The sequence below is a fragment of the Ranitomeya imitator genome, chromosome 2, assembly GCF_032444005.1.
Source record: "Ranitomeya imitator isolate aRanImi1 chromosome 2, aRanImi1.pri, whole genome shotgun sequence".
Lineage (NCBI taxonomy): Eukaryota > Metazoa > Chordata > Amphibia > Anura > Dendrobatidae > Ranitomeya > Ranitomeya imitator.
The window spans coordinates 26,079,458-26,223,636 of NC_091283.1; the positions used below are offsets into that span (position 1 = coordinate 26,079,458).

Sequence of the window (144,179 nt, forward strand, 5' to 3'; positions counted from 1 at the left end):
AATTAGGCTATGTGCACACGGTGCGGATTGGCCGCTGCGGATCCGCAGCAGAGTTCCATCAGGTTTACAGTACCATGTAAACCTATGGAAAACCAAATCCGCTGTGCCCATGGTGCGGAAAATACCGCGCGGAAACGCTGCGTTGTATTTTCCGCAGCATGTCAATTCTTTGTGCGGATTCCGCAGCGTTTTACACCTGTTCCTCAATAGGAATCCGCAGGTGAAATCCGCACAAAAAACACTGTCAATCCGCGGTAAATCCGCAGGTAAAACGCAGTGCCTTTTACCCGCGGATTTTTCAAAAATGGTGCTGAAAAATCTCTACGAATCCGCAACGTTGGCACATAGGGTTAGGGTTGTGGTTAGGGGTGTGTTGGGGTTAGGGTTAGGGGTGTGTTGGGGTTAGGGTTGTGATTAGGGTTACGGCTACAGTTGGGATTAGGTTTAGGGGTGTGTTTGAGTTAGAATTGAGGGGTTTCCACTGTTTAGGCACATCAGGGGGTCTCCAAACACAACATGGCGCCACCATTGATTCCAGCCAATCTTGTATTCAAAAAGTCAAATGGTGCTCCCTCACTTCCGAGCCCCGACGTGTGCCCAAACAGTGGTTTACCCCCACATATGGGGTACCAGCATACTCAGGACAAACCGCAACAATTACTGGGGTCCAATTTCTCCTGTTACCCTTGAGAATATAAAAAATTGCTTGCTAAAACATCATTTCTGAGGAAAGAAAAATGATTTTTTATTTTCACGGCTCTGCGTTGTAAACGTCTGTGAAGCACTTGGGGGTTCAAAGTTCTCACCACATATCTAGATAAGTTCCTTTGCAGGTCTAGTTTCCAATATGGGGTCACTTGTGGGGGGTTTCTACTGTTTAGGCACACCAGGGGCTCTGCAAACGCAACGTGACGCCCGCAGACCATTCCATCAAAGTCTGCATTTCAAAAGTCACTACTTCCCTTCTGAGCCCCCACGTGTGCCCAAACAGTGGTTTACCCCCACACATGGGGTATCAGCATACTCAGGAGAAACTGGACAACAACTTTTGTGGTCCAATTTCTCCTGTAACCCTTGGGAAAATAAAAAATTCTGGGCTAAAAAATTATTTTTGAGGAAAGAAAACGTATTTATTATTTTCACGGCTCTGCGTTATAAACTTCTGTGAAGCACTTGAGGGTTGAAAGTGCTCACCACATATCCAGATAATTTCATTTCGGGGTCTAGTTTCCGAAATGGGGTCACTTGTGGGGGGTTTCTACTGTTTAGTCACATCAGGGGCTCTGCAAACGCAACGTGACGCCCGTAGAGCATTCCATCAAAGTCTGTATTTCAAAACGTTACTACTTCACTTCCGAGCCCCGGCAAGTGCCCAAATAATAGTTTACCCCCACATATGGGGTATCAGCGTACTCAGGAGAAACTGGACAACAACTTTTGGGGTCAAATTTCTCCTGTTACCCTTGGGAAAATAAAAAATTGCAGGCTAAAAAATCATTTTTGAGAAAAAAAATTTTTTTTATTTTCATGGCTCTGCGTTATAAACTTCTGTGAAGCACTTGAGGGTTCAAAGTGCTCACCACACATCTAGATTAGTTCCTTTGGGGGTCTAGTTTCCAAAATGGGGTCATTTGTGGGGGATCTCCAATGTTTAGGCACACAGGGGCTCTCCAAACGTGACATGGTGTCCGCTAATGATTGGAGCTAATTTTCCATTTAAAAAGCCAAATGGTGTGCCTTCCCTTCTGAGCCCTGCTGTGCGCCCAAACCGTGGTTTACCCCCACATATGGGGTATCTACGTACTCAGGACAAACTGGACAACAACATTTGTGGTCCAATTTCTCCTATTACCATTGGCAAAATAGGAAATTCCAGGCTAAAAAATCATTTTTGAGAAAAGAAAAATTATTTTTTATTTTCATGGCTCTGCATTATAAACTTCTGTGAAGCACCTGGGGGTTTAAAGTGCTCAGTATGCATCTAGATAAGTTCCTTGGGGGGTCTAGTTTCCAAAATGGGGTCACTTGTGGGGGAGCTCCATTGCATAGGCACACAGGGGCGCTACAAATGCGACATGGTGTCCGCTAACAATTGGAGCTAATTTTCCATTCAAAAAGTCAAAAGGCGCACCTTCCCTTCCGAGCCCTGCCTTGTGCCCAAACAGTGGTTTACCCCCACATATGAGGTATCGATGTACTCGGGAGAAATTGCTCAGCAAATTTTAGGATCCATTTTATCCTATTGCCCATGTGAAAATGAAAAAATTGAGGCGAAAAGAAATTTTTTGTGAAAAAAAAGTACTTTTTCATTTTTACGGATCAATTTGTGAAGCACCTGAGGGTTTAAAGTGCTCACTAGGCATCTAGATAAGTTCCTTGGGGGGTCCAGTTTCCAAAATGGGGTCACTTGTGGGGGAGCTCCAATGTTTAAGCACATAGGGTCTCTCCAAACGCGACATGGTGTCCGCTAACGATGGAGATAATTTTTCATTCAAAAAGTCAAATGGCCCTCCTTCCCTTCCGAGCCTTACCATGTGCCCAAACAGTGGTTTACCCCCACATGTGAGGTATCGGTGTACTCAGGAGAAATTGCCAAACAAATTTTAGGATCCATTTTATCCTGTTGTCCATGTGAAAATGAAAAAATTGAGGCTAAAAGAATTTTTTTGTGAAAAAAAAGTACTTTTTCATTTTTACGGATCAATTTGTGAAGCACCTGGGGGTTTAAAGGGCTCACTATGCATGTAGATAAGTTCCTTGGGGCGTCTAGTTTCCAAAATGGGGTCACTTGTGGGGGAGCTCCAATTTTTAGGCACACGGGGGCTCTCCAAACGTGACATGGTGTCCGCTAAAGAGTGCAGCCAATTTTTCATTCAAAAAGTCAAATGGCGCTCCTTCCCTTCCAAGCCCTGCCGTGCGCCCAAACAGTGGTTTACCCCCACATATGAGGTATCAGCGTACTCAGGACAAATTGGACAACAACTTTCGTGGTTCAGTTTCTCTTTTTACCATTGGGAAAATAAAAAAATTGTTGCTGAAAGATCATTTTTGTGACTAAAAAGTTAAATGTTCATTTTTTCCTTCCATGTTGCTTCTGCTGCTGTGAAGCACCTGAAGGGTTAATAAACTTCTTGAATGTGGTTTTGAGTACCTTGAGGGGTGCAGTTTTTAGAATGGTGTCACTTTTGGGTATTTTCAGCCATATAGACCCCTCAAACTGACTTCAAATGTGAGGTGGTCCCTAAAAAAATGGTTTTGTAAATTTCGTTGTAAAAATGAGAAATCGCTGGTCAAATTTTAACCCTTATAACTTCCTAGCAAAAAAAAATTTTGTTTCCAAAATTGTGCTGATGTAAAGTAAACATGTGGGAAATGTTATTTATTAACTATTTTGTGTCACATAACTCTCTGGTTTAACAGAATAAAAATTCAAAATGTGAAAATTGCGAAATTTTCAAAATTTTCGCCAAATTTCCTTTTATCACAAATAAACGCAGAATTTATTGACCTAAATTTACCACTAACATGAAGCCCAATATGTCACGAAAAAACAATCTCAGAGCCGCTAGGATCCGTTGAAGCGTTCCTGAGTTAATACCTCATAAAGGGACACTGGTCAGAATTGCAAAAAACGGCAAGGTCTTTAAGGTCAAAATAGGCTGGGTCATGAAGGGGTTAATAGAATTAAGAAGAAAAAGAAATATCAGTGTCCACTCTGCTAAACATGCCACTAAGCGCAGACTAAAATGAGAACTATGGAAATGAGAAAAAAAATCCAGCAAACGCCAAAAATATATATAAAATATCACATTTATTGAAGGAAAGAAAGAGGGGTATCAAAATTGCATATGAACACGTCTATGCGTTTCAAGCTATCCAAGCTCTTGACAAGCAGCATTTGAAAAAGATATGAGTTATACAGAGCATGCTCCCAGAAGGGACATGTGAAAATGCACCATAATTACCCTTAGTTCTTAACCCTATGTGTCACACTGAAATACAAAATCATATACATATGTATCAATGCATATTTAAATAGAAAAATCATATAAGTCACAAAAACGAAATAAAACATATCTGCGATACTGTATAAATGGTTATAAAAATATACATAAAAATATTTTTTTCATATATATGTTCCATTCGTACACTAGATTGGAAAACATACATATGTTTAATAAATATACATTAAATCATTTTCAAATTAAGTCCATTCACAGATCTTGTACCCGAATTCAAAATCTAGAAAGCTTCACGTTTAAGGAGAAGCCGAGTCCAGTTTCCACCTCTCATAGCGGTGTTAACCCTCTCAATGACCGTGATTAGTAATGAAGAGCAATCACCTTGGTGTTATCAGGTGTCTCAGACTCGCCTGGGTACATAGAAAAAAATAGAATTTGACGGGACGCATTCTTTGCAGGATGAGATGACATTTTCAGTGATAACATTTTTTCCCTTACAACTTTTATATACTTTTTGGCATTTTTTTTCAATGCCATTCATCCTGGGCACCTTCTCATAACAAATGTCAAATGTCCCCATCCTGGTCACCTTCTCATAGTAATGTTCCCATCCTGGCCACCTTCTCTTAGTAATGTCCCCATCCTGATCACCTTGTTGTAGCAATGTCTCCATCATGGTCACCTTCATGTAGCAGTGTCCCCATCTTGGTCACCTTCTCATGGCAAATGTCGCCATCCTGGCCACCTTGTAGCAATGTCCTCATCCTGGCCACCTTGTAGCAATGTCCTCATCCTGGCCACCTTGTAGCAATGTCCTCATCCTGGCCACCTTGTAGCAACGACCTCATACTGGTCACTTTCATGTAGCAAATGTCCCCATCCTGGTCACCTTCTCATAGCAAATGTCCCCAATGTTACCATTATTCACATACATATAAAAAAAAATCCTTCTCACCTGACCTCAGTCCCTCAGCAAACAGTGACCTCTTCCTCGTCCACAGTCGGGGCAGCACATGGCAGTGATGTCATCTGGTGCCCTTGCCGGAACGCCGACGTCAGCTGCCGATCTCTGATTGACCGGTGGCTGGTATTGCTACAGAGAGATGGTCTCTGTGCCACAATACATTTCATATGAATGTCGTCCAAGGACGCACGTTCTGCTGAAACGAAGCAATGGCATCAGTGACCCCTGAACCATGCCGCGATCGTCATGGGGAGCTATGGTGCCTGTGGACTGTAGGAGGCGGCCCGCAGGCCCCATGTTTGAGACCTCTGGCGTATATCATGAAGATGCCTGGATAAACCAGACATGTAATGTCTAATTCTCAAGGGTCAGGAACCTCATCGTGAGTATATTCTGCTATCCTTATCTTCAATTTGCATATAGTACACCCAATATATTGTATGCAACATATACTACAATCTGCCTAATACACAACATGTGTCATGCTGCAATTAATAAATGTTTTTATATCATATGTGCATTTAGGGATTAATGACAAAAAGGTGTTTTTTTTTTCAAATATTGACATAAACTACTACTAGATTGTTTGCAGCAAAACGTACCTTTGTAGGATAGTCATATTTTTTATTTGATTTATTTTTATTGCTGGTGAACAGTCTAGCTGAGAGGCTATTACCAAGGGAAGTGGCTCGGCTCCGCAGCTAATTTTACTCCAGAGGACAAGATCTGTGAAAGGACATCTTGATACAATACGGTTACGTTTTTACTTATGATACCTTTAACATATGATCCTCTTTAACATGACATCCAAAAAAGGTACAGTATGTGTATGACGTTCAATCTTAAGTTGATATCATTATCATTACGCAAACTAGAATGACAAGAACTGGCCAGAATTATGGCTGATGGAGAAGATAAACAGCAAATCGTCAATATATCTACCGTAGCAAACAATATTCCTATGGAAGGGATGAGATGATGACTAATACACGGTCTCCTCCCACCACGTCATATATAAGTTTGCAAGGGAAGGTGATAATTTAACACCCATAGGACTGCCTTGAATATTCAAATAAGATTCATTATCAAAGGAAAACTAATTTTTTGTTAAGAAAAATGAAATTACGTAAAATACATCAGATTAAACGATCTGAAAATGGCTATATTTATGGAGATGAAATGATAAAGCTCTAAGAGCCATGTCACGGGGGAATACATGAATATAGTGAAATAACGTCACCGGTAGCCTAAATATAGTGATCAAACCACAACATATTATCCATAATTTGTAGTAACTGTTTAGTGTCTTTAATATGACTGCTAGTCTGGGCACAAAAGGTTGCAACAGGTTATCCAACCATGTTGATAAGTTCTCAGTCAATTTATGCCCTCCACAATGGTACGAAACGGTGAAGGAAAACAACCCTTGAGTACTTTGGGAAGAGCATGAAAGATGGGACATGCTGGAGTGTCATTGGTAATGCATCGCTCAAACACTCCTTTTTCAAGAAATTTAGACATATTGGTAGCAATGCGATTGGTAGGATTATAAGTTAACTTGTGGTATGTGGATGAATCTGACAAAAGATCCATAACTAACTTGTGATATAACATTATATTGGATAAATATTGAGCCTCCTTTATCTGCAGGTAGCATTACTATATCAGGGTTGTCTCCTAGTTGTTTAACTGATTTCTGATTGTGGCTAATATTGGTATTAATCTACCGTTGCTTGGGAAAATATTCTCTTTCTATGATATGCTGGAAATTGTACATAGCAGGTACGTTTGTTTGGATGGGGTAAAAACTGGGATTGTGAACATTAAAGAATGGTGGTTTGTCCTCAATAATGTCATCATTACGATCACTGAAATCAGTCAAAAGGCTGAGAGAACGCTGTTCCTGAAAATTGGGATAGAAAATGTTCCCAGGAATATTAGACGATATAATGTTAGCCGTCAAGTTGCTAATTAGTTGTAAGTCAAATTTATGTATGAGAAAGCCAAGATGATTGTCTATAAAATGATGGCAGTCTCACGATCTAAGCAAAAATGGATGGTGAGATGTGGAGCCTGAAAGTCAGAAGGTCACAACATTGTTCCCCTTTTGCTCATCAGGGTATTACAAAGTTTTTTATTTTCACGTGCACTATTGATTTATGAAATAAAAATTAAAATGATGTTTACTCTTTAGACCGAGTTCCCACGATGAGTACTTGGTGGGTATTTCATGTCCTAGTAGGAACTGTAATGGTAGTAATCCAACTCCCAACCCAATTATCAAGGCTCTATTGCATAATTCAGAATTACATATTCAATAATTTATGTTAATTCATCTAAACTCATGTGCGATTTTCCATGAGGCAAGTGGTGAATCCCAGTATTTATGGTGCATAGATATATATATATATCACTCTGCAGCAGGACCCTTAGATGTATAGGAGGTCCTAACATTAATGTTTTTACAACTTGTCGTAACTACAATTGAAAAATATAATTTCCAACTTTAAGTGAGCACTATCTGTTTTTTTCTACGTCATTCATTAAACTTAACGAAAGGTCCTGTTGCTCCTTTAGAGTCCTCACATTGCTGTATCCGAACACTTCCATCGCCTTCTGACAAACATCTTGAATCTCTAATACCGCTTTGTGGTTAAGATCTTTCCTCCACTTCTGAACAATTTTCATGGAGTCTCCAGCAAAGTTCATAAACCCTTTTTGCACTTTTTTGTGTTGATGGGTGATATTGTACAACCATTTTTGAAGATCTTCATTTAGGCTTAGACCTGTAAATTTGTAGATCTTATCAACCATAGTAAATGGTTCCATAGCTAAGTCCTCATGCCGTAACATCATATACTTTCCTTGCAAGGCTTCACCCGCTTGTCTGCTGAAATTGTTGATCGCTACTTGTGCTTCGCAAATTTTGGCCATAACTTGGGTGACACTAGGGTTTGACTTTTTATTTTGCTGTTCCTTATCTTCTCTGACCACGATGAGATCCTCGTCATGCAGAAGTTGAAAGTTTAATCGTGATAAAGCCACGGCCCGTGGGTCCCTTACCAGGTGAATGACTCTAAGGTCAAGATTGGTATCTTCTAAAAGTGGGACCAGAGAACCAAGGTCTAGGACACGAACCGCCTTCAGAACCACATGACTGTGGACCTTACAAGACTCCTCCATCTTTTTTAAGGGAACATAACCACAACGTTGAAAACAAGTGGGTCGATCGTATTCCTCATCTTTGCTTAAGACTTTGCATGCAGGTGCTGAACATAAAGCCCAACTCTCAGCCCAAAAAGGTAGATCAGAAATATACCGCCCACCTCGCGGAAGGTATTCATGTAAAGGAGACACATCACAATTGTATAATGATCGGAAAAGGTCTCTGATAGGATAATGTAATAGACTGGCCTTGTGATTGGGGAACTTGACCCAAACCATTCGTGCCGGCTCAAAGATGTAAAAAACATTAGGGTGATGGTTGAATATCTGCCCCAAGAAAGAGGAGCCAGACCTCCACGATGAAAGAATGAGAACATGAATGCGTTTTTCTTCATGGCCTTCAAAGTCTAACTTGTCTTTAAAAATCCATACAGAGAAGATGAGAAACAATGCAGTGGTGAAGCGGAGGAGTGTAAGGCGGGGAGCCATGCTGTGGTTCGTCTGTAATGAGAAAAAAAGAAGCCACTTTATAACAAAAATGTAATAATAATAACAGCATATTCTGGGCATAATGTAAAAACTCAAAATGTATAAACTCCTTCTCGTCCTGGACCATACAAGGTGAATATGGGAAGAATCTGACACTTTTACTTATTATCTACAAAGTATGAGCATGTCCAATTCTCCCCAACATTAGATGTCATGGAAAGAAAGGTTGGGTATGTTGGATTTTCCGCATGACTGATCATTTCTGCTCAAATGAGATAATCTGTCACCAGAGGAGAACAGATGCTGAGGATATGTCTGTATAGAGTGGAACGGAAGAACCACCGATGACCAAATTACCATTTGGCCGACAAATATCGCAATTCTATGGCCACCTGGAAAAGTGATAGGGGGTAAGACTGGGTAACACCTTCAGATCAGATCCAACAGGGCCTCGAACTAATTAACTCATAAAAATGAATATTTTTAGCAGTGATCTGAACAAGGACTGCAGCTGCTCTGTGCACATCCCCCTGACTGAAAGCTGGCGGCTTCCAAGAGGAAATAAGTTAGTTTTCTCCCAGTAGCCGCACTTTCAATCAGGCCAGTCAGCATTAACATGCAGATTAACGCTACAGCTGCCGGTAAATAGTGGATTCCAAAGTGACAGGTTCCCTTTAAGTATGGTGATCCTGATGGGACGCTCGTTTAGGCACTCATCACTCCGCCCCTGCTGAAGAGTTCACGCCTTTCATCTCGGTGCTCCTGCGAAGCAATGGAGACCATAGTTATAACTATAAATTCCAATACTTGTAGATTGTGAGCCCTCGCGGGCAGGGTCGTCTCTCCTCCTGTACCAGTCATGACTCGTATTGTCTAAGATTATTGTACTTGTTTTTATTATATATACCTCTCCTCACATGTAAAGCTACATGGAATAAATGATGCTATAATAATAAATTATAATACTAAATAGCTAAAAAAAAAAAGAAGCTGGCGGCAAAATTGCTATCTATCAACATTCTAAAAATAATTTAACCATTAGATAAACGCCGTAAAGAAAAAAAAAATCCTGAAATTGCCATATTTTTTGGTTTGTTTCACCTCGACAAGAAATGTATTAAAATTGATTTATTGCTATCGCTAAATCGATATCAATAAAATCATCAGACCGGCAAACAAATATCCATCCCGCACTCGGGTCCATCCACGGAGAAGTCAAAAAATTCTGGGTCTTAGGACATGACGCCATAAACCAATTTTTTTTTTACACAGTTCAGAATTTTTTATAAAGTACTAAAAGAATCATTTGAAAAAATTATAAGTCTGGTATCTCCATAATCGGACTGACGTGAAGAATCACGTAGCAAGACCATGAAATTTGTAAAACTGAAACTAAAAAAAAAAAAACCATGGCGAATTTGGTTTTTATACAGTTTAATTCCACATGGATTGAAAGTGCTATGTCTTTAAGGAACTATCATAGAATCCTAGAATGTTAGAGTTGGAAGGGACTCTATTCTTCTCTTAATATATCCCAATCCTGTGTTTGCCTTTTTTTTGCTGCTGCATCACACTGGCTCATGTGCAGTGTGTGATCTATTAGTATAACCAAGTCTTTTTCACACGTGCTGTTGCTTAGTTCTGTTCCTCCCATTCTGTAGATATAATTTTTCTTTTTCTTGCCCAGATGTAGAATCTTGCATTTCTCCCTGTTAAATTTCATTCTATTGGTCGCTGCCCATTGTTAAAACCTATCTAGATCCTTCTGAATCCTTTCTCTGTCTTCTCTAGTGTTAGCTATCCCTTCTAGCTTTGTATTCTCTGAAAATTTGATTAGTTTACCTTCAGTTCCTTTATCAAGATCATTTCTAAAAAATATTGGACAAGACTGGGGCCAGGGCATAGCTTTGTGGTACCCCACTTGAAACACTCTTCAAATTGGATGTGCAACCATTTATTACCACCCTTTGAGTACGATCACGGAGCCAGTTATGAATCCACCTAACCGTTACCTTGTCAATCCCATATGTGGTGCCCCAGGGTCCTGGTCATCACAGTAGCATTGCTTTCCTCACGGGGAAAGTGATGTCACGTTTTGGAAGCAATGAAGGATATCCATCATACACACTACATGTTCACACTCCAGGCCACAAGGGGGAGCTTTTGATCCTATTACTAGGTGACTCCCCTATATATATTGTGGTTTGGAGGGAAAGAGAGGTCAGATTGTCAGAGAGACAGAAGGCAGTAGACCGACCTAGAGGGTCAGAAGGTCTGAAGGGGCCATGTAGTCAGAAGTACTGCAGCTCCTAGAAAGAGACATACAGAATGCCGAACATTGTTCAGTGAGCGTGCAGGAGAGCGAAGCACAGGAGAGTAACATCAGGGGAGACCAGATAAGATCAGGCTGCCTCCCACTGAGGCGCAGAAAACCTGTTGCCGAACCACCGAGGTTGGAAGGGCTTTACGACTTACATCAAAGACCGGCAGGACAGCTGAACTGCAAGTTACCTGTCCGCCTTAATACCCAGGAGGCACGGTGCTAGAGTCCCTGTAAAAAGGCTCAAGTCATACAGGTTTATGTCCTATCTCCTATATGGGGAACTGTGAGGACCTTATGTGAAGCCATAGGCAGTAAGGGACTACAACACCACCGCGCTAGAGGAAATCTTTTAACTCCACCTGGTAAAGGGGACTCTGGATTCGCTTCCAAGCCGGCCGGACCCTGCCTGTCCTGTGATCTGGTGCCCTGGACTGTGGCTGCCTGAAGTCTTCAGTAAACCAGGTAAAGAGACTGCAAACCTGTGTCCTCGTTCTTTACTGCGCCATTCACCATCTACCATCCACACACCGGGAGCCCTGGGGATATACTTCACCTGTGGGAAGGTATACCATCTAGCTGCCATAACATCACCCCAGAGGACCCCTTAAAGCAGTGTCGGTCCCCACTGACTGAATACGCATTTCCTCAAAGCCCGGAGGCCCCAGCAGCTCCATTGCTGCGATGCGGAGGCCTCCGGGAAAATGGCCGCTCTCCGGGAGACGAGATCTAAATCTGAGCATGCGCCGCCCCCAGCGGCCATTTTCCCGGAGGCCACCGCATCGCAGCAATGGAGCTACCGGGGCCTCCGGGCTTTGAGGAAATGCCAGAGGAGCCCCGACTGACTCTGCACTAAGACGCTGCAGCCGCCCCACAGCACAGAGCCCCGACGCTGCATGAAGAGGAGCCGCCGCCCCACAGCACAGCACCCATGCGGCACAAAGAGGATCAGCCGCCGCCGCTCCCCAGCACAGAGACCCCACGCTGCAGCTACAATGAGGTAATGGGGGATACTCCACTCATACTTTCCTGTGAGATGCCCCCTCTTCGTCATCGGGACCACTCCACCCCCCCCCAAAAGGCACATTAGTCACCGGCCCTATAAGACGACATACGGCGTATAAGAAGACCCCCGACTTTTAAGAAGATTTTATATTTTAACTGGAAAAGTTGGGGGGTCGTCTTATACGCCCAGTCGTCTTATACGCCGGAAAATACGGTAATTAAGTTAGTTGAAATTGGTAAACAGTGTAACAAAAAAAAAGAAACGCCAAAATGAGTGTTTTCGGCCACTGCAACACTGCAATAAAGTGCAATAAGAGGCAGCCAAAACATTGTATCTAGCCCAAAATGGTATCATTAAAAACATCAACTCAGAGCACAAAAATTAAGCCCTCATCCAGCCTCAGCTTCCAAAAACTGAAACTGTTATGAGTCTCGTAAAATGGCAACTAAAGCAAAATTTTATTTTATTTTTTACAATTTTTGTTTTCACCACTTAGATAAAAATAAAGTGTACATGTTTGGTATCTACGTACTCGTACTGACCCGGGGAGTTCCATTGCCTAGTAAGTTTTACCATATAGTGATCATGGTGAATCAAAAACCCACAAAACAACTGTGAAATTGCACTTTCTTTTCCCCAGTACACTATGTGGTAGAATGAATGGTGTCATTCTAAAGTAGAACTCGTTCCCCGAAATATGTTTGATGAAAAAATGTAAAAAATTATGGCTCTTGAAAGAAGGGGAAGAAAAAAAAAAAGAAAATTGCCAAGTCATGAAGGTGTTAAACGCTGGTTTCAATGATTGACAGTGGCTTGCAAGGGGTTGAGCAGCAGCGATCAGATCTTGCTCCAGTCGCTGCTGTTAGAGCCGGGTGCTGCTAGGTATGGAGCTGGCTCCACACACCCCACTATCAACATGTGCCGTACATGTATGTCTGGAATGAAAGGACAACATAAGCAACAAACAAGTGAAAAAACACTCACAATTTAAATGCAGCACATCGAGTTCCTCCTCCTCACAGGAACATGTCCTCCCTCTACAGGATCACTGCTGACTCTGCCTTTATTACTGTGTTTTGTACTTCCTGCTGTTTATGACTTTGGAGGCCTTCCAGATCACAATCCTGTGGATAGAGCATTATAAATATTAAGGGGATATATAAATATGAGGTTCCTACGTCGTAAGTGCACTATTGCTTTGTGATAGTCGAGTCCATTGAACACACATTGTTTCCCTGCTGGGACCTCCAGCGATCCTCTCTAATCTGTTAGGAGACCTGGTGATAAGTATTCGATTTCCCAGCAGCGCCACCATGGGTGAAATGAAGTATTACACAGAGCTCATCCTCTCACTATGTGATGTAGGACAGGAGCGGTTATTTCCATGTAGACCAATCATGTTACTAACTGAAAGACAGAAATTACCACCATGATCTGTCTCATCCACGGGACCCTGATAAAATAGAAAAAAACTATACTCACCTCCCGTGTCGGCGCCATTCCAGCGGTGTCAGAACTCATGGTCCCAGAGCTCTTGTGTGGTTGTTGTGACACATGATGCCTGGCGTCCAATCAGCACTGGTGTCACTGCCTCCGCCTTCGCACAGATTCGCAAGATCAACTCCACCCATCATTTGCTCTTCATGTTCAATCTGTATGAAGACGGAGACAGTGACGCCAGCGCTGATTGGGCGCCGGGCTCACGTGTCACAACACCGCACATGGGCCCCGGGACCGTGATTGCTGACACCGCTGGAATGTCGCCGCCACGGGAGATTAGTATAGGTTTCTTATTTTATCAGGACAAAACATTTAGTTCAAGAAGTGATTGTCCTAGTGGTGGACAACCCCTTTAAACATTTCGTAATGGAACTGCTCTTACTGTAAAAAACCCTTTCCTGTAGTAGCGATTAAATTAGTAAGACATATCCTCTAGTTTAGTCCATTGCATCACATTTGCTTACTAGTTGCCCCTCTAAACCCTCTGCAGTTGGAATCAAGATGTCATGACACTGAACAGGATGGTTCCGCCTCCATCCTGGTCAGGTGAGGGTTAATTTTAGTTTGGTTCTGGGGCGGCTATTTGATGTTGGCAGTTCCTGGATCTGGTGTCGATGATACTTCTGTATTCTCGGTTTGTGGTTGTTGACCCAGGTTACTCGTCCGTAAACGTTGTTCCTTTGTGCTTGTGTGCTTTGCTGTGTATGACCCGGGTTGTCCCCTGACTTTTGCCTTTGTATCCTACTTTGTACTGCTCTGTCCTTTCTGGTTATCTGACCCCTTGGCTTGTCTCAGTTTACTCTTTGTCCATTCCCTAAGTACTACGCTCTCGTCTGGCTTTTGACCCTTGGCTCTCCTTTACCACGTTTTACTGTCTGTGCCTTGCACTCCGTGCACTCACGCACGGTGACTCCGCCCCCTGGTCATGTGATTGCTCAGTGCCAGGTCCTGTGCTCACTGCTTAGTGTCAGGTCCTTAGTGGAGAAAAAAAGTCTAACCTATTCTATGAATTCTGTCTTAGAATCTCGTGTTTAAACTTTCTGTTTTTTTATCTGCTCTTACTGTGAAGGACATGCTTCTGCAGAAATGATTAAATTACTTATGGTTAGGGTTTCTGCTCCAAACATAAGATATATCCTGTAGTTTAGTCCATTGCATCTGATTTATCAATTAGTTGTCCCCTCTGTAACTTCACCCATTGGAGCCAAACCTTTTTAAAGCCCTAAATGTAGATATCACCATTAACATCCTATCAGTCGTCCTGCGCTGCATCATTGAAAAATTGTAATATATCAATACCCTTCAAACTTTAGGAGCAGCCATGATATTAAAGTCTGGCCTATTTTGCGACCCCTGGCTTTGTATCTGCTATTGCTAACTCTTGCGGTTAAAAAGACCCTAACTTGATTGCTCTTACCGTAAAGAACCCTTATCTACGGTAGTAATGAAATCACTTTGCCTCCAAACGTAAGATATATCCCTTAATTTAGTCCATCACATCACATTTATTGGAGTCTTCTCAGAATGGAGCTATTTTCCTATGTGCATGATCTCTATACTAAAATCTGCCAATGTGTAAGATGTCCAATAGTATTCAATGAAGAGGACGGTGCAATGCACATGTACAGACAATAAATCAAGAGGTATAAAAATCTATATATAAAAAAGCAAGCAATAACTATGTGCAATAAAGTGCCATGTGTAGTGTCAAACAGGTAAACTAGCTCATAGGAAAAACATCATAAGGGAATGAAGACCCACGTGTTTCGCTACAGAAGGTGGCTTCATCAGGGGTCAACCACCTGAGGAACCCACCTCCTGTAGCGATACGTTAGCCAGTTTACCTGGGTGCACTTTATTATACGTAGTTATTGATTGTTTTATATCTCCTCTTTATGCTGCATTACTTATTGTCTGAACATGTATATCGCACCTTCCTTCTTTACGTATTTCTACGTGGCATCACTGTAGAGGCAGTGTCTATTCCCACCAATCTCAGATATCCACCACATTTACATGGCTCTATTGGTCATCATGTCGGATATATGGGTTGCAGCCTAGTGTCGATTTTTGGTCTTTAGAATAAGTTTTTGATGCAATGTTAAATGTTGCGATTCGTCTTGGCTTTTGTGTTTGTTACTTACTAAAGATTTACAACATATAAATATAGGAAGTGCAAACAATCTATTGTCCTGGTCTTTTCCTCTTTTTTTCAATATTATAAAGTTTTATTTGTATTTTAGGCAGAAAAAAATATTTTCATCTTTTAGATTTTAAAAATTACAAAAAACAAAACAAAATGGGCCGATGCAAAAGTTTGTGCACCCTGCATGGTTAGTACCTAGGAAAAAACCCTTTTGAAAGTATCAGAGGTCTTAAAGAGTCTTTCAGTTCTTGTTTGAGGGATTTACATCCTTTCTACCTTGGAAAAATTCTTCTGTGAGATTCCTGGTGTGTCTTCCATCCTCTGCTATTTTGAGGTCTAGTCACAGATTTTCAATGATGTTCAGATCAGGGACTGTGAGGGCCATTGTAAAACCTTGGGCGCACTACATTGCCACACCACTTTTTTTCCCTATGTTCTTGTATCATTTTATATCACTAATTGGACCTTTTATCTCCTCCCACCCTATATCAAAAGAGAAGTGTAAAGAATCATCTCACCTTTTTTTTCCAACCTGGCTAGTAATCCTTGATGGCCCCCGGGTCTGCTGGAGACTTGTCCTTTATATCTGGCATATTGTGCCTTTTACTTGCTCAGTTGCATTCAATCCCTTGGAAACTGAATTCTGAAACCTAAAGGCATCAATACAAAAAGACTTATAATGTCACCGGTGCAGGAACCTGCTGGAGGGCACATTCCACTCCCTTCATGAGCAACCTATATATATATATATATATATATAAACACCACTCCTCATTTTATTGTCATGGAAGTGAAGTCAAGAAGATCTTAAACGCCCAGAGACAAAAGAATAAGAAAAAATCTAGTGAAGTAAAACAAAAAGATTCCAAAGAAAAAATGAGTTGAAAAGAAAATGCCCGTATTGATCTAATTATTTTGATCTGCAAAGAAAGTCATCATGTGAAATATACAAATGAAACTCCGCAAGGAGCAATAAGGGACAAAAATTGGTTTTACACCATGAATACAGAAATCGTATACCAAGAAAAGGGTGTGAATAAACCCAAAGCCAAACTATATTGAAGGAATATTTTTTATTAAGGGCCAATTAAAATAAGACCAAAAACACGTAATAAAAGTATAAATATATTACAAAGTTAGCAACAAGATGGCGCCAACAGCAATGTCCCAAAAAAAAGGGATTTGTGGATCACAGTAAAAATGAAAAAGCAACCCACTCATGAAAATGTGACTGAAATAATAACTCTTGACACACTGATACCAACACCGTCCATTGTTTCAGATGCTGCACATCTCATATCGTAAGGCAATTGTCTATGCTGTGAAGAAACGAGATGTGCAGCATCTGAAACAACGGATACAGGAAGCCTGTGCTAGCATTTCTTCTGCGGTGTTGCTATCAGTGCGTCAGGAGTGGGAGAAGAGGGTTGCATTGACAATCCAACACAATGGGCAGCAACTCAGTTTATAAGTGGTCAAAAACTTGTAAATAACTCACGAAAGAATAAAAGATGAAAACCAAGCGCACCATTGTTTTTCTTGTGAAATTCTCAATAGGTTTGACGTGTCGCATGACCCTCTTCCCATTGAAAAAATAAAGTTGGATCCAAAATGTCCGACTTCAAAATGGCCGCCATGGTCACCACCTATCTTGAAAAGTTTTTCCCCCCATATACTAATGTTCCACAAACAGGAAGTTGATATCACCAACCATTCCCATTTTACTTATATAAATGGCCCACCCTGTATATGTTGCACAGCATAAAAGATGTTATACAGCAATACAGAACAGTGTAGATGTAAATCCAGCTCTGAAGCAAGATAAGACATTTTACTACAAGCAGTACCAGCATCGAGGACATGAAACAGCAGTAGAAAGTAATGTAGATGTGAATCTAGCTCTAATTGTAAGATAATGCATTTTCTAGAAGCAGTAGGGTGAAGGACATGAAACAAATACTGAATAGTGTTAATGTGAATTTATCAGATGAGATTAAACATTTACTAGAAGTAACCTTATCATGGAGGACATGAAACAGCAGTACTGAGCTGTGTATACGTGAAAACATTCAAGCCTGACTGTTTTCCTAATATCTCCATCATGTCTGCCAAAATCATGTGGGGAACATGTTCTTGGCTGATGAGACCATGAGGGAACCTTTTGGCCAAAATTCCAGAAGAAAACCAACTCTGCACATTGCCAGAAAATCACCATTCCCTGTTGTGAATTCTGTTGTCAAGCTCCCTCCTGTGGTCATGAATGGTACTTCGGCTGGTTCTGTCCATGGGCTTCCTCTGGTGGTTGTGAGTGGGGCTGCGGCTTCTGAGTTTTCTTCCACAGGTGAGGAGGCTAAGTCGTTAGTGGGCTGCTCTATTTAACTCCACTTAGATCATTGCTCCATGCCACCTGTCAATGTTCCAGTATTGGTCTAGTTCACTCCTGGATCATTCTTGTGACCTGTCTTCCCAGCAGAAGCTAAGTTCCTGCTTGTTTTTCTCTGGTTTGCTATTTTTCTGTCCAGCTTGCTATTTTGATTTTTGTCTTGCTTGCTGGAAGCTCTGGGACGCAGAGGGAGCGCCTCCGCACCGTGAGTCGGTGCGGAGGGTCTTTTTGCGCCCTTTGCGTGGTCTTTTTGTAGTTTTTTGTGCTGACCGCAAAGTTACCTTTCCTTTCCTCAGTCTGTTCAGTAAGTCAGGCCTCACTTTGCTAAATCTAGTTCATCTCTGTGTTTGTAATTTTATTATTATTATTATTATTATTATTTATTATTATAGCGCCATTTATTCCATGGCGCTTTACATGTGAGGAGGGGTATACATAATAAAACAAGTACAATAGTCTTGAAAAATACAAGTCACAACTGGTACAGGAGGAGAGAGGACCCTGCCCGCGGGGGCTCACAATCTACAAGGGATGGGTGAGGATACAGTAGGTGAGGGTAGAGCTGGCCGTGCAGCGGTTTGGTCAATCGGTGGTTACTGCAGGTTGTAGGCTTGTCGGAAGAGGTGGGTCTTCAGGTTCTTTTTGAAGGTTTCGATGGTAGGCGAGAGTCTGATATGTTGTGGTAGAGCATTCCAGAGTAGGGGGGATGCACGAGAGAAATCTTGTATGCGATTGTGGGAAGAGGAGATAATAGGGGAGTAGAGAAGGAGATCTTGTGAGGATCGGAGGTTGCGTGCAGGAAAGTACCGGGAGACGAGGTCACAGATGTATGGAGGAGACAGGTTGTGGATGGCTTTATATGTCATGGTTAGGCTTTTGTACTGGAGTCTCTGGGTGATGGGGAGCCAGTGCAGGGATTGACAGAGGGGAGAGGCCGGGGAATAGCGGGGGGACAGGTGGATTAGTCGGGCAGCAGAGTTTAGAATAGATTGGAGGGGTGCAAGAGTGTTAGAGGGGAGGCCACAGAGCAGGAGGTTACAGTAGTCAAGGCGGGAGATGATGAGGGCATGGACTAGGGTTTTTGCAGATTCTTGGTTTAGGAATGTGCGGATCCGTGAAATATTTTTGAGTTGGAGGCGGCAGGAAGTGGAAAGGGTTTGGATATGTGGTTTAAAGGAGAGATCAGTGTCAAGGATTACCCCAAGACAGCGGGCTTGTGGGACTGGGGAGAGTGGGCAGCCATTTACTGTAATGGATAGGTTCGTTGGGGAGATCGCGTGAGATGGGGGAAAGATGATGAATTCTGTTTTGTCCATGTTAAGTTTTAGAAATCTAGTGGAGAAGAAGGATGAAATAGCAGACAGACATTGAGGGATTCTGGTTAGTAGGGAGGTGATGTCTGGTCCAGAGATGTAGATCTGTGTGTCGTCAGCATAGAGATGATACTGAAAGCCGTGAGATTCTATGAGCTGTCCCAGGCCAAAGGTGTAGATGGAGAAGAGCAGGGGTCCTAGAACTGAACCTTGCGGGACTCCGACAGATAGGGGGCGAGGTGAGGAGGTGGTGTGTGAGTGGGAGACGCTGAATGTACGGTCAGTTAGGTATGATGAGATCCAGGATAGGGCCAATTCTGTGATGCCAAGGGATGAGAGGGTCTGCAGCAGCAGGGAATGGTCCACTGTGTCAAAGGCAGAGGACAGGTCCAGGAGGAGGAGGACAGAGTAGTGTCGCTTGCTCTTGGCGGTTAATAGGTCATTGGTGACCTTAGTTAGGGCAGTTTCAGTGGAGTGGTGTGACCGGAAGCCTGATTGAAAGCGGTCGAAGAAGGAGCAGGAAGATAGATGGGAGGACAGTTCAATATGGACATGTTGTTCCAGTAGTTTTGAGGCAAAGGGGAGAAGTGATATAGGGCGATAGCTAGATACAGAGGATGGGTCAAGAGAGGGCTTTTTGAGGATAGGTGTGATTGTGGCATGTTTAAAGCTTGAGGGGAAAATGCCAGTTGTTAGTGATAGGTTAAAGAGATGGGTTAGGGTTGGGATGAAGACTGTGGTGAGGTTTGGGATGAAGTGGGATGGGAGTGGGTCAAGTGCACAGGTGGTGAGATGCGATCTTGAGAGTAGAGTGGAGAGTCCGTCTTCTGTAATGGTGGAGAAGTTGGTTTTGGAGGTGGAGGGCTGGGTAGTTGGGAGGAAGGGTTCTGGGGGTTGTTTACTAAAATTGTCTCTGATGTTTTCAATTTTCTGCTTGAAAAATGAGGCGAAGTCTTCAGCTGAGATGAGTGGGGAGGGAGGAGGTGCTGGGGGACGGAGGAGAGAGTTGAAGGTGTTGAATAACTGTTTGGGGTTGTGAGACAGGGAGGATATGAGAGATGAGAAGTAGGTTTGTTTTGCTGTGGCGAGCATGGTTTTGAAAGCAGTGAGGGACTGTTTGAATGCGATGAAGTGCTCGATGGAGTGGGATCTTTTCCATCTGCGCTCAGCAGCTCTGGAAGCTCGCCTCAGTTCTTTTGTCATGCTGGTGTGCCAGGGTTGTCTGTTGATTTTGCGAGCTTTGGTATGTGTGAGAGGGGCAAGAGATTCCAAAGCTGCAGCTATTGTGGTGTTATATAGAGCGGCAGCATCATCCGCATTGTGTAGGGAGCTTATGTCTGTGAGAGGGAGGAGGGATTCAGAGAGTGAGTGAAGATCAAGGTGTTTAAGATTTCTGCGAGGGTGTGAGAGTTTGTGGGGTGGGGGTTGTAGACAAGGAGTGGAAAGGGAAGAGAATGTAAGTAGGTTGTGGTCAGAAAGAGGAAGAGGTGAGTTTGAGAGGTTAGATAGGGAGCAGAGGCGGGTGAGAATGAGGTCCAGTGTGTGACCATCTTTGTGGGTGGCTGTAGAAGACCATTGAGTGAGGCCAAAGGAGGAAGTGAGAGATAGAAGTTTAGTGGCAGCTGAGAGGGAAGTGTCAATGGGGATGTTGAAGTCGCCCATGATGATAGTGGGGATGTCAGCGGCGAGGAAGTGGAGTAGCCAGGTGGTGAAGTGGTCGAAGAAGGTGGTGGCTGGCCCTGGGGGACGGTAGATGACAGCCAGTTGGAGGTTGGAGGGGGAGTAGATGCGCACAGAGTGCACCTCAAAGGAAGGGAGGATAACAGAGGGTGGCAGTGGGATTGGGGTGAAGGAGCAGTTATCTGACAGGAGAAAACCAACTCCTCCGCCATGCTTGCTGCTGGGGCGGGGTGTGTGAGAAAGGTGGAAGCCACCGTAAGAGAGTGCCGCAGGGGAGGCTGTGTCAGAAGGGGTGAGCCAGGTTTCAGTGATGCCGAGGAAGGAGAGTTTGTTATTGATAAAGAGGTCATGGATAAATGGAAGTTTATTGCAGACAGAGCGTGCGTTCCATAGTGCTCCAGATAGGGAAATTGGGGGAGTGGGGGCAGGATGAATGGGTATGAGGTTACTGTGGTTGCGAGGACGTGTAGAGGATCGTGGCAGGGGATTAGAAATGAGTGTGGGGATGTGATGAGGAGGGCCAGGATTTGGGGATATGTCGCCAGCAATGAGGAGCAGCAGACAGAGCGTTAGAAGGTGTGAGCTGGATAGGTCATGATGTGGCCGTGTGTGCCTGGCGAGAAAGGATTGTATGTGGAGGAATAGTTCTGTGGAGGAGGTGAGATGACTGGGGAGGATGGAGGGAGAAATGACTAGTTCTTTACTGGGTGGAGGGACTACAGGAGATAGGAAGAAATAGAGTAGTATGGGGGTGAATGTGAAGAGAAACCGAAACATTATAGTGGTATTCTATTTCTTTACCTTCCAGTCAATTCCAGTCCAATTCTAGTCTAATTCATAGCAATTAAAAAACTGCAATTTAAAAATGCAATTTCTAAGATGGTCAGACACGTCTGGTCAGACTCATGGCTATGAATTTATGGGCACCTAAGGGCTCACAGCTGAGAGGGAGGATGTGGGCGTGTGTGTCCAGAGCACATGTTCACAGTTAAGCCAGGTCATAAAGAGGGGGTGGGGTAGATGGCCACTCAGGTATGCAAGCAAGAAGCAAGGGAAGTGAAATACGAATGGATAGAAAACAATGGGTAAGCAAAGCATACCAGGTGGGAATTATATGCAGTTCACATAAACACACATTGCAGGAAAGGCAGAGTAGATGGACAGCAGCATACCAGGTGGGAATTATATGCAGTTCACATAAACACACATTGCAGGAAAGGCAGAGTAGATGGACAGCAGCATACCAGGTGGGAATTATATGCAGTTCACATAAACACACATTGCAGGAAAGGCAGAGTAGATGGACAGCAGCATACCAGGTGGGAATTATATGCAGTTCACATAAACACACATTGCAGGAAAGGCAGAGTAGATGGACAGCAGCATACCAGGTGGGAATTATATGCAGTTCACATAAACACACATTGCAGGAAAGGCAGAGTAGATGGACAGCAGCATACCAGGTGGGAATTATATGCAGTTCACATAAACACACATTGCAGGAAAGGCAGAGTAGATGGACAGCAGCATACCAGGTGGGAATTATATGCAGTTCACATAAACACACATTGCAGGAAAGGCAGAGTAGATGGACAGCAGCATACCAGGTGGGAATTATATGCAGTTCACATAAACACACATTGCAGGAAAGGCAGAGTAGATGGACAGCAGCATACCAGGTGGGAATTATATGCAGTTCACATAAACACACATTGCAGGAAAGGCAGAGTAGATGGACAGCAGCATACCAGGTGGGAATTATATGCAGTTCACATAAACACACATTGCAGGAAAGGCAGAGTAGATGGACAGCAGCATACCTGTGGGTAGACAAAACAGCTTGATTAGAGGATACAGGTGGTGATGAGGATGATGAAAGTACAGCAGTGATGAATGGTCAAATGCCCCATGGAATTCTAGTCTAATTCATAGCAATTAAAAAACTGCAATTTAAAAATGCAATTTCTAAGATGGTCAGACACGTCTGGTCAGACTCATGGCTATGAATTTAATTTTCATCTTTACTCACAGTCATTATATGTGGGGGGCTGCCTTTTCCTTTGTGGAATTTCTCTGAGGCAAGGTAGGCTTTATTTTTCTATCTTCAGGGCTAGCTAGTTCCTTAGGCTGTGACGAGTTGCATAGGTAGCGTTAGGAGCAATACACGGCTATTTCTAGTGTGTGTGATAGGATTAGGGATTGCGGTCAGCAGAGTTCCCACGTCGCAGAGCTCGTCCTTATTATCAGTAACTATCAGGTCATTCCGTGTGCTCTTAACCACCAGGTCCATTATTGTCCTAACCACCTGTTCATAACAGTACAGGTGGCCCAAAGTATTAATGCATCTCAATAGAGGGATAAGAGAAGTTCTGAGACCATTTTTTTTTCTTTGCAGTGTGTTTTGTCTCTCTTTTCCCCTTTACCTCTGGGTGGTTCAGGATACAGGTGTAGATATGGACATTCAAGGTCTGTCCTCTTGTATGGATAATCTCACGGCAAGGGTACAAAAAATTCAAGATTTTGTGGTTCAGAATCCGATGTTAGAGCCTAGGATTCCAATTCCTGATTTGTTTTTTGGGGATAGATCTAAGTTTCTGAATTTCAAAAATAATTGTATATTGTTTCTTGCTTTGAAACCTCGCTCCTCAGGTGACCCTGTTCAACAGGTGAAAATCATTATTTCTTTGTTACGTGGCGACCCTCAAGACTGGGCATTTTCCCTTGCGCCAGGAGATCCGGCATTGCGTGATGTTGATGCGTTTTTTCTGGCGCTCGGATTGCTTTATGATGAACCAAATTCAGTGGATCAGGAAGAGAAAATCTTGCTGGATCTGTGTCAGGGTCAGGATGAGGTAGAGATATATTGTCAGAAGTTTAGGAAGTGGTCTGTACTCACTCAGTGGAATGAATGTGCCCTGGCAGCAATTTTCAGAAAGGGTCTCTCTGAAGCCCTTAAGGATGTCATGGTGGGATTTCCCATGCCTGCTGGTCTGAATGAGTCTATGTCTTTGGCCATTCAGATCGATAAATGCTTGCGTGAGCGTAAAGCTGTGCACCATTTGGCGGTATTATCTGAGCATAGACCTGAGCCTATGCAATGTGATAGGACTTTGACCATTGCTGAACGGCAAGAACACAGACGTCGGAATGGGCTGTGTTTTTACTGTGGTGATTCCACTCATGCTATCTCCGATTGTCCTAAGCGCACTAAGCGTTTCACTAGGTCTGCCACCATTGGTACGGTACAGTCTAAATTTCTTTTGTCCGTTACTCTGATTTGCTCTTTGTCATCCTATTCTGTTATGGCATTTGTGGATTCAGGCGCTGCCCTGAATTTGATGGACTTGGAGTTTGCTAGGCGCTGTGGGTTTTTTTTGGAGCCCTTGCAGTATCCTATTCCATTGAGAGGAATTGATGCTACGCCTTTGGCCAAGAATAAGCCTCAGTACTGGACTCAATTGACCATGTGCATGGCTCCTGCACATCAGGAGGATATTCGCTTTTTGGTGTTGCATAATTTGCATGATGTGGTCGTTTTGGGGTTGCCATGGCTACAGGTCCATAATCCAGTATTGGATTGGAAATCTATGTCTGTGTCCAGCTGAGGTTGTCAGGGGGTACATGGTGATGTTCCATTTTTGTCTATTTCGTCATCCACCCCTTCTGAAGTCCCGGAGTTTTTGTCGGATTACCGGGATGTATTTGATGAGCCCAAATCCAGTGCCTTACCTCCTCATAGGGATTGCGATTGTGCTATCAATTTGATTCCTGGTAGTAAGTTTCCTAAGGGCCGACTGTTCAATTTATCTGTGCCAGAGCACGCCGCTATGCGGAGTTATGTAAAGGAATCCTTGGAGAAGGGTCATATTCGCCCGTCGTCGTCACCATTGGGAGCAGGGTTCTTTTTTGTGGCCAAGAAGGATGGTTCTTTGAGACCTTGTATTGATTACCGCCTTCTTAATAAGATCACAGTCAAATTTCAGTACCCTTTGCCGCTGCTGTCTGATTTATTTGCTCGGATTAAGGGGGCTAGTTGGTTCACCAAGATAGATCTTCGTGGTGCGTATAATCTTGTGCGTATTAAACAGGGCGATGAATGGAAAACAGCATTTAATACGCCCGAGGGCCATTTTGAGTACCTGGTTATGCCATTCGGGCTTTCCAATGCTCCATCAGTATTTCAGTCCTTTATGCATGACATCTTCCGAGAGTACCTGGATAAATTCCTGATTGTGTATTTGGACGATATTTTGGTCTTTTCGGATGATTGGGAGTCTCACGTGAAGCAGGTCAGAATGGTGTTCCAGGTCCTTCGTGCGAATTCTTTGTTTGTGAAGGGGTCAAAGTGTCTCTTTGGAGTTCAGAAGGTTTCATTTTTGGGTTTCATTTTTTCCCCTTCTACTATCGAGATGGATCCTGTTAAAGTCCAGGCCATTTACGATTGGACTCAGCCGACATCTGTGAAGAGTCTGCAGAAGTTCCTGGGCTTTGCTAATTTTTATTGTCGCTTCATCAGTAATTTTTCTAGTGTTGCTAAACCGTTGACTGATTAGACCAAGAAGGGTGCTGATGTGGTCAATTGGTCTTCTGCGGCTGTGGAAGCTTTTCAGGAGTTGAAGCGTCGTTTTTCTTCTGCCCCTGTGTTGTGCCAGCCAGATGTTTCGCTCCCGTTTCAGGTCGAGGTTGATGCTTCTGAGATTGGAGCAGGGGCTGTTTTGTCGCAAAGAAGTTCTGATGGCTCGGTGATGAAACCGTGTGCCTTCTTTTCTAGAAAGTTTTCGCCTGCTGAGCGCAATTATGATGTTGGCAATCGAGAGTTGTTGGCCATGAAGTGGGCATTCGAGGAGTGGCGTCATTGGCTTGAAGGAGCCAAGCATCGCGTGGTGGTCTTGACGGATCACAAGAATTTGACTTATCTCGAGTCTGCCAAACGGTTGAATCCTAGACATGCTCGTTGGTCGCTATTTTTCTCCCGTTTTGATTTTGTGGTTTCGTACCTTCCGGGCTCTAAGAATGTGAAGGCTGATGCCCTGTCAAGGAGTTTTGTGCCCGACTCTCCGGGTGTTCCTGAGCCGGCGGGTATTCTCAAAGAGGGGGTAATTTTGTCTGCCATCTCCCCTGATTTGCGGCGGTTGCTGCAAAAATTTCAGGCTGATAGACCTGACCGTTGCCCAGCGGAGAAACTGTTTGTCCCTGATAAATGGACTAGTAGAGTTATCTCTGAGGTTCATTGTTCGGTGTTGGCTGGTCATCCTGGAATCTTTGGTACCAGAGATTTGGTGGCTAGATCCTTTTGGTGGCCGTCTTTGTCGCGGGATGTGCATTCTTTTGTGCAGTCCTGTGGGACTTGTGCTCGGGCTAAGCCCTGCTGTTCTCGTGCCAGTGGGTTGCTTTTGCCCTTGCTGGTCCCGAAGAGGCCCTGGACGCATATCTCTATGGATTTTATTTCGGATCTCCCTGTCTCTCAAAAGATGTCGGTTATTTGGGTGGTTTGTGATCTCTTCTCTAAGATGGTCCATTTGGTACCCTTGTCTAAATTGCCTTCCTCCTCTGATTTGGTGCCATTGTTTTTCCAGCATGTGGTTCGTTTACATGGCATTCTGGAGAACATCGTTTCGGACAGAGGTTCCCAGTTTATTTCGAGGTTTTGGCGAGCCATTTGTGCTAGGATGGGCATTGATTTGTCTTTTTCCTCGGCTTTCCATCCTCAGACAAATGGCCAAACCGAACGAACTAATCAGACTTTGGAAACATATCTGAGATGCTTTGTTTCTGCTGATCAGGATGATTGGGTGTCCTTTTTGCCTTTGGCTGAGTTCGCCCTTAATAATCGGGCCAGCTCGGCTACTTTGGTTTCGTCGTTTTTCTGCAATTCTGGTTTCCATCCTCGTTTCTCTTTAGGGCAGGTTGAGTCTTCGGACTGTCCTGGTGTAGATACTGTGGTGGATAGGTTGCAGCAGATTTGGACTCATGTGGTGGATAATTTGACATTGTCCCAGGGGAAGGCTCAACGTTTCGCTAACCGCCGGCCCTGTTTGGGTCCCCGACTTCGTGTTGGGGATTTGGTTTGGTTGTCATCTCGTTATGTTCCTATGAAGGTTTCCTCTCCTAAGTTTAAGCCTCATTTCATTGGTCCATATAAGATTTCTGAGGTTCTCAATCCTGTGTCGTTTCGTTTGACCCTTCCAGCTTCTTTTGCCATCCATAATGTATTCCATAGGTCGTTGTTGCGGAGATACGTGGCGCCTGTGGTTCCATCCGTTGATCCTCCTGCCCGGTGTTGGTTGAGGGGGAGTTGGAGTATGTGGTGGAGAAGATTTTGGATTCTAGTATTTCGAGACGGAAACTCCAGTACCTGGTCAAGTGGAAGGGTTATGGTCAGGAAGATAATTCCTGGGTCTTTGCCTCTGATGTTCATGCTGCCGATATGGTTCGTGCCTTTCATTTGGCTCGTCCTGGTCGGCCTGGGGGCTCTGGTGAGGGTTCGGTGACCCCTCCTCAAGGGGGGGGTACTGTTGTGAATTCTGTTGTCAAGCTCCCTCCTGTGGTCATGAATGGTACTTCGGCTGGTTCTGTCCATGGGCTTCCTCTGGTGGTTGTGAGTGGGGCTGCGGCTTCTGAGTTTCCTTCCACAGGTGACGAGGTTAATTCGTTAGCTGTCTGCTCTATTTAACTCCACTTAGATCATTGCTCCATGCCACCTGTCAATGTTCCAGTATTGGTCTAGTTCACTCCTGGATCGTTCTTGTGACCTGTCTTCCCAGCAGAAGCTAAGTTCCTGCTTGTTTTTCTCTGGTTTGCTATTTTTCTGTCCAGCTTGCTATTTTGATTTTTGTCTTGCTTGCTGGAAGCTCTGGGACGCAAAGGGAGTGCCTCTGCACCGTGAGTCGGTGCGGAGGGTCTTTTTGCGCCCTCTGCGTGGTCTTTTTGTAGTTTTTTGTGCTGACCGCAAAGTTACCTTTCCTATCCTCAGTCTGTTCAGTAAGTCGGGCCTCACTTTGCTAAATCTATTTCATCTGTGTTTGTAATTTTCATCTTTACTCACAGTCATTATATGTGGGGGGCTGCCTTTTCCTTTGGGGAATTTCTCTGAGGCAAGGTAGGCTTTATTTTTCTATCTTCAGGGCTAGCTAGTTCCTTAGGCTGTGACGAGTTGCATAGGGAGCATTAGGAGCAATCCACGGCTATTTCTAGTGTGTGTGATAGGATTAGGGATTGCGGTCAGCAGAGTTCCCACGTCTCAGAGCTCATCCTATATTATTAGTAACTATCAAGTCATTCCGTGTGCTCTTAACCACCAGGTCCATTATTGTCCTAACAACCAGGTCATAACAATTCCCACAGTGAAGCATGGTGGTGGCAACATTGTGCTTTGGAGTTGAAATTCGGAAGCTAGACCTGGGGTCTTAATGAAGGTGGTGGGTGCTCATGAATTGGCAAGTTTGTGCGCTAAGTGCCTTTATTATATTAGTGTATTCTATATGGCATGAATGCAGGTTACATCTCACATATTCAAATGTTTTGGACACATCTTAGCTCTTATAGAGGCAGCTGTGTTCTTTTATTTGTCTTTTGTTTTGTAGGTAGATACAAATAAAAAAGCTGATCAGCGTCTGCTAACAGGATGAAGCAAGTGTGAACAGGTGCAAGCTGCTGTGACTGCAGAACACACAAACCAGAGAGCACAGCAGCTGCTGTGTGCAAAGATGTCTGCAAACATCCAAAATGGTAATTCTGAACGGCATTACTGCTGTATACACTTCATAGATTCTAATAGCCCTTTATTTTGTAAGCCTTGGCACAGGAGACGTAAGTCTGATAAAGTAGGTTCCCTGTTGTGAATTCTGTGGCAGAGCTCCCTCCTGTGGTCACAAGTGGTACTTCGGCTGATTCTGTCTGTGAGCTTCCGTTGGTGGAGGAGAGTGGTACTGCGGCTTCTGAGTTTCCTTCCTCAGGTGATGTGGTGAAATCGTTAGGTGCTGCTCTATTTAACTCCACCTGGTGCTTTGATCCTGGCCTCCAGTCAATGTTCTAGTATGGGACTTGCTTCCTCCTGGATCGTTCCTGTGGCCTGCTGCTCTGCATAGCTAAGTTTCGCTTGTGTTATTTTTGTTTTCTGTTTTTTTTCTGTCCAGCTTGCTTATTTGGTTTTTCTTGCTTGCTGGAAGCTCTGGGACGCAGAGGGTGTACCTTCGTGCCGTTAGTCGGTACTGAGGGTCTTTTTGCCCCCTTTGCGTGGTTGTTTGTAGGGTTTTGTGTTGACCGTAAAGATACCTTTCCTATCCTCGCTCTGTTCAGAAAGTCGGGCCTCACTTTGCTAAATCTATTTCATCTCTACGTTTGTCTTTTCATCTTAACTCACAGTCATTATATGTGGGGGGCTGCCTTTTCCTTTGGGGTATTTCTCTGAGGCAAGGTAGGCTTATTTTCTATCTTCAGGCTAGCTAGTTTCTCAGACTGTGCCGAGTTGCATAGGGAGCGTTAGGCGCAATCCACGGCTGCCTTTAGTGTGGTTGGAGAGGATTAGGGATTGCGGTCAGCAGAGTTCGCACGTCTCAGAGCTCGTTCTATGTTTTTGGGTTATTGTCAGGTCACTGTATGTACTCTGATTTCTATGTCCATTGTGGTACTGAATTACCTAATCATAACAGTACTGGAGGCACAAAGTACTAATGATTCTCAATAGAGGGAAAAAAGAAGTTCTGAGACCATTTTTTTTTTCTTTGCACTGTGTTTTGCCTTTTTTTTCCCCTAGACATTTGGGTGGTTCAGGACACAGGTGTGGACATGGACATTCAGGGTCTGTGCTCTTCGATGGATAATCTCGCTATAAATGTACAAAAGATTCAAGATTTGGTGGTACAGAATCCTATGTTAGAACCAAGAATTCCTATTCCTGATTTGTTTTATGGTGATAGAGCCAAGTTTGTGAATTTCAAAAATAATTGCAAACTGTTTCTGGCCTTGAAACCTCGCTCCTCTGGTGACCCAGTTCAACAAGTTAGGATTATTATTTCTTTATTACGTGGCGACCCTCAAGACTGGGCATTTTCCCTTACGCCAGGAGATCCTGCATTAAGTAATATTGATGCGTTTTTCCTGGCGCTCGGATTGCTGTACGATGAACCTAATTCGGTGGATTAGGCAGAGAAAAATTTGCTGGCTCTGTGTCAGGGTCAGGATGAGATTGAGATTTACTGTCAGAAATTTAGAAAGTGGTCCGTGCTCACTCAATGGAATGAAGGTGCGCTCGCAGCTATTTTCAGAAAGGGTCTCTCTGAAGCCCTTAAGGATGTCATGGTGGGATTTCCTATGCCTGCTGGTCTGAATGAGTCTATGTCTTTGGCCATTCAGATCGGTCGACACTTGCGTGAGCGTAAATCTGTGCACCATCTGGCGGTATTATCTGAGCATAAACCTGAGCCTATGCAGTGCGATAGGATTTTGACCAGAGTTGAACGGCAAGAACACAGACGTCAGAATGGGCTGTGTTTCTACTGTGGTGATTCCACTCATGCTATTTCTGATTGTCCTAAACGCACTAAGCGGTTCGCTAGGTCTGCCACCATTGGAACAGTACAGTCAAAATTTCTTTTGTCCGTTACCTTGATCTGCTTTTTGTCTTCCTATTCTGTTATGGCATTTGTGGACTCAGGCGCTGCTCTGAATTTGATGGACTTGGAGTATGCCAGGCGTTGTGGGTTTTTCTTGGAGCCCTTGCAGTGTCCTATTCCATTGAGAGGAATTGATGCTACGCCTTTGGCCAAGAATAAGCCTCAGTACTGGACCCAGCTGACCATGTGCATGGCTCCTGCACATCAGGAGGATATTCGCTTTCTGGTGTTGCATAATCTGCATGATGTGGTCGTGTTGGGGTTGCCATGGCTACAGGTCCATAATCCAGTATTAGATTGGAAATCCATGTCTGTGTCCAGCTGGGGTTGTCAGGGGGTACATGGTGATGTCCCATTCCTGTCTATTTCATCATCCACCCCTTCTGAGGTCCCAGAGTTCTTGTCTGATTACCGGGATGTATTTGATGAGCCCACGACCGATGCCCTACCTCCGCATAGGGATTGTGATTGTGCTATCGATTTGATTCCTGGTAGCAAATTTCCAAAAGGTCGACTGTTTAATTTATCTGTACCTGAGCACGCTGCTATGCGGAGTTACGTGAAGGAGTCCTTGGAGAAGGGGCATAATCGCCCGTCATCGTCGCCATTGGGAGCGGGGTTCTTTTTTGTGGCCAAGAAGGATGGTTCGCTGAGACCTTGTATAGATTACCGCCTTCTAAATAAGATCACGGTCAAATTTCAGTACCCCTTGCCGCTGTTATCTGATTTGTTTGCTCGGATTAAGGGGGCTAGTTGGTTCACCAAGATAGATCTTCGTGGTGCGTATAATCTTGTGCGTATTAAGCGAGGCGATGAGTGGAAAACTGCATTTAATACGCCCGAGGGCCATTTTGAATACCTAGTTATGCCATTCGGACTTGCCAATGCTCCATCAGTGTTTCAGTCCTTTATGCATGACATCTTCCGAGAGTACCTGGATAAATTCCTGATTGTATACTTGGATGATATTTTGGTCTTCTCGGATGATTGGGAGTCTCATGTGAAGCAGGTCAGAATGGTGTTCCAGGTCCTGCGTGCTAATTCTTTGTTTGTGAAGGGATCAAAGTGTCTCTTTGGTGTTCAGAAGGTTTCATTTTTGGGGTTCATTTTTTCCCCTTCTACTATCGAGATGGATCCTGTTAAGGTCCAGGCCATCCATGATTGGACTCAGCCGACATCTCTGAAGAGTTTGCAAAAGTTCCTGGGCTTTGCTAATTTTTATCGTCGCTTCATCTGCAATTTTTCTAGAATTGCTAAACCATTGACCGATTTGACCAAGAAGGGTGCTGATGTGGTCAATTGGTCTTCTGCTGCTGTGGAAGCTTTTCAAGAGTTGAAGCGTCGTTTTTCTTCTGCCCCTGTGCTGTGTCAGCCAGATGTTTCGCTTCCGTTCCAGGTCGAGGTTGATGCTTCTGAAATTGGAGCGGGGGCTGTTTTGTCGCAGAGAAGTTCTGATTGCTCGGTGATGAAACCATGCGCCTTCTTTTCCAGGAAGTTTTCGCCTGCTGAGCGAAATTATGATGTTGGCAATCGAGAATTGCTGGCCATGAAGTGGGCATTCGAGGAGTGGCGTCATTGGCTTGAAGGAGCTAAGCATCGCGTGGTGGTCTTGACTGATCATAAGAACTTGACTTATCTCGAGTCTGCCAAACGGTTGAATCCTAGACAGGCTCGCTGGTCGCTGTTTTTCTCCCGTTTTGACTTTGTGGTTTCGTACCTTTCGGGCTCTAAAAATGTGAAGGCGGATGCCCTGTCTAGGAGTTTTGTGCCCGACTCTCCGGGTTTATCTGAGCCGGCGGGTATTCTCAAAGAGGGAATAATTGTGTCTGCCATCTCCCCTGATTTGCGGCGGGTGCTGCAAAAATTTCAGGCTAATAAACCTGATCGTTGCCCAGCGGAGAAACTGTTTGTCCCTGATAGGTGGACGAATAGAGTTATCTCTGAACTTCATTGTTCGGTGTTGGCTGGTCATCCTGGAATCTTTGGTACCAGAGAGTTAGTGGCTAGATCCTTTTGGTGGCCATCTCTGTCACGGGATGTGCGTTCTTTTGTACAGTCCTATGGGATTTGTGCTCGGGCTAAGCCCTGCTGTTCTCGTGCCAGTGGGTTGCTTTTGCCCTTGTCGGTCCCGAAGAGGCCTTGGACACATATCTCTATGGATTTTATTTCAGATCTTCCCGTCTCTCAAAAAATGTCAGTCATTTGGGTGGTTTGTGATCGCTTCTCTAAGATGGTCCATTTGGTACCCTTGTCTAAATTACCTTCCTCCTCTGATTTGGTGCCATTGTTCTTCCAGTATGTGGTTCGTTTGCATGGGATTCCGGAGAATATCGTTTCTGACAGAGGTTCCCAGTTTGTTTCGAGGTTTTGGCGAGCCTTTTGTGCTAGGATGGGCATTGACTTGTCTTTTTCCTCGGCTTTCCATCCTCAGACTAATGGCCAGACCGAACGAACCAATCAGACCTTGGAAACATATCTGAAAAAAAAAAAAAAAAAAGAGTATGAACCGCACATCCCAAAATCATACGTTGATGTAAAGCCGCTAGGCAAAAATTAATATAACTGAATATGAGGTTTTCAGTTTAACATTCTGATCAGACTGTATGAAGCCCACTGCCCCTTCACGGCAAACCACATTTTGGGATGTGCGGTTCATGCTCTTTTTTTTCTTTTTTGCAAAGCATGTTCTAGTCTTCTTCTTGGACCAGCACTCCTCCCATTTGGCTCAGGTGATTTTAATTAGCAGGAGACTGCAAAGTAAGGGGTCTAGCCCATTTTGGCTCTCACTGAAGAGCTGGAGGAAGGTGAGTTTAAGTGCTGCTTTCATTTTGGTGTTGGTGCTGTGTGGCGGCCATTGTTGCTGTGGCTTTGTGCTGGTGGGGCGGCGCGGTCTGGAGTCGTGGGGACTCAGTCTTGCAGCATGGGTGCTGTGGGGCAACAGGCCGTCCGCCCTGCTGGTGCATGGCCGCTGTGGCGGTGGGCGCCGCACGGCTCCGCTCCGTTAGGGCGTTAGGACCCACTACGAGGTTTGCCGTGACGGGGCAGTGGGCTTCATACAGTCTGATCAGAATGTTAAACTGAAAACCTCATATCCAGTTATATTAATTTTTGCCTAGCGGCTTTAGATCAACGTATGATTTTGGGATGTGCGGTTCATGCTCTTTTTTTTCTTTTTTGGGAAACATATCTGAGATGCTTTGTTTCTGCTGATCAGGATGACTGGGTGTCCTTTTTGCCTTTGGCTGAGTTCGCCCTTAATAATCGGGCCAACTCGGCTACCTTGGTTTTGCCGTTTTTCTGCAACTCTGGGTTCCATCCTCGTTTCTCTTCAGGGCAGGTTGAGTCTTCGGACTGTCTTGGTGTGGATACTGTGGTGGACAGGTTGCAGCAGATCTGGACTCATGTAGTGGACAATTTGACCTTGTCCCAGGAGAAGGCTCAACGTTTCGCTAATCGCAGACGCTGTGTGGGTCCCTGACTTCGTGTTGGGGATTTGGTTTGGTTGTCGTCTCGTTATATTCCTATGAAAGTTTCCTCTCCTAAATTTAAGCCTCGTTTCATTGGTCCATATAGGATTTCTGAGGTTCTTAATCCTGTGTCTTTTCGTTTGACCCTTCCAGATTCTTTTTCCATCCATAACGTAGTCCATAGGTCATTGTTGCGGAGATACGTGGCACCGATGGTTCCATCTGTTGATCCTCCTGCCCCGGTTTTGGTGGAGGGGGAGTTGGAGTATATTGTGGAGAAGATTTTGGATTCTCGTGTTTCGAGACGGAAACTCCAGTATCTGGTTAAGTGGAAGGGCTATGCTCAGGAAGATAATTCCTGGGTCTTTGCCTCTGATGTCCATGCTCCCGATCTTGTTCGTGCCTTTCATATGGCTCATCCTGGTCATCCTGGGGGCTCTGGTGAGGGTTCGGTGACCCCTCCTCAAGGGGGGGTACTGTTGTGAATTCTGTGGTAGAGCTCCCTGCTGTGGTCACAAGTGGTACTTCGGCTGATTCTGTCTGTGAGCTTCCGTTGGTGGAGGAGAGTGGTACTGCGGCTTCTGAGTTTCCTTCCTCAGGTGATGTGGTGAAGTCGTTAGGTGCTGCTCTATTTAACTCCACCTGGTGCTTTGATCCTGGCCTCCAGTCAATGTTCTAGTATTGGACTTGCTTCCTCCTGGATCGTTCCTGTGGCCTGCTGCTCTGCATAGCTAAGTTTCGCTTGTGTTATTTTTGTTTTCTGTTTTTTTCTGTCCAGCTTGCTTATTTGGTTTTTCTTGCTTGCTGGAAGCTCTGGGACGTAGAGGGTGTACCTCCGTGCCGTTAGTCGGTACGGACGGTCTTTTTACCCCCTTTGCGTGGTTGTTTGTAGGGTTTTGTGTTGACCGCAAAGTTACCTTTCCTATCCTCAGTCTGTTCAGAAAGTCGGGCCTCACTTTGCTAAATCTATTTCATCTCTACGTTTGTCTTTTCATCTTAACTCACAGTCATTATATGTGGGGGGCTGCCTTTTCCTTTGGGGTATTTCTCTGAGGCAAGGTAGGCTTATTTTCTATCTTCAGGCTAGCTAGTTTCTCAGGCTGTGCCGAGTTGCATAGGGAGCGTTAGGCGCAATCCACGGCTGCCTTTAGTGTGGTTGGAAAGGATTAGGGATTGCGGTCAGCAGAGTTCCCACGTCTCAGAGCTCGTTCTCTGTTTTTGGGTTATTGTCAGGTCACTGTATGTACTCTGACTTCTATGTCCATTGTGGTACTGAATTACCTAATCATAACAGTTCCCATCAATAAGGTTGTCTGGCTGTGGCTGATAGGCACACATGAATTGTCCACAAAAATATATTTCCACCCTCTTTACTCCTAATTATCTCAGGTATTGATTCCCTCAAAGATAATCTAAGTCAATGGTTAGATGAGCTCCTGGTGATCAGAGTCTCTGGTTACCTTAGGGACACATCCTCCGTTCTGGAAGTCGTTGATAAATTTTCATGGTAAAATAATTTCTTCTTCATGAAATGTGATGTGTGTCGTTGGTTTTTATTTTATTATTCCATATTCATTAGTCAAGATATCTGTCCAACACCATCCAGATTGCTACAGTACTTATTGTCCAACTTGAAACAATTCGTCATGCTAGTTTTGGACTATTTGTTAAGTTATAATTTTTTCATGCTTCATTCACAATTCTTTCAATAAATGGAAAGCCCCCAATGGGCTCAAAAATCTCCCCGTCTTTAGCCATTCTTTACATGGCTTGGTAGGAATATTTCCTAATCCTTTCTTTTCCCACATAATGTGGTACGGCCATTATGTAGACGATGTCCTTATCATTTGGTTGGGAGAAACACTAGTCATCCCACAGTTCCTACAATACATGAACACCAATGATCATATTTTATGTTTTGGCTTGGGAGGAATATTTTTTAATCCTTTCTTTTCCCACATAATGTGGTACGGCCGTTATGTAGATGATCTCTTCGTCATTTGGTTGGGAGAAACACTGGTTATCCAACACTTCCTACAATACATGAACACCAATGATCATACTTTATGTTTTGGCTTGGGAGGAATATTTTTTAAGCCTTTCTTTTCTCACATAATGTGGTACGGCCGTTATGTAGACGATCTTCTCATCGTTTGGTTGGGAGAAACACTGGTCATCCCACACTTCCTACAATGCATGAACACCAATGATCATAATTAATGTTTTACATCCTAATATTCCAGTTTCAGTTTTGGATCTCACACTCACAGGCATACTATCGGAGGGCAGGGCAGGGACAACATTATACAGAAAGGTTACCGCAGGCGGTACTATTCGTCTCTCTAGCAGCTGTCATCCAAGACATAGCACTCAACCTTTCCCTTATGGTGAAGTTCCGCGTGCCAGATGTATCTAATGATGATGCTGTCCTTCGTAAGAACACCCCTCATTTGCAACAGACTTAGACTGAAGCTATCACGATATGAAAAAAAGCAAGCGTTTAATAAAATTGCAAACAAATCGAGAAATAGCTTGTTCTACAATTCTAGAAATAGTACTATCAGGAATCAGGATATGTTCACACGTTGCTTTTTTTATGCGTTTTTTCCCGCAAGCAAAACCTGCTCTCTTGGCAGTAAGAAACTTGCTTAAAAAATGCAGGTTCTGTGTTTTTTCAGTTGCATTTTTTGCTGCGTTTTTTTTTTCCCCACGTTTTTGTCATGGTGCACATGTTTCTTGTGCATGCTGATAAAACCTTTGCTTTCAGCGGGTGAAAAACACTGAAAGAAGTGATGTGCTGCATTTTGCAATAAACAAGGTATTGCACAAAATACTGTGGACAAGAGCTGTGCATGAGATTTCTGGAAGCTCGTAGACTTTGCTGGTAAAACGCAGCGTAGACTTTGCTGGTAAAACGCAACGCAAAATCAACAAAATCAACACATGATTCACCCTTTGTCACTTTCTCTACACGGTACCGTTCTCGATTCAATGAAATTAACAAAATTGTTTTGAAACACCTTCCTATTGTAAACCAGGATGAAGCCCTGGGACTGCAGATGTGTGGCCAGAAGGGGGCGCTCACTGGGAAACATGCTGTCCCTCTGCACGTTGCAGTCTCACCATCAGCCTGTAACGGCATTAGATGCAATATTTGTGTGCGTGCTGCAGACCAGGAAATCTCCATCCATTGCACATGGTGAGGATGGCGACATTAAACCCACCGTGTGCGATATTGGATACACGACATGTGATTAAAAAAAACCATTGCAGCGCGCACAGCTAATATTCATAGCAACACTACTACGAATTCTGGGGAAGTAAAACGTTTTACCGCCATTCATAAAGGTGACGTGTCGCTATCTCTGCTTCATGGCTAAGAGAACGTGATGTGTCCTCCGTCCTTCCAGAGGTGGCAGAGACAGGCAGTACCACGAGAGGCATTGTGTCCAGAGGTGGCAGAGACAGGCGGTACTACGAGAGGCATTGTGTGCAGAGGTGGCAGAGACAGGCAGTACCACGAGAGGCATTGAGTCCAGAGGTGGCAGAGACAGGCGGTACTATGAGAGGCGTCGTGTCCAGAGGTGGCAGAGACAGGCAGTACCACGAGAGGCATTGTGTCCAGAGGTGGCAGAGACAGGCGGTACTACGAGAGGGGTTGTGTCCAGAGGTGGCTGAGACAGGTGGTACTACGAGAGGTGTCGTGTCCAGAGGTGGCAGAGACAGGCGGTACTACGAGAGGTGTCATGTCCAGAGGTGGCAGAGACAGGCGGTACTACGAGAGGTGTCGTGTGCAGAGGTGGCAGAGACAGGCGGTACTACGAGAGGTGTCGTGCCCAGAGGTGGCAGAGACAGGCGGTACTACGAGAGGTGTCGTGTGCAGAGGTGGCAGAGACAGGCGGTACTATGAGAGGTGTCGTGTGCAGAGGTGGCAGAGACAGGCGGTACTACGAGAGGTGTCGTGTGCAGAGGTGGCAGAGACAGGCGGTACTACGAGAGGTGTCGTGTGCAGAGGTGGCAGAGACAGGCGGTACTACGAGAGGTGTCGTGTGCAGAGGTGGCAGAGACAGGCGGTACTACGAGAGGTGTCGTGCCCAGAGGTGGCAGAGACAGGCGGTACTACGAGAGGTGTCGTGTGCAGAGGTGGCAGAAACGGGCGGTACTATGAGAGGTGTCGTGTGCAGAGGTGGCAGAGACAGGCGGTACTACGAGAGGTGTCGTGTGCAGAGGTGGCAGAGACAGGCGGTACTACGAGAGGTGTCGTGTGCAGAGGTGGCAGAGACAGGCGGTACTACGAGAGGTGTCGTGTGCAGAGGTGGCAGAGACAGGCGGTACTACGAGAGGTGTCGTGTGCAGAGGTGGCAAAGACAGGCGGTACTACGAGAGGTGTCGTGTCCAGAGGAGGCAGAGACAGGCGGTACTACGAGAGGTGTCGTGCCCAGAGGTGGCAGAGACAGGCGGTACTACGAGAGGTGTCGTGTCCAGAGGTGGCAGAGACAGGCGGTACTACGAGAGGTGTCGTGTGCAGAGGTGGCAGAGACAGGCGGTACTACGAGAGGTGTCGTGTGCAGAGGTGGCAGAGACAGGCGGTACTACGAGAGGTGTCGTGTGCAGAGGTGGCAGAGACAGGCGGTACTACGGGAGGTGTCGTGCGCAGAGGTGGCAGAGACAGGCGGTACTACGAGAGATGTCGTGTCCAGAGGTGGCAGAGACAGGCGGTACTACGAGAGGTGTCGTGTGCAGAGGTGGCAGAGACAGGCTGTACTACGAGAGGTGTCGTGTGCAGAGGTGGCAGAGACAGGCGGTACTATGAGAGGTGTCGTGTCCAGAGGTGGCAGAGACAGGCGGTGCTACGAGAGGTGTCGTGTGCAGAGGTGGCAGAGACAGGCGGTACTACGGGAGGTGTCGTGTGCAGAGGTGGCAGAGACAGGCGGTACTACGAGAGGTGTCGTGTGCAGAGGTGGCAGAGACAGGCGGTACTACGGGAGGTGTCGTGTGCAGAGGTGGCAGAGACAGGCGGTACTACGAGAGGTGTCGTGTGCAGAGGTGGCAGAGACAGGCTGTACTACGAGAGGTGTCGTGTGCAGAGGTGGCAGAGACAGGCGGTACTACGAGAGGTGTCGTGTGCAGAGGTGGCAGAGACAGGCGGTACTACGAGAGGTGTCGTGTGCAGAGGTGGCAGAGACAGGCTGTACTACGAGAGGTGTCGTGTGCAGAGGTGGCAGAGACAGGCGGTACTACGAGAGGTGTCGTGTGCAGAGGTGGCAGAGACAGGCTGTACTACGAGAGGTGTCGTGTGCAGAGGTGGCAGAGACAGGCGGTACTATGAGAGGTGTCGTGTCCAGAGGTGGCAGAGACAGGCGGTGCTACGAGAGGTGTCGTGCCCAGAGGTGGCAGAGACAGGTGGTACTACGAGAGGTGTCGTGTGCAGAGGTGGCAGAGACAGGCGGTACTATGAGAGGTGTCGTGCCCAGAGGTGGCAGAGACAGGTGGTACTACGAGAGGTGTTGTGTGCAGAGGTGGCAGAGACAGGCGGTACTACGAGAGATGTCGTGTCCAGAGGTGGCAGAGACAGGCGGTACTACGAGAGGTGTCGTGTGCAGAGGTGGCAGAGACAGGCGGTACTACGAGAGGTGTCGTGTGCAGAGGTGGCAGAGACAGGCGGTGCTACGAGAGGTGTCGTGTCCAGAGGTGGCAGAGACAGGCGGTACTACGAGAGGTGTCGTGTGCAGAGGTGGCAGAGACAGGCGGTACTATGAGAGGTGTCTTGTCCAGAGGTGGCAGAGACAGGCGGTGCTACGAAAGGTGTCGTGCCCAGAGGTGGCAGAGACAGGTGGTACTACGAGAGGTGTCGTGTGCAGAGGTGGCAGAGACAGGCGGTACTACGAGAGGTGTCGTGTGCAGAGGTGGCAGAGACAGGCGGTACTACGAGAGGTGTCGTGTCCAGAGGTGGCAGAGACAGGCGGTACTATGAGAGGTGTCGTGCCCAGAGGTGGCAGAGACAGGCGGTACTACGAGAGGTGTCGTGTCCAGAGGTGGCAGAGACAGGCTGTACTACGAGAGGTGTCGTGTCCAGAGGTGGCAGAGACAGGCTGTACTACGAGAGGTGTCGTGTCCAGAGGTGGCAGAGACAGGCGGTACTACGAGAGGTGTCGTGTCCAGAGGTGGCAGAGACAGGCTGTACTACGAGAGGTGTCGTGTCCAGAGGTGGCAGAGACAGGCGGTACTACGAGACACAACATTTCCACGCGGACTGAAGGATACAATGATTTCTTTTCTATTTCTCACCTCTGGATCCTGATGGGTTTTATCAGCTTTTATTGCTGGACATTCTGCAGCCCGGAATCTGCTCTACACTGCGGTCACAGATGGCAGAACGGACACTAGGCCCAACACATAGTGATTGCAGCATTAACCACTGAAGTGCCGCACGTCTCCGGGGACATCAGGGGCTGAGCTTTCTGGGAAACAAGTCAAATTAAGGAAAGAAATCAGCAGGTGACTCTCAGCTTGGCCATATCTGACAAACCCATCTGTAATACACTTTACAATCTCAGCTCCACTACATCGGGGAAGCTCAGTTCTGCAAAAACACAGCTCTGCTATACCTGACCATCTCACTGACAAACACAGCTCTGCTATACCTGATCATCTCACCGACAAACACAGGTCTGCTATACCCGATCATCTCACTGACAAACACAGCTCTCCTATACCTGATCATCTCACCGACAAACACAGCTCTGCTATACCTGATCATCTCACTGACAAACACAACTCTGCTACACCTGACCATCTCACTGACAAACACAGCTCTGCTATACCTGATCATCTCACCGACAAACACAGCTCTGCTATACCTGATCATCTCACCGACAAACACAGCTCTGCTACACCTGACCATCTCACTGACAAACACAGCTCTGCTATACCTGATCATCTCACTGACAAACACAACTCTGCTATACCTGATCATCTCACTGACAAAATCAACTCTGCTATACCTGATCATCTCACTGACAAACACAGCTCTGCTATACCTGATCATCTCACTGACAAACACAACTCTGCTATACCTGATCATCTCACTGACAAACACAACTCTGCTATACCTGATCATCTCACCGACAAACACAGCTCTGCTACACCTGACCATCTCACTGACAAACACAGCTCTGCTATACCTGATCATCTCACTGACAAACACAACTCTGCTATACCTGATCATCTCACTGACAAAATCAACTCTGCTATACCTGATCATCTCACTGACAAACACAAATCTGCTATACCCGATCATCTCACTGACAAACACAGCTCTGCTATACCTGATCATCTCACCAACAAACACAGCACTGCTATACCTGATCATCTCACCGGCAAACACAGCTCTGCTATACCCAATCATCTCACCAACAAACACAGCTCTGTATACCTGATCATCTCACTGACAAACACAGCTCTGCTATACCCGATCATCTCACCAACAAACACAGCTCTGTATACCTGATCATCTCACTGACAAACACAACTCTGCTATACCTGATCATCTCACTGACAAACACAGCTCTGCTATACCTGATCATCTCACTGACAAACACAACACTGCTATACCCGATCATCTCACCGACAAACACAGCTCTGCTATACCCGATCATCTCACTGCTATACCTGATCATCTCACCGACAAACACAGCTCTGCTATACCTGATCATCTCACTGACAAACACAGCTCTGCTATACCTGACCATCTCACTGACAAACACAGCTCTGCTATACCTGACCATCTCACTGACAAACACAGCTCTGCTATACCTGACCATCTCACTGACAAACACAGCTCTGCTATACCTGACCATCTCACTGACAAACACAGCTCTGCTATACCTGATCATCTCACTGACAAACACAACACTGCTATACCCGATCATCTCACCGACAAACACAGCTCTGCTATACTCGATCACCTCACTGACAAACACAGCTCTGCTATACCTGATCATCTCACCGACAAACACAGCTCTGCTATACCTGATCATCTCACTGACAAACACAGCTCTGCTATACCTGACCATCTCACTGACAAACACAGCTCTGCTATACCTGATCATCTCACCGACAAACACAGCTCTGATACCTGATCATTTCACTGACAAACACAGCCCTGCTATACCTGACCATCTCACTGACAAACACAGGTCTGCTATACCTGACCATCTCACTGACAAACACAGCTCTGCTATACCTGACCATCTCACTGACAAACACAGCTCTGCTATACCCGATCATTTCACTGACAAACACAGCTCTACTATACCTGACCATCTCACTGACAAACACAGCTCTGCTATACCTGATCATCTCACTGACAAACACAACACTGCTATACCCGATCATCTCACCGACAAACACAGCTCTGCTATACCCGATCATCTCACTGACAAACACAGCTCTGCTATACCTGATCATCTCACCGACAAACACAGCTCTGCTATATCCGATCATCTCACTGACAAACACAGCTCTGCTATACCTGATCATCTCACCGACAAACACAGCTCTGCTATACCCGATCATCTCACTGACAAACACAGCTCTGCTATACCTGATCATCTCACTGACAAACACAACTCTGCTATACCTGATCATCTCACCGACAAACACAGCTCTGCTACACCTGATTATCTCACTGACAAACACAGCTTTGCTATACCTGATCATCTCACCGACAAACACAAATCTGCTATACCTGATCATCTCACTGACAAACACAGCTCTGCTATACCTGACCACCTCACTGACAAACACAACTCTGCTATACCTGATCATCTCACTGACAAACACAACTCTGCTATACCTGATCATCTCACTGACAAACACAACTCTGCTATACCTGATCATCTCACTGACAAACACAACTCTGCTATACCTGATCATCTCACTGACAAACACAACTCTGCTATACCTGATCATCTCACTGACAAACACAACTCTGCTATACCTGATCATCTCACTGACAAACACAGCTCTACTATACCTGATCATCTCACCGACAAACACAGCTCTGCTATACCCGATCATCTCACTGACAAACACAGCTCTGCTATACCTGACCATCTCACCGACAAACACAGCTCTGCTATACCTGATCATCTCACTGACAAACTCAACTCTGCTATACCTGATCATCTCACTGACAAACACAGCTCTACTATACCTGATCATCTCACCGACAAACACAGCTCTGCTATACCCGATCATCTCACTGACAAACACAGCTCTGCTATACCTGACCATCTCACCGACAAACACAGCTCTGCTATACCTGATCATCTCACTGACAAACACAACTCTGCTATACCCAATCATCTCACTGACAAACACAGCTCTGCTATACCTGATCATCTCACTGACAAACTCAACTCTGCTATACCTGACCATCTCACTGACAAACACAGCTCTGCTATACCTGACCATCTCACCGACAAACACAGCTCTGCTATACCTGATCATCTCACTGACAAACACAACATTGCTTTACCTGATCATCTCACTGACAAACACGACTCTGCTATACCTGACCATCTCACTGACAAACACAACTCTGCTATACCTGATCATCTCACTGACAAACACAGCTCTACTATACCTGATCATCTCACCGACAAACACAGCTCTGCTATACCCGATCATCTCACTGACAAACACAGCTCTGCTATACCTGACCATCTCACCGACAAACACAGCTCTGCTATACCTGATCATCTCACTGACAAACACAACTCTGCTATACCTGATCATCTCACTGACAAACACAACATTGCTTTACCTGATCATCTCACTGACAAACACAGCTCTGCTATACCTGATCATCTCACTGACAAACACAACTCTGCTATACCTGATCATCTCACCGACAAACACAGCTCTGCTATACCTGACCATCTCACTGACAAACACAGCTCTGCTATACCTGATCATCTCACTGACAAACACAGCCCTGCTAGACCTGATCATCTCACTGACAAACACAGCTCTGCTATACCTGATCATCTCACCGACAAACACAGCTCTGCTATACCCGATCATCTCACTGACAAACACAGCTCTGCTATACCTGATCATCTCACCGACAAACACAGCTCTGCTATACCTGATCATCTCACTGACAAACACAACACTGCTGTACCTGACCATCTCACCAACAAACACAGCTCTGCTATACCTGATCACCTCACTGACAAACACAGCTCTGCTATATCCGATCATCTCACTGACAAACACAGCACTGCTATACCTGACCATCTCACTGACAAACACAACTCTGCTATACCTGATCATCTCACCGACAAACACAGCTCTGCTATACCCGATCATCTCACTGACAAACACAGCTCTGCTATACCTGATCATCTCACCGACAAACACAGCTCTGCTATACCCGATCATCTCACTGACAAACACAGCTCTGCTATACCCGATCATCTCACTGACAAACACAGCTCTGCCATACCTGACCATCTCACTGACAAACACAGCTCTGCTATACCCCATCATCTCACTGACAAACACAACTCTGCTATACCTGATCATCTCACCGACAAACACAACTCTGCTATACCTGATCATCTCACCGACAAACACAACTCTGCTATACCTGACCATCTCACCGACAAACACAACTCTGCTATACCCGATCATCTCACCGACAAACACAGCTCTGCTATATCTGATCATCTCACTGACAAACACAGCTCTGCTATACCTGATCATCTCACTGACAAACACAGCTCTGCTATACCTGATCATCTCACCAACAAACACAGCTCTGCTATACCTGATCATCTCACTGACAAACACAGCACTGCTATACCTGATCATCTCACCGACAAATACAACTCTGCTATACCTGATCATCTCACCGACAAACACAACACTGCTATACCTGATCATCTCACCGACAAATACAACTCTGCTATACCTGATCATCTCACTGACAAACACAACTCTGCTATACCCGATCATCTCACCGACAAGCACAGCTCTGCTATATCTGATCATCTCACTGACAAACACAGCTCTGCTATACCTGATCATCTCACTGACAAACACAGCTCTGCTATACCCAATCATCTCACTGACAAACACAACTCTGCTATACCCAATCATCTCACTGACAAACACAACTCTGCTATACCCAATCATCTCACTGACAAACACAACTCTGCTATACCTGACCATCTCACCGACAAACACAGCTCTGCTATACCTGATCATCTCACTGACAAACACAACTCTGCTATAACCAACCATCTCACTGACAAACACAGCTCTGCTATACCTGACCATCTCACTGACAAACACAACACTGCTATACCCGATCATCTCACCGACAAACACAGCTCTGCTATACCCGATCATCTCACTGACAAACACAGCTCTGCTATACCTGATCATCTCACCGACAAACACAGCTCTGCTATACCTGATCATCTCACCGACAAACACAGCTCTGCTATACCCGATCATCTCACTGACAAACACAGCTCTGCTATACCTGATCATCTCACTGACAAACACAACTCTGCTATACCTGATCATCTCACCGACAAACACAGCTCTGCTACACCTGATTATCTCACTGACAAACACAGCTTTGCTATACCTGATCATCTCACCGACAAACACAAATCTGCTATACCTGATCATCTCACTGACAAACACAGCTCTGCTATACCTGACCACCTCACTGACAAACACAACTCTGCTATACCTGATCATCTCACTGACAAACACAACTCTGCTATACCTGATCATCTCACTGACAAACACAACTCTGCTATACCTGATCATCTCACTGACAAACACAACTCTGCTATACCTGATCATCTCACTGACAAACACAACTCTGCTATACCTGATCATCTCACTGACAAACACAACTCTGCTATACCTGATCATCTCACTGACAAACTCAACTCTGCTATACCTGATCATCTCACTGACAAACACAGCTCTTCTATACCTGATCATCTCACCGACAAACACAGCTCTGCTATACCCGATCATCTCACTGACAAACACAGCTCTGCTATACCTGACCATCTCACCGACAAACACAGCTCTGCTATACCTGATCATCTCACTGACAAACACAACTCTGCTATACCTGATCATCTCACTGACAAACACAACATTGCTTTACCTGATCATCTCACTGACAAACACGACTCTGCTATACCTGATCATCTCACTGACAAACACAACTCTGCTATACCTGACCATCTCACTGACAAACACAGCTCTGCTATACCTGATCATCTCACTGACAAACACAGCCCTGCTAGACCTGATCATCTCACTGACAAACACAGCTCTGCTATACCTGATCATCTCACCGACAAACACAGCTCTGCTATACCCGATCATCTCACTGACAAACACAGCTCTGCTATACCTGATCATCTCACTGACAAACACAGCCCTGCTAGACCTGATCATCTCACTGACAAACACAGCTCTGCTATACCTGATCATCTCACCGACAAACACAGCTCTGCTATACCCGATCATCTCACTGACAAACACAGCTCTGCTATACCTGATCATCTCACCGACAAACACAGCTCTGCTATACCTGATCATCTCACTGACAAACACAACACTGCTGTACCTGACCATGTCACCGACAAACACAGCTCTGCTATACCCAATCATCTCACTTATAAACACAGCTCTGCTATACCTGACCATCTCACCAACAAACCCAGCTCTGCTATACCTGACCATCTCACTGACAAACACAACTCTGCTATACCTGATCATCTCACCGACAAACACAGCTCTGCTATACCCGATCATCTCACTGACAAACACAGCTCTGCTATACCTGATCATCTCACCGACAAACACAGCTCTGCTATACCCGATCATCTCACTGACAAACACAGCTCTGCTATACCCGATCATCTCACTGACAAACACAGCTCTGCCATACCTGACCATCTCACTGACAAACACAGCTCTGCTATACCCCATCATCTCACTGACAAACACAACTCTGCTATACCTGATCATCTCACCGACAAACACAACTCTGCTATACCTGATCATCTCACCGACAAACACAACTCTGCTATACCTGATCATCTCACCGACAAACACAACTCTGCTATACCTGACCATCTCACCGACAAACACAGCACTGCTATACCTGACCATCTCACTGACAAACACAACTCTGCTATACCTGATCATCTCACTGACAAACACAACTCTGCTATACCCGATCATCTCACTGACAAACACAGCTCTGCTATACCCGATCATCTCACTGACAAACACAGCACTGCTATAACCAACCATCTCACTGACAAACACAGCTCTGCTATACCTGACCATCTCACTGACAAACACAACACTGCTATACCCGATCATCTCACCGACAAACACAGCTCTGCTATACCCGATCATCTCACTGACAAACACAGCTCTGCTATACCTGATCATCTCACCGACAAACACAGCTCTGCTATACCTGATCATCTCACCGACAAACACAGCTCTGCTATACCCGATCATCTCACTGACAAACACAGCTCTGCTATACCTGATCATCTCACTGACAAACACAACTCTGCTATACCTGATCATCTCACCGACAAACACAGCTCTGCTACACCTGATTATCTCACTGACAAACACAGCTTTGCTATACCTGATCATCTCACCGACAAACACAAATCTGCTATACCTGATCATCTCACTGACAAACACAGCTCTGCTATACCTGACCACCTCACTGACAAACACAACTCTGCTATACCTGATCATCTCACTGACAAACACAACTCTGCTATACCTGATCATCTCACTGACAAACACAACTCTGCTATACCTGATCATCTCACTGACAAACACAACTCTGCTATACCTGATCATCTCACTGACAAACACAACTCTGCTATACCTGATCATCTCACTGACAAACACAACTCTGCTATACCTGATCATCTCACTGACAAACTCAACTCTGCTATACCTGATCATCTCACTGACAAACACAGCTCTTCTATACCTGATCATCTCACCGACAAACACAGCTCTGCTATACCCGATCATCTCACTGACAAACACAGCTCTGCTATACCTGACCATCTCACCGACAAACACAGCTCTGCTATACCTGATCATCTCACTGACAAACACAACTCTGCTATACCTGATCATCTCACTGACAAACACAACATTGCTTTACCTGATCATCTCACTGACAAACACGACTCTGCTATACCTGATCATCTCACTGACAAACACAACTCTGCTATACCTGACCATCTCACTGACAAACACAGCTCTGCTATACCTGATCATCTCACTGACAAACACAGCCCTGCTAGACCTGATCATCTCACTGACAAACACAGCTCTGCTATACCTGATCATCTCACCGACAAACACAGCTCTGCTATACCCGATCATCTCACTGACAAACACAGCTCTGCTATACCTGATCATCTCACTGACAAACACAGCCCTGCTAGACCTGATCATCTCACTGACAAACACAGCTCTGCTATACCTGATCATCTCACCGACAAACACAGCTCTGCTATACCCGATCATCTCACTGACAAACACAGCTCTGCTATACCTGATCATCTCACCGACAAACACAGCTCTGCTATACCTGATCATCTCACTGACAAACACAACACTGCTGTACCTGACCATGTCACCGACAAACACAGCTCTGCTATACCCAATCATCTCACTTATAAACACAGCTCTGCTATACCTGACCATCTCACCAACAAACCCAGCTCTGCTATACCTGACCATCTCACTGACAAACACAACTCTGCTATACCTGATCATCTCACCGACAAACACAGCTCTGCTATACCCGATCATCTCACTGACAAACACAGCTCTGCTATACCTGATCATCTCACCGACAAACACAGCTCTGCTATACCCGATCATCTCACTGACAAACACAGCTCTGCTATACCCGATCATCTCACTGACAAACACAGCTCTGCCATACCTGACCATCTCACTGACAAACACAGCTCTGCTATACCCCATCATCTCACTGACAAACACAACTCTGCTATACCTGATCATCTCACCGACAAACACAACTCTGCTATACCTGATCATCTCACCGACAAACACAACTCTGCTATACCTGATCATCTCACCGACAAACACAACTCTGCTATACCTGACCATCTCACCGACAAACACAGCACTGCTATACCTGACCATCTCACTGACAAACACAACTCTGCTATACCTGATCATCTCACTGACAAACACAACTCTGCTATACCCGATCATCTCACTGACAAACACAGCTCTGCTATACCCGATCATCTCACTGACAAACACAGCACTGCTATACCCGATCATCTCACTGACAAACACAGCTCTGCTATACCTGATCATCTCACTGACAAACACAACTCTGCTATACCTGACCATCTCACCGACAAACACAGCACTGCTATACCTGACCATCTCACTGACAAACACAGCTCTGCTATACCTGATCATCTCACTGACAAACACAACTCTGCTATACCTGACCATCTCACTGACAAACACAGCTCTGCTATACCTGATCATCTCACCGACAAACACAGCACTGCTATACCTGATCATCTCACTGACAAACACAGTTCTGCTATACCTGATCATTTCACTGACAAACACAGCTCAGTTATACCCGATCATCTCACCGACAAACACAGCACTGCTATACCCGATCATCTCACTGACAAACACAGCTCTGCTATACCTGATCATCTCACTGACAAACACAACTCTGCTATACCTGATCATCTCACTGACAAACACAGCTCTGCTATACCTGATCATCTCACCGACAAACACAGCACTGCTATACCTGATCATCTCACTGACAAACACAGTTCTGCTATACCTGATCATTTCACTGACAAACACAGCTCAGTTATACCCGATCATCTCACCGACAAACACAGCACTGCTATACCCGATCATCTCACTGACAAACACAGCTCTGCTATACCTGATCATCTCACTGACAAACACAGCTCTGCTATACCTGATCATCTCACTGACAAACATAGCTCTGCTATACCCGATCATCTCACTGACAAACACAGCTCTGCTATACCTGATCATCTCACTGACAAACACAGCTCTGCTATACCTGATCATCTCACTGACAAACACAGCTCTGCTATACCTGATCATCTCACCGACAAACACAGCACTGCTATACCTGATCATCTCACTGACAAACACAGCACTGCTATACCTGATCATCTCACTGACAAACACAGCTCTGCTATACCTGATCATCTCACTGACAAACACAGCTCTGCTATACCTGACCATCTCACCGACAAACACAGCACTGCTATACCTGATCATCTCACTGACAAACACAGCTCTGCTATACCTGATCATCTCACTGACAAACACAGCTCTGCTGTACCTGATCATCTCACTGACAAACACAGCTCTGCTATACCTGACCATCTCACTGACAAACACAGCTCTGCTATACCTGATCATCTCACTGACAAACACAGCTCTGCTATACCCGATCATCTCACTGACAAACACAGCACTGCTATACCCGATCATCTCACTGACAAACACAGCTCTGCTATACCTGATCATCTCACCGACAAACACAGCTCTGCTATATCTGATCATCTCACCGACAAACACAGCTCTGCTATATCTGATCATCTCACTGACAAACACAGCTCTGCTATACCTGATCATCTCACTGACAAACACAGCTCTGCTATACCTGATCATCTCACCGACAAACACAGCTCTGCTATATCTGATCATCTCACTGACAAACACAGCTCTGCTATACCTGATCATCTCACTGACAAACACAGCTCTGCTATACCTGATCATCTCACCAACAAACACAGCTCTGCTATACCTGATCATCTCACCGACAAACACAGCTCTGCTATATCTGATCATCTCACTGACAAACACAGCTCTGCTATACCTGATCATCTCACTGACAAACACAGCTCTGCTATACCTGATCATCTCACCGACAAACACAGCTCTGCTATATCTGATCATCTCACTGACAAACACAGCTCTGCTATACCTGATCATCTCACCGACAAACACAACTCTGCTATACCCGATCATCTCACCGACAAACACAGCTCTGCTATATCTGATCATCTCACTGACAAACACAGCTCTGCTATACCTGATCATCTCACTGACAAACACAGCTCTGCTATACCTGATCATCTCACCAACAAACACAGCTCTGCTATACCTGATCATCTCACTGACAAACACAGCACTGCTATACCTGATCATCTCACCGACAAATACAACTCTGCTATACCTGATCATCTCACCGACAAACACAACACTGCTATACCTGACGATCTCACTGACAAACACAACTCTGCTATACCCGATCATCTCACCGACAAGCACAGCTCTGCTATATCTGATCATCTCACTGACAAACACAGCTCTGCTATACCTGATCATCTCACTGACAAACACAGCTCTGCTATACCCAATCATCTCACTGACAAACACAACTCTGCTATACCCAATCATCTCACTGACAAACACAACTCTGCTATACCCAATCATCTCACTGACAAACACAACTCTGCTATACCTGACCATCTCACCGACAAACACAGCTCTGCTATACCTGATCATCTCACTGACAAACACAACTCTGCTATAACCAACCATCTCACTGACAAACACAGCTCTGCTATACCTGACCATCTCACTGACAAACACAGCTCTGCTATACCCAATCGTCTCACTGACAAACACAACTCTGCTATACCCAATCATCTCACTGACAAACACAACTCTACTATACCCAATCATCTCACTGACAAACACAGCTTTGCTATACCTGATCATCTCAATGACAAACACAGCTCTGCTAGACCCAATCATCTCACCGACAAACACAGATCTGCTAGACCCAATCATCTCACTGACAAACACAGCTCTGCTATACCTGACCATCTCACCGACAAACACAGCTCTGCTATACCTGACCATCTAACCGACAAACATAGCTCTGCTATACCTGATCATCTCACTGACAAACACGACTCTGCTATACCCGATCATCTCACTGACAAACACAGCTTTGCTATACCTGATCATCTCAATGACAAACACAGCTCTGCTAGACCCGATCATCTCACCGACAAACACAGATCTGCTATACCTGACCATCTCACCGACAAACACAGCTCTGCTATACCTGACCATCTAACCGACAAACATAGCTCTGCTATACCTGATCATCTCACTGACAAACACGACTCTGCTATACCCGATCATCTCACTGACAAACACGACTCTGCTATACCCGATCATCTCACTGACAAACACGACTCTGCTATACCCGATCATCTCACTGACAAACACAGCTCTGCTATACCCGATCATCTCACTGACAAACACGACTCTGCTATACCCGATCATCTCACCGACAAACACAACTCTGCTATACCCGATCATCTCACCGACAAACACGACTCTGCTATACCCCATCATCTCACTGACAAACACGACTCTGCTATACCCGATCATCTCACTGACAAACACAGCTCTGCTATACCCGATCATCTCACCGACAAACACAACTCTGCTATACCCGACCATCTCACCCACAAACACAGCTCTGCTATACCCGATCATCTCACCGACAAACACAGCTCTGCTATACCCCATCATCTCACTGACAAACACAACTCTGCTATACCCCATCATCTCACCCACAAACACAGCTCTGCTATACCCGATCATCTCACCGACAAACACAACTCTGCTATACCTGACCATCTCACCCACAAACACAGCTCTGCTATACCTGATCATCTCACTGACAAACACAGCTCTGCTATACCCCATCATCTCACTGACAAACACAGCTCTTCTATACCCGATCATCTCACCGACAAACACAGCTCTGCTATACCCGATCATCTCACTGACGAACACAGCTCTGCTATACCCGATCATCTCACTGACAAATACGACTCTGCTATACCCCATCATCTCACTGACAAACACAGCTCTGCTATACCCGATCATCTCACCGACAAACACAGCACTGCTATACCCGATCATCTCACCGACAAACACAGCTCTGCTATACCTGACCATCTCACCCACAAACACAGCTCTGCTATACCTGATCATCTCACTGACAAACACAGCTCTGCTATACCTGATCATCTCACTGACAAATACAGCTCTGCTATACCTGACCATCTCACCCACAAACACAGCTCTGCTATACCCAATCATCTCACTGACAAACACAGCTCTGCTATACCCCATCATCTCACTGACAAATACAGCTCTGCTATACCTGATCATCTCACTGACAAACACAGCTCTGCTATACCTGATCATCTCACTGACAAACACAGCTCTGCTATACCCGATCATCTCGCTGACAAACACAGCTCTGCTATACCCAATCATCTCACTGACAAACACAGCTCTGATATACCTGATCATCTCACTGACAAACACAGCTCTGCTATACCTGACCATCTCACTGACAAAGACAGCTCTGCTATACCTGATCATCTCACTGACAAACACAGCTCTGCTATACCTGATCATCTCACCCACAAACACAGCTCTGCTATACCTGATCATCTCACTGACAAACACAGCTCTGCTATACCCGATCATCTCACTGACAAACACAGCTCTGCTATACCTGATCATCTCACTGACAAACACAGCTCTGCTATACCCGATCATCTCACTGACAAACACAGCTCTGCTATACCTGACCATCTCACCGACAAACACAGCACTGCTATACCTGATCATCTCACTGACAAACACAGCTCTGCTATACCTGACCATCTCACTGACAAACACAGCTCTGCTATACCTGACCATCTCACTGACAAACACAGCACTGCTATACCTGATCATCTCACTGACAAACACAGCACTGCTATACCTGACCATCTCACCCACAAACCCAGCTCTGCTATACCCAATCATCTCACTGACAAACACAGCTTTGCTATAACCAACCATCTCACTGACAAACACAGCACTGCTATACCCGATCATCTCACTGACAAACACAGCTCTGCTATACCTGATCATCTCACCCACAAACACAGCTCTGCTATACCTGATCATCTCACCGACAAACCCAGCTCTGCTATACCCAATCATCTCACTGACAAACACAGCTCTGCTATACCTGATCATCTCACCCACAAACACAGCTCTGCTATACCCAATCATCTCACTGACAAACACAACTCTGCTATACCTGACCATCTCACCGACAAACCCAGCTCTGCTATACCCAATCATCCTACTGACAAACACAGCTCTGCTATACCTGATCATCTCACCCACAAACACAGCTCTGCTATACCTGATCATCTCACTGACAAACACAGCTCTACTATACCTGATCATCTCACTGACAAACACAGCTCTGCTATACCCAATCATCTCACTGACAAACACAGCTCTACTATTCCCGATCATCTCACCCACAAACACAGCTCTGCTATACCTGCTCATCTCACTGACAAACACAGCTCTGCTATACCCGATCATCTCACTGACAAACACAGCTCTGCTATACCTGATCATCTCACTGACAAACACAGCTCTGCTATACCTGATCATCTCACTGACAAACACAGCTCTGCTATACCCGATCATCTCACCGACAAACACAGCTCTGCTATACCTGACCATCTCACCGACAAACACAGCTCTGCTATAACTGATCATCTCACTGACAAACACAACTCTGCTATACCTGATCATCTCACTGACAAACACAGCTTTGCTATAACCAACCATCTCACTGACAAACACAGCCTGCTATACCTGACCATCTCACTGACAAACACAGCTCTGCTATACCCAATCATCTCACTGACAAACACAGCTCTACTATTCCCGATCATCTCACCCACAAACACAGCTCTGCTATACCCGATCATCTCACTGACAAACACATCTCTACTATACCTGATCATCTCACTGACAAACACAGCTCTACTATTCCCGATCATCTCACCCACAAACACAGCTCTGCTATACCCGATCATCTCACTGACAAACACATCTCTACTATACCTGATCATCTCACTGACAAACACAGCTCTGCTATACCAGATCATCTCACTGACAAACACAACTCTGCTATACCCAATCATCTCACTGACAAACACAGCTCTACTATTCCCGATCATCTCACCCACAAACACAGCTCTGCTATACCCAATCATCTCACTGACAAACACAGCTCTGCTATACCTGATCATCTCACTGACAAACACAGCTCTGCTATACCAGATCATCTCACTGACAAACACAGCTCTGCTATACCCGATCATCTCACCCACATACACAACTCTGCTATACCCGATCATCTCACTGACAAACACAGCTCTACTATTCCCGATCATCTCACCCACATACACAACTCTGCTATACCCGATCATCTCACTGACAAACACAGCTCTGCTATACCAGATCATCTCACTGACAAACACAGCTCTGCTATACCCGATCATCTCACCCACATACACAACTCTGCTATACCCAATCATCTCACTGACAAACACAGCTCTACTATTCCCGATCATCTCACCCACATACACAACTCTGCTATACCCGATCATCTCACTGACAAACACGACTCTGCTATACCTGACCATCTCACCCACAAACACAGCTCTGCTATACCTGATCATCTCACTGACAAACACAGCTCTGCTATACCCGATCATCTCACTGACAAACACGACTCTGCTATACCCGATCATCTCACCGACAAACACAACTCTGCTATACCCGATCATCTCACCGACAAACACGACTCTGCTATACCCGATCATCTCACCGACAAACACAACTCTGCTATACCCGATCATCTCACTGACAAACACAGCTCTGCTATACCCGATCATCTCACCGACAAACACAACTCTGCTATACCCGACCATCTCACCCACAAACACAGCTCTGCTATACCCGATCATCTCACCGACAAACACAGCTCTGCTATACCCCATCATCTCACTGACAAACACAACTCTGCTATACCCGATCATCTCACTGACAAACACAGCTCTGCTATACCCGATCATCTCACCGACAAACACAACTCTGCTATACCCGACCATCTCACCCACAAACACAGCTCTGCTATACCCGATCATCTCACCGACAAACACAGCTCTGCTATACCCCATCATCTCACTGACAAACACAACGCTGCTATACCCGATTATCTCACCGACAAACACAACTCTGCTATACCTGATCATCTCACCCACAAACACAACGCTGCTATACCCGATCATCTCACCGACAAACACAGCTCTGCTATACCTGACCATCTCACTGACAAACACAGCTCTGCTATACCTGACCATCTCACTGACAAACACAGCTCTGCTATACCTGATCATCTCACTGACAAACACAGCTCTGCTATACCTGACCATCTCACTGACAAACACAGCTCTGCTATACCTGATCATCTCACCCACAAACACAGCTCTGCTATACCTGATCATCTCACTGACAAACACAGCTCTGCTATACCCGATCATCTCACTGACAAACACAGCTCTGCTATACCTGATCATCTCACTGACAAACACAGCTCTGCTATACCCGATCATCTCACCGACAAACACAGCACTGCTATACCTGATCATCTCACTGACAAACACAGCTCTACTATACCTGATCATCTCACTGACAAACACAGCACTGCTATACCTGACCATCTCACCCACAAACCCAGCTCTGCTATACCTGATCATCTCACTGACAAACACAGCTTTGCTATAACCAACCATCTCACTGACAAACACAGCACTGCTATACCCGATCATCTCACTGACAAACACAGCTCTGCTATACCTGATCATCTCACCCACAAACACAGCTCTGCTATACCCGATCATCTCACTGACAAACACAACTCTGCTATACCTGACCATCTCACTGACAAACACAGCTCTGCTATACCTGATCATCTCACCGACAAACCCAGCTCTGCTATACCCAATCATCTCACTGACAAACACAGCTCTACTATTCCCGATCATCTCACCCACAAACACAGCTCTGCTATACCTGACCATCTCACTGACAAACACAGCTCTGCTATACCTGATCATCTCACTGACAAACACAGCTCTGCTATACCCGATCATCTCACTGACAAACACAGCTCTGCTATACCCAATCATCTCACTGACAAACACAGCTCTACTATTCCCGATCATCTCACCCACAAACACAGCTCTGCTATACCTGACCATCTCACTGACAAACACAGCTCTGCTATACCTGATCATCTCACTGACAAACACAGCTCTGTATACCCGATCATCTCACTGACAAACACAGCTCTGCTATACCTGATCATCTCACTGACAAACACAGCTCTGCTATACCTGATCATCTCACTGACAAACACAGCTCTGCTATACCCGATCATCTCACCGACAAACACAGCTCTGCTATACCTGACCATCTCACCGACAAACACAGCTCTGCTATAACTGATCATCTCACTGACAAACACAACTCTGCTATACCTGATCATCTCACTGACAAACACAGCTCTGCTATACCTGACCATCTCACCCACAAACACAGCTCTGCTATACCTGGTCATCTCACTGACAAACACAGCTCTTCTATACCCAATCATCTCACTGACAAACACAGCTCTGCTATACCCAATCATCTCACTGACAAACACAGCTCTACTATTCCCGATCATCTCACCCACAAACACAGCTCTGCTTTACCCGATCATCTCACTGACAAACACATCTCTGCTATACCTGATCATCTCACTGACAAACACAGCTCTGCTATACCAGATCATCTCACTGACAAACACAACTCTGCTATACCCAATCATCTCACTGACAAACACAGCTCTACTATTCCCGATCATCTCACCCACAAACACAGCTCTGCTATACCCAATCATCTCACTGACAAACACAGCTCTGCTATACCTGATCATCTCACTAACAAACACAGCTCTGCTATACCAGATCATCTCACTGACAAACACAACTCTGCTATACCCAATCATCTCACTGACAAACACAGCTCTACTATTCCCGATCATCTCACCCACATACACAACTCTGCTATACCCGATCATCTCACTGACAAACACGACTCTGCTATACCTGACCATCTCACCCACAAACACAGCTCTGCTATACCTGATCATCTCACTGACAAACACAGCTCTGTTATACCCGATCATCTCACTGACAAACACGACTCTGCTATACCCGATCATCTCACCGACAAACACAACTCTGCTATACCCGATCATCTCACCGACAAACACGACTCTGCTATACCCCATCATCTCACTGACAAACACAACTCTGCTATACCCGATCATCTCACTGACAAACACAGCTCTGCTATACCCGATCATCTCACCGACAAACACAACTCTGCTATACCCGACCATCTCACCCACAAACACAGCTCTGCTATACCTGATCATCTCACCGACAAACACAGCTCTGCTATACCCCATCATCTCACTGACAAACACAACGCTGCTATACCCGATCATCTCACCGACAAACACAACTCTGCTATACCTGACCATCTCACCCACAAACACAGCTCTCCTATACCCCATCATCTCACTGACAAACACAGCTCTGCTATACCCGATCATCTCACCGACAAACACAGCTCTGCTATACCCGATCATCTCACTGACGAACACAGCTCTGCTATACCCCATCATCTCACTGACAAACACAACTCTGCTATACCCGATCATCTCACTGACAAATACGACTCTGCTATACCCCATCATCTCACTGACAAACACAGCTCTGCTATACCCGATCATCTCACCGACAAACACAGCACTGCTATACCCGATCATCTCTCCGACAAACACAGCTCTGCTATACCTGATCATCTCACTGACAAACACAGCTCTGCTATACCCAATCATCTCTCTGACAAACACAGCTCTGCTATACCCCATCATCTCACTGACAAATACAGCTCTGCTATACCTGATCATCTCACTGACAAACACAGCTCTGCTATACCCGATCATCTCACCGACAAACACAGCTCTGCTATACCCGACCATCTCACTGACAAACACAGCTCTGCTATACCCGATCATCTCGCTGACAAACACAGCTCTGCTATACCCGATCATCTCACTGACAAACACAGCTCTGCTATACCCGATCATCTCACTGACAAACACGACTCTGCTATACCCGATCATCTCACCGACAAACACAACTCTGCTATACCCGATCATCTCACCGACAAACACGACTCTGCTATACCCCATCATCTCACTGACAAACACAACTCTGCTATACCCGATCATCTCACTGACAAACACAGCTCTGCTATACCCGATCATCTCACCGACAAACACAGCTCTGCTATATCCGATCATCTCACCGACAAACACAGCTCTGCTATACCCCATCATCTCACTGACAAACACAACGCTGCTATACCCGATTATCTCACCGACAAACACAACTCTGCTATACCTGATCATCTCACCCACAAACACAACGCTGCTATACCCGATCATCTCACCGACAAACACAGCTCTGCTATACCCCATCATCTCACTGACAAACACAACGCTGCTATACCCGACCATCTCACCCACAAACACAGCTCTCCTATACCCCATCATCTCACTGACAAACATAGCTCTGCTATACCCGATCATCTCACTGACAAACACAGCTCTGCTATACCTGATCATCTCACTGACAAACACAGCTCTGCTATACCTGATCATCTCACTGACAAACACAGCTCTGCTATACCCAATCATCTCACTGACAAACACAGCTCTGCTATACCTGATCATCTCACTGACAAACACAGCTCTGCTATACCTGATCATCTCACTGACAAACACAGCTCTGCTATACCTGATCATCTCACCCACAAACACAGCTCTGCTATACCTGATCATCTCACTGACAAACACAGCTCTGCTATACCCGATCATCTCACTGACAAACACAGCTCTGCTATACCTGATCATCTCACTGACAAACACAGCTCTGCTATACCCGATCATCTCACCGACAAACACAGCACTGCTATACCTGATCATCTCACTGACAAACACAGCTCTGCTATACCTGATCATCTCACTGACAAACACAGCTCTGCTATACCAGATCATCTCACTGACAAACACAACTCTGCTATACCCAATCATCTCACTGACAAACACAGCTCTACTATTCCCGATCATCTCACCCACATACACAGCTCTGCTATACCCGATCATCTCACTGACAAACACGACTCTGCTATACCCGATCATCTCACCGACAAACACAACTCTGCTATACCCGATCATCTCACCGACAAACACGACTCTGCTATACCCCATCATCTCACTGACAAACACAACTCTGCTATACCCGATCATCTCACTGACAAACACAGCTCTGCTATACCCGATCATCTCACCGACAAACACAACTCTGCTATACCCGACCATCTCACCCACAAACACAGCTCTGCTATACCCGATCATCTCACCGACAAACACAGCTCTGCTATACCCCATCATCTCACTGACAAACACAACGCTGCTATACCCGATTATCTCACCGACAAACACAACTCTGCTATACCTGATCATCTCACCCACAAACACAACGCTGCTATACCCGATCATCTCACCGACAAACACAGCTCTGCTATACCTGACCATCTCACTGACAAACACAGCTCTGCTATACCTGACCATCTCACTGACAAACACAGCTCTGCTATACCTGATCATCTCACTGACAAACACAGCTCTGCTATACCTGACCATCTCACTGACAAACACAGCTCTGCTATACCTGATCATCTCACCCACAAACACAGCTCTGCTATACCTGATCATCTCACTGACAAACACAGCTCTGCTATACCCGATCATCTCACTGACAAACACAGCTCTGCTATACCTGATCATCTCACTGACAAACACAGCTCTGCTATACCCGATCATCTCACCGACAAACACAGCACTGCTATACCTGATCATCTCACTGACAAACACAGCTCTACTATACCCGATCATCTCACCGACAAACACAGCACTGCTATACCTGATCATCTCACTGACAAACACAGCACTGCTATACCTGACCATCTCACCCACAAACCCAGCTCTGCTATACCTGATCATCTCACTGACAAACACAGCTCTGCTATAACCAACCATCTCACTGACAAACACAGCACTGCTATACCCGATCATCTCACTGACAAACACAGCTCTGCTATACCTGATCATCTCACCCACAAACACAGCTCTGCTATACCCGATCATCTCACTGACAAACACAACTCTGCTATACCTGACCATCTCACTGACAAACACAGCTCTGCTATACCTGATCATCTCACCGACAAACCAAGCTCTGCTATACCCAATCATCTCACTGACAAACACAGCTCTACTATTCCCGATCATCTCACCCACAAACACAGCTCTGCTATACCTGACCATCTCACTGACAAACACAGCTCTGCTATACCTGATCATCTCACTGACAAACACAGCTCTGCTATACCCGATCATCTCACTGACAAACACAGCTCTGCTATACCCAATCATCTCACTGACAAACACAGCTCTACTATTCCCGATCATCTCACCCACAAACACAGCTCTGCTATACCTGACCATCTCACTGACAAACACAGCTCTGCTATACCTGATCATCTCACTGACAAACACAGCTCTGTATACCCGATCATCTCACTGACAAACACAGCTCTGCTATACCTGATCATCTCACTGACAAACACAGCTCTGCTATACCTGATCATCTCACTGACAAACACAGCTCTGCTATACCCGATCATCTCACCGACAAACACAGCTCTGCTATACCTGACCATCTCACCGACAAACACAGCTCTGCTATAACTGATCATCTCACTGACAAACACAACTCTGCTATACCTGATCATCTCACTGACAAACACAGCTCTGCTATACCTGACCATCTCACCCACAAACACAGCTCTGCTATACCTGGTCATCTCACTGACAAACACAGCTCTTCTATACCCAATCATCTCACTGACAAACACAGCTCTGCTATACCCAATCATCTCACTGACAAACACAGCTCTACTATTCCCGATCATCTCACCCACAAACACAGCTCTGCTATACCCGATCATCTCACTGACAAACACATCTCTGCTATACCTGATCATCTCACTGACAAACACAGCTCTGCTATACCAGATCATCTCACTGACAAACACAACTCTGCTATACCCAATCATCTCACTGACAAACACAGCTCTACTATTCCCGATCATCTCACCCACAAACACAGCTCTGCTATACCCAATCATCTCACTGACAAACACAGCTCTGCTATACCTGATCATCTCACTAACAAACACAGCTCTGCTATACCTGATCATCTCACTGACAAACACAGCTCTGCTATACCAGATCATCTCACTGACAAACACAACTCTGCTATACCCAATCATCTCACTGACAAACACAGCTCTACTATTCCCGATCATCTCACCCACATACACAACTCTGCTATACCTGATCATCTCACTGACAAACACAGCTCTGTTATACCCGATCATCTCACTGACAAACACGACTCTGCTATACCCGATCATCTCACCGACAAACACGACTCTGCTATACCCCATCATCTCACTGACAAACACAACTCTGCTATACCCGATCATCTCACTGACAAACACAGCTCTGCTATACCCGATCATCTCACCGACAAACACAACTATGCTATACCCGACCATCTCACCCACAAACACAGCTCTGCTATACCTGATCATCTCACCGACAAACACAGCTCTGCTATACCCCATCATCTCACTGACAAACACAACGCTGCTATACCCGATCATCTCACCGACAAACACAACTCTGCTATACCTGACCATCTCACCCACAAACACAGCTCTCCTATACCCCATCATCTCACTGACAAACACAGCTCTGCTATACCCGATCATCTCACCGACAAACACAGCTCTGCTATACCCGATCATCTCACTGACAAATACAGCTCTGCTATACCCGATCATCTCACTGACGAACACAGCTCTGCTATACCCCATCATCTCACTGACAAACACAACTCTGCTATACCCGATCATCTCACTGACAAATACGACTCTGCTATACCTGATCATCTCACCGACAAACACAGCACTGCTATACCTGATCATCTCACTGACAAACAAAGCTCTGCTATACCTGACCATCTCACTGACAAACACAGCTCTACTATACCTGATCATCTCACTGACAAACACAGCACTGCTATACCCCATCATCTCACTGACAAACACAGCTCTGCTATACCCGATCATCTCACCGACAAACACAGCACTGCTATACCCGATCATCTCTCCGACAAACACAGCTCTGCTATACCTGACCATCTCACCCACAAACACAGCTCTGCTATACCTGATCATCTCACTGACAAACACAGCTCTGCTATACCCAATCATCTCTCTGACAAACACAGCTCTGCTATACCCCATCATCTCACTGACAAATACAGCTCTGCTATACCTGATCATCTCACTGACAAACACAGCTCTGCTATACCTGATCATCTCACTGACAAACACAGCTCTGCTATACCCGATCATCTCGCTGACAAACACAGCTCTGCTATACCTGATCATCTCACTGACAAACACAGCTCTGCTATACCCGATCATCTCACTGACAAACACAACTCTGCTATACCTGATCATCTCACTGACAAACACAGCTCTGCTATACCCGATCATCTCGCTGACAAACACAGCTCTGCTATACCCGATCATCTCACTGACAAACACAGCTCTGCTATACCCGATCATCTCACTGACAAACACGACTCTGCTATACCCGATCATCTCACCGACAAACACAACTCTGCTATACCCGATCATCTCACCGACAAACACGACTCTGCTATACCCCATCATCTCACTGACAAACACAACTCTGCTATACCCGATCATCTCACTGACAAACACAGCTCTGCTATACCTGACCATCTCACTGACAAACACAGCTCTGCTATACCCGATCATCTCACCGACAAACACAGCTCTGCTATACCCGATCATCTCACTGACAAACACAGCTCTGCTATACCCGATCATCTCGCTGACAAACACAGCTCTGCTATACCCGATCATCTCACTGACAAACACAGCTCTGCTATACCCGATCATCTCACTGACAAACACGACTCTGCTATACCCGATCATCTCACCGACAAACACAACTCTGCTATACCCGATCATCTCACCGACAAACACGACTCTGCTATACCCCATCATCTCACTGACAAACACAACTCTGCTATACCCGATCATCTCACTGACAAACACAGCTCTGCTATACCCGATCATCTCACCGACAAACACAGCTCTGCTATATCCGATCATCTCACCGACAAACACAGCTCTGCTATACCCCATCATCTCACTGACAAACACAACGCTGCTATACCCGATTATCTCACCGACAAACACAACTCTGCTATACCTGATCATCTCACAGACAAACACAGCACTGCTATACCTGACCATCTCACCCACAAACCCAGCTCTGCTATACCTGATCATCTCACTGACAAACACAGCTTTGCTATAACCAACCATCTCACTGACAAACACAACTCTGCTATACCTGATCATCTCACAGACAAACACAGCACTGCTATACCTGACCATCTCACCCACAAACCCAGCTCTGCTATACCCGATCATCTCACTGACAAACACAGCTCTGCTATACCTGATCATCTCACCCACAAACACAGCTCTGCTATACCCGATCATCTCACTGACAAACACAACTCTGCTATACCTGACCATCTCACTGACAAACACAGCTCTGCTATACCTGATCATCTCACCGACAAACCCAGCTCTGCTATACCCAATCATCTCACTGACAAACACAGCTCTACTATTCCCGATCATCTCACCCACAAACACAGCTCTGCTATACCTGACCATCTCACTGACAAACACAGCTCTGCTATACCTGATCATCTCACTGACAAACACAGCTCTGTTATACCCGATCATCTCACTGACAAACACAGCTCTGCTATACCCAATCATCTCACTGACAAACACAGCTCTACTATTCCCGATCATCTCACCCACAAACACAGCTCTGCTATACCTGACCATCTCACTGACAAACACAGCTCTGCTATACCTGATCATCTCACTGACAAACACAGCTCTGTATACCCGATCATCTCACTGACAAACACAGCTCTGCTATACCTGATCATCTCACTGACAAACACAGCTCTGCTATACCTGATCATCTCACTGACAAACACAGCTCTGCTATACCCGATCATCTCACCGACAAACACAGCTCTGCTATACCTGACCATCTCACCGACAAACACAGCTCTGCTATAACTGATCATCTCACTGACAAACACAACTCTGCTATACCTGATCATCTCACTGACAAACACAGCTCTGCTATACCTGACCATCTCACCCACAAACACAGCTCTGCTATACCTGGTCATCTCACTGACAAACACAGCTCTTCTATACCCAATCATCTCACTGACAAACACAGCTCTGCTATACCCAATCATCTCACTGACAAACACAGCTCTGCTATACCTGATCATCTCACTGACAAACACAGCTCTGCTATACCTGATCATCTCACTGACAAACACAGCTCTGCTATACCAGATCATCTCACTGACAAACACAACTCTGCTATACCCAATCATCTCACTGACAAACACAGCTCTACTATTCCCGATCATCTCACCCACATACACAACTCTGCTATACCCGATCATCTCACTGACAAACACGACTCTGCTATACCTGACCATCTCACCCACAAACACAGCTCTGCTATACCTGATCATCTCACTGACAAACACAGCTCTGTTATACCCGATCATCTCACTGACAAACACGACTCTGCTATACCCGATCATCTCACCGACAAACACAACTCTGCTATACCCGATCATCTCACCGACAAACACGACTCTGCTATACCCCATCATCTCACTGACAAACACAACTCTGCTATACCCGATCATCTCACTGACAAACACAGCTCTGCTATACCCGATCATCTCACCGACAAACACAACTCTGCTATACCCGACCATCTCACCCACAAACACAGCTCTGCTATACCTGATCATCTCACCGACAAACACAGCTCTGCTATACCCCATCATCTCACTGACAAACACAACGCTGCTATACCCGATCATCTCACCGACAAACACAACTCTGCTATACCTGACCATCTCACCCACAAACACAGCTCTCCTATACCCCATCATCTCACTGACAAACACAGCTCTGCTATACCCGATCATCTCACCGACAAACACAGCTCTGCTATACCCGATCATCTCACTGACGAACACAGCTCTGCTATACCCCATCATCTCACTGACAAACACAACTCTGCTATACCCGATCATCTCACTGACAAATACGACTCTGCTATACCCCATCATCTCACTGACAAACACAGCTCTGCTATACCCGATCATCTCACCGACAAACACAGCACTGCTATACCCGATCATCTCTCCGACAAACACAGCTCTGCTATACCTGACCATCTCACCCACAAACACAGCTCTGCTATACCTGATCATCTCACTGACAAACACAGCTCTGCTATACCCAATCATCCCACTGACAAACACAGCTCTGCTATACCCCATCATCTCACTGACAAATACAGCTCTGCTATACCTGATCATCTCACTGACAAACACAGCTCTGCTATACCCGATCATCTCGCTGACAAACACAGCTCTGCTATACCTGATCATCTCACTGACAAACACAGCTCTGCTATACCCGATCATCTCACTGACAAACACAACTCTGCTATACCTGATCATCTCACTGACAAACACAGCTCTGCTATACCCGATCATCTCGCTGACAAACACAGCTCTGCTATACCCGATCATCTCACTGACAAACACAGCTCTGCTATACCCGATCATCTCACTGACAAACACGACTCTGCTATACCCGATCATCTCACCGACAAACACAACTCTGCTATACCCGATCATCTCACCGACAAACACGACTCTGCTATACCCCATCATCTCACTGACAAACACAACTCTGCTATACCCGATCATCTCACTGACAAACACAGCTCTGCTATACCTGACCATCTCACTGACAAACACAGCTCTGCTATACCCGATCATCTCACCGACAAACACAGCTCTGCTATACCCGATCATCTCACTGACAAACACAGCTCTGCTATACCCGATCATCTCGCTGACAAACACAGCTCTGCTATACCCGATCATCTCACTGACAAACACAGCTCTGCTATACCCGATCATCTCACTGACAAACACGACTCTGCTATACCCGATCATCTCACCGACAAACACAACTCTGCTATACCCGATCATCTCACCGACAAACACGACTCTGCTATACCCCATCATCTCACTGACAAACACAACTCTGCTATACCCGATCATCTCACTGACAAACACAGCTCTGCTATACCCGATCATCTCACCGACAAACACAGCTCTGCTATATCCGATCATCTCACCGACAAACACAGCTCTGCTATACCCCATCATCTCACTGACAAACACAACGCTGCTATACCCGATTATCTCACCGACAAACACAACTCTGCTATACCTGATCATCTCACCCACAAACACAACGCTGCTATACCCGATCATCTCACCGACAAACACAGCTCTGCTATACCCCATCATCTCACTGACAAACACAACGCTGCTATACCCGACCATCTCACCCACAAACACAGCTCTCCTATACCCCATCATCTCACTGACAAACATAGCTCTGCTATACCCGATCATCTCACTGACAAACACAGCTCTGCTATACCTGATCATCTCACTGACAAACACAGCTCTGCTATACCCGATCATCTCGCTGACAAACACAGCTCTGCTATACCCAATCATCTCACTGACAAACACAGCTCTGCTATACCTGATCATCTCACTGACAAACACAGCTCTGCTATACCTGACCATCTCACTGACAAACACAGCTCTGCTATACCTGATCATCTCACTGACAAACACAGCTCTGCTATACCTGATCATCTCACCCACAAACACAGCTCTGCTATACCTGATCATCTCACTGACAAACACAGCTCTGCTATACCCGATCATCTCACTGACAAACACAGCTCTGCTATACCTGATCATCTCACTGACAAACACAGCTCTGCTATACCCGATCATCTCACCGACAAACACAGCACTGCTATACCTGATCATCTCACTGACAAACACAGCTCTGCTATACCTGATCATCTCACTGACAAACACAGCTCTGCTATACCAGATCATCTCACTGACAAACACAACTCTGCTATACCCAATCATCTCACTGACAAACACAGCTCTACTATTCCCGATCATCTCACCCACATACACAACTCTGCTATACCCGATCATCTCACTGACAAACACGACTCTGCTATACCTGACCATCTCACCCACAAACACAGCTCTGCTATACCTGATCATCTCACTGACAAACACAGCTCTGCTATACCCGATCATCTCACTGACAAACACGACTCTGCTATACCCGATCATCTCACCGACAAACACAACTCTGCTATACCCGATCATCTCACCGACAAACACGACTCTGCTATACCCCATCATCTCACTGACAAACACAACTCTGCTATACCCGATCATCTCACTGACAAACACAGCTCTGCTATACCCGATCATCTCACCGACAAACACAACTCTGCTATACCCGACCATCTCACCCACAAACACAGCTCTGCTATACCCGATCATCTCACCGACAAACACAGCTCTGCTATACCCCATCATCTCACTGAAAAACACAACGCTGCTATACCCGATTATCTCACCGACAAACACAACTCTGCTATACCTGATCATCTCACCCACAAACACAACGCTGCTATACCCGATCATCTCACCGACAAACACAGCTCTGCTATACCTGACCATCTCACTGACAAACACAGCTCTGCTATACCTGACCATCTCACTGACAAACACAGCTCTGCTATACCTGATCATCTCACTGACAAACACAGCTCTGCTATACCTGACCATCTCACTGACAAACACAGCTCTGCTATACCTGATCATCTCACCCACAAACACAGCTCTGCTATACCTGATCATCTCACTGACAAACACAGCTCTGCTATACCCGATCATCTCACTGACAAACACAGCTCTGCTATACCTGATCATCTCACTGACAAACACAGCTCTGCTATACCCGATCATCTCACCGACAAACACAGCACTGCTATACCTGATCATCTCACTGACAAACACAGCTCTACTATACCTGATCATCTCACTGACAAACACAGCACTGCTATACCCGATCATCTCACCCACAAACCCAGCTCTGCTATACCTGATCATCTCACTGACAAACACAGCTCTGCTATAACCAACCATCTCACTGACAAACACAGCACTGCTATACCCGATCATCTCACTGACAAACACAGCTCTGCTATACCTGATCATCTCACCCACAAACACAGCTCTGCTATACCCGATCATCTCACTGACAAACACAACTCTGCTATACCTGACCATCTCACTGACAAACACAGCTCTGCTATACCTGATCATCTCACCGACAAACCCAGCTCTGCTATACCCAATCATCTCACTGACAAACACAGCTCTACTATTCCCGATCATCTCACCCACAAACACAGCTCTGCTATACCTGACCATCTCACTGACAAACACAGCTCTGCTATACCTGATCATCTCACTGACAAACACAGCTCTGCTATACCCGATCATCTCACTGACAAACACAGCTCTGCTATACCCAATCATCTCACTGACAAACACAGCTCTACTATTCCCGATCATCTCACCCACAAACACAGCTCTGCTATACCTGACCATCTCACTGACAAACACAGCTCTGCTATACCTGATCATCTCACTGACAAACACAGCTCTGTATACCCGATCATCTCACTGACAAACACAGCTCTGCTATACCTGATCATCTCACTGACAAACACAGCTCTGCTATACCTGATCATCTCACTGACAAACACAGCTCTGCTATACCCGATCATCTCACCGACAAACACAGCTCTGCTATACCTGACCATCTCACCGACAAACACAGCTCTGCTATAACTGATCATCTCACTGACAAACACAACTCTGCTATACCTGATCATCTCACTGACAAACACAGCTCTGCTATACCTGACCATCTCACCCACAAACACAGCTCTGCTATACCTGGTCATCTCACTGACAAACACAGCTCTTCTATACCCAATCATCTCACTGACAAACACAGCTCTGCTATACCCAATCATCTCACTGACAAACACAGCTCTACTATTCCCGATCATCTCACCCACAAACACAGCTCTGCTATACCCGATCATCTCACTGACAAACACATCTCTGCTATACCTGATCATCTCACTGACAAACACAGCTCTGCTATACCAGATCATCTCACTGACAAACACAACTCTGCTATACCCAATCATCTCACTGACAAACACAGCTCTACTATTCCCGATCATCTCACCCACAAACACAGCTCTGCTATACCCAATCATCTCACTGACAAACACAGCTCTGCTATACCTGATCATCTCACTAACAAACACAGCTCTGCTATACCAGATCATCTCACTGACAAACACAACTCTGCTATACCCAATCATCTCACTGACAAACACAGCTCTACTATTCCCGATCATCTCACCCACATACACAACTCTGCTATACCCGATCATCTCACTGACAAACACGACTCTGCTATACCTGACCATCTCACCCACAAACACAGCTCTGCTATACCTGATCATCTCACTGACAAACACAGCTCTGTTATACCCGATCATCTCACTGACAAACACGACTCTGCTATACCCGATCATCTCACCGACAAACACGACTCTGCTATACCCCATCATCTCACTGACAAACACAACTCTGCTATACCCGATCATCTCACTGACAAACACAGCTCTGCTATACCCGATCATCTCACCGACAAACACAACTCTGCTATACCCGACCATCTCACCCACAAACACAGCTCTGCTATACCTGATCATCTCACCGACAAACACAGCTCTGCTATACCCCATCATCTCACTGACAAACACAACGCTGCTATACCCGATCATCTCACCGACAAACACAACTCTGCTATACCTGACCATCTCACCCACAAACACAGCTCTCCTATACCCCATCATCTCACTGACAAACACAGCTCTGCTATACCCGATCATCTCACCGACAAACACAGCTCTGCTATACCCGATCATCTCACTGACGAACACAGCTCTGCTATACCCCATCATCTCACTGACAAACACAACTCTGCTATACCCGATCATCTCACTGACAAATACGACTCTGCTATACCCCATCATCTCACTGACAAACACAGCTCTGCTATACCCGATCATCTCACCGACAAACACAGCACTGCTATACCCGATCATCTCTCCGACAAACACAGCTCTGCTATACCTGACCATCTCACCCACAAACACAGCTCTGCTATACCTGATCATCTCACTGACAAACACAGCTCTGCTATACCCAATCATCTCTCTGACAAACACAGCTCTGCTATACCCCATCATCTCACTGACAAATACAGCTCTGCTATACCTGATCATCTCACTGACAAACACAGCTCTGCTATACCTGATCATCTCACTGACAAACACAGCTCTGCTATACCCGATCATCTCGCTGACAAACACAGCTCTGCTATACCCGATCATCTCACTGACAAACACAACTCTGCTATACCTGATCATCTCACTGACAAACACAGCTCTGCTATACCCGATCATCTCACTGACAAACACAACTCTGCTATACCTGATCATCTCACTGACAAACACAGCTCTGCTATACCCGATCATCTCGCTGACAAACACAGCTCTGCTATACCCGATCATCTCACTGACAAACACAGCTCTGCTATACCCGATCATCTCACTGACAAACACGACTCTGCTATACCCGATCATCTCACCGACAAACACAACTCTGCTATACCCGATCATCTCACCGACAAACACGACTCTGCTATACCCCATCATCTCACTGACAAACACAACTCTGCTATACCCGATCATCTCACTGACAAACACAGCTCTGCTATACCTGACCATCTCACTGACAAACACAGCTCTGCTATACCCGATCATCTCACCGACAAACACAGCTCTGCTATACCCGATCATCTCACTGACAAACACAGCTCTGCTATACCCGATCATCTCGCTGACAAACACAGCTCTGCTATACCCGATCATCTCACTGACAAACACAGCTCTGCTATACCCGATCATCTCACTGACAAACACGACTCTGCTATACCCGATCATCTCACCGACAAACACAACTCTGCTATACCCGATCATCTCACCGACAAACACGACTCTGCTATACCCCATCATCTCACTGACAAACACAACTCTGCTATACCCGATCATCTCACTGACAAACACAGCTCTGCTATACCCGATCATCTCACCGACAAACACAGCTCTGCTATATCCGATCATCTCACCGACAAACACAGCTCTGCTATACCCCATCATCTCACTGACAAACACAACGCTGCTATACCCGATTATCTCACCGACAAACACAACTCTGCTATACCTGATCATCTCACCCACAAACACAACGCTGCTATACCCGATCATCTCACCGACAAACACAGCTCTGCTATACCCCATCATCTCACTGACAAACACAACGCTGCTATACCCGACCATCTCACCCACAAACACAGCTCTCCTATACCCCATCATCTCACTGACAAACATAGCTCTGCTATACCCGATCATCTCACTGACAAACACAGCTCTGCTATACCCGATCATCTCACTGACAAACATAGCTCTGCTATACCCCATCATCTCACTGACAAACACAACGCTGCTATACCCGATCATCTCACTGACAAACATAGCTCTGCTATACCCGATCATCTCACTGACAAACACAGCTCTGCTATACCTGATCATCTCACTGACAAACACAGCTCTGCTATACCCGATCATCTCGCTGACAAACACAGCTCTGCTATACCCAATCATCTCACTGACAAACACAGCTCTGCTATACCTGATCATCTCACTGACAAACACAGCTCTGCTATACCTGACCATCTCACTGACAAACACAGCTCTGCTATACCTGATCATCTCACTGACAAACACAGCTCTGCTATACCTGATCATCTCACCCACAAACACAGCTCTGCTATACCTGATCATCTCACTGACAAACACAGCGTTGCTATACCCGATCATCTCACTGACAAACACAGCTCTGCTATACCTGATCATCTCACTGACAAACACAGCTCTGCTATACCCGATCATCTCACCGACAAACACAGCACTGCTATACCTGATCATCTCACTGACAAACACAGCTCTACTATACCTGATCATCTCACTGACAAACACAGCACTGCTATACCTGACCATCTCACCCACAAACCCAGCTCTGCTATACCTGACCATCTCACTGACAAACACAGCACTGCTATACCCGATCATCTCACTGACAAACACAGCTCTGCTATACCTGATCATCTCACCCACAAACACAGCTCTGCTATACCTGATCATCTCACCGACAAACCCAGCTCTGCTATACCCAATCATCTCACTGACAAACACAACTCTGCTATACCTGACCATCTCACTGACAAACACAGCTCTGCTATACCTGATCATCTCACCGACAAACCCAGCTCTGCTATACCCAATCATCCTACTGACAAACACAGCTCTGCTATACCTGATCATCTCACTGACAAACACAGCTCTGCTATACCCAATCATCTCACTGACAAACACAGCTCTACTATTCCCGATCATCTCACCCACAAACACAGCTCTGCTATACCTGACCATCTCACTGACAAACACAGCTCTGCTATACCTGATCATCTCACTGACAAACACAGCTCTGCTATACCCGATCATCTCACTGACAAACACAGCTCTGCTATACCTGATCATCTCACTGACAAACACAGCTCTGCTATACCTGATCATCTCACTGACAAACACAGCTCTGCTATACCCGATCATCTCACCGACAAACACAGCTCTGCTATACCTGACCATCTCACCGACAAACACAGCTCTGCTATAACTGATCATCTCACTGACAAACACAACTCTGCTATACCTGATCATCTCACTGACAAACACAGCTTTGCTATAACCAACCATCTCACTGACAAACACAGCTCTGCTATACCTGACCATCTCACCCACAAACACAGCTCTGCTATACCTGGTCATCTCACTGACAAACACAGCTCTTCTATACCCAATCATCTCACTGACAAACACAGCTCTGCTATACCCAATCATCTCACTGACAAACACAGCTCTACTATTCCCGATCATCTCACCCACAAACACAGCTCTGCTATACCCGATCATCTCACTGACAAACACATCTCTGCTATACCTGATCATCTCACTGACAAACACAGCTCTGCTATACCAGATCATCTCACTGACAAACACAACTCTGCTATACCCAATCATCTCACTGACAAACACAGCTCTACTATTCCCGATCATCTCACCCACAAACACAGCTCTGCTATACCCAATCATCTCACTGACAAACACAGCTCTGCTATACCTGATCATCTCACTAACAAACACAGCTCTGCTATACCAGATCATCTCACTGACAAACACAACTCTGCTATACCTGATCATCTCACTAACAAACACAGCTCTGCTATACCCAATCATCTCACTGACAAACACAGCTCTACTATTCCCGATCATCTCACCCACATACACAACTCTGCTATACCCGATCATCTCACTGACAAACACGACTCTGCTATACCTGATCATCTCACTGACAAACACGACTCTGCTATACCCGATCATCTCACTGACAAACACAGCTCTGCTATACCCGATCATCTCACCGACAAACACAACTCTGCTATACCCGATCATCTCACCGACAAACACGACTCTGCTATACCCCATCATCTCACTGACAAACACAACTCTGCTATACCCGATCATCTCACTGACAAACACAGCTCTGCTATACCCGATCATCTCACCGACAAACACAACTCTGCTATACCCGACCATCTCACCCACAAACACAGCTCTGCTATACCTGATCATCTCACCGACAAACACAGCTCTGCTATACCCCATCATCTCACTGACAAACACAGCTCTGCTATACCCGATCATCTCACCGACAAACACAACTCTGCTATACCCGATCATCTCACCGACAAACACGACTCTGCTATACCCCATCATCTCACTGACAAACACAACTCTGCTATACCCGATCATCTCACTGACAAACACAGCTCTGCTATACCCGATCATCTCACCGACAAACACAACTCTGCTATACCCGACCATCTCACCCACAAACACAGCTCTGCTATACCTGATCATCTCACCGACAAACACAGCTCTGCTATACCCGATCATCTCACCGACAAACACAGCTCTGCTATACCTGATCATCTCACCCACAAACACAGCTCTCCTATACCCCATCATCTCACTGACAAACACAGCTCTGCTATACCCGATCATCTCACCGACAAACACAGCTCTGCTATACCCGATCATCTCACTGACGAACACAGCTCTGCTATACCCCATCATCTCACTGACAAACACAACTCTGCTATACCCGATCATCTCACTGACAAATACGACTCTGCTATACCCCATCATCTCACTGACAAACACAGCTCTGCTATACCCGATCATCTCACCGACAAACACAGCACTGCTATACCCGATCATCTCTCCGACAAACACAGCTCTGCTATACCTGACCATCTCACCCACAAACACAGCTCTGCTATACCTGATCATCTCACTGACAAACACAGCTCTGCTATACCCAATCATCTCACTGACAAACACAGCTCTGCTATACCCCATCATCTCACTGACAAATACAGCTCTGCTATACCTGATCATCTCACTGACAAACACAGCTCTGCTATACCTGATCATCTCACTGACAAACACAGCTCTGCTATACCCGATCATCTCGCTGACAAACACAGCTCTGCTATACCCGATCATCTCACTGACAAACACAACTCTGCTATACCTGATCATCTCACTGACAAACACAGCTCTGCTATACCTGATCATCTCACTGACAAACACAGCTCTGCTATACCTGATCATCTCACTGACAAACACAGCTCTGCTATACCTGACCATCTCACCGACAAACACAGCACTGCTATACCTGACCATCTCACTGACAAACACAGCTCTGTTATACCTGATCATCTCACTGACAAACACAGCTCTGCTATACCTGATCATCTCACCCACAAACACAGCTCTGCTATACCTGATCATCTCACTGACAAACACAGCTCTGCTATACCCGATCATCTCACTGACAAACACAGCTCTGCTATACCTGATCATCTCACGGACAAACACAGCTCTGCTATACCTGATCATCTCACTGACAAACACAGCTCTGCTATACCAGATCATCTCACTGACAAACACAACTCTGCTATACCCAATCATCTCACTGACAAACACAGCTCTACTATTCCCGATCATCTCACCCACATACACAACTCTGCTATACCCGATCATCTCACTGACAAACACGACTCTGCTATACCTGATCATCTCACTGACAAACACAGCTCTGCTATACCTGATCATCTCACCCACAAACACAGCTCTGCTATACCTGACCATCTCACCGACAAACACAGCACTGCTATACCTGACCATCTCACCGACAAACACAGCTCTGCTATAACTGATCATCTCACTGACAAACACAACTCTGCTATACCTGATCATCTCACTGACAAACACAGCTTTGCTATAACCAACCATCTCACTGACAAACACAGCTCTGCTATACCCGATCATCTCACTGACAAACACAGCTCTTCTATACCCAATCATCTCACTGACACATACAGCCTGCTATACCCGATCATCTCACTGACAAACACAGCTCTGCTATACCCGATCATCTCACTGACAAACACAGCTCTACTATACCCAATCATCTCACTGACAAACACAGCTCTACTATACCCAATCATCTCACTGACAAACACATCTCTGCTATACCTGATCATCTCACTGACAAACACAACTCTGCTATACCCAATCATCTCACTGACAAACACAGCTCTACTATTCCCGATCATCTCACCCACAAACACAGCTCTGCTATACCCAATCATCTCACTGACAAACATAGCTCTGCTATACCTGATCATCTCACTGACAAACACAGCTCTGCTATACCAGATCATCTCACTGACAAACACAACTCTGCTATACCCAATCATCTCACTGACAAACACGACTCTGCTATACCTGACCATCTCACCCACAAACACAGCTCTGCTATACCTGATCATCTCACTGACAAACACAGCTCTGCTATACCCGATCATCTCACCCACATACACAACTCTGCTATACCCGATCATCTCACTGACAAACACGACTCTGCTATACCTGACCATCTCACCCACAAACACAGCTCTGCTATACCTGATCATCTCACTGACAAACACAGCTCTGCTATACCCGATCATCTCACTGACAAACACAGCTCTGCTATACCCGATCATCTCACCGACAAACACAACTCTGCTATACCCGACCATCTCACCCACAAACACAGCTCTGCTATACCCGATCATCTCACCGACAAACACAGCTCTGCTATACCCCATCATCTCACTGACAAACACAACGCTGCTATACCCGATCATCTCACCGACAAACACAACGCTGCTATACCTGATCATCTCACCCACAAACACAACGCTGCTATACCCGATCATCTCACCGTTCAAACACAGCTCTGCTATACCCCATCATCTCACTGACAAACACAACGCTGCTATACCCGACCATCTCACCCACAAACACAGCTCTCCTATACCCCATCATCTCACTGACAAACACAGCTCTGCTATACCCGATCATCTCACTGACAAACACAGCTCTGCTATACCTGATCATCTCACTGACAAACACAGCTCTGCTATACCTGATCATCTCGCTGACAAACACAGCTCTGCTATACCCAATCATCTCACTGACAAACACATCTCTGCTATACCTGATCATCTCACTGACAAACACAGCTCTGCTATACCTGACCATCTCACTGACAAACACAGCTCTGCTATACCTGATCATCTCACTGACAAACACAGCTCTGCTATACCTGATCATCTCACCCACAAACACAGCTCTGCTATACCTGATCATCTCACTGACAAACACAGCTCTGCTATACCCGATCATCTCACTGACAAACACAGCTCTGCTATACCTGATCATCTCACTGACAAACACAGCTCTGCTATACCCGATCATCTCACTGACAAACACAGCTCTGCTATACCTGACCATCTCACCGACAAACACAGCACTGCTATACCTGATCATCTCACTGACAAACACAGCTCTGCTATACCTGACCATCTCACTGACAAACACAGCTCTACTATACCTGATCATCTCACTGACAAACACAGCACTGCTATACCTGACCATCTCACCCACAAACCCAGCTCTGCTATACCCAATCATCTCACTGACAAACACAGCTTTGCTATAACCAACCATCTCACTGACAAACACAGCACTGCTATACCCGATCATCTCACTGACAAACACAGCTCTGCTATACCTGATCATCTCACCCACAAACACAGCTCTGCTATACCTGATCATCTCACCGACAAACCCAGCTCTGCTATACCCAATCATCTCACTGACAAACACAACTCTGCTATACCTGACCATCTCACTGACAAACACAGCTCTGCTATACCTGATCATCTCACCGACAAACCCAGCTCTGCTATACCCAATCATCCTACTGACAAACACAGCTCTGCTATACCTGATCATCTCACCCATAAACACAGCTCTGCTATAGTGAGATGATGGGGTATAGCAGAGCTGTGTTTGTCGGTGAGATGATCGGGTATAGCAGAGCTGTGTTTGTGGGTGAGATGGTCGGGTATAGCAGAGTTGTGTTTGTCGGTGAGATGATCGGGTATAGCAGAGCTGTGTTTGTCAGTGAGATGATCGGGTATAGCAGAGTTGTGTTTGTCAGTGAGATGATGGGGTATAGCAGAGTCGTGTTTGTCGGTGAGATGATCGGGTATAGCAGAGTCGTGTTTGTCAGTGAGATGATCGGGTATAGCAGAGTTGTGTATGTGGGTGAGATGATCGGGAATAGTAGAGCTGTGTTTGTCAGTGAGATGATTGGGTATAGCAGAGCTGTGTTTGTCAGTGAGATGATCAGGTATAGCAGAGTTGTGTTTGTCAGTGAGATGATCAGTTATAGCAGAGCTGTGTTTGTCGGTGAGATGGTCAGGTATAGCAGAGCTGTGTTTGTCGGTGAGATGATCGGGTATAGCAGAGCTGTGTTTGTCAGTGAGATGATCAGTTATAGCAGAGCTGTGTTTGTCGGTGAGATGGTCAGGTATAGCAGAGCTGTGTTTGTCAGTGAGATGATCGGGTATAGCAGAGCTGCTATACCTGATCATCTCACTGACAAACACAGCTCTGCTATACCTGATCATCTCACTGACAAACACAGCTCTGCTATACCCGATCATCTCACTGACAAACACAGCTCTGCTATACCTGATCATCTCACTGACAAACACAGCTCTGCTATACCCGATCATCTCACTGACAAACACAGCTCTGCTATACCTGATCATCTCACTGACAAACACAGCTCTGCTATACCTGACCATCTCACTGACAAACACAGCACTGCTATACCTGACCATCTCACTGACAAACACAGCTCTGCTATACCTGATCATCTCACTGACAAACACAGCTCTGCTATACCCGATCATCTCACTGACAAACACAGCTCTGCTATACCCGATCATCTCACCGACAAACATGACTCTGCTATACCCGATCATCTCACCGACAAACACAGCTCTGCTATACCCCATCATCTCACTGACAAACACAACTCTGCTATACCCGATCATCTCACTGACAAACACAACTCTGCTATACCCCATCATCTCACTGACAAACACAGCTCTGCTATACCTGATCATCTCACTGACAAACACAACTCTGCTATACCCAATCATCTCACTGACAAACACAGCTCTACTATTCCGATCATCTCACCCACATACACAACTCTGCTATACCCGATCATCTCACTGACAAACACGACTCTGCTATACCCGATCATCTCACTGACAAACACAGCTCTGCTATACCCGATCATCTCACCGACAAACATGACTCTGCTATACCCGATCATCTCACCGACAAACACAGCTCTGCTATACCCCATCATCTCACTGACAAACACAACTCTGCTATACCCGATCATCTCACTGACAAACACAACTCTGCTATACCCCATCATCTCACTGACAAACACAGCTCTGCTATACCCGATCATCTCACTGACAAACACGACTCTGCTATACCCCATCATCTCACTGACAAACACAACACTGCTATACCCGATCATCTCACTGACAAACACGACTCTGCTATACCCGATCATCTCACTGACAAACACAGCTCTGCTATACCTGATCATCTCACCGACAAACACGACTCTGCTATACCCCATCATCTCACTGACAAACACAACACTGCTATACCCGATCATCTCACTGACAAACACGACTCTGCTATACCCGATCATCTCACTGACAAACACAGCTCTGCTATACCTGATCATCTCACTGACAAACACAGCTCTGCTATACCCGATCATCTCACCGACAAACACAGCTCTGCTATACCCAATCATCTCACTGACAAACACAGCTCTGCTATACCCGATCATCTCACCGACAAACACGACTCTGCTATACCCCATCATCTCACTGACAAACACAACTCTGCTATACCCGATCATCTCACTGACAAACACAGCTCTGCTATACCCGATCATCTCACCGACAAACACAACTCTGCTATACCTGACCATCTCACCCACAAACACAGCTCTGCTATACCCGATCATCTCACCGACAAACACAGCTCTGCTATACCCGATCATCTCACTGACGAACACAGCTCTGCTATACCTGATCATCTCACTGACAAATACGACTCTGCTATACCCCATCATCTCACTGACAAACACAGCTCTGCTATACCCGATCATCTCACCGACAAACACAGCACTGCTATACCCGATCATCTCTCCGACAAACACAGCTCTGCTATACCTGACCATCTCACCCACAAACACAGCTCTGCTATACCTGATCATCTCACTGACAAACACAGCTCTGCTATACCCAATCATCTCACTGACAAACACAGCTCTGCTATACCCCATCATCTCACTGACAAATACAGCTCTGCTATACCCGATCATCTCACTGACAAAGACAGCTCTGCTATACCTGATCATCTCACTGACAAACACAGCTCTGCTATACCCGATCATCTCGCTGACAAACACAGCTCTGCTATACCCGATCATCTCACTGACAAACACAACTCTGCTATACCTGATCATCTCACTGACAAACACAGCTCTGCTATACCTGATCATCTCACTGACAAACACAGTTCTGCTATACCCGATCATCTCACTGACAAACACAGCTCTGCTATACCTGATCATCTCACTGACAAACACAGCTCTGCTATACCTGACCATCTCACCGACAAACACAGCACTGCTATACCTGACCATCTCACTGACAAACACAGCTCTGCTATACCTGATCATCTCACTGACAAACACAGCTCTGCTATACCTGACCATCTCACCGACAAACACAGCTCTGCTATACCTGATCATCTCACTGATAAACACAGCTCTGCTATACCTGATCATCTCACTGACAAACTCAGCTCTGCTATACCTGAACATCTCACTGACAAACACAGCACTGCTATACCCAATCATCTCACTGACAAACACAGCTTTGCTATAACCAACCATCTCACTGACAAACACAGCTCTGCTATACCCGATCATCTCACTGACAAACACAGCTCTGCTATACCCGATCATCTCACTGACAAACACAGCACTGCTATACCCGATCATCTCACTGACAAACACAGCTCTGCTATACCTGATCATCTCACCCACAAACACAGCTCTGCTATACCTGATCATCTCACCGACAAACCCAGCTCTGCTATACCCAATCATCCCACTGACAAACACAGCTTTGCTATACCTGATCATCTCACCCACAAACACAGCTCTGCTATACCTGATCATCTCACTGACAAACACAGCTCTACTATACCTGATCATCTCACTGACAAACACAGCTCTGCTATACCCCATCATCTCACTGACAAACACAGCTCTGCTATACCCGATCATCTCACTGACAAACACAGCTCTACTATTCCCGATCATCTCACTGACAAACACAGCTCTACTATTCCCGATCATCTCACCCACAAACACAGCTCTGCTATACCTGACATCTCACTGACAAACACAGCTCTGCTATACCTGATCATCTCACTGACAAACACAGCTCTGCTATACCCGATCATCTCACTGACAAACACAGCTCTGCTATACCTGATCATCTCACTGACAAACTCAGCTCTGCTATACCTGATCATCTCACTGACAAACACAGCTCTGCTATACCCGATCATCTCACTGACAAACACAGCACTGCTATACCCGATCATCTCACCGACAAACACAGCTCTGCTATACCTGACCATCTCACCGACAAACACAGCTCTGCTATACCTGATCATCTCACTGACAAGCACAACTATGCTATACCTGATCATCTCACTGACAAACACAGCTTTGCTATACCTGATCATCTCACCCACAAACCCAGCTCTGCTATACCCAATCATCTCACTGACAAACACAGCTCTGCTATACCTGATCATCTCACTGACAAACACAGCTCTGCTATACCCGATCATCTCACTGACGAACACAGCTCTGCTATACCTGATCATCTCACTGACAAATACGACTCTGCTATACCCCATCATCTCACTGACAAACACAGCTCTGCTATACCCGATCATCTCACCGACAAACACAGCACTGCTATACCCGATCATCTCTCCGACAAACACAGCTCTGCTATACCTGACCATCTCACCCACAAACACAGCTCTGCTATACCTGATCATCTCACTGACAAACACAGCTCTGCTATACCCAATCATCTCACTGACAAACACAGCTCTGCTATACCCCATCATCTCACTGACAAATACAGCTCTGCTATACCCGATCATCTCACTGACAAAGACAGCTCTGCTATACCTGATCATCTCACTGACAAACACAGCTCTGCTATGCCCGATCATCTCGCTGACAAACACAGCTCTGCTATACCCGATCATCTCACTGACAAACACAACTCTGCTATACCTGATCATCTCACTGACAAACACAGCTCTGCTATACCTGATCATCTCACTGACAAACACAGTTCTGCTATACCCTATCATCTCACTGACAAACACAGCTCTGCTATACCTGATCATCTCACTGACAAACACAGCTCTGCTATACCTGACCATCTCACCGACAAACACAGCACTGCTATACCTGACCATCTCACTGACAAACACAGCTCTGCTATACCTGATCATCTCACTGACAAACACAGCTCTGCTATACCTGATCATCTCATCCACAAACACAGCTCTGCTATACCTGATCATCTCACTGACAAACACAGCTCTGCTATACCCGATCATCTCACTGACAAACACAGCTCTGCTATACCTGACCATCTCACCGACAAACACAGCACTGCTATACCTGATCATCTCACTGACAAACACAGCTCTGCTATACCTGATCATCTCACTGACAAACACAGCTCTGCTATACCCGATCATCTCACTGACAAACACAGCTCTGCTATACCTGACCATCTCACCGACAAACACAGCACTGCTATACCTGACCATCTCACCGACAAACACAGCTCTGCTATACCTGATCATCTCACTAATAAACACAGCTCTGCTATACCTGATCATCTCACTGACAAACACAGCTCTGCTATACCTGAACATCTCACTGACAAACACAGCACTGCTATACCCAATCATCTCACTGACAAACACAGCTCTGCTATACCTGATCATCTCACTGACAAACACAGCTCTGCTATACCCGATCATCTCACTGACAAACACAGCACTGCTATACCCGATCATCTCACTGACAAACACAGCTCTGCTATACCTGATCATCTCACCCACAAACACAGCTCTGCTATACCTGATCATCTCACCGACAAACCCAGCTCTGCTATACCCAATCATCCCACTGACAAACACAGCTTTGCTATAACCAACCATCTCACTGACAAACCCAGCTCTGCTATACCTGATCATCTCACCCACAAACACAGCTCTGCTATACCTGATCATCTCACTGACAAACACAGCTCTACTATACCTGATCATCTCACTGACAAACACAGCTCTGCTATACCCCATCATCTCACTGACAAACACAGCTCTGCTATACCCGATCATCTCACTGACAAACACAGCTCTACTATTCCCGATCATCTCACTGACAAACACAGCTCTACTATTCCCGATCATCTCACCCACAAACACAGCTCTGCTATACCTGACATCTCACTGACAAACACAGCTCTGCTATACCTGATCATCTCACTGACAAACACAGCTCTGCTATACCCGATCATCTCACTGACAAACACAGCTCTGCTATACCTGATCATCTCACTGACAAACACAGCTCTGCTATACCCGATCATCTCACTGACAAACTCAGCTCTGCTATACCTGATCATCTCACTGACAAACACAGCTCTGCTATACCCGATCATCTCACTGACAAACACAGCACTGCTATACCCGATCATCTCACCGACAAACACAGCTCTGCTATACCTGACCATCTCACCGACAAACACAGCTCTGCTATACCTGATCATCTCACTGACAAGCACAACTATGCTATACCTGATCATCTCACTGACAAACACAGCTTTGCTATAACCAACCATCTCACTGACAAACACAGCTCTGCTATACCTGATCATCTCACCCACAAACCCAGCTCTGCTATACCCAATCATCTCACTGACAAACACAGCTTTGCTATAACCAACCATCTCACTGACAAACACAGCTCTGCTATACCCGATCATCTCACTGACAAACACAGCTCTGCTATACCCGATCATCTCACTGACAAACACAGCACTGCTATACCCGATCATCTCACTGACAAACACAGCTCTGCTATACCTGATCATCTCACCCACAAACACAGCTCTGCTATACCTGATCATCTCACCGACAAACCCAGCTCTGCTATACCCAATCATCCCACTGACAAACACAGCTTTGCTATAACCAACCATCTCACTGACAAACACAGCTCTGCTATACCTGATCATCTCACCCACAAACACAGCTCTGCTATACCTGATCATCTCACTGACAAACACAGCTCTACTATACCTGATCATCTCACTGACAAACACAGCTCTGCTATACCCCATCATCTCACTGACAAACACAGCTCTACTATTCCCGATCATCTCACTGACAAACACAGCTCTACTATTCCCGATCATCTCACCCACAAACACAGCTCTGCTATACCTGACCATCTCACTGACAAACACAGCTCTGCTATACCTGATCATCTCACTGACAAACACAGCTCTGCTATACCCGATCATCTCACTGACAAACACAGCTCTGCTATACCTGATCATCTCACTGACAAACTCAGCTCTGCTATACCTGATCATCTCACTGACAAACACAGCTCTGCTATACCCGATCATCTCACTGACAAACACAGCACTGCTATACCCGATCATCTCACCGACAAACACAGCTCTGCTATACCTGACCATCTCACCGACAAACACAGCTCTGCTATACCTGATCATCTCACTGACAAGCACAACTCTGCTATACCTGATCATCTCACTGACAAACACAGCTTTGCTATAACCAACCATCTCACTGACAAACACAGCTCTGCTATACCTGACCATCTCACTGACAAACACAGCTCTGCTATACCTGACCATCTCACCCACAAACACAGCTCTGCTATACCTGATCATCTCACTGACAAACACAGCTCTGCTATACCCAATCATCTCACTGACAAACACAGCTCTGCTATACCCAATCATCTCACTGACAAACACAGCTCTACTATTCCCGATCATCTCACCCACAAACACAGCTCTGCTATACCCGATCATCTCACTGACAAACACATCTCTGCTATACCTGATCATCTCACTGACAAACACAGCTCTGCTATACCAGATCATCTCACTGACAAACACAACTCTGCTATACCCAATCATCTCACTGACAAACACAGCTCTACTATTCCCGATCATCTCACCCACAAACACAGCTCTGCTATACCCAATCATCTCACTGACAAACACAGCTCTGCTATACCTGATCATCTCACTGACAAACACAGCTCTGCTATACCAGATCATCTCACTGACAAACACAACTCTGCTATACCCAATCATCTCACTGACAAACACAGCTCTACTATTCCCGATCATCTCACCCACATACACAACTCTGCTATACCCGATCATCTCACTGACAAACACGACTCTGCTATACCCGATCATCTCACTGACAAACACAGCTCTGCTATACCCGATCATCTCACCGACAAACATGACTCTGCTATACCCGATCATCTCACCGACAAACACAGCTCTGCTATACCCCATCATCTCACTGACAAACACAACTCTGCTATACCCGATCATCTCACTGACAAACACAACTCTGCTATACCCCATCATCTCACTGACAAACACAGCTCTGCTATACCTGATCATCTCACTGACAAACACGACTCTGCTATACCCCATCATCTCACTGACAAACACAACACTGCTATACCCGATCATCTCACTGACAAACACATCTCTGCTATACCCCATCATCTCACTGACAAACACAACACTGCTATACCCGATCATCTCACTGACAAACACGACTCTGCTATACCCGATCATCTGACAAACACAACTCTGCTATACCCGATCATCTCACTGACAAACACATCTCTGCTATACCCCATCATCTCACTGACAAACACAACACTGCTATACCCGATCATCTCACTGACAAACACGACTCTGCTATACCCGATCATCTCACCGACAAACACAGCTCTGCTATACCCGATCATCTCACCGACAAACACAGCCCTGCTGTCATCATACTGGGAGCAGGGAGGGGATTTGTGGTGCCTCAGTGGATCCAGATGATCACAGGTGCCAGGAACAAGTGGCTGGATACCTCTCATTAGCGATAGCAAAAAAGGAGAAAACCTACCAGCCCCAGCACCAGCCCCAGCTCCAGCCCCAGCACCAGCCTCAGCACCAGCCGCAGCACCAGCACCAGCCGCAGCACCAGCCCCAGCACCAGCCGCAGCACCAGCCCCAGCACCAGCCCCAGCACCAGCACCAGCAGCAGCATCAGCACCAGCACCAGCCCCAGCACCAGCACCAGCCCCAGCACCAGCACCAGCCCCAGCACCAGCCCCAGCACCAGCCCCAGCACCAGCATCAGCACCAGCCCCAGCACCAGCCCCAGCACCAGCCGCAGCACCAGCACCAGCCGCAGCACCAGCACCAGCCCCAGCACCAGCCGCAGCACCAGCACCAGCCCCAGCACCAGCCCCAGCACCAGCATCAGCACCAGCCCCAGCACCAGCCCCAGCACCAGCCCCAGCACCAGCCGCAGCACCAGCACCAGCCGCAGCACCAGCACCAGCCGCAGCACCAGCCCCAGCACCAGCACCAGCATCAGCACCAGCCCCAGCACCAGCACCAGCATCAGCACCAGCCCCAGCTCCAGCCCCAGCACCAGCCCCAGCACCAGCCCCAGCACCAGCACCAGCCGCAGCACCAGCACCAGCACCAGCATCAGCACCAGCCCTAGCACCAGCATCAGCACCAGCCCCAGCTCCAGCCCCAGCACCAGCACCAGCCACAGCACCAGCCCCAGCACCAGCACCAGCATCAGCACCAGCACCAGCACCAGCATCAGCACCAGCCCCAGCTCCAGCCCCAGCACCAGCACCAGCCCCAGCACCAGCCGCAGCACCAGCCCCAGCAGCAGCATCAGCACCAGCACCAGGCGTCTCTCCACTAAAATCTTCAATATTCTATTTTCATGTCAAGAATAAAACATCATCCGGGTTCGCAGCACCTCAGCCCCTGTTCTTAGTCATCGGCCTCTGAGCATAAACCCTCCTCATCCACCATTGTATTCAGTGAAGCCACGAACACCTGAGACCTGACATCACTGATTCACATTCTTTACAAATTCACCTGTGAGGCAGCCGACCGAAAACACGAACACGAACACGTCGCCTCCGCAGATTGTCGCCTCTGTCCACACAAAACTACTTTGTAAGAAGCATCGTTACTCTCTCAGTACAACAACGCATGTGTTTTGATCAACATAAAAAAAAACATGACATGAAAAACAAATATTGAAGATTTTAATGAAGAGATTCCTGGTGCTGGAACTTTTTTCCGCTTTTTGTATCTCTGTTATACCTGACTGTCTCACTGACAAACATATCTCTGCTATACCTGATCCTCTCACTGACAAACACATCTCTGCTATACCTGATCATCTCACCAACAAACACAGCTCTGCTATACCTGATCATCTCACCAACAAACACAGCTCTACTATACCTGATCATCTCACTGACAAATACAGCTCTGCTATACCCAATCATCTCACCAACAAACACAGCTCTGCTATACCTGATCATCTCACTGACAAACACAGCTCTGCTATACCCAATCATCTCACCAACAAACACAGCTCTGCTATACCCAATCATCTCACTGACAAACACAGCTCTGCTATAACTGATCATCTCACTGACAAACACAGCTCTGCTATACCTGATCATCTCACTGACAAACACAGCCCTGCTATACCTGATCATCTCACCGACAAACACAACACTGCTATGCCTGACCATCTCACTGACAAACACAGCTCTGCTATAACTGATCATCTCACTGACAAACACAGCTCTGCTATAACTGATCATCTCACTGACAAACACAGCTCTGCTATACCTGATCAGATCACCAACAAACACAGCTCTGCTATACCTGATCATCTCACTGACAAACACAGCTCTGCTATACCCAATCATCTCACCAACAAACACAGCTCTGCTATACCTGATCATCTCACTGACAAACACAGCTCTGCTATACCCAATCATCTCACCAACAAACACAGCTCTGCTATACCCAATCATCTCACTGACAAACACAGCTCTGCTATAACTGATCATCTCACTGACAAACACAGCTCTGCTATACCCAATCATCTCACTGACAAACACAGCTCTGCTATACCTGATCATCTCACTGACAAACACAGCCCTGCTATACCTGATCATCTCACCGACAAACACAACACTGCTATGCCTGACCATCTCACCGACAAACACAACACTGCTATACCTGACCATCTCACTGACAAACACAGCTCTGCTATACCTGATCATCTCACCGACAAACACAACTCTACTATACCTGATCATCTCACTGACAAACACAGCTCTACTATACCCGATCATCTCACCGACAAACACAACTCTGCTATACCTGATCATCTCACTGACAAACACAACTCTGCTATACCTGATCATCTCACTGACAAACACAACTCTGCTATACCCAATCATCTCACTGACAAACACAGCTCTGCTATACCTGATCATCTCACTGACAAACCCAGCTCTGCTATACCCGAACATCTCACTGACAAACCCAGCTCTGCTATACCTGATCATCTCACTGACAAACACAGCTCTGCTATACCTGACCATTTCACCCACAAACACAGCTCTGCTATACCTGATCATCTCACTGACAAACACAGCTCTGCTATACCTGATCATCTCACTGACAAACACAGCTCTGCTATACCCGATCATCTCACTGACAAACACAGCTCTGCTATACCTGATCATCTCACTGACAAACACAGCTCTGCTATACCCGATCATCTCACTGACAAACACAGCTCTGCTATACCCGATCATCTCACTGACAAACACAGCTCTGCTATATCTGATCATCTCACTGACAAACACAGCTCTGCTGTACCTGATCATCTCACTGACAAACACAGCTCTGCTATACCCGATCATCTCACTGACAAACACAGCTCTGCTATACCTGATCATCTCACTGACAAACACAACTCTGCTATACCCCATCATCTCACTGACAAACACAGCTCTGCTATACCTGATCATCTCACTGACAAACACGACTCTGCTATACCCCATCATCTCACTGACAAACACAACACTGCTATACCCGATCATCTCACTGACAAACACATCTCTGCTATACCCCATCATCTCACTGACAAACACAACTCTGCTATATCCGATCATCTCACCGACAAACACAGCTCTGCTATACCCGATTATCTCACCGACAAACACAACACTGCTATACCTGATCATCTCACCGACAAACACAACACTGCTATACCTGATCATCTCACCGACAAACACAACACTGCTATACCTGTCCATCTCACTGACAAACACAGCTCTGCTATACCTGATCATCTCACCGACAAACACAACTCTGCTATACCTGATCATCTCACTGACAAACACAGCTCTACTATACCCGATCATCTCACCGACAAACACAACTCTGCTATACCTGATCATCTCACTGACAAACACAGCTCTGCTATACCCAATCATCTCACCAACAAACACAGCTCTGCTATACCCAATCATCTCACTGACAAACACAGCTCTGCTATAACTGATCATCTCACTGACAAACACAGCTCTGCTATACCTGATCAGATCACCAACAAACACAGCTCTGCTATACCTGATCATCTCACTGACAAACACAGCTCTGCTATACCCAATCATCTCACCAACAAACACAGCTCTGCTATACCTGATCATCTCACTGACAAACACAGCTCTGCTATACCCAATCATCTCACCAACAAACACAGCTCTGCTATACCCAATCATCTCACTGACAAACACAGCTCTGCTATACCTGATCATCTCACCGACAAACACAACTCTGCTATACCTGATCATCTCACTGACAAACACAGCTCTACTATACCCGATCATCTCACCGACAAACACAACTCTGCTATACCTGATCATCTCACTGACAAACACAGCTCTGCTATACCCAATCATCTCACCAACAAACACAGCTCTGCTATACCCAATCATCTCACTGACAAACACAGCTCTGCTATAACTGATCATCTCACTGACAAACACAGCTCTGCTATACCTGATCAGATCACCAACAAACACAGCTCTGCTATACCTGATCATCTCACTGACAAACACAGCTCTGCTATACCCAATCATCTCACCAACAAACACAGCTCTGCTATACCTGATCATCTCACTGACAAACACAGCTCTGCTATACCCAATCATCTCACCAACAAACACAGCTCTGCTATACCCAATCATCTCACCAACAAACACAGCTCTGCTATAACTGATCATCTCACTGACAAACACAGCTCTGCTATACCCAATCATCTCACTGACAAACACAGCTCTGCTATACCTGATCATCTCACTGACAAACACAGCCCTGCTATACCTGATCATCTCACCGACAAACACAACACTGCTATGCCTGACCATCTCACCGACAAACACAACACTGCTATACCTGACCATCTCACTGACAAACACAGCTCTGCTATACCTGATCATCTCACCGACAAACACAACTCTACTATACCTGATCATCTCACTGACAAACACAGCTCTACTATACCCGATCATCTCACCGACAAACACAACTCTGCTACACCTGATCATCTCACTGACAAACACAACTCTGCTATACCTGATCATCTCACTGACAAACACAACTCTGCTATACCCAATCATCTCACTGACAAACACAGCTCTGCTATACCTGATCATCTCACTGACAAACCCAGCTCTGCTATACCCGAACATCTCACTGACAAACCCAGCTCTGCTATACCTGATCATCTCACTGACAAACACAGCTCTGCTATACCTGACCATTTCAACCACAAACACAGCTCTGCTAAACCTGATCATCTCACTGACAAACACAGCTCTGCTATACCTGATCATCTCACTGACAAACACAGCTCTGCTATACCCGATCATCTCACTGACAAACACAGCTCTGCTATACCTGATCATCTCACTGACAAACACAGCTCTGCTATACCCGATCATCTCACTGACAAACACAGCTCTGCTATATCTGATCATCTCACTGACAAACACAGCTCTGCTGTACCTGATCATCTCACTGACAAACACAGCTCTGCTATACCCGATCATCTCACTGACAAACACAGCTCTGCTATACCTGATCATCTCACTGACAAACACAACTCTGCTATACCCCATCATCTCACTGACAAACACAGCTCTGCTATACCCCATCATCTCACTGACAAACACAACACTGCTATACCCGATCATCTCACTGACAAACACATCTCTGCTATACCCCATCATCTCACTGACAAACACAACTCTGCTATATCCGATCATCTCACCGACAAACACAGCTCTGCTATACCCGATTATCTCACCGACAAACACAGCCCTGCTATACCCGATCATCTCACCGACAAACACAGCCCTGCTGTCATCATACTGGGAGCAGGGAGGGGATTTGTGGTGCCTCACTGGATCCAGATGATCACAGGTGCCAGGAACAAGTGGCTGGATACCTCTCATTAGCGATAGCAAAAAAGGAGAAAACCTACCAGCCCCAGCACCAGCCCCAGCACCAGCCCCAGCACCAGCCGCAGCACCAGCCGCAGCACCAGCACCAGCAGCAGCACCAGCACCAGCATCAGCACCAGCCGCAGCACCAGCACCAGCATCAGCACCAGCCGCAGCACCAGCACCAGCCCCAGCACCAGCCCCAGCACCAGCACCAGCATCAGCCGCAGCACCAGAACCAGCACCAGCATCAGCACCAGCCGCAGCACCAGAACCAGCCGCAGCACCAGCCCCAGCACCAGCCCCAGCACCAGCACCAGCATCAGCACCAGCCGCAGCACCAGAACCAGCATCAGCACCAGCCGCAGCACCAGAACCAGCCCCAGCACCAGCACCAGCACCAGCATCAGCACCAGCCGCAGCACCAGAACCAGCACCAGCATCAGCACCAGCCGCAGCACCAGAACCAGCCGCAGCACCAGCCCCAGCACCAGCCCCAGCACCAGCACCAGCATCAGCACCAGCCGCAGCACCAGAACCAGCCGCAGCACCAGCCCCAGCACCAGCCGCAGCACCAGCCGCAGCACCAGCACCAGCATCAGCACCAGCACCAGCCCCAGCACCAGCACCAGCAGCAGCACCAGCCCCAGCACCAGCCGCAGCACCAGCACCAGCCGCAGCACCAGCACCAGCCGCAGCACCAGCCCCAGCACCAGCCGCAGAACCAGCCGCAGCACCAGCACCAGCCCCAGGACCAGCACCAGCATCAGCACCAGCACCAGCACAAGGCGTCTCTCCACTAAAATCTTCAATATTCTATTTTCATGTCAAGAATAAAACATCATCCGGGTTCGCAGCACCTCAGCCCCTGTTCTTAGTCATCGGCCTCTGAGCATAAACCCTCCTCATCCACCATTGTATTCAGTGAAGCCACGAACACCTGAGACCTGACATCACTGATTCACATTCTTTACAAATTCACCTGTGAGGCAGCCGACCGAAAACACGAACACGTCGCCTCCGCAGATTGTCGCCTCTGTCCACACAAAACTACTTTGTAAGAAGCATCGTTACTCTCTCAGTACAACAACGCATGTGTTTTGATCAACATAAAAAAAAAAACATGACATGAAAAACAAATATTGAAGATTTTAATGAAGAGATTCCTGGTGCTGGAACTTTTTTCCGCTTTTTGTATCTCTGTTATACCTGACTGCCTCACTGACAAACACATCTCTGCTATACCTGATCATCTCACCAACAAACACAGCTCTGCTATACCTGATCATCTCACCAACAAACACAGCTCTGCTATACCTGATCATCTCACCAACAAACACAGCTCTGCTATACCTGATCATCTCACTGACAAACACAGCTCTGCTATACCCAATCATCTCACCAACAAACACAGCTCTGCTATACCTGATCATCTCACTGACAAACACAGCTCTGCTATACCCAATCATCTCACCAACAAACACAGCTCTGCTATACCTAATCATCTCACTGACAAACACAGCTCTGCTATAACTGATCATCTCACTGACAAACACAGCTCTGCTATACCTGATCATCTCACTGACAAACACAGCCCTGCTATACCTGATCATCTCACCGACAAACACAACACTGCTATGCCTGACCATCTCACCGACAAACACAACACTGCTATACCTGATCATCTCACCGACAAACACAACACTGCTATACCTGATCATCTCACCGACAAACACAACACTGCTATACCTGATCATCTCACTGACAAACACAGCTCTGCTATACCTGATCATCTCACCGACAAACACAACTCTGCTATACCTGATCATCTCACTGACAAACACAGCTCTACTATACCCGATCATCTCACCGACAAACACAACTCTGCTATACCTGATCATCTCACTGACAAACACAGCTCTGCTATACCCAATCATCTCACCAACAAACACAGCTCTGCTATACCCAATCATCTCACTGACAAACACAGCTCTGCTATAACTGATCATCTCACTGACAAACACAGCTCTGCTATACCTGATCATCTCACTGACAAACACAGCTCTGCTATACCTGATCATCTCACTGACAAACACAGCTCTGCTATACCCAATCATCTCACCAACAAACACAGCTCTGCTATACCCAATCATCTCACTGACAAACACAGCTCTGCTATAACTGATCATCTCACTGACAAACACAGCTCTGCTATACCTGATCATCTCACCGACAAACACAACACTGCTATGCCTGACCATCTCACCGACAAACACAACACTGCTATACCTGATCATCTCACCGACAAACACAACACTGCTATACCTGACCATCTCACTGACAAACACAGCTCTGCTATACCTGATCATCTCACCGACAAACACAACTCTGCTATACCTGACCATCTCACTGACAAACACAACTCTGCTATACCCGATCATCTCACCGACAAACACAACTCTGCTATACCTGATCATCTCACTGACAAACACAACTCTGCTATACCTGATCATCTCACTGACAAACCCAGCTCTGCTATACCCAATCATCCCACTGACAAACACAGCTCTGCTATACCCAATCATCTCACTGACAAACCCAGCTCTGCTATACCTGATCATCTCACTGACAGAGCTCTGCTATACCTGATCATCTCACTGACAAACACAGCTCTGCTATACCTGAACATCTCACTGACAAACACAGCTCTGCTATACCCGATCATCTCACTGACAAACACAGCTCTGCTATACCCGATCATCTCACTGACAAACACAGCTCTGCTATACCTGATCATCTCACTGACAAACACAGCTCTGCTATACCTGATCATCTCACTGACAAACACAGCACTGCTATACCCGATCATCTCACTGACAAACACTGCTCTGCTATACCTGATCATCTCACTGACAAACACAGCTCTGCTGTACCTGATCATCTCACTGACAAACACAGCTCTGCTATACCCGATCATCTCACTGACAAACACAGCTCTGCTATACCTGATCATCTCACTGACAAACACAACTCTGCTATACCTGAACATCTCACTGACAAACACAGCTCTGCTATACCCGATCATCTCACTGACAAACACAGCTCTGCTATACCCGATCATCTCACTGACAAACACAGCTCTGCTATACCTGATCATCTCACTGACAAACACAGCTCTGCTATACCTGATCATCTCACTGACAAACACAGCTCTGCTATACCTGACCATCTCACCGACAAACACTGCACTGCTATACCTGATCATCTCACTGACAAACACAGCTCTGCTATACCTGATCATCTCACTGACAAACACAGCTCTGCTATACCTGATCATCTCACTGACAAACACAGCTCTGCTATACCTGACCATCTCACCGACAAACACTGCACTGCTATACCTGACCATCTCACTCACAAACACAACTCTGCTATACCTGATCATCTCACTGACAAACACAGCTCTGCTATACCTGATCATCTCACTGACAAACACAGCTCTGCTATACCTGATCATCTCACTGACAAACACAGCTCTGCTATACCTGATCATCTCACCGACAAACCCAGCTCTGCTATACCCAATCATCTCACTGACAAACACAGCTCTGCTATACCTGATCATCTCACTGACAAACACAGCTCTGCTATACCTGATCATCTCACTGACAAACACAGCTCTGCTATACCCAATCATCTCACCAACAAACACAGCTCTGCTATACCCAATCATCTCACTGACAAACACAGCTCTGCTATAACTGATCATCTCACTGACAAACACAGCTCTGCTATACCTGATCATCTCACCGACAAACACAACACTGCTATGCCTGACCATCTCACCGACAAACACAACACTGCTATACCTGATCATCTCACCGACAAACACAACACTGCTATACCTGACCATCTCACTGACAAACACAGCTCTGCTATACCTGATCATCTCACCGACAAACACAACTCTGCTATACCTGACCATCTCACTGACAAACACAACTCTGCTATACCCGATCATCTCACCGACAAACACAACTCTGCTATACCTGATCATCTCACTGACAAACACAACTCTGCTATACCTGATCATCTCACTGACAAACCCAGCTCTGCTATACCCAATCATCCCACTGACAAACACAGCTCTGCTATACCCAATCATCTCACTGACAAACCCAGCTCTGCTATACCTGATCATCTCACTGACAGAGCTCTGCTATACCTGATCATCTCACTGACAAACACAGCTCTGCTATACCTGAACATCTCACTGACAAACACAGCTCTGCTATACCCGATCATCTCACTGACAAACACAGCTCTGCTATACCCGATCATCTCACTGACAAACACAGCTCTGCTATACCTGATCATCTCACTGACAAACACAGCTCTGCTATACCTGATCATCTCACTGACAAACACAGCACTGCTATACCCGATCATCTCACTGACAAACACTGCTCTGCTATACCTGATCATCTCACTGACAAACACAGCTCTGCTGTACCTGATCATCTCACTGACAAACACAGCTCTGCTATACCCGATCATCTCACTGACAAACACAGCTCTGCTATACCTGATCATCTCACTGACAAACACAACTCTGCTATACCTGAACATCTCACTGACAAACACAGCTCTGCTATACCCGATCATCTCACTGACAAACACAGCTCTGCTATACCCGATCATCTCACTGACAAACACAGCTCTGCTATACCTGATCATCTCACTGACAAACACAGCTCTGCTATACCTGATCATCTCACTGACAAACACAGCTCTGCTATACCTGACCATCTCACCGACAAACACTGCACTGCTATACCTGATCATCTCACTGACAAACACAGCTCTGCTATACCTGATCATCTCACTGACAAACACAGCTCTGCTATACCTGATCATCTCACTGACAAACACAGCTCTGCTATACCTGACCATCTCACCGACAAACACTGCACTGCTATACCTGACCATCTCACTCACAAACACAACTCTGCTATACCTGATCATCTCACTGACAAACACAGCTCTGCTATACCTGATCATCTCACTGACAAACACAGCTCTGCTATACCTGATCATCTCACTGACAAACACAGCTCTGCTATACCTGATCATCTCACCGACAAACCCAGCTCTGCTATACCCAATCATCTCACTGACAAACACAGCTTTGCTATACCTGATCATCTCACTGACAAACACAGCTCTGCTATACCCGAACATCTCACTGACAAACACAGCACTGCTATACCTGATCATCTCACCGACAAACCCAGCTCTGCTATACCCAATCATCCCACTGACAAACACAGCTTTGCTATAACCAACCATCTCACTGACAAACAAAGCTCTGCTATATCTGACCATCTCACCCACAAACACAGCTCTGCTATACCTGATCATCTCACTGACAAACACAGCTCTGCTATACCCAATCATCTCACTGACAAACACAGCTCTGCTATACCTGATCATCTCACTGACAAACACAGCTCTGCTATACCTGATCATCTCACTGACAAACACAGCTCTGCTATACTCGATCATCTCACTGACAAACACAGCTCTGCTATACCTGATCATCTCACTGACAAACACAGCTCTGCTATACCTGATCATCTCACTGACAAACACAGCTCTGCTATACCCGATCATCTCACTGACAAACACAGCACTGCTATACCCGATCATCTCACCGACAAACACAGCTCTGCTATACCTGACCATCTCACCGACAAACACAGCTCTGCTATACCCAATCATCTCACCAACAAACACAGCTCTGCTATACCCAATCATCTCACTGACAAACACAGCTCTGCTATAACTGATCATCTCACTGACAAACACAGCTCTGCTATACCTGATCATCTCACTGACAAACACAGCTCTGCTATACCCGATCATCTCACTGACAAACAGCTCTGCTATACCTGATCATCTCACTGACAAACACAGCTCTGCTCTACCCGATCATCTCACTGACCAACACAGCTCTGCTATACCTGATCATTTCACTGACAAACACAGCTCTGCTATACCTGATCATCTCACCGACAAACACAGCTCTGCTATACCTGATCATCTCACCGACAAACACAGCTCTGCTATACCTGATCATCTCACTGACAAACACAGCTCTGCTATACCTGATCATCTCACTGACCAACACAGCTCTGCTATACCTGATCATCTCACTGACAAACACAGCTCTGCTATACCCGATCATCTCACTGACAAACACAGCTCTGCTGTCACGATCCATGTTTGGATCTGTGACAGATCTGGTTTCCCTCTGATTTAAACCTTTTTTCCTTTCTGGTCATTGGGGGTTAATGCAGTTTTCTGCCCCCGGTGGCCGCTGGTGTTATTGCATTGCTGCTGGGTCAGCTGATGTTTGTGACCACTCCCATCATCCTTTATAAGGTCACCTGGTGCATCAGCCGACTGTTGGTTATACAGTTCCTTTCAGGAGACCAACCTCGCAGTAGCAGCTCCCTGGTGTCAGCCAAGTCTGGTGTTTGGAGCTCAGTTGCTGTACTATCTTTGTTGTGGAGTCTGCAGCGGCGCACAAGACAAGTTCTGAGTTTTGTTACTTTGTAGTTTGTGCATTCACCTTTTGGTATCGTGTTCCCCTCACTCTTATATTGTTAATTCCCGTTTATTTGCTTTGTGGTGCTGTTCACACTGGTCACCCCCTCGGGTGGGGGTTTAGTTCAGGGTTTAACAGGAGTCAGGGACAGGTCGGTGACTTGGGCCTCCCTACCTTCAAGGCTACCCCCAAGTTAAGGAAAGACAGGGCTTCCCCTAGCCGGAGGAGCAGTTCAGGGGCCCAGATTCCTCATCTCCTGTTTTCCTATTTCTGCCCCGTGACATTATAACCAACCATTCTGTTTTTTCTGGTGAGCCATGGCCCAGATGCAGGCCTTTCCCCAATTGCTACAGACCCTCACCGAGGAGTGTAAGGTGCTGCGTAGTGAGGTGGTGCAGCAGCTGCAGCAAATGTTGGGGTTTTGGACCTCGGCTCAGGTACAGGCTTAACCAGAACCCAAGATTTCTCTCCCAGACAGGTTCTCTGGAGGGAGAGATACATTTTTGGTTTTTAAGGAGGCCTGCAAGTTATACTTCAGGCTCTGCCCTCGTTCATCAGGGAGTGAGGAACAACGGGTGGGGATCATCGTTTCCCTTCTTAAGGTGATCCCCAATCCTGGGCCTTCTCCCTGCCGCCGGTTCACCATCCCTACGGTCAGTGGATGAGTTTTTTACGGCTCTAACGCTGGTATATGGTGACCCGGATGGCGTCTCCCTGGCGGAATCCCGACTCCGTAAGATCAAGCAGGGGGCTCGGCCGGCGGAGGACTACTGTTCAGAGTTCAGGAGGTGGGCCACTGACACACAGTGGAATGACCCGGCCCTTAGGAGTCATTTTGTGCAGGTTACAAGATACTCTGGTGCAGTACGCAGCCCCCAGGTCGTTGGAGGCCGCCATGTCTCTTGCCATCCGGGTGGATAGACGCTTGAGGGAGAGGCATACACCAAATGTGCCCCCTATAGTCCTTGCTAGGGAGGAGGACACACCTGGGCAGGCGGACGAACCCATGCTGGTGGGAGGAGTTGGGTCCCAAACTGGGTTGCCTGTGGTTCACCGTGGAGTGGGGGCATGTTTCTACTGTGGGCAGACCGGTCATTTTATCAATATCTGCCCTGCGCGTGCCAAAATACCTATTCCATCTAAAAAGCCACGTCCCCCTGGTCGTGTGGAGGGAGGCGACCAGGGTGTGTATATTTCCTCCATGTTTTCGTCTCGGTGTACCTTACCTGCTGAGGTGGTTATTGGTGGGGTAACTGAGAATATTCCGGTGCTTGTGGACAGTGGAGCAGGAGTCAATTTGGTGGATGCTCATTTTGTCCAGACCCATGGCCTGATGAGTAGGACGCTAGTGAAACCCTTAAGCGTCCAGGCCATTGACTCTGCACCACTCAGCCAGGGGAGCATTACCCAAGTTGTTGACAATATACATCTGCGTATAGGGGCTTGTCATGAAGAGTCGTTATCATGCTACGTCTTGGAGAACTTACCAACTCCCATGGTTTTAGGACTCCCTTGGTTGAAAAGACACAACCCGGTCATAGACTGGCGGTCCAGGGAAGTAGTCAGCTGGGGTCAGTCGTGTAAGGACTGCTGCCCGGGAGCTACGATCTCTGCCGTTCTTCTAAAACCTACTCTTCCCCTTCAGTGGGGGCAGCAGAGGTGCTGCCAGGGACTAGGGGCAAGACTTAACCCTCGCTACAGGTTAACCCAGTGGGTCAGAGACCTTTTAGGAGGAAGGGTCAGATGAGGGTGGTGGTTCCCTCGGAGCATTGTGGGGGTGTGAGTGTAGTGACACAGGGGGACGCCTCTGTTGTCAATTCCTCAAATAATTCTCCGTACTGTGGCAAACGTTTGCATGGAAATAAACGTTCAGGTCCAGACCTGTGTGTGAATGAGTACGTATGGGTGTCCACCAAAAACATCAGGTGGAAGTGTGCAACTGGGACCTGGAGTTCCAGGGTGATTTGGCCATATCGGGTGTCGGCCATTCTCAGCCCGGGGACTTTTCAGTTGGAGTTACCCCCAGTTATGCATATACACAACTCATTCCCCAGGTCGGCGCTCTGGAGTTTTGTGACACCTCCGGAGCCTACGTTGGTGGCATTTTCATCAGGTCGCTTTTGCCATAAACCTGAGAGTCAGGTGACTGCCGAGGTGAACTCTGGTGGATCGAGGCGTCCTCACCGTAGCTAGGTCTGGTGAGGTCTGATGTTGAGTGTCCAGAGGCCACTCATTGAAAGGGGGGTACTGTCGCGATCCATGTTTGGATCTGTGGCAGATCTGGTTTCCCTCTGATTTAAACCTTTTTTCCTTTCTGGTCATTGGGGGTTAATGCAGTTCTCCCCCCCCCCATGCCCGTGGCCACTGGTGTTATTGCATTGCTGCTGGGTCAGATGTTTGTGACCACTCCCACCATCCTTTATAAGGTCACCTGGTGCATCAGCCGACTGTTGGTTATACAGTTCCTTTCAGGAGACCAACGTCGCAGTGGCAGCTCCCTGGTGTCAGCCAAGTCTGGTGTTTGGAGCTCTGTTGCGGTACTATCTTTGTTGTGGAGTCTGCAGCGGCGCACAAGACAAGTTCTGAGTTTGTTATTTTGTAGTTTGTGCATTCACCTTTTGGTATCGTGTTCCCCTCACTCTCATATTGATTATTCCTGTTTATTTGCTTTGTGGTGCTGTTTATACTGTTCACCTCCTGGGGTGGAGGTTGGGGGTTTTGTTCAGGGTTTAACAGGAGACAGGGACAGGTCGGTGACTTGGGCCTCCCTACCTTCAAGGGCACCCCCAAGTTAGAGAAAGACAGGGCTTCCCTTAGCCTGAGGGGCAGTTCAGGGGCCCAGATTCCTCATCTCCTGTTCTCCTATTTCTGCCCCGTGACATCTGCTATACCTGATCATCTCAGTGACCAACAAAGCTCTGCTATACCTGATCATCTCACTGACAAACACAGCTTTGCTATACCTGATCATCTCACTGACAAACACAGCTCTGCTATACCTAATCATCTCACTGACAAACACAGCTCTGCTATACCTGATCATCTCACTGACAAACACAGCTCTGCTATACCCGATCATCTCACTGACAAACACAGCTCTGCTATACCTGACCATCTCACTGACAAACACAGCTCTGCTATACCCGATCATCTCACTGACAAACACAGCTCTGCTATACCTGACCATCTCACTGACAAACACAGCTCTCCTATACCTGATCATCTCACCGACAAACACAGCTCTGCTATACCCGATCATCTCACTGACAAACACAGCTCTGCTATATCCGAACATCTCACTGACAAACACAGCCCTGCTATACCTGACCATCTCACCGACAAACACAGCTCTCCTATATCCGACCATCTCACCGACAAACACAGCTCTGCTATATCCGAACATCTCACTGACAAACACAGCTCTGCTATACCTGATCATCTCACTGACAAACACAGCTCTGCTATACCTGACCATCTCACCGACAAACACAGCTCTGCTATACCTGATCATCTCACTCACAAACACAGCTCTGCTATACCCGATCATCTCACTGACAAACACAGCTCTGCTATACCCGATCATCTCACTGATAAACACAGCTCTGCTATACCTGATCATCTCACTCACAAACACAGCTCTGCTATACCTGATCATCTCACCGACAAACACAGCTCTGCTATACCTGACCATCTCACCGATAAACACAGCTCTGCTATACCCGATCATCTCACTAACAAACACAGCTCTGCTATACCCGATCATCTCACTGATAAACACAGCTCTGCTATACCTGATCATCTCACTCACAAACACAGCTCTGCTATACCTGATCATCTCACCGACAAACACAGCTCTGCTATACCTGATCATCTCACTGACAAACACAGCTCTGCTATACCCGATCATCTCACTGACAAACACAGCTCTGCTATACCTGACCATCTCACCGATAAACACAGCTCTGCTATACCCGATCATCTCACTAACAAACACAGCTCTGCTATACCCGATCATCTCACCGATAAACACAGCTCTGCTATATCCGAACATCTCACTGACAAACACAGCCCTGCTATACCTGACCATCTCACCGACAAACACAGCTCTGCTATATCCGACCATCTCACCGACAAACACAGCTCTGCTATATCCGAACATCTCACTGACAAACACAGCTCTGCTATACCTGATCATCTCACTGACAAACACAGCTCTGCTATACCTGACCATCTCACCGACAAACACAGCTCTGCTATACCTGATCATCTCACTCACAAACACAGCTCTGCTATACCCGATCATCTCACTGACAAACACAGCTCTGCTATACCCGATCATCTCACTGATAAACACAGCTCTGCTATACCTGATCATCTCACTCACAAACACAGCTCTGCTATACCTGATCATCTCACTGACAAACACAGCTCTGCTATACCCGATCATCTCACTGACAAACACAGCTCTGCTATACCCCATCATCTCACTGATAAACACAGCTCTGCTATACCTGATCATCTCACTCACAAACACAGCTCTGCTATACCTGATCATCTCACTGACAAACACAGCTCTGCTATACCCGATCATCTCACTGACAAACACAGCTCTGCTATACCTGACCATCTCACCGATAAACACAGCTCTGCTATACCCGATCATCTCACTAACAAACACAGCTCTGCTATACCGGATCATCTCACCGACAAACACAGCTCTGCTATACCCGATCATCTCACCAACAAACACAGCTCTGCTATACCCGATCATCTCACTGACAAACACAGCTCTGCTATACCTGATCATCTCACCCACAAACACAGATGTAGTACCCGATCATCTCACCGACAAACACAGCTCTGCTATACCCGATCATCTCACTGACAAACACAGCTCTGCTATACCGGATCATCTCACCGACAAACACAGCTCTGCTATACCCGATCATCTCACTGACAAACACAGCTCTTCTATACCTGATCATCTCACCCATAAACACAGCTGTAGTACCCGATCATCTCACCGACAAACACAGCACTGCTATACCTGACCATCTCACTGACAAACACAGCTCTGCTATACCTGACTATCTCACCGACAAACACAGCTCTGCTATACCTGACCATCTCACTGACAAACACAGCTCTGCTACATCTGAACATAGAACAATCATTGGGACCGACATGTAAATATAACCTCTGACTTTTGTCATTACGAGAAGCGGCTGAGATAATTTTGGCCACGTAGCAGAGCTGAGTGTGTCATATGGTAACAGTGTGATACTCTTCCATGGCACGGCAGGAAAATGAAGTCAGTGCCACTCAGAAGACATTGTGGAGCAGTTCCAGCTCTGCTACATCGGCACCTGTAATGTCAGCCTGCAGCGTACCTGGATACGTGTGCGTCGTCCCCGCAGAAGCTCCAGTGTCTGTGATTTCCGCGGAGAGTGAAATGTCGCTGTCAGGCGGGCGGCGATATAAGACATTATAAAACTGGTTATGGATCCGGCTCAGGGAACAGCTGCGGAGCCTGTCTGTTGTTTTTTTTTCGGTTTTTATATTTGCCTCCCTGGATCTGTGTCAGGACTTGTGTATTTTTTGCTCGCTGAGTTGTAGTTTTCATTGATTTCATTTTGCAGCTACAGATCGACATTTTGACCACATTTTATTGCATTTTTCCAGTGTTGATTCCGGAATTTTGTTTTTTTTTAGGTGGATTAAATAATTCTATATTTTGATAGATTGGAATTTTTCGGACACAACAGTATCACATTTTTTTTCTTAATTTTTTTTATTTATTTTTTGAATGTGAAAGGAGGGCTGATTTACACATTTCCTCCCCTAATATGGGGCAATTAGCCTCCTCTTCATGGGGTTTTGCCTTCCTCTGGGTCAACGTGTTAGGCTGTAGGTTGTACTCGATGGACTTGTGTCTTCTTGAAATCTTCAAACTATGAAGCCTTAGAGATCTATGGATCCATGATACAACGACCATAGAAGTCTATATATCCAGAGTACAGAAGCCGTAGAACACCTTAGATCTATAATACATCCACCATAGAAATCTATGGATCCAGACTGAGCCAGGACAAGGTATTTTTTTTCTCCTACAGAAGAGGCAAATGGTGCCTTATGCCCTGCACTCACCCCCAGCTAACCTGCATTTGCCCCTTGCCCACCATTTGTTTATGTACCGGACCTACGGCATTAGACTCACAATATCGAGGATCCCAATTCATCTAATCTAAAAATGAATACATACCACATCATATACACACTAAACGAATACAAGCACACAGAGAATTCACTAATGTATTTAATAAGGGAGGACACTATGTAACAGGAAAATAATAATAATAATCTTTATTATATAGCACCAACATATTCCGCAGCGCTTTACAGTTTAACAATTTCAAACACAACAGTCATAAGTAACAGCGTTAACAATACAATAATTAAAGCAAAATAAGCCGCCCCTGCTCGTGAGAGCTTAGAATCTACAATGAGGTGGGGGAGATGCAAAGCACAGGTGTGTATTTACAATGATGTATTTACAATGAGGGTCCGGCCATCTTCAGGGGTTGGGGGGTAGATGGAGATAGTGAATGGGCTACACACAAACAAACATAACATGACTTTGATTAGTGAACGTGATAGGCCGCTCTGAATAAATGTGTTTTGAGCGAGCGCCTAAATCTATGCAAATTATGGATGGTCCTAATATCTTGGGGTAGAGCATTCCAGAGGATTGGTGCAGCGCGGGAGAAGTCTTGTAGTCGGGAGTGGGAGGTACGGATTAGTGCAGAGGTTAGTCGAAAGTCATTTGCAGAGCGCAGTGGTCTGTTAGGCTGATAGACAGAAATGAGGGAGGAGATGTAAGGGGGGCCGCACTGTGGAGAGCTTTGTGGGTGAGAACAAGTACTTTGAATTGTATCCTGTAATGAATAGGTAGCCAGTGTAACGACTGGCGAAGAGCGGACGCATCCGAGTAACGATTAGCCAAATGGACGACCCTGGCTGCTGCATTAAGGATAGACTGGAGAGGGGAAAGTCGCGTGAGGGGGAGGCCAATTAATAGAGCGTTACAGTAGTCCAGGCGGGAGTGGATCAGGGCAACAGTGAGGGTTTTTGTTGTCTCCATGGTGAGAAAAGGGCGGATTCTAGAGATGTTCTTTAGGTGTAAGTGGCACGAGCGGGCAAGAGATTGTATATGGGAGGTGAAGGAGAGATCGGAGTCAAACATAACACCCAGACAGCGCGCCTGCTGCCGGGGTGTTATTATGGTGCCACCCACGGAGAGGGAAATGTCAGATTTAGGGAGGTTAGTAGATGGCGGGAGCAGAAGAAGTTCAGTTTTGGAGAGGTTGAGTTTCAGATAGAGAGCGGATATGATGTTGGAGACTGCGGACAGACAGTCAGTGGCATTCTGTAGTACAGCGGGGGTAAGGTCAGGGGATAACATGTATAGTTGTGTGTCATCGGCATAAAGATGGTACTGAAAGCCAAATCTGCTGATGGTCTGTCCAATTGGGGCCGTGTAGAGGGAGAAGAGAAGGGGGCCAAGGACTGAGCCCTGAGGTACCCCGACAGCGAGAGGAAGAGGAGATGAAGTGGAGCCAGAGAACAGAACACTGAAGGAGCGGTCAGAAAGGTAGGAGGAGAACCAGGAGAGAGCAGTGTCCTTAATGCCTAGTGACTGGAGCCTAGAGAGTAGGAGAGGGTGGTCAACAGTGTCGAAAGCTGCAGAAACGTCAAGAAGAATGAGCAGAGAGTGGTCACCATTGCATTTTACTGTCAGAAGGTCATTGGTCACTTTGATGAGTGCAGTTTCTGTCAAATGTAGGAAGCGGAACTCGGACTTTGAAGGGTCTGGGAGGGAATGAGTGGAGAGGTAACGGGTAAGGCGGGAGTATATCAGGCGCTCCAAGAGTTTAGAGATGAAGGGGAGATTAGAGACCGGTCTGTAGTTATTTGGGCAGGATGGGTCGAGAGCGGGTTTCTTTAGTAATGGAGTAATGATAGAGTGTTTGAAGGAGAATGGGAAAATGCCAGAGGAGAGGGAGAGATTAAAGATTGTAGTTAGGTGAGTTGTGACAACTAGAGAGAGAGACTAGAGGAGATGAGAGGGAATGGGGTCAGTTTCTTTGTGCAGTGTGTTTGGGCAAGATGAGCTGAGGCCCCCAGTACAGGGAGAGGAGAGCGGGATTATGGGAGCTGGTTAGTTATAACTTAGGCTACTTTCACACTATCGTTGTGTGACGGACGTCGCAATGCGTCATTTTGGAGAAAAATCGCATCCTGCAAATTTGCCCGCAGGATGCGTTTTTCTCCATAGACTTGCATTAGCGACGCATTGCGACGTATTGCCACACGTTGCATCTGTCATGCGACGGATGCGTCGTGTTTTTGGCGGCCACGACGCACAAAAAACGTTCAATGTAACTTTTTTTGTGCATCGGGTCCGCCATTTTCGACCGCGCATGTGCGGCCGAAACTCCACCCCCTCCTCCCCGGATCTCACAATGGGCAGCAGATGCGTTGAAAAACTGCATCCACTGCCCACATTGTGCTAATCAATCACACTGTCCGTCGGTACGTCGGGCCGACGGTTTACGACGGCCCGTACCGACGGACTAGTGTGAAAGTAGCCTTAGGGACAGTTGCTCAACACATCCTGGTGTGGAGAAGGTGATCAAAGACGCCGTCCTGATTACATCCCTATACTATAGCACCTCTGCTGAGATAAACATCTACAGAGATCCCTCCAGAAGCTACAACAGTAAGTACTGAGAACCATGTAACTGATGAATTCTAGCAAAGGAGTTGAATGACATGATTACCATTCAGGCTGCTTGCTGAGCTTGAGTGGAGTAAAAAGACATGTAGGCTAGTTCAGTTAAGTGACATGATTACCTGTGAGAAGAGAGAAGATGAATGTTAATTCCTTGCCATTGAGTAACTGCCCTTTAGCTTGATGATTAGCTAATGTGATGCTTTGCTGAATGTGTGCAACCCCACACATGGAAAAGATGACACTGTATATAATAAGGTAGGAAACTGTATGTAATAGGAAAAAATAACACTGTATACAATAAGGGAGGATAATGTATGTAATAATAAAAAATGACACTGTATATAATAAGGGAGGATGCTGTATGTAATAGGAAAGGATAACACTATATAATAAGGGAGGACAATGTATGTAATAAGAAAAGATTACACTGTATATAGTAAGGGAGGACACTGTATGCAATAGGAAAATATAACACTGTGTTAAATAATTGAGGACAATGTATGTAATAAGAAAAGATGACACTATATAATAAGAAAAGACACTGTATGTCATAGGAAAAGATAATACTGTATATTATAAGGAAGGACTTTGTAAATTAAAAGTGACAAGAATTAATACAATGTAATAAAATGCAATATAAAGAAAGGATACTGTATATAATAGTAGTGGATGACACGGTATACAGGTATTTCTCACAAAATTAGAATATCATTAAAAAGTTAATTTATTTCAGTCCCTCAATACAAAAAGTGAAACTCATATATAGAGTCTAGTGATGAGCAAGTATATTCGTTGCTCGGGTTTTCCCGAGCACGCTCGGGTGATCTCTGAGTATTTGTTAGTGTTCAGAGATTTAGTTTTTGTCAAAGCAACTGAATGATTTACAGCTATTAGCCAGCCTGAGTACATGTGGGGGTTGCCTGGTTGCTAGGGAATCCCAACATGTACTCAGGCTGGCTAGTAGCTGTAAATCATTCAGCTGCCGCGATGAAAACTAAATCTCCGAACACTAACAAATACTCAGAGACCACCTGAGCGTGCTCGAGAAAACCCGAGCAACGAGAACACTCGCTCATCACTAATAGAGTCATTACAAACAGAGTGATCTATTTCAAGTGTTTATTTTTGATATTGTTGATGATTATGGCTTACAGCCAATGAAAACCCCAAAGTCATTATCTCAGTAAATTACCGTATAATACACCAGCTTGAAAAATGATTTTAAAATCCGAAATATTGGCTTACTGAAATGTATGTTCGGTAAATGTACGCAATACCTGGTCGGGGCTCCTTTTGCATTAATTACTGCATCAATGTGGTGTGGCATGGAGGCGATCAGCCTGTGGCGCTGCTGAGGGGCTATGGAAGCCCAGGTTGCTTTGATAGCAGCCTTCAGCTCATCTGCATTGTTGGGTCTGGTGTTTCTCTTCTTCCTCTTGACAATACTCCATAGATTCTCTATGGGATTAATGTCAGGTGAGTTTGCTGCCAATCAAGCACAGTGATACTGTTGTTTTTACACCAGGTATTGGTACTTTTGGCAGTGTGGACAGGGGCCAAGTCCTGCTGGAGAATGACATTTCCATCTCCAAAAAGCTTGTCGGCAGACGGAAGCATTAAGTGCTCTAAAATTTCCTGGTAGACGACTGCGCTGACTTTGGCATTGATACTCGTAAAACACAGTGGACCTACACCAGCAGATGACATGGCTCCCAAACCATCACTGATTGTGGAGACTTCACACTAGACCTCCAGCAGCTTGGATTGTGGCCTCTCCACTCTTCCTCCAGACTCTGGGACCTTGATTTCCAAATGAAATGAAAAATTTACTTCCATCTGAACACAACACCTTGGACCACTGACAACAGTCCAGTTCTTTTCCTTCTTGACCAGGTAAGACGCTTCTGGCGTTGTCTATTGGTCATGAGTGGCTAACACAAGGAATGTGACACTTGTAGCCCATGTCCTGGATACGTCTGTGTGTGGTGGCTCTTGGAGCAATGACAACAGCAGCAGTCCTCTCCTTGTGAATCTCACCAAAATTTTTGAATGGCCTTTTCTTAACAATCCTTTCCAGGCTGCGGTTATCCCGGTTGCTTGTGCACCTTTCTCTACCACATTTTTCCTTCCACTTTCCATTAATATTCTTGGATACAGCACTCTGTGAACAGCCGGCTTCTTTAGCAATGACTTTTTGTGTCTTCCCCTCCTTGTGGAGTGTCAATGACGGCCTTCTGGACATCTGTCAGATCAGCAGTCTTCCCCATGATTGTGGAGCTACTGAGATAATGACTTTTGGGTTTTCATTGGCTGTAAGCCATAATCATCAACAGTAACAGAAATAAACACGTGAAATAGATCACTCTGGGTGTAATGACTATATTATATATGAGTTTCACTTTTTGTATTGAAGAAATAAAATAAATTAACTTTTTGATGATATTCTAATTTTGTGAGAAGCACCTGTATAATAATAGAGGACACTGTATATAAATAAGGACAATACAAATAATATAATAAAATGTAAGGAAGGACACTGTATGTACTGAGCGGGGGAATACATCTGAATCCAACACATATCTTGCTCGAACTTGCCTAGATATCTGCCCTATAACATTGGATCATGGGAAATTACACCTCCCAGTATAACCCCTTACCTGCAATGATAAGGATATGCTGGCATGTGTTTTTTCGCAAACATGAAGCATAAACCTTTACAATCAGCATTTTACAGGAGACGTCTTTCTTTTCTTCTCTATTTACTCCTGACCTTCATAATGACTTCTGGCCAATTAATAAATGATCTTACTCTTTCTTGACCTTGCCAATCCTTGTTTATGTAGGGGACATGCTGCAACCTGGCAGGTTTGATAGCAACAAGTTTCCATTTATTCATTAGATATACATGCAATCTTCAGCAAAGCCAGCATATATGTTTATAAGGGAGTAGACCAGAAAAACTGTCGATTGAGCGTATATTGATTGTTTATGCAGAAATTGAAAAAAGACTAATGACTGAGCTTACAGCTAGCAGGTTTGTGGTGGAATTGGAATGAATAACCGTAGGTCAAGTACAACATGTATGTTTATATTCGTGTCGGGGAGAATAGCTGTAGTTTCTACTCTCCTTACATGACTATTGGTGAGTCAAGAAAGATAGCCGTCGACCAAAACCAGCTGGGGAGTTGGAAAGACATGCTGTGCATATTTATGGGGAATCATAAGGAATAGCTGTGGGCTACATAAGCATTTGGCAGACAGCTTACTTGTACGGCGGTGGCCAGGTATAAGAAATGTCCTCTTAGCTTGAGACACGAAACGTTGAAATGGGAAAACAGAATTTTACTCAAAGTAATGTTACCTCCAAGTTCCATATTCACATCACTAAGGGTATCAACCTCTCCAAGTTATGAAACAAAGTCCAGGCTCATATTTTGCTGATCACTTCTTGAACCCACTGGCAAGTAACCGAACAAATCCATTGCTTCCTTGCAGTATTCCTCAATCTTCTTCACATACTTGAAGTCCATGGTCTTCCTCCACTGATGAACAACATTTGAAGACTTTCTAGAAAATGTCATAAATGCGTTCTTTTCCCTAACATTGATGTGAATGATGTTACATACCCATTACTCCAGATGTGGAGTCCATCAAACTCAGGTTTTTTTTGTATTCACGATAGGTTCTCTTGACAAGTCCTCATGACAAACGAGCAGATATCTTCTCTTTAGGTAATCTCCTGCTGTGTTGACCATTTTGTTTATGTTTCCCTGTGCTTTGTAGATTGTGGCCATGACCGGACCTTTTGTGGCTTTGTCATGCTCCTTAAACACAATGGGATTACCAACACTGAGTTCAAAATTTCAGTGCCAGTGCAGGAGGAGTGCAGAGAAGCAGAGCGCTGGGGACAGACAGCGGTAGGTAAGTATGTAGTGTTTGTTTTTTTTACTTTTATGCTGGTAACCAGGGTAAACATCGGGTTACTAAGCGCAGCCCTGCGCTTAGTAACCGGATGTTTACCCTGGTTACCCGGGGACTTCGGGATCGTTGGTCGCTGGAGAGCTGTCTGTGTGACAGCTCTCCAGCGACCAAACAGCGACGCTGCAGCGATCGACATCGTTGTCGGTATCACTGCAGCGTCGCTGAGTGTGAAGGTACCTTTAGATTCATACTGTTTTCATGACCCTATGGCTGTAGGTGCCACACGCCTTTTACATTTCATCAAAGGTGGATTTCTTACACTGTTGGAAACATTTTGACCGATTATAGCCATCATGCTAAGTAGTATATTGCCCAGTGACGTAGTATATTGCCCAGCCACGTAGTATATTGCCCAGTCATGAAGTATATTGCCCAGCCACGTAGTATATTGCCCAGCCACGTAGTATATTGCCCAGTGACGTAGTATTTTGCCGTAGTATATACAGTGGGGCAAAAAAGTATTTAGTCAGTCAGCAATAGTGCAAGTTCCACCACTTAAAAAGATGAGAGGCGTCTGTAATTTACATCATAGGTAGACCTCAACTATGGGAGACAAACTGAGAAAAAAAAATCCAGAAAATCACATTGTCTGTTTTTTTAACATTTTATTTGCATATTATGGTGGAAAATAAGTATTTGGTCAGAAACAAAATTTCATCTCAATACTTTGTAATATATCCTTTGTTGGCAATGACAGAGGTCAAACGTTTTCTGTAAGTCTTCACAAGGTTGCCACACACTGTTGTTGTTATGTTGGCCCATTCCTCCATGCAGATCTCCTCTAGAGCAGTGATGTTTTTGGCTTTTCGCTTGGCAACACGGACTTTCAACTCCCTCCAAAGGTTTTCTATAGGGTTGAGATCTGGAGACTGGCTAGGCCACTCCAGGACCTTGAAATGCTTCTTACGAAGCCACTCCTTCGTTGCCCTGGCGGTGTGCTTTGGATCATTGTCATGTTGAAAGACCCAGCCACGTTTCATCTTCAATGCCCTTGCTGATGGAAGGAGGTTTGCACTCAAAATCTCACGATACATGGCCCCATTCATTCTTTCATGTACCCGGATCAGTCGTCCTGGCCCCTTTGCAGAGAAACAGCCCCAAAGCATGATGTTTCCACCACCATGCTTTACAGTAGGTATGGTGTTTGATGGATGCAACTCAGTATTCTTTTTCCTCCAAACACGACAAGTTGTGTTTCTACCAAACAGTTCCAGTTTGGTTTCATCAGACCATAGGACATTCTCCCAAAACTCCTCTGGATCATCCAAATGCTCTCTAGCAAACTTCAGACGGGCCCGGACATGTACTGGCTTAAGCAGTGGGACACGTCTGGCACTGCAGGATCTGAGTCCATGGTGGCGTAGTGTGTTACTTATGGTAGGCCTTGTTACATTGGTCCCAGCTCTCTGCAGTTCATTCACTAGGTCCCCCCGCGTGGTTCTGCGATTTTTGCTCAACGTTCTTGTGATCATTCTGACCCCACGGGGTGGGATTTTGCGTGGAGCCCCAGATCGAGGGAGATTATCAGTGGTCTTGTATGTCTTCCATTTTCTAATTATTGCTCCCACTGTTGATTTCTTCACTCCAAGCTGGTTGGCTATTGCAGATTCAGTCTTCCCAGCCTGGTGCAGGGCTACAATTTTGTTTCTGGTGTCCTTTGACAGCTCTTTGGTCTTCACCATAGTGGAGTTTGGAGTCAGACTGTTTGAGGGTATGCACAGGTGTCTTTTTATACTGATGATAAGTTTAAACAGGTGCCATTACTACAGGTAATGAGTGGAGGAAAGAGGAGCCTCTTAAAGAAGAAGTTACAGGTCTGTGAGAGCCAGAAATATTGATTGTTTGTTTCTGACCAAATACTTATTTTCCACCATAATATGCAAATAAAATGTTAAAAAAACAGACAATGTGATTTTCTGGAATTTTTTTTCTCTGTTTGTCTCCCATAGTTGAGGTCTACCTATGATGTAAATTACAGACGCCTCTTATCTTTTTAAGTGGTGGAACTTGCACTATTGCTGACTGACTAAATACTTTTTTGCCCCACTGTATATAGTGTACAGCACAGATACGTAGTATACTGACCAGTCACCTAGTATATTGGCCAGTCACGTAGTATATTGCCCAGCCACGTATGTAACAGGTTAAAAAATAAAAAAGAAACATATACTCACCTTTTGAGGGCCCCTTGTAGTCCTGTCGCCTGTGTGCGGTGCACGCGGCAGCTTCCGGTCCCAGGGTTGGTATGAGCGCAGGATCTGTGATGACATCACGTCACATGACCGTGACGTCATGGCAGGTCCTTCTCGCATAGCATTCTTAGCACCGGATACTGCCGCCGGACAGGGCGCGACGTCGGAGGGTGAGAATAACGGTTTTTTTTAATTATTATTTGTAACATTAAATCTTTTTACTATTGATGCTGCGTAACTCTGGCATTAACCCTGTGTGAGTGCTGACTGGATGACTGGAGGGGAGTATGGAGCGGGCACTTACTGCGGGGAGGAAAGAGCGGCCATATTGCCGCCGGACTGTGGCCGTCGCTGATTGGTCGTGGCAATGGTCCTGGGCGTTTTGCCATGACAAATCAGCGACTTGGATTCCATGACAGACAGAGGCCGCGACCAATGAATATCCGTGACAGACAGAAGGACAGACAGACAGAAAGACGGAAGTGACCCTTAGACAATTATATAGTAGAAGTGCACAGAAGTAAAAGACCGAACTGATGGACATGGTGCAGTGCAACCTAAGAGCAGAGATTGTAGAGGTCAACTAGGAGTGAGAGAGAGGAAACATAATGGGTTTCCACATTTCATACAAATGCAAAAGAAACAAAAAACTGTAGAAATATATATACAGTGCCTTGTGAAAGTATTCTGCTCTCTGGAACTTTTCAGCCTTTTCCCACATATCAGGCTTCAAACATAAAGATACCAAATGTACATTTTTGGTGAAGAATCAACAACAAGTGGAACACAATTATGAAGTTGAACGAAATTTATTGGTTATTTTACATTTTTGTAGAAATTCAAAAATTGAAAAGTGGGGCGTGCAATATTATTCGGCTCCTTTACTTTCAGTGCAGCAAACTCCCTCCAGAAGTTCATAGTGGATCTCTGAATGATCCAGTGTTGTCCTAAATGCCTAATGATGATAAATATAATCCACCTGTGTGTAATCAAGTCTCCGTATAAATGCACCTGCTCTGTGATAGTCTCAGGGTTCTGTGTGAATCACAGAGAGCATCATGAAGACCAAGGAGCACAACAGGCAGGTCCGTGATACTGTTGTGGAGAAGTTTAAAGCCAGATTTGGATACAAAATGATTTCCAAAACTTTAAACATCCCAAGGAACACTGTGCAAGCGATCATATTGAAATGGAAGGATTATCATACCACTGCAAATCTACCAAGACCCGGCCGTCCCTCTAAACTTTCATCTCAAACAAGGAGAAGACTGATCAGAGATGCAGCCAAGAGGCCCATGATCACTCTGGATGAACTGCAGAGATCTACAGCTGAGGTGGGACAGTGTGTCCATAGGACAACAATCAGTCGTACACTGTTCAAATCTGGCCTTTATGGAAGAGCAGCAAGAAGAAAGTCATTTCTCAAAAATATCCTTAAAAAGTGTTGTTTAAAGTTTGCAACAAGCCACCTGGAAGACACCAAACATGTGGAAGAAGGTGCTCCTGTCAGATGAAACCAAAATTGAATTTTTTGGCAACAATGCCAAACGATATGTTTGGCGTAAAGGCAGCACAACTCATCACCCTGAACAAACCATCCCCACTGTCAAACATGGTGGTGGCAGCATCATGGTTTGGGCCTGATTTTCTTCAGCAGGGACAGGGAAGATGGTTAAAATTGATGGGAAGATGGATGGAGCCAAATACAGGACCATTCTTGAAGAAAACCTGTTGGAGTCTGCAAAAGACCTGAGACTGGGACGGAGATTTGTCTTCCAACAATGCAATGATCCCAAACATAAAGCAAAATCTACAATGGAATGGTTCACAAATAAACGTATCTGGGTGTTAGAATGGCCAAGTCAGAGTCCAGACCTCAATCCAATCGAGAATCTGTGGAAAAAGCTGAAAACTGCGGTTCACACACGATCTTCATCAAACCTCACTGAGTTCGAGCTGTTTGCCAAGGAAGAATGGGCAAGAATTTCAGTCTCTCGATGTACAAAACTGATAGACACATACCCCAAGCGACTTGCAGCTGTAATTGCAGCAAAAGGTGGCGCAACAAAGTATTAAGTTAAAGGGGCCGAATAATATTGCACACCCCACTTTTCAGTTTTTGAATTTCCACAAAATTTTAAAATAACCAATAAATTTCATTCAACTTCACAATTGTGTTCCACTTGTTGATTCTTCACCAAAAATTTACATTTGGTATCTTTATGTTTGAAGCATGATATGTGGGAAAAGGGTGAAAAGTTCCAGGGAGCTGAATACTTTCGCAAGGCACTGTAAGTCTTTGTTCACATTGGCATAGTTTTCGATGCTATTGCGTTCCTATCAGCATGTCTTGCCTTTGGAAACACAGAAATGTGATGGACAGCATTATTAACCAATAAGGACTGTCAAGTTGCATTGGGGCTTAAAAGTTTATCCATCAAGAAATGGGACACAAAACTCATCAACAGAGAACAAAGAATAGAAATTGTATAGCTAAAATGCCAACCATTCCTTCTAAGAGAGGACAGAGGACAATAACTTCTCACCTTCTTTTCCAATCTGAGCCGAGTGAGGAGACCAAGTGAAGATTCTTCAACGCGACTTTCAATTCTCCATAACTTTTTTCCTTTAAAATTGGAAAAAAGGGGTTACGTTCCGTTGAAAACTGAAGCCCATAAATTTGTCAGCAAAGCTCAAACATTTCCTAATTTAACACAGAAAACAATTAAAACCAATTATCAAACAGAACAGATCGCTCTGGGAGGCTAAATCCAAATTTACGATCTACAGAAGCCAATTATTCCACCTTGTAAAGCCGAACCCTTCCTTCTGGAGAAGAACATGTTCATGGCTTGGAGTAGATGAGAACTAAATGAACGCTTAAAGAAAACTCTTGAGATATTTTCCTACCTGAAATATTTAGTTAAATGTTAGATATGTACCAATTAGTCTGCATGAAGTGCAACCTCAATGTGTGATTAAAAGGTTTTCTTGATTAAGTGACAATTCTAAAACCGCACACATCTATTAACATAACCACATCATGAATATTACAGCCGCCACTCTCTATACACAGAGTGGTGACTGAACCCGTGCCGGTGCCACCCCATGACTGGGCGCAGAGCACAGCCGGGAGGAATGGTGTCCGGTTTCCTCCCGACATTGGGGCTCCAGGTGCGGGCGCCGGGCAGGGTCGCAACACTGTTAAGCTGAAGATTAGCCACATATTTGCAGGTTAATAGCATTTTATTATGTGACAGGTTCCATTTAAACTAAACAACACCAGCATTTATTATCTAAATCTATATTATTTTAGCATTTTATGTAAAATTTTATATTATGTAACAATATATGTATAAATATTTATTTGTATCAAATTTATATGAATGTATTTGTATAAGCAATAAAATATAAAGTAAATATGTATATACAATAAAAGGAGAAAAAAGAGTCATAATTCAATAAAACTTAACAAACTTATTTCACTAAACTAAAGCACAATTATTGAGCTTGTCAGTAGTGTTGAGCATTCCGATACCGCAAGTATCGGGTATCGGCCGATATTTGCGGTATCGGAATTCCGATACCGAATTCCGATACTTCCCGCGTATCGGATACCGGAATCGGAAGTTCCCAGAATTCAAACAGAACGCAGCAGCCAATGAGGAATGATTGGAAGTGTGGGCACATCCTGTTTAGCATGGTGGGCATGTAAGTACTGGCAAGGCTGTGATTGGCTGCTGAAATGATGTCACTCTGCACTATAAAAAACGCTGCCGCCATTTTGCGCTCACTCTGCTGTGATTTCAGTTAGGGACAGGACGCTGTGTTCTAACTGAGGGCCAGTTGAGCTAGCTAATTGCTTTATTTTCCTTTCCAAAGGCTAATTTAGCAAAACGCTGTGTGTTCTTCACTGTTCACCTTGCTCTTGCCTTGCAGCACTGTTTTAACAGCGTTCTGCAAGGTCTCTGTGTGTGTGTGTGTGCAGCTCACTCTGTAGTCTGTGTGCAGCCATATACCCGGTTGTATTCAGCTCAGGGGGGGTTCACACTGCCTCACACAGTTGTCCTTTTTTGCTCATAGTGCAGCCTGCTGCACATTTTTTCTCAAATTTCCTATTAGTGTTTTTCCACCCGTCTCCAGCTAAATTGTGGAAAAACACTACATAGGATAACCTAGAGGGGGGTTTTTGGGCCTTGCAGCGCCGTTTACGGCTGTCTGCACGGTCTCCGTGTAACATAGTAACATAGTTAGTAAGGCCGAAAAAAGACATTTGTCCATCCAGTTCAGCCTATATTCCATCATAATAAATAAATACCCAGATCTACGTCCTTCTACAGAACCTAATAATTGTATGATACAATATTGTTCTGCTCCAGGAAGACATCCAGGCCTCTCTTGAACCCCTCGACTGAGTTCGCCATCACCACCTCCTCAGGCAAGCAATTCCAGATTCTCACTGCCCTAACAGTAAAGAATCCTCTTCTATGTTGGTGGAAAAACCTTCTCTCCTCCAGACGCAAAGAATGCCCCCTTGTGCCCGTCACCTTCCTTGGTATAAACAGATCCTCAGCGAGATATTTGTATTGTCCCCTTATATACTTATACATGGTTATTAGATCGCCCCTCAGTCGTCTTTTTTCTAGACTAAATAATCCTAATTTCGCTAATCTATCTGGGTATTGTAGTTCTCCCATCCCCTTTATTAATTTTGTTGCCCTCCTTTGTACTCTCTCTAGTTCCATTATATCCTTCCTGAGCACCGGTTCCCAAAACTGGACACAGTACTCCATGTGCGGTCTAACTAGGGATTTGTACAGAGGCAGTATAATGCTCTCATCATGTGTATCCAGACCTCTTTTAATGCACCCCATGATCCTGTTTGCCTTGGTGTGAGCCCAGCTCGCCCTGTAGTCTGTGTGCAGCCATAGCCGGTTGGATTCAGCTCAGGGTTCGTTACTGGCTCATACCTTGAGAAACATTTTCCTTTTTTTCAAATAGTGCAGCCTGTTTAAAAATTTAAAAAAAAATTCCCTATTAGTGTTTTTCCACCCGTCTCCAGCTAAATTGTGGAAAAACACTACATAGGATAACCTAGAAGGGGGTTTTTAGGCCTTGCAGCGCCGTTTACGGCTGTCTGCACGGTCTCCGTGTGAGCCCAGCTCGCCCTGTAGTCTGTGTGCAGCCATAGCCGGTTGGATTCAGCTCAGGGTTCGTTACTGGCTCATACCTTGAGAAAAATTTTCCTTTCTTTCAAATAGTGCAGCCTGTTTAAAAATTTTAAAAAAAATTCCCTATTAGTGTTTTTCCACCCGTCTCCAGCTAAATTGTGGAAAAACACTACATAGGATAACCTAGAGGGGGGTTTTTGGGCCTTGCAGCGCCGTTTACGGCTGTCTGCACGGTCTCCGTGTGAGCCCAGCTCGCCCTGTAGTCTGTGTGCAGCCATAGCCGGTTGGATTCAGCTCAGAGTTCGTTACTGGCTCATACCTTGAGAAAAATTTTCCTTTTTTTCAAATAGTGCAGCCTGTTTAAAAATTTTTAAAAAAATTCCCTATTAGTGTTTTTCCACCCGTCTCCAGCTAAATAGTGGAAAAACACTACATAGGATAACCTAGAGGGGGTTTATTGGGCCTTGCAGCGCCGTTTACGGCTGTCTGCACGGTCTCTGTGTGAGCGCAGCTCGCCCTGTAGTCTGTGTGCAGCTATAGCCGGTTGGATTCAGCTCAGGGTGCGTTACTGCCTCATACCTTGAAAAACAATTTCCTTTTTTTCAAATAGTGCAGCCTGTTTAAAATTTAAAAAAAAAAATTCCTATTAGTGTCTTTCCACCCGTCTCCAGCTAAATAGTGGAAAAACACTACATAGGATAACCTAGAGGAGGGTTTTTTGGTCTTGCAGCGCCGTTTACGGCTGTCTGCACGGTCTCTGTGTGAGCGCAGCTCGCCCTGTAGTCTGTGTGCAGCTATAGCCGGTTGGATTCAGCTCAGGGTGCGTTACTGCCTCATACCTTGAAAAACAATTTCCTTTTTTTCAAATAGTGCAGCCTGTTTAAAATTTAAAAAAAAAAAATCCTATTAGTGTCTTTCCACCCGTCTCCAGCTAAATAGTGGAAAAACACTACATAGGATAACCTAGAGGAGGGTTTTTTGGCCTTGCAGCGCCGTTTACGGCTGTCTGCACGGTCTCCGTGTGATTTAAACTAGCTCTGTAGCCCGATCTGCACAAAAAAAAAAGTAAAGTTCACCAAACACAACTTAACACTTGTGTAGGCCACATTTGAAAAATAATAAAGTTTAGTCCACACTTTACAACATTAGTGTTTCTTACACCTGTTAGGAGGAGCATTTCAGGAATAAGCACACTAAGGCCTTAGTACTTTTCTGCTTATCTTTATCTGTCAACCAAGATGAAGAGGGCAGGGAGTAAGGCACGTGGGCGTGGGCGCGGAGCAGGGAGAGGAGCAGGGAGAGGACGTGGTGATTCTGTGCCTGCTGCGGGCGCCGGTGACTCGTCGTCACTCAGTTTCAGCAGGGAACAGTCCTTCATGCGCAGCTTTGTCGGAGAGCGCCGTGCACCGCTGCTGCGTGAAGACCAAATTGAAGCCGTTGTCGGGTGGATGGCAGCTAACGCCTCGGCATCGACTTCAGTTAGTGCCACATCCTCTCAGGCACAGAGCACTGGAGAGCAGCCATCTGTCTCTTCACCACCTGCCAAATTGGCCAGGCAGTCAGAGAGCCCAGGACAGGAGCCGTCTCTACTTCTGTTCTCTGAATCTCTTGGCTTGGAAACAGGGGGCCAGCCAAGCAGCATTGGAGAAATGGAAGAAGAGGCAGTGTGCAGTGATGCCCAACAGCTTTTTCTCTCTGACTCTGAAGAGGCAGGTGGGCCAGTGCCTCCGGTGACCACAGCGCAGTACGCATCTGATGATGAAACTCAGGTGCCGCTTTCTGATGCGTACTGTGCTGCCGAGACTACCCAGGAGGAGCAGTTGGTGGCAGAGGGTAGTGGAGATGATGAGGTCCTTGACCCATCGTGGCGTGAGGAACAGGAAGGTGGTGGGAGCAGCTCTGAGGAAGAGCTTTCCCTTACGGGCCAAAGAGGGAGAGGGAGGGGGAAGACTGCGGAGCCTGTAGCCTCCACTTTGGCACCCGTTAGGAGCCTGTCTCTTTCCAAAGCCAAAAAGGGCGCTCCCAAGACTTGCAGTGCCTGGTCCTTTTTTGACACAGTTGCAGATGACATTTGTTTTGTCAAATGCAAGCTGTGTCATCAGAAAGTAAAAAGAGGTAAAAGTGTCAGCAACCTCAATACCACAAATATGTGGAAACATGTGCGGACCAGGCACGCGGTGGAGTTACAGAAACACAGTGAAGACGTAGGCCAACCAACAGCGGCAGCTACCACCTCTTCATCTCGTGTTGCCTCTTCCTCCACTGTTGTCCAGAGACCTAGTGTAATTCCACCCACAGCACCACCTTCCCAGTCATCCTCACACTCCCAGTCTACTCTACAGCCATCGGTAGTACAGGCATGGGAGAAAAGGCGGGCATTCTCGGCCAACCACCCCCGAGCACAGGCTCTGAATGCAGGCATTGCCAAACTGTTGTCCCTGGAAATGCTCTCGTTCAGGCTGGTGGAGACTGACAGCTTCCGTGACTTGATGGCATTGGCAGTCCCACAGTACAAGGTGCCCAGCCGCTTTTACTTCAGCAGGCAGGCTGTCCCTGCCCTGCACAGGCATGTTGAGGCAAACATAAAACATGCGCTACTGAACGCCGTCAGTAGCAAGGTCCACCTCACCACCGATGCGTGGACCAGTCAGCATGGACAGGGGCGATATGTTTCCCTCACTGCCCATTGGGTTAATGTTGTTGAGCCAGGTACAGATCGTGCGAGTGGCGCAGGACGTGTCCTGCCCACTCCAAGGATTGCAGGAATCCAGTCTGTACGCATCGACTCCTTCTCTTACACCAGTTCCTGAGATTCCTCTCTGCAGGATCCGTCACAGTCCACCTCCACATGGACCCGTGAACGTTTACCTATGACCGACATGAGCACAGCCGTGGCCAAACGTCAGCAGGCCGTCTTGAAACTAGTTTCATTGGGGCATCGAAGCCACACAGCGCAGGAGCTCTGGAATGCCATCAAGCAGGAGAGCGATGTGTGGTTACTGCCAGCGAATCTCCAGCCAGGCATGGTAGTGTGTGACAATGGCCGAAATCTGGTGGCAGCTTTGGCCCTTGGCAACCTCACTCACATCCCATGTCTGGCACATGTGCTCAATTTGGTTGTGCAGAGTTTTCTGAGGGACTATCCGGATCTTGATGCCCTGCTGCACAAGGTCCGCCTAGAGTGTGCTCACTTGCGGCGTTCCAGCTTGGCCAGATCCCGCATTGCTGCTCTGCAGCGCAGATTCCGCCTTCCGGAACACCGCATCATATGTGACCTACCTACCCGGTGGAATTCCACGTTACATATGTTGGAGCGGTTGTGTGAGCAGCAGCAAGCAGTTATGGAGTACCAGCTGCATCAGGCGCAAAGAAGTCGCAGTCAGCGCCGATCAGACTTCACAACCACAGAGTGGGCCACTATGAAGGACGTCTGCCAGGTTTTGCGTCCTTTTGATTATTCCACGCGGATGGCAAATGCAGATGATGCACTAGTCAGCATGACTGTCCCCCTTATCTGCCTGCTTCAGCAAACTTTGCAAGGGTTAAGGGATGATGTTGTGGAAGAGGTGGAGGCAGGGCTGCCACTAGAAATTTCGGGGCCCCATACTGGCAAAATTTTCGGGGCCCCCTTGAGACTCCGCCCAGGCTCCACCCCAGCCCCGCCTCCGGGCTCCACCCCTCGAACTGTCCACAGTCCCACCGCTCTATCTTGGAAAAACTCCACTTCTCACCTATCACACATTAACAGTTCCCATCACCAGATCACACATATAGCCGGCAGCTTTTGTTTTGGCCAAAAGATTTTTTATGCTGCCACCATAACACAGTAGACACTTTTGGCCGGGCCCTACTCTACTGTAACCTATTAAATATTTGTTAAAATATGCAATACAATTTAGGTATATTTATATTTATTTTTCAATTTTTTAAATGACCAATAATATCACATACAAAGAACAAATACCACAACACCATGACCAGACCACATATTACCACCACATAGTGACTGAATACTACAATTCTGATCAGTAATAAAAAAAAAAGCACCATACTATCACCATAAGTGCCATTATACACAGGAGATCTGTACTTAGTATGCAGTGTTTGTGTACAGATAATACAGTGATCACTAGTGAAATTATACACAGGAGCTCTGTATACAGTGTATAGTGTCAGTGTATAGGTAACACACTGACTTACCAGTGACGTCTCTAGGTTGAAGTCCTTCATCTTTCATCCAGCACAGACCGCCATCATTTCATCCAGCCAGGACTCGTTTCTGCAGCAAATAACACAGTTATCTCGAGCTCTGCTTGTAGAATACATTAATTAATTTTCCCAACTTCTACATTACACCACATGAAGAAAAAGAGGCGACATAGTATCACTCTACACAGTAACAGGATCGCCCCCTCATTTAAAACAGTATCCTCAAAAAATAAAATAAATACATCACTGCAGTAATAATATCCCTAAATTAGTCCCTATGGTAATAATATTCCCCATCCTGGCCACCGTGTGTCTCATTCCTGGCGTCAGCCATACAGTTAGGGCCAGAAATATTTGGACAGTGACACAAGTTTTGTTATTTTAGCTGTTTACAAAAACATGTTCAGAAATACAATTATATATATAATATGGGCTGAAAGTGCACACTCCCAGCTGCAATATGATAGTTTCCACATCCAAATCGGAGAAAGGGTTTAGGAATCATAGCTCTGTAATGCATAGCGTCCTCTTTTTCAAGGGACCAAAAGTAATTGGACAATGGACTCTAAGGGCTGCAATTAACTCTGAAGGCGTCTCCCTCGTTAACCTGTAATCAATGAAGTAGTTAAAAGGTCAGGGGTGGATTCCAGGTGTGTGGTTTTGCATTTGGAAGCTGTTGCTGTGAGCAGACAACATGCGGTCAAAGGAACTCTCAATTGTGGTGAAGCAGAACATCCTGAGGCTGAAAAAAAAGAAAAAATCCATCAGAGAGATAGCAGACATGCTTGGAGTAGCAAAATCAACAGTTGGGTACATTCTGAGAAAAAAGGAATTGACTGGTGAGCTTGGGAACTCAAAAAGGCCTGGGCGTCCACGGATGACAACAGTGGTGGATGATCGCCGCATACTTAATTTGGTGAAGAAGAACCCGTTCACAACATCAACTGAAGTCCAGAACACTCTCAGTGAAGTAGGTGTATCTGTCTCTAAGTCAACAGTAAAGAGAAGACTCCATGACAGTAAATACAAAGGGTTCACATCTAGATGCAAACCATTCATCAATACCAAAAATAGACAGGCCAGAGTTAAATTTGCAGAAAAACACCTCAAGAAGACAGCTCAGTTCTGGAAAAGTATTCTATGGACAGATGAGACAAAGATCAACCTGTACCAGAATGATGGGAAGAAAAAAGTTTGGAGAAGAAAGGGAACGGCACATGATCCAAGGCACACCACATCCTCTGTAAAACATGGTGGAGGCAACGTGATGGCATGGGCATGCATGGCTTTCAATGGCACTGGGTCACTTGTGTTTATTGATGACATAAGAGCAGACAAGAGTAGCCGGATGAATTCTGAAGTGTACCGGGATATACTTTCAGCCCAGATTCAGCCAAATGCTGCAAAGTTGATTGGACGGCGCTTCATAGTACAGATGGACAATGACCCCAAGCATACAGCCAAAGCTACCCAGGAGTTCATGAGTGCCAAAAAGTGGAACATTCTGCAATGGCCAAGTCAATCTCCAGATCTAAACCCAATTGAGCATGCATTTCACTTGCTCAAATCCAGACTTAAGACGGAAAGACCCACAAACAAGCAAGACCTGAAGGCTGCGGCTGTAAAGGCCTGGCAAAGCATTAAGAAGGAGGAAACCCAGCGTTTGGTGATGTCCATGGGTTCCAGACTTAAGGCAGTGATTGCCTCCAAAGGATTTGCAACAAAATATTGAAAATAAAAATATTTTGTATGGGTTATGTTTATTTGTCCAATTACTTTTGACCTCCTAAAATGTGGAGTGTTTGTAAAGAAATGTGTACAATTCCTACATTTTCTATCAGATATTTTTGTTCAACCCTTCAAATTAAACGTTACAATCTGCACTTGAATTCTGTTGTAGAGGTTTCATTTCAAATCCAATGTGGTGGCATGCAGAGCCCAACTCGCGAAAATTGTGTCACTGTCCAAATATTTCTGGCCCTAACTGTATGTTCTCCCATCCTGCCCTCATGAGTATCCATTCTGCCCCATATGATCTCCCCATCCTGACCCATTTGTCTCCATCATATCAATCCTGCCCCATGATCCTGCAAGATCTGTCTCCAGTCATGCCCCCATGTCTTTCATCATACCCCGTATCTCCATTCTGCCCCTGTGTCCAGCATCTCCTCTGCCCCTTTGTCCAGCATCTCCTCTGCCCCTGTGTCCAGCATCTCCTCTGCCCCTGTGTCCAGCATCTCCACTGCCCCTGTCTGTGTCCAGCATCTCCTCTGCCCCTGTGTCCAGCATCTCCTCTGCCCCTGTCTGTGTCCAGCATCTCCTCTGCCCCTGTGTCCAGCATCTCCTCTGCCCCTGTCTGTGTCCAGCATCTCCTCTGCCCCTGTCTGTGTCCAGCATCTCCTCTGCCCCTGTGTTCAGCATCTCCTCTGCCCCTGTGTGTCCAGCATCTCCTCTGCCCCTGTGTTCAGCATCTCCTCTGCCCCTGTGTGTCCAGCATCTCCTCTGCCCCTGTGTCCAGCATCTCCTCTGCCCCTGTGTCCAGCATCTCCTCTGCCCCTGTGTCCAGCATCTCCTCTGCCCCTGTGTTCAGCATCTCCTCTGCCCCTGTGTGTCCAGCATCTCCTCTGCCCCTGTGTTCAGCATCTCCTCTGCCCCTGTGTGTCCAGCATCTCCTCTGCCCCTGTGTCCAGCATCTCCTCTGCCCCTGTGTCCAGCATCTCCTCTGCCCCTGTGTCCAGCATCTCCTCTGCCCCTGTGTTCAGCATCTCCTCTGCCCCTGTGTGTCCAGCATCTCCTCTGCCCCTGTCTGTGTCCAGCATCTCCTCTGCCCCTGTCTGTGTCCAGCATCTCCTCTGCCCCTGTCTGTGTCCAGCATCTCCTCTGCCCCTGTCTGTGTCCAGCATCTCCTCTGCCCCTGTCTGTGTCCAGCATCTCCTCTGCCCCTGTGTTCAGCATCTCCTCTGCCCCTGTGTGTCCAGCATCTCCTCTGCCCCTGTGTTCAGCATCTCCTCTGCCCCTGTGTGTCCAGCATCTCCTCTGCCCCTGTCTGTGTCCAGCATCTCCTCTGCCCCTGTCTGTGTCCAGCATCTCCTCTGCCCCGGGCCCCCTCCCCTGGATCGCCGCTACCAAAAAAAAAAAAAAACTTCTTACCTTGCCATGCTCCCGCGGCGGGCGAAGCTCCTCCACGCAGGTGAAGGACGCACTCGCCGGCGGCTGACGATGACGTCAGACGCCGGCGAGGTGCGACTGCGCACTGCCGCCGTTCAAGTCAGCTGCCAGCCTCCGACTGGCTGGCGGCGACTGTTAACTATTGACGTGCGGGCACGGGCCCGCACGTCAATAGTGAGCCGCAGCGCCTGCAGGGGGGGCCCGGTGAGCAGATGATGGCGGCCCTGGGTGGAGGATGAGGAGTCACCTTTTCCATCAGCTTCTGGAGAGTCAGCGCCACGTGGTTCCTCACAAAGGGGTACGCAGGGGCCAATTTGTGAGGAGGATGAGGAGGAGTCAATGGAGGAGGAAGAGCTCCGTCCAGAGGAGGGAGCGACACAATTGTCCAGTGGTCAGTGTGTACAGCGAGGGTGGGGTGATGACGAGCGGGCAGAGATCATGTGTCAAGCAGGGGACAGCGTTTCTGGGCCAGTTGGCACTCTGCAGCACATGGTGGATTTCATGCTGCAGTGCCTGAGAAACGACCGCCGCATCGACCACATTCTCAACATGCCTGATTATTGGGTGTTCACCCTCCTCGATCCTCGCTACCGGGACAACGTCCAAAACCTCATCCCTGCGTTGACCCGGGAGCGTAAATTGCGGGAGTACCACGACACACTGGTGAATTCCATCATCTTCTCCTGTCCAACTGAGAGGAGTGCTGCTAGTGCTTTACAAAGCAGCTCAGTGCGTCGAGGCAGTGGGGGAGGCTCTGCCCAAAGAGGGAGCAGAAGCAGTGCCTCTGCCCAAGGCAAGCCCAGTATGGCACAACTCTGGCACACTTTTGTGTGCCCGCCCCAAATGTCTACACCATCACCGGCGGCTCCAGTCAGCAGGAGGCAACGGTTCCGTCAGATGGTGACAGACTACATGGCTTGCCCTCTTACTGTACTCCCAGACGGCTCTTCCCCGTTCAAGTTTTGGGTCTCTAAGCTGGATACATGGCCAGAGCTAAGCCAGTATGCATTGGAGGTGCTGGCTTGCCCTGCGGCTAGTGTCTTATCGGAACGTGTCTTTAGTGCCGCAGGTGGTGTACTAACAGACCGTCGCATGCGACTATCCTCCGATAACGTTGACCGGCTTACTTTCCTGAAAATGAACCAGGCCTGGATCTCGCAGGAATTTGCCACTCCTCTGCCTGATTAAGTAATTGGGTGTCATCCAGGTCTCCTGCTGTGTTCATCTTTCTACCACCTGAACTGCTATTCCTGGGCTCCAACACCGCCAGTTGCGGCTCAGAAGTGCAGGCTGCACAGTAAAAACATACGACCTAGTGTTATTGGGTTTCAGTAACGTCAGCTGATCCCCAGCTGTGTAGCCGGCAATGTGTCCTGCGACCGCCACGCTGGCACAACAACCTAAATGTAAGGGAACCTGTCCCCCCCCCCCCCGTCGTTTGTTACTGAAAGAGCCATCTTGTGCAGCAGTAATGCTGCACAAGGAAAAGGTAGCTCTTTTTTTTTAGCTCCTTGCACACGCAGAACTTAACACTTATAAAATGTGTTCACTGATACCGTTATACTGTCCCGGAGCTGGGACTTTCCTTCGCAATGTGACGCAGCACAGCCATCATTCCTACCCCCTTGGTGCCATGCGCTGCCTCCTCAGCATTGTTTTAAGCTGTCACGGAGCCTGCGCTGTTCTGTTATCCCTTGGGCATGCCCTATTTGCGCTGCCTGTCTTCTGACATAATTTGGTGTCAGGCTGGCTGCGCCTGTGCGGCCGCGTTGCCCGAGATCCCGCCTCGCTGTGTCTTCTGATTGAGTCACACTGCGGGCCTGGGATCCATGGGCATGTGCAGTGCATATCTTCCCCTCGGGCTCTCGCTCATTTCCCTCCGCCTTCTTTAGACTGTGCGCCGTCAGCTGATCCCTAATAGCATGCCACGGCCGTGACACCGCACAGTCTGAAGAAGAGGGAAGGAGGGGAGTGAGAGTCGAGGATATGCACTGTGCATGTCCATGGTTTCAAGGCCCGCAGTGGGATTACGTTGGACGAGACTGCGAGGTGGGATCTGGAGCAGCGTGGACGCACAGGCAGTGACAGCCTGACACCAAATTATGTCAGAAGACAGGCAGCGCTAATTGGGCATGGCCAAGGGCTAACAGAACAGCGCAGGCTCCGTGACAGCTTAAAACAACGCTGAGGAGGCAGCGCACGGCACCAAGGGGATAGGAATGACAGCTGTGCTGTGTCCCATTACGAAGGAAATTCGCACCTCCGGGACGGTTTAACGGTATAAGGGGACACATTTTTAGTGTTTACTTCGGTGTTTGCAAGGAGCATAATTAAAAGAACCACCTTTTCCTTTTGCATCGTTAGTGCTGCACAAGATGGCTCTTTCAGCTACAAACGTCTTGGGGGGGGTTAAAGGTTCCCTTTCAACTTGCTCCAATCAGGCTTCGGCCTACACTCTGTTCCTCTGCTCCTCCTGCTGTCCCTGGGCTCTAACACCGCCAGTTGGTGCCTGGAAGTGCTGTGTGCACAGTCAACAGTCGCTCCTCTGTTATTGAGGTTCAGTAACGTCAGCTGATCCCCAGCTGTGTGTGTGGCAATACCTCCAATCTGCTCCTCCTGCTGTCCCTGGGCTCTAACACCGCCAGTTGGTGCCTGGAAGTGCTGTGTGCACAGTCAACAGTCGCTCCTCTGTTATTGGGGTTCAGTAACGTCAGCTGATCCCCAGCTGTGTGTGCGGCAATACCTCCAATCTGCTCCTCCTGCTGTCCCTGGGCTCTAACACCGCCAGTTGGTGCCTGGAAGTGCTGTGTGCACAGTCAACAGTCGCTCCTCTGTTATTGGGGTTCAGTAACGTCAGCTGATCCCCAGCTGTGTGTGCGGCAATACCTCCAATCTGCTCCTCCTGCTGTCCCTGGGCTCTAACACCGCCAGTTGGTGCCTGGAAGTGCTGTGTGCACAGTCAACAGTCGCTCCTCTGTTATTGGGGTTCAGTAACGTCAGCTGATCCCCAGCTGTGTATCCGGCAACGTGTCATGCGACCGCCACGCTGGCACAACTAAAATGTAAGGGGACCTGTCCCCCCCCCCCTAGGCGTTTGTTACTGAAAGAGCCACCATGTGCAGCACTAATACTGCACAAGGGAAAGGTCGCTCTTGAAATTATGCTCCTTGCAAACGCTGAACTACACACTCATGTAATGTGTCCCCTCACACCGTCCAACCATCCCGGAGGTGGGACTTTCCTTTGTAATGTGACGCAGCACAGCCGTCATTGCTACCCCCTTGGCACCGTGCGCTGCCTCCTTAGCGTTGTTTGATTCCGTCATGGACCCTGCGCTGTTATGTTATCCCTTGGCCATGCACAGTTTGCGCTGCCCGTCCTCTGACATCATTTGTTGTCGTCCTGGCTGCGCCTGTGCGTCCACGCTGCCCGAAATCACACCTCGCAGTGTCGTCTAATGTGATCCCACAGTGGGCCTGGTATCCATGGCCATGCGCAGTGCATCTACTAGCCTCTCACTCCCCTTCTTCACGCTTCTTCAGACTAGGCGGCGTCAGCTGATCCCTAATAGCATACCACGGCCGTGACGCCGCACAGTCTGAAGAAGCAGGAAGGAGGTGAGTGAGAGGCGATGATATGCACTGCGCATGCCCATGGATCCCTGGCCCGCAGTGGGACTACATTAGATGACACTGCAAGGTTGGATCTCGGGCAGCTTGGACGCACAGGCACTGCCAGCCTGACACCTACATGATGTCAGAAGACGGGCACCGCTAACTGTGCATGGCCATGGGATAACATTACAGCGCGGGCTCCGTGACAGAACCAAACAACGTTGAGGAGGTGGCGCCCGGCACCAAGGGGGTTGGAATGACGGCTGTGCTGTGTCACATTACAAAGGAAAGTCCCACTTCCGGGATGGTTTGACGGTGTGAGGGGACACATTATATGAGTGTGTACTTCAGCGTTTGCAAGGAGCATAATTTTCGGAGCCACCATTTTCCATGTGCAGTATTACTGCTGTACAAGATGGCTCTTTCAGCAACAAATGCCTTGGGGGGGGGGGGGTTAAAGGTTCCCTTTCAACTTGCTCCACTGCAGGCTTCGGCCTACACTCTGCTCCTCTTTGATTCCCTGGGTTTCAACACTGTCAGTTGCCACCTGGAAGTGTTGTCTACACAGAAAAAACACTAGGTGATGTGTCAGTGGGGTTCAGCACCGCCAGCTGTTCCCCTGCTGTGTAGTCGGCAACGTGTCCAGCACAAGCCACGCTGGCACAACAGAACAAAAGCTGCCACCAGTGCAGGCTTCGGCCTACACTCTGCTCCTCTCCTCCTCCTGCTGACCCTGGGCTCAAACACCGCTAGTTTTTGCCCGGAAGTGCTAGCTGCACAGAGAAAAACACCAGCCAATGTGTTAGTGGGGTTCAGCAAAGTCAGCTGTTCCCCTGCTGTGTAGCCGGCAACGTGACCTGCAAACGCCACGCAGGCACATGAACTGAAATTAAAGGGAACCTGGCCCCACTCCCCCAGGTGTTTCTATGTATAACAGCCACCTAGTACAGCAGTACTGCTGCATTTGTACAAGGTGGCTGACTTTTTCTCCTTGCCCACGTGGAACTCAACACGTACAAAATGTGTCTCATTGAGACCATTCCACTGTCCCTGAGGTGTGACTTTCCTTTCTAATGATACGCAGCACCCACCTTGGTAGCGTTTCCCGTCTTTTGTCATCATGGTTAGCTGGCTGCGCCTGTGCATCCGCCCTGCTAGAAACAACGCCCCTCGTTGTCATATTTATTTTGTCAGCGAGGGTGTGGTTTATGGGCACGAGCAGTGCATATGTTCGCCTGTCTTAACTCATCTCCTTCCGCCTTCTTCAGACTGTGCGGCCTCCTGGCCGTGGTAGGCGATAAGGGATCAGCTGAGGCCGCCCAGTCTGAAGCAGGTGTAAGGACATGTGTGAGCGGCGAACATATTTACTGCACAAGGCCACGAATCCCAGCCACGCAGTGTGATTTTTTGAAAACACACTGTGGGTCTGGGATTCATGTCCATCGCTAACCGCAACGGCCGACATGAAATGAGGTCAGAAGACAGGAAGCGCTCACAGCGCATGGCCAAGGGATCACAATAGCGCAGACTCCTGTACAGCAAATAACAACGCTCAGGAATCTGCGCCCAGTACCTAGGTGCAAATTTTGACACCTGTGCTGCGTCTCCTTAAAAAGACAAGTCACGCCTCCACAACTGTTTGACAGTATAATGGGCTAAATAGTGTACGTGTTTTATTCAGCGTGTGCAAGGAGCAAACTAAATAGAGCAACCTTTTACTTGTGCAGCATTAATGCTGCACAAGGTGTGGCTCTTGTACCTTGCAACACCTGAGGGGGGGTTAAAGGTAACCTTTGAAATTGGTTCAACTAGGCTTCGGCCTACACTCTGCTCCTCTCCTCCTCCTGCTGACCCTGGGCTCTAACACCGCCAGTTTTTGCCCGGACATGCGATCTGCACAGAGAAAAACACCAGTCAATGTGTCAGTGGGGTTCAGCAACGCCAGCTGTTCCCCTGCTGTGTAGCTTGCATCGTGTCCAGCACAAGCCACGCTGGCACAACCGACCAAAAGCTGCCACCAGTGCAGGCTTCGGCCTACACTCTGCTCCTCTCCTCCTCCTGCTGACCCTGGGCTCTAACACCGCCAGTTTTTGCCCGGACATGCGAGCTGCACAGAGAAAAACACCAGTCAATGTGTCAGTGGGGTTCAGCAACGCCAGCTGTTCCCCTGCTGTGTAGCTTGCATCGTGTCCAGCACAAGCCACGCTGGCACAACCGACCAAAAGCTGCCACCAGTGCAGGCTTCGGCCTACACATTGCTCCTCTCCTCCTCCTGCTGACCCTGGGCTCTAACACCGCCAGTTTTTGCCCGGACATGCGAGCTGCACAGAGAAAAACACCAGTCAATGTGTCAGTGGGGTTCAGCAACGCCAGCTGTTCCCCTGCTGTGTAGCTTGCAACGTGACCTGCAAACGCCACGCAGGCACATGAACTGAAATTGAAGGGGGCCTGCCCCCCACCCCCAGGTGTTTCTATGTATAACAGCCACCTTGTACAGCAGTACTGCTGCATTTGTACAAGGTGGCTGACTTTTTCTCCTTGCCCACGTAAAGGTAACCTTTGAAATTGGTTCAACTAGGCTTCGGCCTACACTCTGCTCCTCTCCTGCTGACCCTGGGCTCAAACACCGCTAGTTTTTGCCCGGAACTGCTAGCTGCACAGAGAAAAACACCAGTCAATGTGTTAGTGGGGTTCAGCACCGCCAGCTGTTCCCCTGCTGTGTAGTCGGCATCGTGTCCAGCACAAGCCACGCTGGCACAACTGACCAAAAGCTGCCACCAGTGCAGGCTTCGGCCTACACTCTGCTCCTCTCCTCCTCCTGCTGACCCTGGGCTCAAACACCGCCAGTTTCTGCCCGGACATGCTAGCTGCACAGAGAAAAACACCCACCATTGTGTCAGTGGGGTTCAGCACCGCCAGCTGTTCCCCCGCTGTGTAGCCGGCAACGTGTCCTGCAAACGCCACGCAGGCACATGAACTGAAATTGAAGGGAGCCTGCCCCCCACCTCCAGGTGTTTCTATGTATAACAGCCACCTTGTACAGCAGTACTGCTGCATTTGTACAAGGTGGCTGACTTTTTCTCCTTGCCAACGTGGAACTCAACACGTACAAAATGTGTCTCATTAGAGACCATTCCACTGTCCCTGAGGTGTGACTTTCCTTTCTAATGACACGCAGCACCCCCATTGTTAGCGCTGCCCGTTTTCTGACATCATTGGTTGGCTGGCTGTGCCTGTGCGTCCGCCCTGCCCGACACAACGCCCCTCGTTGTCTCATATATTTTGACTGCGAGGGTGTGATTGATGGGCACGAGCAGTGCATATGTTCCCCTGTCTTCACTCCCCTCCTTCCGCCTTCTTCTGACTGTGCGGCCTCATGGCCGCGGCATGCGATAAGGGATCAGCTGAGGCCGCCCAGTCTGAAGCAGGTGTAAGGACATGTGTGAGCGGCGAACATATTTACTGCACAAGGCCACGAATCCCAGCACCGCAGTGTGACTTTAGGAAAAGGCACTGTGGGTCTGGGATTTATGGCCATCGTTAACCGCATCGGCCAACATGAAATGAGGTCATGAGACAGCCTGCACTAACAGGGTATTGCCAAGGGATAACACAAGAGCGCAGTTTCCTGTACTGCAAATAACAACGGTAAGGAATCTGCGCCCAGCACCTAGGTGTAAATTTGTACACCTGTGCTGCGTCTCCTTAAAAAGACAAGTCACGCCTCCACTACTGTTTGACAGTATAATGGGCTAAATAGTGTACGTGTTTTATTCAGCGTGTGCAAGGAGCAAAATTAAGAGAGCAACCTTTGACTTGTGCATCATTAATGCAGTTCAAGGTGTGGCTCTTGTACCTTGCAACACCTGAGGGGGGGTTAAAGGTTACCTTTGAAATTGGTTCAACTAGGCTTCGGCCTACACTCTGCTCCTCTCCTCCTCCTGCTGACCCTGGGCTATAACACCGCCAGTTGTAGCCTGGAAGTGCTAGCTGCACAGAGAAAAACACCAGCCAATGTGTTAGTGGGGTTCAGCACCGCCAGCTGTTCCCCTGCTGTGTAGCTTGCATCGTGTCCAGCACAAGCCACGCTGGCACAACTGACCAAAAGCTGCCACCAGTGCAGGCTTCGGCCTACACTCTGCTCCTCTCCTCCTCCTGCTGACCCTGGGCTCAAACACTGCTAGTTTTTGCCCGGAACTGCTAGCTGCACAGAGAAAAACACCAGTCAATGTGTTAGTGGGGTTCAGCACCGCCAGCTGTTCCCCTGCTGTGTAGTCGGCATCGTGTCCAGCACAAGCCACGCTGGCACAACTGACCAAAAGCTGCCACCAGTGCAGGCTTCGGCCTACACTCTGCTCCTCTCCTCCTCCTGCTGACCCTGGGCTATAACACCGCCAGTTGTAGCCTGGAAGTGCTAGCTGCACAGAGAAAAACACCAGCCAATGTGTTAGTGGGGTTCAGCACCGCCAGCTGTTCCCCTGCTGTGTAGCCGGCATCGTGTCCAGCACAAGCCACGCTGGCACAACCGACCAAAAGCTGCCACCAGTGCAGGCTTCGGCCTACACTCTGCTCCTCTCCTCCTCCTGCTGACCCTGGGCTCAAACACCGCTAGTTTTTGCCCGGAACTGCTAGCTGCACAGAGAAAAACACCAGTCAATGTGTTAGTGTGGTTCAGCACCGCCAGCTGTTCCCCTGCTGTGTAGTCGGCATCGTGTCCAGCACAAGCCACGCTGGCACAACTGACCAAAAGCTGCCACCAGTGCAGGCTTCGGCCTACACTCTGCTCCTCTCCTCCTCCTGCTGACCCTGGGCTCAAACACCTCCAGTTTCTGCCCGGAAGTGCTAGCTGCACAGAGAAAAACACCAGCCAATGTGTTAGTGGGGTTCAGCACCGCCAGCTGTTCCCCTGCTGTGTAGCCGGCAACGTGACCTGCAAACGCCACGCAGGCACATGAACTGAAATTAAAGGGAACCTGGCCCCACCCCCCCAGGTGTTTCTATGTATAACAGCCACCTTGTACAGCAGTACTGCTGCATTTGTACAAGGTGGCTGACTTTTTCTCCTTGCCCACGTGGAACTCAACACGTACAAAATGTGTCTCATTGAGACCATTCCACTGTCCCTGAGGTGTGACTTTCCTTTCTAATGATACGCAGCACCCCCCTTGGTAGCGCTTCCCGTCTTCTGACATCATTGGTTGGCTTGTTGCGCCTGTGCCTCCGCCCTGCCTGAAACAATGCTCCTCGTTGTCTTACTTATTTTGACTGCGAGGGTGTGATTGATGGGCATGAGCAGTGCATATCTTCGCCTGTCTTAACTCATCTCCTTCCGCCTTCTTCAGACTGTGCAGCCTCATGGCCGCGGCATGCGAGAAGGGATCAGCAGAGGCCGCCCAGTCTGAAGCAGGTGTAAGGACGTGTGTGAGCGGCCAAAATATTTACTGCTCAAGGCCTCGAATCCCAGCACCGCAGTGTGACTTTATGAAAAGGCACTGTGGGTCTGGGATTTATGGACATCGTTAACCGCACCGGCCAACATGAAATGAGGTCATAAGACGGGCAGCTCTAACAGGGCATTGCCAAGGGATAACACAAGAGTGCAGACTCCTGTACAGCAAATAACAACGCTCAGGAAGCTGCGCCAAGCACCAAGGCGTTATTTGGGACACCTGTGCTGCGTCTCCTTAATAAGCCAAGTCACGCATCCACTACAGTTTGACTGTAGAATGGGCTAAATTGTGTACGTCTTTCATTCAGCGTGTGCAAGTAGACAAATTAATAGAGCAACCTTTCACTTGTGCAGCATTAATACTGCACAAGGTGTGTCTCTTGTACTTTGTAACACCTGAGGGGGGGTTAAAGGTTTCCTTTGAAATTGGTTCAACTAGGCTTCGGCCTACACTCTGCTCCTCTCCTCCTCCTCCTGCTTCACCACGGGCTCTAACATCGCTAGTTTTTGCCCGCAAGTGCTAGCTGCACAGAGAAAAACACCCGCCATTGTGTTAGTGGGGTTCAGCAACGCCAGCTGTTCCCACACTGTGTAGCCGGCAAAGTGTCCTGCAAACGCAACGCTGACACAAAGCTGCCTCCAGTGCAGGCTTCGGCCTACACTCTGCTCCCCCTGCTTACCCTTTGCTCCAGCACCGCTAGTTCGGGCTCTAGGAAGACAATCTTTAATAGGCAACGCATCTGGGTTCCAGCACCGCCAGCTGGTTCTCGGCAGTGTTTTTGTCACTGGTACTCCCTCGTGCCAAACCTGGTTCCAGCACCGTCAGCTGTTTCTGGGTAGTGTCAAGCTCACTGAGACGCCTATGCTTGCCCCGTCGTGGTGCGGTCGGGTTAGCCAACTCCAGGGTGCCTCCAGTTTAGGAGCTTCCTATGTGGGCTGCGTGAACTGGTAGTCAAGGCTGGTTCTGTAGTGCCAGTAGGCCCAGCTCCCCCTGTAGGACTGTTGGGGTTCGGTAACTGCGGCTGCCTTGTGGCCTAGCTGTTCTCTCCTCTCCTGTGGGCCTTCGGGTCCACCACCTAGTTCCAGTACCGTCAGCTGGTTCCGGGCCGAGCCTTTGGCTTAGGTGCCTCCTCCTGGGTATCCGAGTTCCGCCAACGTCAGGCGGTCCTTGGTAGTGCTTTTAAGCGCGGGCACCTACAGCTTAGTAACCGGGTTCCAGCACCGTCAGCTGGTCCTCGGTCGTGCCATTGGCTCTTGCACACTGGGGCAACGCATCTGGGTTCCAGCACCGCCAGCTGGTTCTCGGCAGTGTTTTTGTCACAGGTACTCCCTCGTGCCAAACCTGGTTTCAGCACCGTCAGCTGTTTCCGGGTTGTGTCAAACTCGCTGAGACGCCTATGCTTGCCCCGTCGTGTTGCGGTCGGGTTAGCCAACTCCAGGGTGCCTCCAGTTTAGGAGCTTCCTATGTGGGCTGCATGAATTGGTAGTCAAGGCTGGTTCTGTAGTGCCAGTAGGCCCAGCTCCCTCTGTAGGACTGTTGGCGTTCGGTAACTGCGGCTGCCTCGCGGCCTAGCTGTTCTCTCCTCTCCTGTGGGCCTTCGGGTCCACCACCTGGTTCCAGCACCGTCAGCTGGTTCCGGGCCGAGCCTTTGGCTTATGTGCCTCCTCTTGGGTATCCGAGTTCCGCCAACGTCAGGCGGTCCTTGGTAGTGCTTTTAAGCGCGGGCACCTACAGCTTAGTAACCGGGTTCCAGCACCGCCAGCTGGTCCTCGGTCGTGCCATTGGCTCTTGCACACTGGGGCAACGCATCTGGGTTCCAGCACCGCCAGCTGGTTCTCGGCAGTGTTCTTGACACAGGTACTCCCTCGTGCCAAGCCTGGTTTCAGCACCGTCAGCTGTTTCCGGGTTGTGTCAAGCTCACTGAGACGCCTATGCTTGCCCCGTCGTGGTGCGGTCGGGTTAGCCAACTCCAGGGTGCCTCCAGTTTAGGAGCTTCCTATGTGGGCTGCGTGAACTGGTAGTCAAGGCTGGTTCTGTAGTGCCAGTAGGCCCAGCTCCCCCTGTAGGACTGTTGGGGTTCGGTAACTGCGGCTGCCTCGTGGCCTAGCTGTTCTCTCCTCTCCTGTGGGCCTTCGGGTCCACCACCTGGTTCCAGCACCGTCAGCTGGTTCCAGGCCAAGCCTTTGGCTTAGGTGCCTCCTCCTGGGTATCCGAGTTCCGCCAACGTCAGGCGGTCCTTGGTAGTGCTTTTAAGCGCGGGCACCTACAGCTTAGTAACCGGGTTCCAGCACCGCCATCTGGTCCTCGGTCGTGCCATTGGCTCTTGCACACTGGGGCAACGCATCTGGGTTCCAGCACCGCCAGCTGGTTCTCGGCAGTGTTCTTGACACAGGTACTCCCTTGTGCCAAGCCTGGTTTCAGCACCGTCAGCTGTTTCCGGGTTGTGTCAAGCTCACTGAGACGCCTATGCTTGCCCCGTCGTGGTGCGGTCGGGTTAGCCAACTCCAGGGTGCCTCCAGTTTAGGAGCTTCCTATGTGGGCTGCGTGAACTGGTAGTCAAGGCTGGTTCTGTAATGCCAGTAGGCCCAGCTCCCCCTGTAGGACTGTTGGGGTTCGGTAACTGCGGCTGCCTCGCGGCCTAGCTGTTCTCTCCTCTCCTGTGGGCCTTGGGGTCCACCACCTGGTTCCAGCACCGTCAGCTGGTTCCGGGCCGAGCCTTTGGCTTAGGTGCCTCCTCCTGGGTATCCGAGTTCCGCCAACGTCAGGCGGTCCTTGGTAGTGCTTTTAAGCGCGGGCACCTACAGCTTAGTAACCGGGTTCCAGCACCGTCAGCTGGTCCTCGGTCGTGCCATTGGCTCTTGCACACTGGGGCAACGCATCTGGGTTCCAGCACCGCCAGCTGGTTTTCGGCAGTGTTTTTGTCACAGGTACTCCCTCGTGCCAAACCTGGTTTCAGCACTGTCAGCTGTTTCCGGGTTGTGTCAAACTCGCTGAGACGCCTATGCTTGCCCCGTCGTGTTGCGGTCGGGTTAGCCAACTCCAGGGTGCCTCCAGTTTAGGAGCTTCCTATGTGGGCTGCATGAATTGGTAGTCAAGGCTGGTTCTGTAGTGCCAGTAGGCCCAGCTCCCCCTGTAGGACTGTTGGCGTTCGGTAACTGCGGCTGCCTTGCGGCCTAGCTGTTCTCTCCTCTCCTGTGGGCCTTGGGGTCCACCACCTGGTTCCAGCACCGTCAGCTGGTTCCAGGCCGAGCCTTTGGCTTAGGTGCCTCCTCCTGGGTATCCGAGTTCCGCCAACGTCAGGCGGTCCTTGGTAGTGCTTTTAAGCGCGGGCACCTACAGCTTAGTAACCGGGTTCCAGCACCGCCAGCTGGTCCTCGGTCGTGCCATTGGCTCTTGCACACTGGGGCAACGCATCTGGGTTCCAGCACCGCCAGCTGGTTCTCGGCAGTGTTCTTGACACAGGTACTCCCTCGTGCCAAGCCTGGTTTCAGCACCGTCAGCTGTTTCCGGGTTGTGTCAAGCTCACTGAGACGCCTATGCTTGCCCCGTCGTGGTGCGGTCGGGTTAGCCAACTCCAGGGTGCCTCCAGTTTAGGAGCTTCCTATGTGGGCTGCGTGAACTGGTAGTCAAGGCTGGTTCTGTAGTGCCAGTAGGCCCAGCTCCCCCTGTAAGACTGTTGTGGTTCGGTAACTGCGGCTGCCTCGCGGCCTAGCTGTTCTCTCCTCTCCTGTGGACCTTCAGGTCCACCACCTGGTTCCAGCACCGTCAGCTGGTTCTCGGCAGTGTCTTTTGCTCTTGTACCTTCTGCTCCCCATCCTGGTTCCAGTACCGTCAGCTGGTTCCGGGCAGAGCCTTTGGCTTAGGTGCCTCCTTCTGGGTATCCAAGTTCCACCAACGTCAGGTGGTCCTTGGTAGTGCTTTCGGGCACGGGTACCTCCTGCTTAGTAACCGGGTTCCAGTAACGTCAGCTGGTCCTCGGTAGTTCCATTGGCTCTTGGACCTTCGGCTACCCATCCGGGTTCCAGTACCGTCAGCTGGTTCTCGGCAGTGTCTTTTGCTCTTGTACCTTCTGCTCCCCATCCTGGTTCCAGTACCGTCAGCTGGTTCCGGGCAGAGCCTTTGGCTTAGGTGCCTCCTTCTGGGTATCCGAGTTCCGCCAACGTCAGGCGGTCCTTGGTAGTGCTTTTTAGCACGGGTACCTCCTGCTTAGTAACCGGGTTCCAGTAACGTCAGCTGGTCCTCGGTAGTTCCATAGGCTCTTGAACCTTCGGGTAGCCATCCGAGTTCCAGTTCCATCAGCTGGTTCTTGGCATTTTCTCAGCCTTCTTGTACCTTCTGCTACATTTCCAAGTTGAAGACCCTAAAGTCGACGACCCGGAAGACCACCCCGATGACGACGACGACGACCCGGAAGACCACCCCGATGACGACGACGACGGCGGAGACGACGACGGCTGAGACGACGACGGCGGAGATGACGACACTGGAGACGACGACCCTGGAGACGACGACATGGAAGACCGAGAAGCAGAAGAGCAAGAGGCTGCAGAACAAAGAGCAGAAGAACATTAAGCATAAGACTTAATATCAGAGCAAAAGATATTATCTAAATTATATGCAGAAGAAGACTAAGCAGTGTATGGGGGTGAGTCCGTTCCTCCTCGTGGTGCCCCTGGATAAAGCCTGATGCTGCAGGCCAAACTGAACGCGGACAAATGTAACTTTTGTGACTGGCAGAACGGAAGGTGTAATCTTCCAACTTTTATAGATAACAACTACGGGAATGCCTGTCACAAATGAGAATATGATGAAGAAGTAGAATAGGAAGAATAATAACAGTGGAATAAAAAGAATATGTAGAATAGGAAGAATAATAATAGTTAAATAAAATGAATATGAAGAATGTAATAAAAAAAAAAAAAAAAAAGGTAAAGGATGAAGAAGAAGATGAATAAGGTGAAGAAGAAGTTGATGTCAAAGATGCTGATGATGATGAAGATGAAAGTGTGGGAAAAGAAAAAAAAAAAGAAAAAAAAGAAGGGGAAGGGCGTGGAATAGTGAAACATCAATATCTGACAAAATAAAAAAAAAATTTACATAGTCAATATCTTTGTCACTCCGAACGTCTTAAAAAAAAACAAAAAACATGCTATAAAGTCCACTTTAAGGGAGGATATTAGCGAAGGAAATGAGGATGTCGAGTCCATATGGGTCGAAATTCATGGAGGGAAAAATGGTAACAAAATTCTCATTGGGGTCTGTTACAAACCCCTCAAATATAACAGAAACCATGGAAAGTCTACTTCTAAAGCAGATAGATGAAGCTGCAACCCATAATGAGGTCCTGGTTATGGGGGACTTTAACTACCCGGATATTAACTGGGAAAGTGAAACCTGTGAAACCCATAAAGGCAACAGGTTTCTGCTAATAACCAAGAAAAATTATCTTTCACAATTGGTGCAGAATCCAACCAGAGGAGCAGCACTTTTAGACCTAATACTATCTAATAGACCTGACAGAATAACAAATCTGCAGGTGGTTGGGCATCTAGGAAATAGCGACCACAATATTGTGCAGTTTCACCTGTCTTTCACTAGGGGGACTTGTCAGGGAGTCACAAAAACACTGAACTTTAGGAAGGCAAAGTTTGACCAGCTTAGAGATGCCCTTAATCTGGTAGACTGGGACAATATCCTCAGAAATAAGAATACAGATAATAAATGGGAAATGTTTAAGAACATCCTAAATAGGCAGTGTAAGCAGTTTATACCTTGTGGGAATAAAAGGACTAGAAATAGGAAAAACCCAATGTGGCTAAACAAAGAAGTAAGACAGGCAATTAACAGTAAAAAGAAAGCATTTGCACTACTAAAGCAGGATGGCACCATTGAAGCTTTAAAAAACTATAGGGAGAAAAATACTTTATCTAAAAAACTAATTAAAGCTGCCAAAAAGGAAACAGAGAAGCACATTGCTAAGGAGAGTAAAACTAATCCCAAACTGTTCTTCAACTATATCAATAGTAAAAGAATAAAAACTGAAAATGTAAGCCCCTTAAAAAATAGTGAGGAAAGAATGGTTGTAGATGACGAGGAAAAAGCTAACATATTAAACACCTTCTTCTCCACGGTATTCACGGTGGAAAATGAAATGCTAGGTGAAATCCCAAGAAACAATGAAAACCCTATATTAAGGGTCACCAATCTAACTCAAGAAGAGGTGCGAAATCGGCTAAATAAGATTAAAATAGATAAATCTCCGGGTCCGGATGGCATACACCCACGAGTACTAAGAGAACTAAGTAATGTAATAGATAAACCATTATTTCTTATTTTTAGGGACTCTATAGCGACAGGATCTGTTCCGCAGGACTGGCGCATAGCAAATGTGGTGCCAATATTCAAAAAGGGCTCTAAAAGTGAACCTGGAAATTATAGGCCAGTAAGTCTAACCTCTATTGTTGGTAAAATATTTGAAGGGTTTCTGAGGGATGTTATTCTGGATTATCTCAATGAGAATAACTGTTTAACTCCATATCAGCATGGGTTTATGAGAAATTGCTCCTGTCAAACCAATCTAATCAGTTTTTATGAAGAGGTAAGCTATAGACTGGACCACGGTGAGTCATTGGACGTGGTATATCTCGATTTTTCCAAAGCGTTTGATACCGTGCCGCACAAGAGGTTGGTACACAAAATGAGAATGCTTGGTCTGGGGGAAAATGTGTGTAAATGGGTTAGTAACTGGCTTAGTGATAGAAAGCAGAGGGTGGTTATAAATGGTATAGTCTCTAACTGGGTCGCTGTGACCAGTGGGGTACCGCAGGGGTCGGTATTGGGACCTGTTCTCTTCAGCATATTCATTAATGATCTGGTAGAAGGTTTACACAGTAAAATATCGATATTTGCAGATGATACAAAACTATGTAAAGCAGTTAATACAAGAGAAGATAGTATTCTGCTACAGATGGATCTGGATAAGTTGGAAACTTGGGCTGAAAGGTGGCAGATGAGGTTTAACAATGATAAATGTAAGGTTATACACATGGGAAGAAGGAATCAATATCACCATTACACACTGAACGGGAAATCACTGGGTAAATCTGACAGGGAGAAGGACTTGGGGATCCTAGTTAATGATAAACTTACCTGGAGCAGCCAGTGCCAGGCAGCAGCTGCCAAGGCAAACAGGATCATGGGGTGCATTAAAAGAGGTCTGGATACACATGATGAGAGCATTATACTGCCTCTGTACAAATCCCTAGTTAGACCGCACATGGAGTACTGTGTCCAGTTTTGGGCACCGGTGCTCATGAAGGATATAATGGAACTAGAGAGAGTACAAAGGAGGGCAACAAAATTAATAAAGGGGATGGGAGAACTACAATACCCAGATAGATTAGCGAAATTAGGATTATTTAGTCTAGAAAAAAGACGACTGAGGGGCGATCTAATAACCATGTATAAGTATATAAGGGGACAATACAAATATCTCGCTGAGGATCTGTTTATACCAAGGAAGGTGACGGGCACAAGGGGGCATTCTTTGCGTCTGGAGGAGAGAAGGTTTTTCCACCAACATAGAAGAGGATTCTTTACTGTTAGGGCAGTGAGAATCTGGAATTGCTTGCCTGAGGAGGTGGTGATGGCGAACTCAGTCGAGGGGTTCAAGAGAGGCCTGGATGTCTTCCTGGAGCAGAACAATATTGTATCATACAATTATTAGGTTCTGTAGAAGGACGTAGATCTGGGGATTTATTATGATGGAATATAGGCTGAACTGGATGGACAAATGTCTTTTTTCGGCCTTACTAACTATGTTACTATGTTACTATGTTACTATTCTATTTGATTGGGATAAACCTCTATGACTTTAATGTCTCCGCCACCTCCCCAA

At 46.7% G+C, this 144,179-nt stretch overlaps 1 protein-coding gene across 3 annotated transcripts; it reads right to left on the minus strand.

Annotated features, from left to right (window-relative positions):
- Positions 1-3,814: 3,814 nt before the first annotated feature.
- On the minus strand, positions 3,815-105,171 carry LOC138661493 (carbohydrate sulfotransferase 4-like). Of its 3 annotated transcripts, XM_069746212.1 has the most exons (5): positions 105,094-105,171; positions 40,298-40,470; positions 16,071-16,202; positions 12,891-13,030; positions 3,815-8,592 (listed from the first exon to the last, which is right to left on the minus strand). In XM_069746212.1, the coding sequence occupies exon 5, from the start codon at positions 8,578-8,580 to the stop codon at positions 7,444-7,446; it is 1,137 nt and encodes a 378-aa protein (XP_069602313.1). In that variant the 5' UTR covers positions 8,581-8,592; positions 12,891-13,030; positions 16,071-16,202; positions 40,298-40,470; positions 105,094-105,171; the 3' UTR covers positions 3,815-7,443. The 3 variants fall into 3 exon arrangements, with proteins under 3 accessions (XP_069602313.1, XP_069602315.1, XP_069602314.1); XM_069746214.1 differs by lacking the exon at positions 40,298-40,470 and having other exon boundaries at positions 105,094-105,164; XM_069746213.1 differs by lacking the exons at positions 40,298-40,470; positions 105,094-105,171 and having other exon boundaries at positions 16,071-16,244.
- Between the last annotated feature and the right edge of the window lie 39,008 nt (positions 105,172-144,179).

Bases quoted from the DNA above. Each gene is read 5' to 3' on its own strand.
- LOC138661493 (XM_069746212.1), bottom strand. From the start codon at position 8,580: ATGGCTCCCCGCCTTACACTCCTCCGCTTCACCACTGCATTGTTTCTC.